Source organism: Patagioenas fasciata, chromosome 1 (assembly GCF_037038585.1).
Source record: "Patagioenas fasciata isolate bPatFas1 chromosome 1, bPatFas1.hap1, whole genome shotgun sequence".
Classification (NCBI taxonomy): Eukaryota; Metazoa; Chordata; class Aves; order Columbiformes; family Columbidae; genus Patagioenas; species Patagioenas fasciata.
The window spans coordinates 110066064-110188740 of NC_092520.1; the positions used below are offsets into that span (position 1 = coordinate 110066064).

The following is a 122677-nucleotide window of genomic DNA, read 5'->3' on the forward strand; positions in this document are numbered from 1 at the left end:
TACTCAGTCAATGAAAATGCAGTCTGATATTGAGCATGAAGAAGACAAATTAACAATAAAATGAGTCTCACTCATACATCCACTGCTTACTTTAGTGGAGACCTGCACAGATACAGTATGCACTTTTAAAGTATCTTGCCCTCCTCTTTAAGGTGCTGAGATGGTTGAAAGGGAGGCAGGAGCAAACACATTTTTTTTACTAAATACTGGTTTCTTTTCCTGAAGAAAAAAAAAAAAAAGCTGTTAAAATTTAATAAAGAAATTTTCCATTGGAATTAATAAATGGTTCATCCTATAAAGGCCTTTTGGTTTACCTGTCATTTTGAACAGTGAAAACACAACAAAATTCTTGCACGGGCTTCAGATTTGACACTAACACCATGCATGAAGTGCCAAATGCCAGGATGTTTGCCTTATGAATTTTGGTATGAGACCAAATACTCCAAACCTACTATATTCTAATTAATTAATAAACCAAACAAAGAAAAAAAACACAACAAAAAACAAAGAAACAAACAAAACAAACCCCAAGCAACCAATCAAACAAAAAACCTCAAGAACTGACATAAACTATACGAGGCAAACCCAAGCAAATTTAATCTCATTTGATGCAAGCTTCCTTCCTCCTACCCTGCCTCTCTCCCCAGATTCAGGCAGTTCTCACCCATGCCTGAAGTCATGCTGGAAATAACCTAGAGTGCAAACTCATGGCTGGGGACCCCAAATATCTTATGGTCAACAGATATATCCTCTGCAGACTTGCCTCACATCTAAAATGGAATACCAAGGATTTTACAACTATACCAGTTGAAAAATTCATCCATAATAAACCATGAGGTTATAATTCATGGCTTAGAAACCAAAATACTGAGCTCGTTCTTTGAAATCCATCTTGTTAAAGCTGGTTATAGGACAACAAACAAAGCCCAACAAACAGAAGACTCACTGTGTTGTCTAAAATTAGACTGCATGACATTTGCATTGTCACGGGTTTGTGGAATACTCAAAGGCTATTGTATTATCTTTATCAATTTAAAAATTACACCTAGTTCAGTATATTGCTAGTGACAGGACAACTTCTTACAGGAATAAACTATGAAGCTGGTATAAACAGGTGTAATTAGTATAAATTGCAACACTGTAAAAAAAATGCAAACAGCAAGCCTTCTTAAGTTTCAGAAAGAAACAGCACAAAAAAAACCCAATACATTACCTCTGTCACTGCCCTCTCGACAAAGGTACTTAATCCTGAAACAGACTCACTCAGTTACTGTACCCTCACCTGTACAGCCAAAAGCAGCCTTGATGGCAACGTCCTGTGTGAGACACAGCAAAGTGCCAGCACAGTAAAAAAGATGGGAACACAGAGCTGGGAATGGGAGGAGGGAGTGGAAGAAGTGGGGATTGAGATCACCTGAAACTGCCACGGAATCGCACCATAAGCTGCTTAAAATATGCTGGCTCATTTTGAGAGAAATGAGTTAAAGCATGATCATATGAGTGGCAATCCAGGCAGGCTTGAAAAAACTGCATCCACCAGCTAGAACAGTGATGAGGAGGCAGGATAGGCTGAGGAAGACAGAAAGCTGAGCTAGACCTGGCTACACACAGTTCCCACCATGCCTGACATATCACTGGTCTCGCATGCCTTACCGTACCACCTGAAACTGCATGTAGCAGAGTGATTCTGACCAGGAGATTTAGTTAAGAAACTCCAGCTTAAAGTCTGAAGAAATACAGCCAAGTAACAGAAAGGAGGGAGAAAAACAGTGGAACAACGCCCTTTTATCACTGGATGAAACCATAAACTGAAACTGAGTAGGAAGTCTGACAAAATATTAAAACAAAAATACAGCACAAAGAAAAAAAAAAAGAACCACTGGAGCTTTGAGACTTTGTCTTTGCTACACCAAAATACATTGCTTGAAGCATCTGAGTAGTTCTTCTGATTTCAATCAACCACGCATTTGTAGAATGTGTGGTTTGATCCATATGCAGAAATATTTCACTGACCTGGGAAGTGACAAATCATAATACAGGTCTGGTGTGACTTCTTCAGAAATTCATTTCTGAGCTCCCATTACCATAATGTTGCTAATATACTGGAAGTAAATCCAATGAAGAGAAACAAAAATTGGTTGCTGGTTTAAAAAATGCTTTAGCAGATCTAGAAGCACCAGAAGCGTGCCTGCACTCATAATGAAGAATTCCTGGGATTTGGGAAGCTAAATTCAAGACCAGTGAAGTGCAGATTAGGAAAGAGATCAAATGTAAAAGCTTTCTGAACAAGGTATTTTAGACAAAGGAATAACCTCACAAGAAACAAGTGAACTGCAATGCGTGGCAACTGCTGAGGACAAAATAATACAATTGTATACAGGAAGACTATGAGATAACAGATCCATACACATCTGTTCCTGTGCTTGATAAAAGGCAAGTTCAAACGAGAATGAGATTTCTACTAAACAAACATGAAATATGATGGGAACATACCCCTGCAACAGTAGTCCTCACTTTCTACCTGACCTGTAACACTGTAATTGCCTTATCCATCCAGTTTGGTTTCATGCACACCTCCTTATCCCCACGTCACTTTTCTCTTACAATTAGAGCCTCTACTACAAAATGGGAAATATGTTTGCAGTTTTCCTTAAGTACAATTGGTTATAGCATTCCTTGAAATACCAGAAAATTGGCTTTCTTTTCAGACCATCCACATTTTTACACAAAAGCATTACCAGCACTGGTATTCTGCTGCCAGAGCTGTTTTGTAGCCAGAAGAATAGGCTTTTTTTAAGTGTCAATAATAAAAGAGTAATAAAAGTGTGACACATTCCAAAGCACTTGGAGCTACTTTTAACAGAGAAGTACAGAGAGAAGTAGAATCTTTTGACCTAGTCATGTCAATCACTGTGTTAAGCCATTAAGAGATCACCTGGTTAAATTTGTCTTTTCTGATTATTGCCATCTTTAATGCTGGTGGGGGGAAGAGTACCAAAGAGTACCAAAGAGTACCAATAATAACGAGAGCCTAGGGTCCTTAGAAGATTTTTCTTTTCTTTTTTTTTTTAATAATCCAACTTTGGCTTGGAGATACAATTCTCTATATTCCTTTCAACTAAAACTGCACCAAGTGTTTTCAGCCTACCTCCATCAGAAAGAAGAAAAAGAAAAACAAACAAACAAACTAAAAAACCCCCCCACAAACCGAAAAAAAGACAAAACAAGAAAACCCACAACAACAACAACAAAAAAAAAGAAATGAAAAAATCAGAACTACAAGAAACGTTGTAAAAAAAAAATCCCCAAACACCAATCAACCTGTTTTGGCACAGAAAACCTCTTTAGTTGCACACGAATTAGAAACAAAAGCAAACAAACAAAAAAGCACGAAACATGACACTGCCAAATACACGACCTCGGTTAATCCTGCGAATCTAATCACCGCTCGCAATCAAGGTTACTTTGGGGAAAAACTTTCCGGGCAAGCGCGGTGCCAGACTGCCCCTGTCCGGCTCCCCGCATACCGCGGCCAACACAGGGCTCACCCCAACCTCGGCGGCATCTGCTCACAGGAAGAGTCCCCTAACGGGGACCGACCCCCCCCCCCGCCCCCGCAACAGCTGCCGTCGCCCAACGACTCCTCCCGCCCTACGGCGCCGCGCGGGACCCGCCCCGCGCGCACCTCCGCCTCCACGCCCCCACGCGGGGCGCGCACGTGCTAGAGGGAAACACCGCGCTGCGCAGGCGCCATCCTGCGGCCCCTCCCTTCTTCTCCCCGCCCTGCGCCTCGGGGGTGGGGAGGTTGAAGGAGGAGTCTCAGTCTCCGGGCGCCTGATTGACTGATGTCATTTCCCCAACTCCGTGCCTCGCCGGCCCATTGGCTACTTGAGTACCGCTATCTGCTTTACGTTTTCTGGTTGGCTGTTGCCGAGCCGGCTGTTGCCCTATCCTAATTCGGGCCACAAGGGTTAGGTTCTCTAACCCCGCCTCCCGTCCCAGCCCCTCCCACCACCGCCGCCAGCTCCTCCTTCGTCGTCTTTTCCTCCCTCTTATTGGTCAATATCGTGCTTAGCTCCTCCCGCCCGCCGCAGCTCTGAGCTCCCCGATTGGGTGTCGGCGAGCTCCCTCAGGTCACCCACTCCTTGCCAAACTGCGCATGCGCTCGCCTGGAGCCCGGACAGCAACCCCCGCCCCTCCGTCAGCCAGCGAGCTAATAAAGTTTTGTTGGGAGAGGAAGGGGGGGAAACAGCTGCGCCTTCGAGCCCCGCCCCTCGGTGTTCGCGAGCCCGGCTCCGCCCCGACCTGCCCGGGCGGGCGGGGTAGGGGGAGGGTGGCGGCTGTTGAGGCGCGCGCGCGCGCTCGCGCCGGGCTCGAGCCGGCGGTATCTCTCTTCCCGTCAGTCCCGCTCGGCGGCGGTAGCAGCAGCAGCCCGGGTAGTGGTGCCGCGTCCTCCCGCTCCTTCTCTTCCCCGGGGGCACGGTGAGCACAGCCGCGTGGAGATGGGCTCGCTTCCCTCACCGCGCCGGGACGCGGAGCCCGCCGTGGGGTCCGACGGGACAGGGATGTTCTCCCTGACCTGGGTTACGGGACTCCTCCTCTCGAACCCGCTCTGGGGAGCGCCTGTTTGCGGCCGAAGGAGGGGGCAGCCGGCTGACGGGTCTCCCTCTTGCCCTCCCCCCCGCCTGACATACACATTGTGGCGAGCGGGGCGCACCCCCGGCGGCAGCGCTTCTCCGCAGCCCGGGCTGGGACGGGCGGCGGCTGCTCCTGGCCCGGCGGAGCGGGGCGGCCGCGGCTCTTCACGGGTCGGGGCGGGCCCACACCTCTGCGGTCGCCCCTTGTCCGCGCCGGCTGGCGGCGCGTCTCGGGTCGCCCGCGACCACTCCCGCGTGGGGGGTAGCCGCGGCGGCCGCTTGGGGACGGCGGGGAGCCGGGAGGCTCGCCTGGAAGTAGGGGACAGCAAGGGGATGTTGTGGCGGTGGTCCCGGCCGGAAGGCTGGCCTCATGGAGGGAGCGCCCCGGCACCGCCGGGCTTCGGGGCTGCGGCTGCTGCCGCCTCTTGTCTGTGCTGGTGCGACTTGTCACCCGGGACTTGGCTAGGCTTTCTCGTCGTATTTCACGTCTGTCATATTGCCTGGGAAACTTCCTCAGCCTAATACAACTCTGAGCAAAAAGGGGAAAATAAAAAAAAAAAAAAGAAAAAAGAAAAGCTATTTCCTTTAATGTTACAGCTGCTGGAAAACACAGCCGACAAGTTCTTAAAATATAATTGCAACATCAGTCCTTTAGAGGAAGCGAGACCTGGAACATAGGACCGCAGGGAAAGCACTTAATCTCGACTCCTTTTGTGTAATGTGAAAAAAGACCAGGCTTTTCTGTTCCGAAGGATTCTCCATTGGGAGATTTAATGCCTTTTAAAGTATTCTGAGGCTTTTCAGAACGATCTTAAGTGCAAATTGCTCCTGTTGTAAGGCTCTAATCCGGTGAATTGAAAATGAGTTTGAGTATTTGGGGAGACTGCTGTGCTGTGTTTTTCTCATTTTCTGTAGTAAACGCAAATACAACCATACTAGTGCTGAGCATAGTTTGCCTGAAATTTGCGCGTATTTACTTGCTACCATATAGTTCTGTTATCCGTTTCTGAAACCTGTGTATGCTTTCTACTATCTTTGCTTTGACTGACCTTGTTCAGTGGAATCCTTTGTATTATTGGTACTTCCAAATCTTGTGTAACATCTGCCACTGCTAAAGAAATACGTAATATAGTTGGGGTGTTGGATGGCTGTCTTGCTTCCTGTTTGGTTTTCATCATAGATATCTAGATATCTTTTTAGAGCTAAGAAACTGAGATTAATAGTGGTGGTTTTTTTTTTCCCCCTTCTTCTAATTCAACAGATGCAGTTTATGTTGCTTTTTAGTCGCCAGGGAAAACTGAGGCTCCAGAAGTGGTATGTCCCATTATCTGACAAAGAAAAGAAGAAAATCACAAGGGAACTTGTTCAAACAGTATTAGCCCGCAAGCCGAAAATGTGCAGCTTCCTGGAATGGAGAGACCTGAAGATTGTCTACAAAAGGTTGTTCTGTCTCACTAACCTCATAATTGCTATATATCATTAATAGCATAATAAATAGCAAGAAAATAATGAAGGTTGATTTTGTTGTTGTTGCTGTTTTTTTTCCTTCCCTCTGCTGGTTATGGAGAGGACTGACTTTTCCTTTGTATCTAATTTGATAACCAAGTAGGAATCATTCATGTGTGGAAAATCACTCATGCGTTTAGAAATGTACTGAAGAAAAGAAATGAGGTTTCCTTCTACTTTCATAAGGAGTAGTGGTTCTTAGTAGGTTCACACATAAATGCATACAAATATGAAGCATGTAAGATTTAATAGGTGATAAAGAAAAACTTAATTTTATAAACACTTACCTCAGGCAGTGACTTCTTAAATCACCTGAAAATGTAACTTGCTTTTCAGGGCTCATAAGGAAATTATTCTTTCAGAGCATCTAATTTGTTTTTGTTTTTGTTTTTTTTAATTATTATCACCACTATTTTTTTTTGCTATGAATACAAAAAGGCATTTCTCCTAAATGAAGAAACCATGACTAGCTTTTTTTTGATGGAAGTACTGTATAACTTTCTTCGCAATAGTTTCGTTTCTTAGTTGTACTTAACTTTTCTAGGAATATTTGACAAGCTTTTTTTAGCTTTGTGCTGATCTTTAGAATGCATTACAACAGAGAGGTGTGAAAATAATTTTCTCCATGGATAACAGTAATCCTTATCCTGATTTGATAGGCTGCATCTTTTCCAGCTGGTGCTACAAAACTTTGAGTTATCTCCTTTCCGTAGTGAGTTATCTGTTTTCCCTAGTTACTTATAAACTTCAGAAGGTTTATGCATTTTTATTTTCTCTTTGAGATGGTAAATAATTTATGCCCTACAATAAATATTGTTGCATTCTCTCTGTAGGAAGGGCAGAGAGAACTGGAGTTGAAATGAAGAGTGTTTAACTCTTTTCCAGTGTACCAAATGGGTAGAATCAAGAAGGTTTAGATGTTTTAAGTCCTGTTTGCATATATACATTGGTGCATGTAACATCATGCATGTGAATGCTACCAGTTTATCCAATACATGTAGCTTTTAACACAAGTAGGAGGAACAATGCATAAGGCTGTGCTTAAAGAAAGGATACACATTTTTTTTTCTTCTGCCTCCTGATTTCCTCACAAAACTACATTATCTGTAGAGAAGCTTGGTCAAATGCTTTCTGTGCTTATTTAAGCGATAATGTCTGCAAGTGCTCTTTCAGCTGGGCATTTATGGGACTAGATCAGAAAAATTAGACATGAGTAGGCCAGTCTGTTCAGTTCCTTGCCCAGTCTTGAACAGCAGTAGATGTTCTGGGGGTGAGTTGATTCCACACAGCTACTTTCCCTCCCTGTCTGTTCATTGCCCTTAACAACTACTTGCGATGTACTTTGGTGTCTGGGGGACTGGTGGAAATTTGGATATGACTGAGTTGCTGAATGTTGTTGTACTCATGCATGTCAATAGTGTGCTGTGGGTCCTGTGGTCAAGGAGAATGAAGAAATCTGCTGGAAGATGTATCTAGACTCTTTTGGGGCTGGGTGTAGACTGCAGTCCATCTGCTAGACTGCTAGTGTGTACGTCTGACTGTGGTAGCTTATTTCACTATCTGCAAACCAATCTGGCACAGTTAGCCTATGAAATCTTGCTTAAGATTAGCTTGTATCAAGCTAATGAACATCTTGGATATAGTTTTACTTTTCTTTTTTTGGCAAGTCTCATTAGGCTAAAACATCACCAGAAGGACTGGGTATGGGAGGCGATTAAGTTCCTTTTAGGTTTGTGGAACAGACTTTTTCCAGTGATCAAGTTGTAATTAAAGTTGATGAGTACCAACTGGTATAATTTTTTTGAAAAGGGAAATCTGTTGTAACTCAAAAGTAAATAATCACAAGAAGAGAGCCATAGTAGTTAAAGCGTAATACTTTCTGAAAGGTGGATGACTAAAAGAGCAAAACAACTGCAGGAACTTTGTGTGGTTTGTGAAATTGCAAAAGGCGATTCCAGTTGCTTGCAGACAAAAGGCTTTTGAGCATCTCTCCTAAGATCTGTTCTTGTCTGATCTATTATTGGTAAGGTTCTGAACCTCCTGGCACAAATGCTTTTCAATATAAGCTATAAAAGTGTGTACATAGTGCATGTGCATATTGCTATTTATGAATATTAAATTGCTGAAACTGATGTGCTATTCTTGTTTTTAGAGTGTATTTACTGTCAACATTTCAGCTGTAAGAGAGAATTGACCTAGATAGCAACTCAAAGAATGGTTGGCATTATTAGAAGTATGCTCAAGGGTCTCATTGATATACCTTTTTGTGAGAACAGAATGAACTCAAATGCAAAATTGGCAAGCCAGTAGCTTTTGCTGCCTTCTGCCTTCTGAACATTTATCAGTAAAGTGGAACTATTTTGATTAGACTCTGTAACTCTGTAGTATTTCATCCTTATATGATGCTTTCTGAATGAAACTTGATGAAAATAGAACGCAGTGTCTTTAAAATTCATCTGAATGTGTGTGAATAACTTATTTTCCTTGGTTTCATACATGTAGCATTGGTAGTTGTTGCAAAATAGGGTCAGTCATGGTTGCTGCCTTAATTTTTTCTTTAGAGCTGCGAAACAGATGAAAATGTGCCCTGCTTTTGACATAGTTCATGAATTGGGATGTATGTCTTCTGTAATTGATTTGGAAGAGTTTTTCAGGCTGGTAGACACTACAAAATTGAAAAAGCATGTGAGCTTCTAACTTCAAGAGACAAACAGAGATTTGAAGTGACTTGCTGGAGGGAAAATAAGAAATTCAAATATGGGAAGTCAACAACAATTGCACTTTATTAAAATAGAGAGGGAGTAATCTGCAGACTGTTGATTAGAAACTTAGCAAACAAAATTAATGATCGCTCTTCATATTTTGTCATTTTAAAAAGTAACTGTAGTAGTATTGGAGCATATAGGATAGAAGTTCATGCAGCTTTCCACTTGTGACAGAGAAATGTGTTAAATGTTAACATTTCTAATGTTACTAAAAAATTGAACTTTACATAGGATGTGATTTTTTGTTTGTTTGTTTTGTTTTTTGAGATCTCAGCTCTTCACTGTTTTAGTTCCTGGCAGTTTTAGTTATTTTCCTTGTGTAGCGTATTGTGGTCAAAATCAGAAATTGCAGAATTATTTATTTTTATGTAAATTTTACTTTGTTAGCTTTTGGTTAGCTGAGATTGTGGGACTTTGTTATTTTGATTGGTAATTCAATTAAGGATTGTAGCTTTACTTTTATGTGTCAGTTTGGAGCTATATTTGCAGTATGAAATTATGATAAACTTGTGCTGCCCTGAATGTTGTGGCAATTGTCTTTAACATAAAATTAGGTTAAGTTAAAAGACTTATGAAAAAATAATTTTTTAAACTTCATTTTTGCCCTTCCCCCACTGAAAGAAACAATGAAAGAGCTCATTCTGCAAGTTATATGTCTTTTAGTTCAGAGTATTTTTGAATCTAAGGTGCAGTCATGTGGCTAGTGGTATGTGGACAGCAGTTGACATGATCCCTGCCTTTATGTTCATCTTAACTGCCAGTTTTGTCTGTTGAAAATGTTACTGTCATGTTGACTAGGTGATTCTATAAAACTGACTGAATGCAATGATTACAGTGAATTAAGTACTTAGGTTTGGTTATTTTAATTCAATCACTAAGCTAAGGCAGTCTATTCCCTAACCAAGATCCTCTTTGTACAGGATGCTAGTTTATGTGGCACTAAGAGGACCTCAGCATCAAGAAGCAGCAGCTTTTTCTTAGATGATTACCAGTACCAAGCTTTTGTTTGTTTCTGAAACTACAGGGGATGTAACCTTGCTGAAATTAGAAGCTGAAAAAGAAATGCTTATCTTGGGTAGTGTTATTATTGTTGATTTCTCTATCTTTGACTGAATAGTGACTGATCTGCCTGTCCTAGATTCTCAGAAGTGCAGAAGTTTTTTGTAGGAGGACAAAATACATTTTGCCAAGCACAACTTCACTGGTCTCAGATTTCACTCATCAACTGAGGTGAACTTTCATGAAACCTCAGATTCTTGGGGTCCCTTAGGCACCTACCTGCCTCTTAAAGGTGGCTTGGTTGTCATTTACAGTTCAGCTCTGCTCGTGCCAAACTCTGTAGGCTTTACATTTTTGCAGTTAGAATTTACAGGCAATGTGACTTAGATGATGACAGTCTTATGGCTTGCAACTTTATCTCATGACAAACTTCCAGGGATGACTTCAAACAGGTGTTCTCTCACCTAGTAGGAGAACACCACAGAACTGGTAGAATTTGCAAGTTATGCGCTGCCCACAGTGACCTGTTCCCCCCGCAGAATTACTGAACCTGGCTGCGAGCATAGTAGTGGAGAGCTCTGCTGAAGGATTACCTGCTGACTGTGAGGTTTCCCACTACTGAACTAGCGCAACTGTTGGGAGGGGGTGGTGGTGCACGAGTTCTGTTTCCTTCCACAAAAAATGCCAACATCATCTACCTGAAGGCTGGAGTTTGTGTGAGTATTTATACCTTCTGTGTTGCCTCTTTGTTCTTATGTTTCATATTGTGTTCTTAGGTGATTTTCCCAACTGTTTTGGCGTCTCTTTTTTTTGGTCCCCCTTCTGACAGGTAGAGGATGTTTATTGTACAGTGTTTCCCTAAATGAATGTAAGCAGTTGATTTGGGGCTGAAGATTCTGCTACCAATACCTACTGAGGGGTCGGGGGTGGTGTGGGGGAAAAGCCCACAAAAACAAACAAAAATACCCCAAACAAAACCAAAACAAAACACCACAAAAAAACCCAAACCCAAACAAAAAACCAAACCAGAACAAAAAACCCCTCAACACCAAGCAAACAACCCCACAAACAAACAAAAGGCAACCAATGCATAATTGTAATATGTATCAAAATAGCAGAATGTTTCTTCTAAACTGTACTACGTGTGTTTTTGTGTGATGTGGCATACTTCACTATCAAGATTTGTCTTTCCATTGGATGCATATGAAAGCCAGGTTTCTGTCAGACTCATTACAAAGAAATGACGCTTCTGCAGAACAGGAATCTTTTTCAGCCTGAGTACAGTAATCTGCTCATCTTTGTTCTGTAAGCTTCTACTCTTGGCAAAACCTCTAGTTTATCTGCTGTAGACTGTATTTGGACACTTTTCTGAAGTCCTGGTCTGCAGAGAAAAAAATTACAATAAACTACTGCCTTTGAGAATCTGGGTCTGAAGAAAGGTATGCCTTTGTAATACATTTATGCTTTTTGCAATGATATTCAACTTGTTTATACTTTTCCACTATTTACCATGTAGGCTTATTGAATCTGCATTTGTTTTCTTTTATTGAGTAGTGATTTGTCATGATTGCAACTTGAAAAAATACTTCAAAAAATATTCTCTGCATATAATGATAGATACCCAGGCCTCTATTTTGTGTTAAGATGTCCATTGAGTAGTTTTTGTTTCTTGGTGTTTTTTCTCCAGAGCTGCAGTTGGCAGAGCTTGATTGTGTAGTCTACTTACCAGCTGCCAAATCAAGCCTTTCCAAAGTATGTTGTGTTTTCTTTTAAATGAGGATCCTGAAAGCAAACCATGTTTTTGGGGAAAGTATTTTCTGTTACTTAGTGTCTCTCTCTCCCTCCCCACCCTCCTCTTTTTTTTTGAGGTATTTGTATAAAATAGTTGTGTGTATCAAAAGAGATTCTTAATTAGTAGGGAAGCACAAAAGGACTGTCCCATGTCGATAAACTTCAAATATTTGAGTCAAATTTGATTTGATAAAGTCTGCTAGTATGTGATTCAACTTGTGTTTTAAGCACTGTAAGGGAACAGTTTAACTATTAATACACTATCATATCAGTGCTGCTCATCTGAATATGAAGAAAGCTTTGCTTAGGTGGATTTGGCCTGAGTGCTCATAATTAGTATAAATGTCAACTAATGTGCATGGCTCTTTTTTTTCTACCATGAACTATAACAGAATTTTACTCAAAAATTCCTCAATAGCTTTGAAAACATGTCTTTTTCTTTATAGTATCATTTTCCAATAGTTTTAAAATAGCTTTGTCTAAAAGTTGCCTTATACAGATTGCATCTTGCAAGCTACTACGATGACTGCAAATATCCTTTAAGAATTAGTGAGACACAAACAGTTCTATCTGAGCAGAGCTCTTTTGAACTTCTGATGAGCTGACAAGTCACCATGGTGAAGAGATGAAAGAGCAAGGGAATTGAAGTCTTAGCTGCTTCAATGGAGATGTCTTCCTGTCTTTCCCCCATCATGTTTTGTGGTAGGATGAAAAGAAGTTGTAGGCAGTAATTTTTTTATAACAGTTTAAAACATTTGAATGAAAGCTGCTCTGATAAGTTGTTCATGATGTAGCCATAGCAATTTGACTCAGCTAGGGTGGAGTGCAGAGGGGCTTCCAGGTCATAAATGACACTAGCTAAGTGACTGGGAGACAAATTTGAACGTAACTACAAAATACAACTTTTCTTTTTGCAGGACTTCTAGCCAAAACCCCTTACTGTTTCTGTGAGAGCTTGCAAAGTCCCAGCTGATAAATTATGACTACCATTTTCAAGGTGTATGTGTTACTGTGTACAGGGAAACAAAAATGCATCTTAAACTTGGCATTCACATCTGAATGACTTCTTTTTCAGTAGGGCTGGCTACTCAAGGAGTGCTTAATGTGGACAGTTGTCCTCCCTGAATGGGTGAACAACAGCTGTTTCTGGTTCATGTAAATTATCAGTTACAACAGGTGTTATTTGAAATCTCATTTGTGCCATGTGTGTCTGTATGGCATATGGTGTTGGCACTTTAGAGAAGACTTAATGGATTTTTCAGCTTTTGTTCCTGACTGGGTTTTGCATCATCTTTTTTAAATGTGAATTGAACAAGTATATGGTAATGCACAGTAGAATTGGATGGCCTTTTTTAAAGTGGAGGTCAAGCTCAGCTCATATATGAAGAATTCCCTGTCTTCCGGATGCAAGTGGGTTGCTAGAAACTGGCCTCTTGCTAGTCTGATACCACAACAGTTAGTAGTGATTGAGTTGTTGACTTAATAGTAACTGTGGTATATGACATTAGTGTTAGTTTTGGAGTTTTTGGGCCATTTGTTAAATTCTCTATAAAGACCAAATCCTAATTGCTAAGTCAACTTATCTTTCCCAAGGAATTTTCTATAGTTTTTAATATCTCTGTGTATAGCTTGTGTGACTTAAGACTGAATCTGTTGATTAGTATACCAGTATTTGGATGTTACAGATAGAAAATATCTTGCCTCAGAACTCTCCCAGGAGGCCAAAAAATCAAACACATTTTGTTTTCTAGCTGCTGCTTAGGCTAATTTAATTCCATCAGCTAAAGGATGGTAAAGACTGAAGTCTTGCTTGACTCAAGTAGGCAGATCCCTTTTGTACATGCGTCTGCTGGTCTTTCAGCCTTTCTTTGATAGAACTTGTGTGGCTGTTCATTTAGAGCAACAGTATAGTAAACTTGAGTATGAAGGACTACTGAGAACATAATACATCTGAAGTATATTTATTTCCCTCATGTTGTTATGTTAACATCATGATTACTTTGTTATTACAGATACGCAAGTCTCTATTTCTGCTGTGCTATTGAAGATCAGGACAATGAACTAATAACACTGGAAATAATTCATCGCTATGTAGAACTTCTTGACAAGTATTTTGGCAGTGTGAGTTAGTGAATTCTTTTTAATTTGTATAGATTCACAGTCTCTTTACGTTATGTCATTTTGTTTTATGTCCACAGCACTTTTAAGAAGGATGATCAACTAGCTGTCGAAAAACTGTGTCTAACATTTTATATTGCTTACTCGGCCTAACTAAACTGATAATTTAATTTTGTATTTTAACAGTTATACAGGCAACTATTAATTTTGGAGAACTATTGTTAATCTGGTGTTAATTTCCTGTTTTGTAGTAGTGTCACTTGAGGTCAGATGAAATCTTGTCCTTAGCTTTCTGCGTAGGCACACACCTTTCTTCTCCCTGGTGCTGCTCTAGGGTGTGAGCACCTCATATCTGCTTCTGAAGGAGGCAGCTGGCCATGAACTAGCAGGAGGAGGGAGGAAAGAAAAGACAAACATCTGCTTCCTTAAATAGCAAACACAAACAACTATAGTAATGTATGTTAGCACTCTTCTAAAAAAACTGCTGCTCATCCTTCTGCCTTCATAGTCCTGACTAGGAAATGAACAGGATGAATAAGATATTAAAGATTATTGTATTTTTAAATTTTTCTGTGAGACTGTGTGATCTGCTTTTGAATAGTGCAGGCAAGAAGAGAACTTTTATTAGGCATACTCCTTTGCCTCATGAAGAACCATGTCAGACTGGCAGTTGTGAATTGAACCTTATTTAACAATGAAAAAGCTTTTCAGGAAGGTTACTATAACTGTTTTTAACTCGAGCAACAAAGAAGTTTCTTCTTTTTTTTTTTTTTTTTCCCTCAAAGGACTGTTGTGGTGGTGATGTTGTGTTTGGGTTTTTTTGTTTAGTGCTTTTTTTTTGCTGGTTTTGTGATGTTGTTTTGGTGTTTTGTCTGTGTTTGTTTTCTGTGGTGGTGTTTTTGTTTGCTTGCCCCACTGCTTAAAATGTTAGAGCCTCAGTCTAAGATCTTGAAGTTGAGTGTAGCTGTGAATGAGTTAAGTTTTGTGAGAGGATGTATCTCAATAGATAGTATCCTCTCATTTTGCAATAATACTTGGTGTTCTTTTTAGGTATGTGAACTTGATATCATCTTCAATTTTGAAAAAGCCTATTTCATTCTGGATGAGTTCCTTTTAGGAGGGGAAGTTCAGGAGACTTCCAAGAAAAATGTTCTCAAAGCCATTGAACAGGCAGATCTCTTACAGGAGGTAAGCAAATTAAACTTTTCTGGCCAAAGAACCAGCATGGTAGACTGTGACTAGAAAAAGCTTCTGTTTCTCTAAGCTTGGAGAAGGTGCTTTTAAGCATGCTTAGCACGTAGTTTCTAGTTAGTTGTCCTAGTTGTGTAATATGACGTTATCTGCTCTTTTAATTAGTTTGGCATGTGTATATTGTAATGTACTGTGATTTTTCATTTTGCTAGAAATGCAAGTGGCTGTTTTATGTGTAAACCTAGATAACTATAGTTCATGCTGCTTTAACTTAGTTTTGTTCTTGTGTCTTTCATCTTTATATTAATCAGCCATTAGTTTTTTGTCATACCTGATGCATGTTCACTTCTTTACTGTTTCATTGCTGAAATCCAGAAGCTAGACTCTCTTCTTTGAGACCCATTCAGGTATAGTTCTAATTCTAAAGACCTGCCTTTATGCTATAGGTTGCTTACTCTGGCACATTTCTGTCTTTTAAGTTGACAAAGCACTAATGGTAGTGCCACAAAAACATACAGAATGAAATATAAAAATGTTTGATTTTTACTTTGCATGCTTTTGTTATTCATTGCTAACTTTGGAGACAGATTGCATCTCTACCATTCTTCTTGGAAAAATGCTTTGTGGGGAGGGGTTCAATGGTATAGAAAAAAGTGTCATTTCCCCATGTTTCTCCATTCTGTGCTGGTTGTTTGGTGTTTTTTGTTTGTGTGGGGGTGTTGGGTTTTTTTTTTACTGAATTGTAGTAGTCTTGAGGTCGTTGTTAAGGTCCTTGAATGTCTCAATGGCAGTCACAAAATTGTTATGCTGAGGGAATCAGTCTTGTTTGCTAGTCAGTGGAACAAATGATTTAACAGGGATGAACCACCTTAATTTTTTTAAAATATACGGAGGTTCACTGGTAAGACTCTTAACCAGAAGTCCTGTTGCAGTTTACAAAGAGGGAGGAAAAATAATTTTTCTCTTAATCTTTTGGTTTTCTTAATACGAAAACAGAAGTAACAGATTAGTTATCCATTCTAGTCTGTCTCCTGCAAATGCATGTTTAATTCTACATAAAATAGAATTACTGTATTTGTTCTCATTCCCACTAGTTTTGAATTTTATTTTCACTATTTTCTTCGGGTTCTTCTAAAGCAAAAATGTATTCTACCTCTAGGAATTTACTGATTTTTCTATCCAAACAAGTAGCATTCTCTTTTTACACTTAGTATAATTTCAAATTAAAAATTTTACTTGAAAGGAAGTATTGCTTTTTCAACGTGTGACTTTTCCCTTGCCCTGATCACTTTACTCTGACTACCCTTCCTTTCCTCGTCTCTGAGATTTTCTGTTCTGTCAAAGTTTATTAAATCTTTTCTGATTAAACTGGAATGTAACTGTTTATCACAGCACCACTGTAGTCTGATTTTTGTTTTTTATTTTTAGTTATATTGGTTGTTGATCAAGTATAAAACTACTTCATATCTGCTTTTTAGTTTATAAAACCCATAGAAGTCTGAGTTCATATTTAAATATAGCTTCCAAAAAAGTTGGGCAGTTTCTGCATAAGTTTGGTTTTGTATGAACTGCTACTATGTGCATGCTGAGTTTGATAAAGAGGGTTGTTAAAATAAGTTTGTCACAACTAGACTTTTTGCTACTTTTAGTTGATTTCTGCTTCCCAGAATACTTCATACTTCATTCCAGTAGCTTTGATTTGATTCCAAATGCAAACCATTTGTAGCAGGATTGTTGTGTATTTGTATTTGACCATGTCAGATTCTAATTATGTGTAACAAAAGACTTTTATTTGGCCCTGAATAGTCATATGGCCTAATTTAAAAATTATTAATCAGTGTTGAATATGCAACATTATTCAATAGTAATACTACATTAATGTATGAAGCACCTCAAACATTAAAAGCTGTACAGAATACAAAGGAAAATCATTACAAATACATTAAGTGGCTATTTGTGTGATGTTAGAAGAAAATATGCAGAGACATAAATTGCTGAATAGTGAATTAGTTCTTGATAGCCTTGCCTACTTGTGTTTTCTGTGGCAATTTTCCAGGACGTACTTCTGTTTCTGAGCACCTACTTCAGTTGTCATTTTCTTGATACTGTGCAGCCGACTTACTAACTACTACAGTTCCTGTGCTTGAAACATACTAACTTTTAAAGCCATTTTCACCTTCATTTTCTTGTTAGCTCTTCAATAATGTGCTCAGTTCCAATATTTATTTCCTACCCACCCCCATTTATTACCATCTGATAATTTATCAATGGTCAGTTGTTAAGACTGGCTGTGTTATCCATATGAATGGTGGTAAAAACTAATTATTCCATGCTTCCATTCTTTGTTGTAAACCTATTGCTAGAAATACTTCCGTTCATAAGAATGCTGTCATGTCTTGTTTGATAATTTTATATCTTGTTTGGCTATAGAAATTTTTCATATTTAACTAATGATTACAAAGGCATACACATCTGAAAAGGACACTGTTTTACTTGTGTCGACAACTCAATTATACTGAGAGAAGAAAACTAGCAGATGCAGTATGTTGTTGCATGAGTTGTATACATGTGGTATGTGGAATCCTGTGCATGATTTCATAATACTTATTTTTTTGATGCATAAAACTAGCAATAAAATAAGTTCTGTGGAAAAGATAGGGGCTTTTTTTTTTCCACCTAGAAGTTTAATTGCTGTATTTTAATTGATAGTCCAAGTACTTTGGTGTGGTTGAAAGATCATGATCCTTCACCATGCTAAAATACCAAAATCAAGGAGTAAATAAATCTAATAGCTAGAGCAGGCAGTTATGTATAAATTTAAAAGCAAAACTACAGACTACCTCATCTTCATTGGAAGTAGAAAAATATTCCTAAATTTTTACTAGGAGTGGAAATTCTTTTTGTCATTCATCCTTTGTAGGTTTTATGAAAGTATTTCAGAAATTATCCCCGTTTTGTCCACCACTATTCTTTTGTAGGCTATGTATTCTTTTAGTAGTTGATTGCAGAATGTCTAAAATATTTTTTAAAAATGTATATTTTTGAAAGCGGTATCTCAATAAAATGGCCATTGGATCTATTGACAAATCAGAGTTGTTTATTTCTGTCTCCATTTTATTATAGTAATGATCAAAACTCTAAAAGCTATGTGAGTGTTTTTTCTTAGGCTCTTGCAGTCTAGTCTTGGGTAGTATCTACTAGTCCTTCCACATGAAAAATAAGACATGTTATCAGTTAACTGTATTTCCTTCACTGTTTCAAGCCCTCACCTCATCCTATATCCAGAAGGGTGCTTAAGTTGTGAACATCAGCTGACTTGTGCTAGTTGCTTAGCGTTGTTATGTAGATGAAAGCTTTTCATTTTAGAATGAACATCTTTGGAAAAGAATTTGGTGAATTTCCTACATATGCCATGAGAATTTTCTTCTTGGAGATGAAATGTGCTAATTGGGAACTGCAGGTTTGAAGGTGTGCCTAATAGTGGAGAGAAGGTATTAGGCTGTCCTTGAGATATGACAAAATAAAGGAATGTTAGCATTTGCAATGAGAAAAGAAAATCCCTGGTGCTTAAGCCTGGAGTGGGTAGGAGTATAAGACTTTTGTCTGGTTTAGGAAGAAGCATTTGTAAGTACCTGTTTCTTACAAGTCTGCTGAGAAACTTACCATAATTACGGCAATTAATTCAGTCTTCACTTAATGTTAGCTCTTAAATATAGAGTACTGAAATAGACTGGCTTCCTAAGCCAGCGGTGACATTATTTGCCTCAACTATACCTGTATTCCTCTCAATGTGAAATAAGAATGAATAATGAAATCTTTATTATAATGGACATCTGACTGCCTTGATTGCAGTCTGTTCTTCATCCGTAACTTCTGGCTCAGTTTCAGATAGTCAGCTTGCTTGGCCAGTGTAGGACTGCAGTTCTTAAGATGCATAGGTGCTTGATTTTTAGACACAGATAATGATCCGTAATTACATTTTTAGAAAATATGTATGGGGACCTATGAGAATTACCATGAATGATAAAAGGATGTTATTTCATTGTTGAAGGATTAGGAAATAGATACAAATCCCTCCACCTCATAGAAGAAACAGTAAGTTGTGGTACTGTTTTGGTAGCCCACACTTTTGTAAAATAAAAAGTTGAATTGCTTGTTCGTAAAGACTGGCATAATTTATCACAAAACCTATTACTCAAAACCAAGATAAAAGTATATTGGGCCTAAGTGAGGAGATCAGTTGCTCTTGTGTGTGTTTTCCCACATCAGTTGAACAGAAGGTCATTATTTTTGAATGAAGTAGGCTGTGTATAAGTGCTTGACTACAGTGGTGCTCTGTAGCATTGTGTATATAATATGCTTCACTTTGGAAGAATTCATTTGCACCTGTCTTAGGAAAGTTTACTTATTTGTTGTTCAGTTATGATATGGGTTATAAAAACTACATTGATTCTTAAATTCGGAGTTCACAGGTTGGAGACCAAGGAGATACTGAAGTTATGAAGTGTTTGATTATGTGGAAATGTGCAAGTGTCTATTTCCAAACATGTCAGTTAAAGTCCTGAGCCTTGTCATGCTAGCATCTGTTCTTTGTGTATGCTTTGTGTTCTTCTTTAGAAAAATTCAGTTCAGTGTCTTATGTTCTTTGTGAAGTTTCTTTTCTGGATGTGTTATGATGCTTAGGATTTATCATAGTTTTGCAGGCTGTGATTTCTAAATGCTTTAGAGACCGAGTTGTCTTTCCAGAATCATGTTGTCAGATCTCTGTCTTCATCTTTATGAACTGGAAATAATAAAAAGCAGTCTACTTTCCACCTGAGCAGCTTTTGTGCAGACCTTTAAAATACCATTTTAGTAAATCTGTCTCCATAATATTCTCCTTTTTCTCCCCGAGTGTTTTATCTAGTGTGTATGCATGTAAGATGCAAGTAATCTTACTCTATTGGAGAAATCAAAATACTTATTAGAAGTTCTTAAGAATAGACAAGTTGTGAGGAAGGAGTATTTCATGTAAGTATTAAGTATGCATTCAGTCAGTTTTGGAAATTGAAACATTAGTAAGTTTCAGTTATAAGTAAGAAAAATCAGTGTAAGTGAAGTCCTTGCTGTCAGTACCTTCTCTGATGTGACTTCCAATACTAATCAACAACAGCCACCTTGCAAAACTGTCTGTGAAGTTGATCATTCATTGCTATAAGCAATCCTTGTAGAACTGTTGAGAGTATATTAACAGTACACTGAACTCCTCATAGACCATAATTCTATAAAGAATATATTTATTATCTGTACACTGAACTGATAGATGTTTCTCCAGAGATACTCTTCTGTTGCCATCTGTAGAAGTACTGCATCAGGGCAATACTGTGAAAGCTATGGCAAACGCAGCAGTGCTGAAGTTGTCAGGCACTTAGTTTCATGCTTTTGGTCAATAAACACAGTAAATTCAATGAACAACTGCAGAGGACTGCTTGACAGTAAGGAGTATCTTCAGAATTAGGTGCTCTTCCTGAATGAGCACATTAATCTGTATTTTAATGGAACATGTTCCATGAATCTGGCAGAATGCTGAAAAGAGCAATGTTGATGTCTGAACCTTGAGATAGTGTGGAGAAAATTCCATTTTTACTGTGGTGTCTGAAAATTGTCTGAGATGTGTCATGTTGCAGTGCTGCTACCTTTTCCTGAAATCCTCACTACCTGTGAAGATCAGAGCAGTAGGTGTAAAAAATATGAATGCCTTCAGGAGGCATCCCATTGTGTTTGGTTTTTAGATTCTCATTTCTTTGTGGTCTTATCTGTGTGTTGTACAGATGTCAGGTCCATTGCTGTAATCGGTTTGGGGGCTTTTATTTATTATTTTTAAGGGAGAAACTATGTTTTTTGTTGCCAAGCTGTCTAGCAACAGAAGAAGTTGTGGTGATGGATATCAAGATGCATGAAAAGTGTGTATATATATTTTAAATTTTCATCTAAAAATTTGATTTTAAAAAGGCAAAAAGTCTGAGAAGACGTAATCGTCACAATTCTTTAAGAAATCTAAGTATGTTTGATTAACAGATGTATTAAAGCCTTACTACCTGAAAATGACTGGCTTATCACATACAGCTCAGCGAGTAACAATGACTTAATAGTAAATATTAGTACATAGCTCTTGACTTAATGTATAAAATACTCCAGGGATGGTAGGTAGATAAGTGGAATGAAACAATTATTTTCCTTTGTGAAACAAATCATGCTTTAATATCAGTGTTATTAATAAGACTGTGTAATAAGTAATAAGACTGTCACCAAATTTTATATATATATGTAAATTGGGTAGCATCCTATTATATTACACATACAATCTATTGTAATAATGAATAAATGATCTTAAGTTCTCTTAAAAAAAACACCCTTTGAATTAATATTTGTTCAAGCACAGGTGAAGCTTTCTGAGCAATTCTCTAGCACTTACTCTTTTAAGGTACTAATATCCTTTATCTTGTTAAGACATGAAAAATAAGCTTATAAGGTTCTTTTAATCCATCTGCTTGGAGTTTTTGAACAGAGTTTTTTTACTGATGCATTTCTGTTGTTTACTTTCTTAACACTGGACTTTTGGTAGGACCTAATAAAATTGCGTTAACCTAAGTAATAATAGCTGAAACACATTACTTTTGTATATGGTTTTGAATATTTCGTAACTTTTGTTTTAAATGTAAATAAGGTGTAAATGTTGGGCTGAGTGTTGGGGGTGTTTTGTGTTTTTTCTTCAATTAAGTAGTTGGTATTACATTTTCACTGCTGCTTGATTTTGTGTTTGTAGAGCCAGAACGAAGACTGGGGAGGTTTGTCTGAGGATATCTTATGATTAAGAGCAATCTAAGGCATTAGCCCTTTTGACCCCCATCTAAATGATTGGTAAATACCAAGTTAACCATTTTGGTGGCATGGATTAAATGGGTGCTATGGAAAGACTGCTGCACGTCTAATTAAGTCCTTGCAAGGGTAAACAGAAAATGGGTGATGGGCTTAACTTTCTGCAACACTTGCATGATGGTCTTTGAAGAGTGCTTTGAGTGATCCCTGTTATTTTCCTTTTTTTTGTACTAACTGCATCAACTTGAAGTGACTGACTTCTACTGGCTTTCTTTGGTGCTGATAATTAAGTGGGATAATGCAAGTTAGAGAAATGGATACCAAAACTAATAACTACACAGATGTTTGGCTTTGTTTACTTACAATAAACCTCTGTAATTGTGTATTTACTGGAAAATGAGCTGTTTACATCTGCTGTGCAAAGAAAATGGGCCCTAAAAAGACTGGGTGCTGCTGCAATTGACTGTATATCAAGTGCCGGATGCTGCATGATAGAACAAAGCTTATTTGCATATATAGTGCATTGCAACATATTTTTGTCCAAAGCATAAGTGGAATACGTTGTGGCAGTCCTACTAATAAAGGTAAGATTTTATTTTACGTAAGGCAAGTTTAAAACACACATCAAAATGATTTGCTGGAGGAAACTTAATTAGTTTGCTGCTTATTTGATATCTGTATAAACAAGTAGTTCAGTAAACAAATTGGCTTTTGTAATGTGGAACTGCAGTAATACATCTAACTTCATATGTAGTTTTGTAAGTATCAAGATTTGGTCTCCAGACAAAAGAAAATTATTATAATAGGCAAAAATATTTTTTTAACTTGTTCAAAACTCAAGCTCACTGTTGGTGTATGGGTAGTTCTATGATTTAGAAGTTACCTAGCATACGATACAGGTGTTGATCTTTGGGGAGTGGGGAGTAGCTAATAACTTGCTTATGCATTAGACCTGTAGAGTTAGGTCAACCAACCGGTCTTTTGTTCAAAACAGAATATGCCCAAACTCAAAGAACAAATTCTAAAACTGCAAGAAAAATCTGAATGCTCAAGCTTGATTTTTTTCCATTTTTTTCCCGATATTTATTGCTTTTTCTCTCTATGATAATAAGTTCATGTACGAAGGAGTGTGATTCTTGTGGTGCAGTTAGTATTAATACTGTGACTGTAAAAGTTTCCTTGTGATTAACGCTTTAAAAAGTATTTATATTGTATGGGGACCTATGGTAAGCATAGAGCTTTTACTTAGGGAGTCTTAATGTTTTTTTTTTTTTTTTTTTTAATTGTCTTAGGTGGCTAAGAAAGATCAGTTCTGGAACATGTGATCTCAGGCTTAGAGAATTCTGTGTGACTCCAGTTTACTTGTCTACAGTATGTCCCTGATTAATTTTATGTATAAGCACAGTTTTAGTTAAGAAATGTGCTTTGTCCCCATTAATTTAAACAGTGGGATTATCAGATTCGCTGAGATGCTTCTTCCTGCCTGGTATTGTTCCCTGGAAAGAGTGAAGGAATTGTTGCTATGTATAAAGCTTAACTTACATAGCTGTCATGACTCCATAGAATATGGAGAAATGGAGATGGCATCTGCTAGAGTGAGTGGAGAGGGACAGATAGATGGTTGCACCTAATAAGAGATAGGGATAGTTTGCCTGCCAGAAAGAACTGCAGCTTGTATGTAGTAATGAAGATCATCTGAGGTTAAGAAGGTTGTCTTTGGGCAAGGGGAGGAGTTTGACTCATATAGGTTTTGTGCTTGGATTAGCCCAATATTTAGTTAATAGGTTGAACAGCTTCAAGTTACTTAATCTGTGTTACTCTGTCAAGCATAAACAAGCAGTAAATGAGTAGAGTTTGGTTTTTTTTTTGAGGGCTGTTTCAGAGAAATTTGCTTGCACATTAGGGTGTTGAGTTCTACGTGTGTTGTATGGCAAGTGTAATAAGCCACATATTTAGAAGTAGTCTATTCCTGTTGCCACCTTTGTGGTGGCACTTGTGTTGATCCACTTGCCCTGTAATTGTGGGTCCTAGCTTGTTAGCTGAAACCTAAGAATGTGTAGGGGACCATGAGGTAAGGGCCAGGAGGAGGAAAACAGTAGCATTGAAAAGGAAAGTAAAAAGCAGTTGCTTTTGATAGCAGGCAGGACTTTTGCTAAAACTAATAGTGAAACTTAAGTTACTCTTTTTTTTTAACAATTCTCAGTGTATGTAAGTGTTCTAATAGGCCAGTGTTTCCCACGTCTCTTGTTTTAACTCATGCCTGCTGTGAGCCCCCAAGTCGGCTAGCACGGTTAGGTAAGTTATAATTTACCTGTCTTTATACTTCACTCCTGCTGTTGTCTAGAGTCAAAGTGTGGTAAAGAGCTTCAGCAGCGCTATTGACTTATGCAGTTTTTAGTTGTCCTTCCCCTCGCTGGCCATTCTAGGATGATTTCAGATTCATTAAAGCTAATCCCATTTAAATTGCTCATTTATAAAATGAGCAGCTTTTCTGTGTTTACAACTTGGCCCTGCAAGCATTTGTCCGAACAACTTATAAGGTGGCAAAGTGCTGCAGAAACAGGAAGGAAGGGGAATGTTTAAATGCCATTGCCATGGAAGCTGAATGATATTGGATGTGACATGGCTTGTTACAGCAGTATGTTCTGGTCATCCCTTCAAAGATACAGCCTTGCAGTTAAAAAAAAAAAAGTTCCTTAAGCAAAGGGGAATAAGTAATGCAAACCTGTAGCTGCAGTGCGGTGCTGGAAGAAAATGGAAGAAAACATTAATGAATCCTTATGTGCATAGTTTGACAAACTGCCAAATGTACAGAGACTGTGGGATTATCTGGTAGAGAGCTTAGTGATTTTGTAGTAATTTTGGCTCTAGCTTCTCAATACAAAGTATTCAGCAGCAATATTTGCTTAAAGCATTTGTGTTTCCATGGTGGGGAAGTGGACCCTCCAGTGGATGCTTAAAAACATCCTTACCCTTAAAGATTAGCCTGTTGATTCTTCCTAGTTTACTGTGTAGCAAATGATTGGCAGGTATAAAGCATTGCCTCCAAGAGTGATTATCACCTCTGATCCAGCAGATCAGAATAGCAACCAGGAAGCACCCACTGTTATCCAGCTACAGTACATGAAGTTTCCACTGATGTTTTTTACTTCTGCTTTTGGGATGGTGGCAGGCAGACCACTGCTGATCTTATGTCATACTCTTCTGCTCTGGTCTGTTGAGGCAATGTTTTAGAACTGAAGTGTGTGCATATGCTAGGATGTATTGCTGACTGATGAGTACTGATACTGTTTCAGACTCTAGTTGAGTATTATGTTGACTAATTTGCACTAATCCTGAAGATTATTTTTTTTGTCCTGTCAGTATAGGAAGTTGCAGACAAGATCTTGGCTTGAACTCCGCATTGATATAGGATCATTTTGTTTTTGAACAACATCATAGTTAATATTTGTCTTTGAACATATTCAAGACCTCATGGATGTTTCTAGGTTCTCTGAGAAAACACTTTGATCTCCTTTGAAAGTAGAATTTTTCCAATAACCATGTAGTGTGAGTTTCCAAATGTTAGCTAACCGAAGATTGGGAAACAGATGCTCTACTATTTTGAAATCCCTGAAAGTGCAAGTGAACAGCAGCAATTACCTAAAGTAGCCTTTCATTAAAAATATTTCCTAATAAAGATTCAGAAGTAGAGTGTAAAAGTAATTGCTTCTGAAGCATTGCTTAAAGAAGTGCTTGTTAAATAGTAATCTTTTACTACTGTAAGAACGTCATGTTTCTAAACAGAAACCCTCATCCTTCCTATCTCTTTTTCCCATAGTGTGTTTCTGTAGAATTGTTCCCAAACTGCAGTGTACTTCATGGTCCTGCATCTTGTCAGTTGTTCTAGCTTGGGGTTTTAGATGCTGAAGGGAAAAAAAAAAGCCACACCTTTATTAAAAGGTAGTGGTTGTAATTTTTGCCTGTAGTATAACATGGCTTACCTCTGCAGGCTTTGTGCTGGTTTTGATTGGAAAGCAGTTAAAAACCTAAGCAACCTTTCCCTGAAAAAGAACATGTGCCAAGTATTCATGAAGTCTATGTCATTGTGTGATGTTGTCAGTAAAATGGCAGAACTGCAAAACACTGAACTTGAGTCAGTTTGGTATAGGCATAAATAATTTATTGTTTCTTTCTTGCCTGAGGAACATGCTTTTTTCTTGTCCACTGCAGACATAAAATATCTTAAATTGCAGCAAGAAAATAATTTCAAAGTAGGTGTTAGGCAAATTTTCTAGTAGTGATGATAATGAAGCATTTAAGTAGATTGCCTGGGGGGCATTAAAAAGTTTCCATCACTGGATGCCTCTACCAGATTAAATACCCCTCAGGAATATTACAGGTTTGCTGATTGGGGGACTGGATTAGATGAAGTCCCTTCTAATTTTAGTTTGTTTATGATTTTTAATTAGTTTGGGTCATGAAAAAGTTGGCTGAGAAAAATGTCAGTTGGGTTGGGCTAGCTAAATAGTTCTCTAGCTAAACAGTACTGACTCAAACTCTGCCATTTTTCTAATTTTAAAATCTCTAATAACTCAGGCTGAAAATTTCAGAGAGTATTATTAGCTTTTTAAAATGAGTTGTAAACACAAATGTCAGTTTGAAAAAAGATGGATTCTAGTAACTTAAAAGCATTACGGAATCCCAATGTGCAGCTTCTGTTGTAGAGCTATTACTGCTTTGGCAAAACTAGGATCTAAGACGTGTTAAGAGTCAGATAAACAACTTACATCCGAATTTATTAAATAAGTGGGTGTTTTTCAGAGGTGGTATTTCATTTTTAGCTTGCCATTATGTTGTGCTGCAAGGATACCATTGCTTCTTCCTTAGCTGCTAGATCAACTCATTTATAAACTCATTAGATCCAGATAGGTGGCTATTTAAGGATATGCTTCACAGGCTCAGCTGTCATTGTCTGCTATCTGCTGAGTCCCACAAAAGGAAGGCGAGGGAGTTTAGATCCTGATTGTAGAAGTTGTCATCTATCCTTTACCCCAAATTATCTTTTCTGGTATTCAGACTGGCAGCCTAACTGCTCTGGAGACAACATGGCAGGGAGCACAGAAAAAAAAAAAAAAATCATAGCTGCAGCTTGTGAGACACTGTAGTTCTGTGATGGCAAATAATTAGTCAAAACTTTTATTTTCTTTTCTGTTGTTTGTCAGACTGCCCACAATGCCAGATTCTGAGTGCATGGTGCTCTTGGACATCTTCAGTGGGGTACAGAGATCTCACTGAAACTGGAGTGTTTTCCATCTTACAATATTGCTGTGTCAGGACTTCAGATCTTGGTTTCTGTTGTCTTCCATTTAATCTTTAAATCGGCCTCTAAAATCCCAGTTTATGGCTAGTCTAGTTGCAGCTGCTGTTTACATATCTGTAAGCTAAAAAACTGCCCGGAGCAAAATAACCACTTTGTTTATGTTGTTATCTGACAATCTTTCTTGCTTTATCAGTAGTTAATAAGTTTAAGTCAAGTTGAGACACTAAGCCCCATAACAGTAATTTGAGTCAATCACCTAATTTTGTGTACCAGGATTTTCACAAAGACAAGTAATTCCTCAAGTTGTAAATCACTGAAAATATGAACAGGATAGGGAATACCTCAGGAGTACAGGGGAGAGTAGAGATTTGGAAAGTATGGAAAGGTAACAAGTGGATAAACATGAAATGAACGTTCCATGTCCTTATTTGTTTTTACCAGTTGTGTAAAAGGGACCATGGTCAGCACTTCCAGGTCAAAAAAATGTGTGCAGCCTGGGATAATCTTTGAACACAGCAACAGTGAATGGTAATCAGTTTCGTAAGAGTGCTAGAAAATGAGCTATTCTCATCCTAATTTCTACCCAGAGAGCTATTGTAAAATTAAGGAGAAATCTGTTAGATCTGACAAGCACTTTGATGAAGACATCAACTTTGGCTCCAGGTTTCCAATGGTGAAATGCTGAGGATGTGAGTTGTTTTTTCCCAGGGAGAAGGAGAATCACAGTCACGTGTGCATGTATGTTCCAGGTGAAAACCAAAAACATTAAATGTAAAAATTAGATATTTGAGACTTACAATATGCCTTTCCGTTGTCTTAATGAATCTATATCAAGCCAGCAGAGTAAGTAAAGCACAAGTTTTCCACAAGTACCTCTCTGGGAATTTTTTGTCTGTGGAGGCTCCAGCAGTTCCAGAGTTACTGTTTTCTTTTGTCAAAGCTCCTACTTATTGGGGCTAGTGCTGTATCCTAACATCACACAATTTCTTTTCCAGTTAGGAATATGCCTCAGCATTTTCTTTTTGTGTAGGCTGACACTAGACTTAAGCAATAAAAGAGGTTTTAAGAGTTAAAATTCACATTTGTAATTATCTGTTCTATACCAGATTCTTTTGAGTTCTACCAGACATCACAGCAGACTTCACACAACTTATATAGCTCAGTGATAGTTGCAAATGTGCTGTTATTTTGAGAACGACTGGATTTGTAGTTTGCTTATTCATAATAATTTTAAATACCATAGAATAATGTTCAGATTACTGACACTGAAAAGCAGTATAAATCCCGTAAAGCTTCTTGGATATTTTTGTTGTGCTTTTCTGTAGTTGGAGATTGGAATTTTAAATATACGAACTCGAACATGTGAATAAACTGAGATGGCACAGAACAAATTTTTAGGTTTAGAAGTCAGGGGAACTTTCTCAGTTATCTTGTAAGACTACTGTAATTTTGGGGTGTGGTATACTTAAATAGATTGAAGATTTTAATTGATACATCGTGAAAGATTGTAACTGATACGCAGAGTTGTGGTTTGTGCTTTTTTTTTTTGTTGGTGTGGTGTTTTGTGTGGTTTTGTGTTGTGGTGGTGTGTGTAGTTTTTTTTCTCTCTCTTTTTCCCTCCCAGAAGATGTGTAGTGGACATATGTGTGGCTGATGCTCCTAAATTGCTATTACTCCATTAAGAATGTCCTCATCTGTCTTCAGGGAACTGAATTAAAAAAAAAAAAAAGTATTTCTTGCTTTCTAACTCATCTTTCAACAAATTGTATGCCAACAGTCATGCTAATAATAATATAAGAGTATTAAGTTGAGTGGCATAACTGAAAATGAAAGAGAACTTGGCCTGCTGTGAGAGGTGTCTTGGATACCTACCATTTTTTAGACAGGCACTCTTTGATAGAAAGAATTTTTGTCTCAATGCCAGGGCTGTGCTACCCTGGCCTGGTGCTGCTTACAACAGTGTTCTAGAAGCCTGTTACCAGTGTGTGTTTATCAGAGCAGATGTGGTTGGTGGTGTCCCAAGTTCACTTAGCCCAGTGCCCTGTTTGACAGCAGCCAATAGTTGATGTCAGCTGAAGAGGCTTGAATGGAGCAAATGGATAGGGTGGTCCGTCTCTCAAACAATATCTCAGCTTCAAACACTGAGAGGAAACTGAGCTTACATAATACAGTAATAGTCATGTGAAGTTGTCCTGTCTGTTGTTGGACCCAGTGTGCAAGTATAGAAGGGGTAAAACAAAACAATGGTTCTCCCTCCCCACAAAGTCTAGAGTAGTCAAAAATACAAAATTGTATTTCTGTATCAATATCCTATTTATGTCAGAGATACAATAGGTAATCTTTTTGTTTTCTTGTATATATGTCCACCTTTCTGTTATGTATAAGAATATGTACATTTCTTTTGTAGCCACGTCATGAATACTTTAATGTCCCTGTGTACTAAATGGCTTCATTCATCATGCATGCAGAATTTCAGAGGAGATAGACCTGTGACTTACTCATGACAGAACATTATCATCAGCTTGGTGAATCCAGTCATCTTGAATCTAATAGAATACCACAGCCATTCTCTGCTGTTGTACTTTCTTCTTACCCCTCTGTTTTACAGTGTTGTCTTCACATGTCTCATTTCAGCAAAACTTGTGCTTGTTGGCATATGGTATAACTTTTTTATTGTGTGTAAGCTTAAGTCTTATGCTTAAGTTCTGTAGAAATTTCTGAGCTAAACATCTATATACTGCAACACCTATACTGTAACACTACTTGACCTGTGTTTATCTTTCAAATAAGTTATAGTTGTATTTAAACATACACTTAAAACCTGTAGATGAAGTTAATATTTACAGAGAAACTAGCGAAGGAGCGGTAGTACATGAAATGTGTATACACACAAGTATTAAAAGATGTTACACACAATTCTACAGAGACCTTGCATCTTAATTAGAGATGTGCATACCAGTATCCTTTTCTGAGACTGGCACCACAGTGTCACTTTCCTTATAAAGTGGAGGAATGCAGAATTGATTAGGGCAAAGAGAATGACTTATGTGAATCTGAAGTTACAGCATTTGTATTTAAATGTTCAAAATGCTCTTGTGAGTAGTTGAAGAATTGCTGCTACTGAAGGAGAGAACAAGTTCATTACTTTACAAAGTATTAGGGGTGGGAAGATTTTTAAGTCCATTAACGTCATACTTGAAATATGTCTCCTTCAATTGGCATTTTCAGTTTTAAGTGCAGACTACTTTGTATATCAGAGAACTGCCAGGAGGATGAATATGAGTGCCATTCATTTAAAAGGTGTGGGCAGAGTGAGAGGGCATGTATTACAGTCTGTTTGCCTAGTAGAATAATTTGTAATCTAAAATCAATGCTGGTTTTGAAAATTATTTAAATGTGATTAGAAAAGATGTGGTTACTGAGATTAACCACAAACAACTAGTTCTGTGTACACTATATATGTGGTAATGCACTACCTTTCAAATGTTAAACTGACATAAAAATGGGAGATTTAGGGGATTAGAGAAAAGATTTGGATTGGATTTGCAGCATTCTGAAATCTTAGAAAACAAGATCATAGGAGTGGTTTTCTATTTCCAAGTTTGCCTTTTTTCTGTAAGACATTAACAATGTGTTCAAATGTCTGGTTAACGCTGCTTTAGCCTGCATTATTTCATGCCTGTTGGCTTAAAATGCTGTGCATTGAGCTGTAATGAGATGCTGTTTTTCTTGTTATCTGTATACAGCTGCTTGCTTCTAAATGACTAGGTAATGAATTAGCTTTCCTGGCATGTTTGAAATAAAGTATTGCATGCACTTTTGTCTCATGTGAATGACTTTTTTTCCTCATCTGTGTTCTGATATATTTCAAATTTGCATATTTGCCTTGGGTGATTCTGAGCTGCAGGTAGTATATGATACTGCAGAATGTTTTCCATAACAATTGGATAAAGTGTTTGACACTTCCTGAAACAAATAATGTGAACAAAACATGATATAATTAATTCTATTTGTTTCTTAAAAGTCAGAGTTGATTAAATTATTCTTTAGCAAAACACATTAGCCTTTAGGTGCTCTGTTTTGATGTACACATAAGAGGGCATGTCTGCCTCAAGGTTACTGCTGTAGTATTAAAAAATTAAAATCTTATGGAGTTTTACTGGGGAGGTATCTGTGGAGAAGTAGCCAATGTCCTTGAGATACATTGCTTTAAATCATAGTTAACCAATGACCTTGATTTACTCGAATAAATCTGATCTTATTTAAGTATATGCCTGCTGAAAATTACCTATGACTTTCAGTTGGCAGTGGAGACAGTAATACTGAACTGCTCTAAAGATAGTAGCAGCAATGCACTGTGTTTCTTCATAGCTATTGAGCAACTTTTTTTCAGGTAATTTTGTAAATATCCTGTTTCACCACTGAGTAACTGTAAGTGTCCGCTGCTGTCTAATCACTTTAAAACTGAAAAGTTGTTTTATGACAAATAATTTTGAGATCCTGAAATGCTTGGGAAGTTAACATTCAGTTAGTATACTCTGAATTCTGTTGATGTAATTAAGAATGTAGGATCTTTTTGAGTAAAATGCTTTAAGTTAGTGGAGAGGAGAGACACATGTCCTCTAATATGAATTCAACATAGTAGTATTGGAATATAATATGACAGATTGTATTAAAAATGCTATGTAGCCTTTTATTCAATCAGTGTCTCTTTTGTGGGGGGGATTTAGTGTTAAAACACACTTAAATCTTTCATTCTGCCATCCTGTCAGGTTTTATCAAGGACACTGCAGTTCAAAGAATATTAAATATTGCACCAGTGGGAAAAAAAACCTGTGTCTTCAATACACAGAGTATCTTGTTTCTGTTTTTAACTTGCCTTTTTTTGTTTTCCAATTTGTTGTTTGCTGCTGTATTTTGGAAGCCATCTCCAAGTGCTCTGAGGTGGCCTGTTCTAAGCACTGACATACTTTCAAATGAAGTCGCCTTTAAAATATCAGTTTGTTTCTTCAATACTAAATCACCTCGTAAACTTGATCATTATGTGTTACATAGTGTTGATAGAGACAATATTCTGCTGATATTTGCAGTATTTAAGGCATTTATGTATTTTACTGACAGAATTTTTTTAATAAATATTTAGCAACCAGTCGAAAAAATTTGCTTGCTGCCTTAACTGTTATCTGCTTTTTTTCCTGCTTCATGACGTGTCTTGTTTTAGGATGCTAAAGTAAGTTTATTCTTATGGTGTGTACTAAAAGTTTGTTTCCTTAAGGACACAGTATCCCTTTTTGTTTACTATGGTATTGTTAATAATTATGGAAAAGGACAGGCTAAAGTTTCTAATTAAATTACTGTTTATTTTCAGATGCTATAAGAATAATTAATATAAAACTGGTGATAACCCTTTGGATTTTGTATTAAAGGGATTGCTCTGAATATTAACAAAGCTTTTTAAGATTAGGATCAACCTAAAACTTCATCTGGTGTGGAATAATATAATTCCTATCCTGGCAATTTCTTCACTTCTGTAGGGGTCAATTTATTGACACCAGGTGTACCAAGGTACTTCAAGCTGGTTTTATGAACTAAGCATGGGACTGGTGTTCAAAAAAAGATATCTAGCGTCTTTATAAGAAGAGCTTAAGGGATACTGTATCTTAGTTGCATCAGTTGCTCCATCCATTTATTCATTCTTCCCTAACAGATTGAGACCCATGAAACAATTTACCACAGAAATTACTGACTCCATTGCAAGATGCTTCCCCAGCCCTCCCCAATTCATATCTCTGTTACTGGGTTGTGATTTGTTCCCTGCTGGTACATCTGAATTGCTTTATTTTTATTGTGCTTAAGGGCAATAAAATCTACCAGCTATTCCTGTGAACCATGACAATCTAATTAACAGCTCTTTGAGAAGGATGGCTAGTACCGTGTTTGCAAACTGCAGTACTCTTGTATGTTCGTGTCTTTCAGCTTTTCTTTTTTAATTAAGCATCTTTCATACTAACTCATGTATGGTATTGTTCGATAGAAGCACAGGGTCTATTTACAACTGTCTCACATTTTCCCTCCATAGGAAGCAGAGACCCCTCGTAGTGTACTTGAAGAAATTGGATTGACATAAATCGTCACTTCAGCTGATGACATCTCAGTGCTTCATACTGTAAATGTTCACTGCCTTCATTGTAATGTTTAGCTAATGGTGTAAGATGCTGTTTGTCAGTATTACTGTTTTGCTAAGCTGCTTCATTCAGGCCTACAAGAAAAATACTCCTTTGAAAAGGGAACAAGAAACTAGAGTTAAAAAATCATAAATGAAAGGGAATTAGATTTCAGTTGACTCAGTGTCTCCCTTCACTGCATTTATAGGAAGATTGCATTTGCCTTCAATAAGTGTACTGTTTTTTATAAGCAGACTTGACTTCAGGAAATAAGTGTATCATCATGACATAGCATATCTAAGTGAAGAGAAACTCCATGGAACACTCCAGATATAAAATGTTATGGTGTAGAAATTGTGTTTATGCAACCAAAGACTTTTGTTCATCTACATTTTAGTCACCACTTCTGATAATTCTGCTTATTTCAGTTGATGCATCAAAATTGGAAGTACCTGTTTACTACTGAATTTGTCATTATACCAAAGAATCCTGTTAGGATCTGCATATCAAACTGGTAAATACTGTTAAGGTGATATTGCTTTTTGCAAGAAAGTTGCAAACTGATCAACTCACTAGAAATGAAGGTGTATTTAAGTGTAGCTACCTTGAGCAAAACTGTGCAAGTTACTATACTACAAAGGGAATGCATGTAGTAAAAAACAAAATATTAAAAAATAAAAATCCAAATAAGGAAACTATTTTTTGTCTGATGTTAGCTTTCTGTGAACATAAACACGAGGAGGTAGGCTTCCTGACTGTATAGAGAGGTGCATATTGAAAATTGGATACTTTTGAAGATGGGGAAAGGAGGAGCTTTAAAAGAAGGGACTTTTTATTATTTTCTGACTCTACAGATTAATTTGTATTTATTGGTGTTTTATAGTTATGCTTTAATGGGTGTGTAGGTACCTTTAAGAAAACCAACTCACACATAGTAACTGTCAGTGTCATTTTAACTGCTTTTCTTGACTTACACCTTGAACATGTGGCACATCCCTTATGAAACTTCTGCGTGATGTACAGTCAAACCAACTAATTTGCAGTGAGAGCTTTTAAATATTAGATTTGTATGCTAGACTCACTGCAAATCATGTAAAGTGGTATCAAGTAATATTTTGACACATGTAGCAGACCTTTGGTAAACTAAACCTGTTTGACTTGAGGAAATCTGATTTGTGTGTGCTTTTGAGTGCTGAGGAGATAAATAGTGCCCCGCTTTTGGAGTAGCTGAGTTCTGGGTGTCTGTGTTGCCCCTGAGAAGGTGGGGCTGTTCTCCCGTCTTTCCCCAGTGACTTTGCTCTAGGAGTCAGAGTTTTGGCTTGTTCACTCAAGTAAGCAGTGCCATGTTTTCAGAACTGGGCTTTGGTGTTGCTGCTGACCTAAGCATTTAGGGAGCTGGCTGGGGCCTTGGTGTGGTGTTGCTCAAACTGAACCCACCAGGACCAGGTTGCCACTTGCCAGCCTCCCAGTTCAGATCCCTGGTATAAATGCTTGTGGCAGCAGAAGGTCCAGCTGGGGCAAGGGTGGGTCTGCAAGTTTTGGGGGCAGCGTTAGGGTGAAACCCCTGAACTCTCAGTGTTAAAATTCAGTTCCTTAGGCCCTTTCTGGGATTTAAATGTATCAGGTTGCTAGAGACTGTTCTTAACCCAGGGCACTCAAAGGCAGCAGTGTCCATATCTAGCACACAATGTGCAGGGATTGATGAGGTTAAAGTGGTAGCAGAATAGCCCTGTGTGTGAGATTGAAGTAGTAAAATGACAATTTAAATAAACCTGAAGCGATTTTATATGTATTAAACATGTTTTTAAAAGTTTACACTGTCACTTGTATGTGCTTGGCTGGATTAAGCTTTGTTGTGATTGTGACAAATAAACTGTTTGACCTCTGTCTGTCACATTGGTTTAGTTGTAATAAATGTTCATTTTTACACCACTGCTGTGTGTTTATATGTAATTAGTTCTGGTTTTTTGCAGAGGAAAGAAGAGGCTACTCAGTGCTAGCTTAAAAAAAGGGAAATTTTATTACAGTGCTTAATCTGTTCTTGAGCACTTTATTAAAAAATGCGAGTATACTGTGTCCAAGATTAGTTATTTACATCCATTTAAATTGTACAGAAAGCAATAAATTAGCAAGTTTTTGGAAGGCTTACCACATTAAACATGAAATTTATTGAAGTGGATGTTAAATTGATGTGGTAGTGCCACTTGATTTGAAAATGAAAACAAACCACATGTTGATTGGGAGAGGGTTCTGGATCATACAGACTCAATATTCAGTTCCTTACATGGAATTATGCAACATTCACAATCCTAGTCACAACCAAAAATTTCCGATTAATCTGTTCTCCAGCCTTCTAAAAGAACTGAACTAGTTGATGTTATTAGCAAAACCATGGTGAAAACTTACCATGTTGGGGCATTTCTTAAATCTAATATGAAATTAAAATTTTGTTTATTAAATTTCCTATCTCATGGGGGGGGGGGGAGGGAGCTAAATAATCAGATTTTTTTTGATTGTTTAGGCAAGTAATTGTTGGCTTGAGTGTCTTCATCACTAAACCTGTCTTTAATTTGAAGAGGCCTTCCTAAACATCTGCTGTGGCTGTCACCCTGTGGCTGCCTTTGTTAAGTTACCATGGGCTGTGCCTGTGTGGCTTCCTTTGTGTTCAGCCTTGTAGGTTACCAAAGTGGAACTTATCAATGTTATCTCTCTTTTATTAGAGATAGTGAATTCAGCTGATACATCATCAGTGCTGAATAGAAGGATATGTGGAATAGTAGGGGTTTATTTTAATTGCAACAATCTTTCAGTGAACGCAAAATGAGCTGTGCTGTTTAGATGATAAAGAAAGTAAATGAAGCTTTAAAGGTATTAACTAGCATAGACTTTCATGTTTTCTAAGATGCACTGATCCAGGACAGGAAGCAATAGCATATCTTAAGCAGGCTCTTGCATTTCTTCTGAAAAAAAGTTAGTTAGCACACAGGAATGTCACTGCAACAATGCAAAACTGAATCTGAGAAAGACATGCTATCATCAAAGGCTGCAGACTGGGAAGTTATGTAGGATACATTTCAGTCCACCTACCCTATGAGAGAGGGAAGGGCTTTTCAGGTGTGCTTGATTCCCCCTGTTCAAAAAGCAAGCCTGGCATTCAGGATGTGAAAGTCTGCTGCCCTTCCCACCCTGTGGTGACAGTGGGCAGCTGCTGCAGCCAGGTAGGAAGGGAAATCACATGGGAGCAGCTGCCAGACAGAACTTGGGGTGTGCTGCTGAGAGGGGGGGAGCCCAGTTCCCCCTGATGCTGAGATGCTGCTGGGCAGTAACACCTACTGCCTGTGCCTGCTGGGACTCTCTGCTACTGGATCCACTGGCTGCCCAACTTGGGCTTGTTCCTCCTTCCATGGGAGAAGGGCAGGAGTGGCACCTGCTCCCCAGCCCAGCTGCCTTGTGAGCTGCCTGGTAGGGCCTGTCAGAGAGGGCCCTTGCAGCTCTGTGCGAACCTTGCTTTCATCATCACTCTAAAGCATCTCAGTGATCCTCACAGAATTCACAAATGTAAAAAAAAAAAAGAATTCTGAAAGCCACTGCTTCTAAGCAGTCATTCAAAACAGAACTTGGCCAATATTAGTTCACTTTATAAGGTCCTTGTATGTGGAATACACAGAGTAACACACAGTGCAAACAAGCTGTGCTTTGCAAATGTAAATCCTTTCTATGTTCTGGGGCTTCTCCCCTTCAGAAAAAGAATTAAGCTTAACATTTAAAAACAACTACTCTGTTTCTTCAGAATAAATAGCTCACTTGGCTAATAAACACAAAACCATGCATATAACACTACTTAAGATTATGAAGTAGGGAAATAACACTGAAATATATGAACTCTGAAGTTGAAGTCCAGGTTTCATGCTAACAAATGCAAACTAAATGTCAGATCTACAGCACTCCATTTCTGTGTAACAGGCTGCATGTGAAAAAGTGAATGATAATTACATCTACCAGTCCTACACAGCACAGGTACAGCCAGTAAGTTTGGGTCCAGACCTCAAGAAAAACAGCTGAAGCTCCAGCCATTATAGTAGCAGAAATAAGTGTATTTAAACTTTTACATGCATTTCTTAGTCAGTCTTTAAGAACTTTTTTTAAAAAAATACAGCAGCTCAGCTTCCCAGATCCCATTACAAAACCATGGGGACATGGAGCCTAATTACCTGTGGAATTCTCACATGGGTCTTAGTTGGCACTTGGTTTCTAATCCTACAGAGGCCGGCTTTGCTTCCCCTGACTGGTCACAGGTTCCCACCATGCATTCCACTAAGCTCAGGGATGGATTTTGCCCAGATAATGCTCAGCAACAGCCTGCTGCACAACACTGGATGTACAATGTGCTACATACAGATGGCGTAAGTCAACTCTTCCACCTGAGGGCTGTAAATGGTAGGCTTGGCTGACCAGCACGAGTCACTGGAGGCAAGTCAGCACCAGTGAAAGGAAGATGTCATTGCCCTGTTGGTGCATCTCAGCAAGTAGGAAATGCCAGTTTGATTCTACTCCAGGGAACTGAACAAGAGTTTGCCATATTCCGCACAAGTGACCCAACTAGACAAGTGAGCATCTATGAAAAACAGAAACCTCGGGGAAAATCTGTCCGTAAGGTCTAGTCAGAAGAAGATACACTATGAGAAACTGATGGTCACAAATTCCTCAAACATAATTTAAAACTTAGTGTCGTCTATCCTTTGAAATATGCCTTTCAAACAAAGTTGTTATTATTTCAAAAGTTATGCTATTAAATTACAACTCCTACATCTGTTAATAACTAAAACATTTAATCAAATCAACTAAGCTACAATTCTGCCTACAGTTATGACAATATATAGTGAAAGTCAGGTTTGAACTGAACATCAATATATAGCACTTTTGCTGTATTACTCCATATTGGACAACAGTTACACATGAAAGAAGGAAAATGTATAATCAGCATGCTAGGTGTAGTATGCATTTAGAAAAACAAAAATAGATATATCCAGAAGCAATGTTCATTCACTCTTAACTATCCTGGAGGAAAATTCTTCTTGCTGTGAGAAATGCTATCACAAAGTTTGGATATCCAGATCTTCTACAGGACTATGTTGTATTGTTGAAGTCATAACAAGTATCTATTTGGGAGCATTTCATGTCTACTTTAGGCTTCTAACTTAGATGGTGTGAACTGTACTCCACAGGCAGGAGCCCAAGTTCTTTGGACAGGCTAAAGAGAGGGAGATGTCTCTGCAGACTGTTCAGGCCACCTGCACCTTCAGTGCCACAAACTGCTCTCTCCAAGCACCAAAAGACACCTGGGTGCCTAAGGTAAATACCTTAAGCAGTGTGAAGTACAGTCCATCTAACGGCACAAGTCTTTCATTTAAAACTGAAGCAACATTTGTAAGGATTTATCTAATTACAGGTACTTTGCAAACGTGACTGTCATTTCAAAAAGGTTTTGTCCTGATAAATTCACTTTTATGTATCCTACTTTCCACCTTAACCATAGGGAAGCCAGGCAGTAGGATGCCTTAAACTGTACAATAAGCCTAAAAAGACTTTACATCATGTTCTCCTCTCCAACACAACTAAAGTATTGTTTCAGGTATAAAACCCTTCAATTTCTTTAGCCACTCTGCAACCATCGTGGGGCTTCACAACGACACACGTGTGTTTGGTTACCAGATGTACACTTTTCCACTACTCCATTGCAGGCTAGGCAGGTTGTTTTCAACTACAAATGGTATGCAACCAAGAGGTATGCAAAGTATTTCCTATCCTCACTTAAGGATTACAAGTGCATGGTCTCCACTCTTACTTAGGGATTAAGGTACTGAATAAATTGATTGTTTTTCTGTGTACTTCCTACTTGGTTTTAGCCTACTGCAATCCCTGCAGGCAATTAGCTCAGCAGCTCAGTCAGGGGAGAGAAAAAAATCCGACGCTTATGACCACAAACCTCCTACTGCGCAAGTATTGTACAACCAAACAGTGATGTCTTTTAGATCCCTTTTCTCCAACTCATAACATGATTATATTTACTTTGTCTAGAAAAGAGATTTCCCATAAACAGATGGAAAATATAAATGGCAGCCTTCTACACAGACTTCAATTTGCAGTATGCTGTGGTGTGAATTTACAGCACACTGGCTGTTCTGTACTAACTCCTTACAGGGACAGTAAACACTTAACACACACGAAACACAGAAATAAGCATATACCAAATAAGCTTTACTTCTCCTTCTATTTGTACTCAGTATGCATCCAGATGTTAAAGCAGTTCAGAGGGACAGAGTAGCTAGAGTACTTGACATTCACACCTTATATAGGACTTATACTTTTCTGAAGCTTAGCACACAATGAACTAGGTTCCTTTATTAGGAAGAAACATTTTAATGTGCAAGAACACTTTTATTTGAAACTCAAATATATCTGGTGCCCTACTGGAAAGATTTGTCAGCTCTATGTTTGATCAATTAGCAAATTCTAAAAGTAATTCTCACTTTGTTTTGGGAGTTTAACTATTTCTTCCTCTGCTGCTCGATCTCTTTTTACCCCTGCTCCTCGATCGAGACGAACTCCGACTTCTGCTCCTGCTGCGTGTTCGACTATGACTTCTGCTGCGACTGCGGCCCCTCCTCTTTCTCCCCCTGCTGCGAGACCTCCTTCTTTCTCGACTTCTTGACCTGCCAGACCGGCGCCTTCTCTTGGTTTTGCGGCGATTCTTTTTTCTCTCAGATTCTCCATTTCTTCGATAGGAATGATCAGGGCTTGGGCTGCCCCTTCTCCTTGACCGGCTGTAATAGTCATCACGATGGCTCGATCTGTTTCTCCTTTCAGAGTTTTTAGACAACTGATTAGTCCGTTCAGGAGAAATACGTATGTCTCTACTGGCATCCCAAAGGTCATTGTTTGGATTTTTGAATACATGAAGAAAGTTGCAGTGCTTCCCTCTTGGACACTTCTGCCTTTCAAATAAGCCTGCAACAGATTAGGGTTTGCTTTTTTATGAACGAGACCTGTTAAATCTCTTTCTTCATTATGTACCTACTGGAAAGAAACTTTATTATCAATTTTGCTTCTTCAAGCAGAAAAATATGCATCTGACCACCTATCAACTCACACAAGATTATTTTTCAGTGTGTACTTTTCTTGGAATTAACTTATTAACAGCTATGAAAGTTTTAGCTTAAAATGATTTTCATAAATAATTTTACTACCTCCATCTAAGAATGTAATTATAGATAAGTCAAATGTGATAGTTACTGCTAAAAACTGTTGATGCTTCAAAAACCGCTGCTGCTTTTTAAAGAGATAAATTAGTACTTCCTGTAGTTCCACCTTATTATTTCCAAAGCTAGGATCCAAACTGTCTTTTCCAGTCCAAGGTAAATCCCATAGAGTGATTCAGACATTTGCATGACATAGTATGAATATTCCCTTTCTTTCCTAGCTCTACCCAAGCAAGTTAGCATGTTTTTCTTCCAAACAGAAATTAAATGCAACATTAGGCAGATCTGAAAGCTACAGGCTTATTCCCTCGTTATCACTTCCATAAGTACTCTTTCAATAAAACACATTCTCTTTTCCCACTGTTTATGTGACTCACCACATATAGCAGTCTTCCACCTTGTCACAGGGCAAAATTCACAATGAAGCTGTCGGCCTGCATACCATCGTCCACTGAATAGAGCAAGAGCTGCCTGACAGTCCTTCTCCCTTTACAAAGCAAAAATCACACACAGCATTATCACCATGCAACAATTTAAGGTGTTACTTACCAATTTTAGGCTCCCATTACAGTATGAGAATGAATCGCTTGGATTATACAGTGTTCATTAATGGAGCTTAGTTCTAAAACTTAGTAAGATTTCGAGTACTTACGACTGATACTGGACATACACATTTCCTCGCAGGTGAGGCTCATAGTTGCAACTGACCTAAGGGGATGGAAACATTAAGTTAGGGCAGCAGAAGGTTTATGCTATACAGCGGCTCATGCATGTTGAGATGGCAGCCATTCTGATTTATGACAGCTCATCAATATGAACTTAAATGTGATTTTCTTGTGAACACTTAGTTTTAGTCGAATAAGAGGTCTTGAATTAAAATAAAGAAGTCCTTCTGGCTTATTTTTGACTGTTTCCAGCATTATGCTTTGATTAACACTGGGACCTCTGCTTCACTTAGCCCACAGGACAGCTTATACTAAACTGTCTCACACCTGTCTGGGCCAGCCCTACTGTGTAACAGCCAAATCCTGCTCTGAAAACAATTAGTAGTATCCTCATGTGGAAATGTGGGCTTCATCATGGTAACTGAATGTTTAGAGCAATTTTGCTTCACGGCATCCCTTTGATATGAGTTAGAAAAGCTGATGTTGCTCGCTTTCACCGAACAGTTCTGAAACAACATTTTTTTCATCATCATTTAGCATTCAAAGTATATCCAAAGCTCTCAAAAATACACAATTTAACTTCCAAAAAGCTTGCTGCTAGTTACAAAGGGTTCTGAGACAGACAGGCCCAAGCAGGCTAGAATCCCATTCTTCAGGTCAGAAGTGTGAGCCCAGCCTCTTTTGCACCCAGGTCTCTTCTGATATCCCCACCAAAGGAGGCACATGGTTCCGTTCAAGGCACGTGGCTCCATTCATCACTGAAGCCTGACTGACCTTTGGAGAAAACCTCAAGTGCACTGGGTTAGGCAGGGGCCTCAGACACAACAACAAACATTTGTATAATTATTAGAGAATAAGCAGTCAAACTATTTGAGAAAAACACCACCAACACAAGAACAAACAGGAATGATTTCACCACAGACACTTTTAGGTGGGAAATGTGTTTTGTACGGATCTGCCAGATTCTGGAGTAGCTTCCAAGAGCAAAGAGCAAGAACAAAACCTTAGGTTACACTGGAAAGGGAAGCCACCTGGAAGAGGGGCATGTATAATCTGATTCTAAATGGTAGTAGAGACTCAGTTCAATCACAGCTAAGATCCCTGAAGCAAACACATAATTTCTAAGCATCTCTAATATAATCAAAATGCATGTAAGAATTACATTACAGTTGCATAATTACTTCAGAAGCTCAGAAATGCCACACTAAAAGCTCTTACTCCGTTATTAGTCATAGGGACCCTAGTATATGCAACTTAACACAGTTGCATATAACAACATTACAAATTTGAGAATCAAAGTTTGATGGTAAGACACCATTTCAACCCACACCCCACTGGGAATCTACGCCCCATCTTCAGGGATGGAGCACAACCTCCTAATATCCCATGAGTCAAAATATGGAGGGTATACTTCTCCAAAGAAATTAAGGTTTCTTACCTAAAAAGCTCATTTTAGAGCTATGGAAAATTCACTTTTTCTACTTTCCTCTTGCTTGAAATGTTAATGCAATCTCAGATCTGAGGCAGCTGTCAGTGGATGGAAACAAAAGGAGAAAAGGCACTGCGTGCCTCCTGGTGACTGCAGGAAATGGCAAGCAGAAAGGGATACTGCAGTGGGTTTTGCTACAAGGAGATTTCACCATCCAAACTGCATATTTTGGGGCAATATGGGACTGTTACATCATTCATCTCTGAGGTCTCCATTTACAGATCTCTCTTTTGCCCCCATAAGAAATAATAATATAATGGGAAAAATTCAGGAAAGAACATTCAGCATACCAAATGCAGAAACTAAGGATGGATGACAAATCTCAACACCATTTATGTAATTTACCTTTTTATAATTCCTCCTACTGAAATACCTACTCTACCTATTTAGTTCACTGTCATTTGATTTTATCCAACCAGTCCTAAAATGACATTGTTTGGGTGTATACTCCAAATACATTTTATACCCCCACTGTGTCCTTAGGCACAAATAAAACAGCCGACATATATTTATATTGTCTAACAGTCTTGGTGGAGCCTCTGGGACTTATCACGGACTAAGAAGAGAAGGGACTGTTGAGCAGTATGAATAACTTGCAGTACAAAAGCACAAGCTTTTATAACAGCTCAGGGGAACGGTAGAAAAGATTGACCCAGACTAAGGCAATGCTCTCTAACTGCAGTGACAAATTTACAAGTGACATGAGAGATGCATGATTTGCTGTAAGGACACCATATAGTTCTCTAATGTACATGTGATTAAGCTGGGGCATGCTGGAGAGAATTCCTGTTAAGGCCAGTAAAACACAACTTATGTCGTATATGTTACATATTTAACAAGCTGTTACACTCAGATGCATACCTTGAATTGAACAACCTTCCCCACGTTCTGAAACTCAGGGAGCACGTCCTCGTAGAACTCCAGGAACTGCTGGTAGGTCTCTTCGTCACTGTACTCAAGACTCGCGTCTGTGTCATAGTCATCCCTCCGGCACTGCTCCATGCCAAAAGTAATGAACATCCCTCGAACAAGTAGTGTCTTACTAGATGTTGGATAGTTATGCTTGCGAGAACACCTGGACATTTGTAGTGATGAAAGAAAAGTGAAAAGATCAGCACTTTCAGCAGAAGACGCACTTGCTGAAGCTTCAAACACTTGCCATTTGGGGTAACAGCTATTACAAAATAAAATCCTTTAGATCAACATATTTCATAAAATCACATTTCATAAAACCAACATATTTCAGTTATTAAATCTTTCAGAAGTGAGTTTGAGTATAATTTTAATGCTTTCTGCCACGTATAAACACGTTATTGCTTAAAAAAGCATGTCTGCAAAATCTATAGATACCACTAACAAAAGAAGAGTTAAAGTAATTTCCTCTAGACTACTAGGGTTACATTTGTTCCCCATTTCTGAAGGACTTTATAGAAAGATAACGGACCATCTTTTAAGACATATTAAAGCTAGTCCCTGCCACGCTTTTTGCAAACTGAACAACTTTTATTGAAGTTGTTCTCATCATATGAGGGTCAGGGAGAGGAGTGAGGGAAGAAAAACATGTTTAGACCTGAAATGAGAGGAGTACAAGGCTGGTGTTTTTTCACTTGTAAAAAAATGATTCTTCCAAGTAAATTTTATCTTAATCTGCATCTTCTTGGCAGCCGTAAAAGTATTAGATTCTCCCTCACCATCCATCACATTCAGGCTACCTCCTTCAAATGCAGAAATACAGTTCTCCCCTACAAACCTTTAGAATCTTCCCCATAAACCTTTAGATGGATGTTAGATGTTAGCCTCCATGTTTATTTCATTGTGCTTTATGATCTCCATTTCAAACGCTTCCCCAAGCAACTGGGTCATGCACTCTCCAACACATTTCTCCTTTCCATAGCATCATCAAACAAATAATCAGACTAGTCTACTGGCTTCATCTAGCACTGGCAAAGCACAGACAAACTGGAAGGAGGTCAGGTCTCAAAATGGACAATTACCACCTAGACTTCAGATACGAAGTTTCTTTCCGCATCCAGTCAGCCAGAAATTGACTCTCACTTTCTGGTTGACACCTTAGACTTCAAAAAACAAAGAATAATAATAAAAAAAAAAGATACCCAACAAAAAGCAGCCTCCAAAACCAAAATTAAAACTGGAGACAATTAATTGGATTTTTTTAACAGTTGAGAAGCTGTCTCCCTTTGCTGTTCAGTTTGAATGATAGAACTCATCATATTATACCAAACCAATATTTTCTGTACACAAAAGAACAAAAGCAACCAAGGAAAATTAATGACCGAAAATCCAGTATTATTACAAAATACTAGGGTTTGAATTACTGGGGAAATTAATAACACTGAACTCGGCCAGTTTTAGCTTCTTCAAGACAGAGTGAGCTTTGCCAATATTCAAAAACAGCTCCCAACCCATTCTTCCCGTCCTTATCTTAGCTGGATCTCAGTTGTTCAACTTATGGTCAACACCAGAGGTTAAAAAGACCAGAATATGAAGGAAGCAGGTATGTGAGGAGGAGGAAGGTAAATGAAGGAGAGGTAGCTGAGATCAACAACTACATGCGAGAGAAAAGCAGAATATGATGCTTCTCAGTATTTATTTAGCAAGCCTACTCATAGTTCACAGCAAACCTGATTTTTATCCAATCTATAATTAATCCAAGGAGGTCACCCTCCATTACATACCACTGAAACAAAAATACAGCAAAGATTGCAAAGAACTAAATGTTTGAAAAGCAAAAATGCTGTCTGCAGTGAAATAGCTGGCCAAAGTTTTATTTAGGAATTCAACATATTTCAGAATAGAAAAAAAGCTGTGGACTTTTAGATTCCACAGAGTTGAATTATCACACAATTATCCACAAGACACACCAGAGTGAAGCAAATTACATCTAGGATAAAGAAAACTCCAATAGATGGTGCACATATATTTTGGTGATACAAGTTAGTAAAATGGCCTTACTAGTTTATGCTGAAGATTCACATCATAGATTTCAGAGTCCTTCCCTGCTGAGCTGTTTTTCCTCCTTAACGCACACAAAAATTCAAGGATTTTCTAGCCAGATGCTGCATGTGGGTCATCATCTTTAATCATCATCAATGAACCTGTACTCTATGAACCCATTTATACTTCTGGCTTCCTCTGTGTCCTCTGGGAATAAGTTTTGCCTTTTGCTTCATATGAGAAAGCGCCTTTTTTTTGAAAGCTGGTAAACACTCAGGGACACCTAATTAAACTATTTCACAATAAAAGCAAATAATCCTTCCCATCCTACTCTATAGTTCAATGTTAGCCACTGTTCCTACGGAAGCTGTTCCTCACCTCTAACCTTCTTGCTGCCCTTCTCTCTTCTTGCCTTCTACTTTACTTCTTTTTGAAACCGGGCACCCATGACAGTATATTAAAAAAAATAATCAAGAATAAATGTATCATGTAATTAAACAGTATACAAACAGAATTCTGGAAGCTACACAGCAGCTTTCTCAACTGTGCAGATGAACCTTAACTTTCTTTAATCCATTTGAGATTTTAATTTTTTAAAACATGCAGCATATGCAAATTTACAAGATAAAAGACAATCTCTGACATATGAGGCCTTTACTAATAGCAGAAATCAAATATATTCTGTCTGAATGTGTCTGTGCATCTGTCAGAGCTAAGGAAAGTCAGTCTGACCAATATAACCAGAATGCACCGTCAGTAATATGCCATAACAATAAATAGTTCAGTTCCAGCCAAGCAATACTTTTGCTCTCAATGTCTAGTTCCCTCATGAATAACAGAATCAGATCCGAATAAATGAAAGTAATTTATATAGCAATTTTTCTTCTGTTTGCATGTGACCTATGCTTCCCTTTCATCTCTCCAAAACACTTCTATGCTGGTAAATATTCAATTGATTACCTGTCTCCGAATCGGCAGGAACCGGTTTTAATATAGAATGGGCAATTCGCTCTGTCCTTCTCTGTTCCTATATTCTCTGGGGGCTCTGGGTTATGCCAGGTCACACCATTCTCCAGCTGTGGAAAAAAAAAAATCCATTAAAATACACAGAAGTCAGAAAAGAATAAAGAGATGTAATATCAAAATAAAACTACCAATTAAATCCACATGCAATTATAAGCACTGCATTTCTACAAGGCAAGCTGAACCTATTTTAGGCATTGTTTTATAAAGCTGCCAAGTGCCTTAGGTCTCTGATGACACAAACCTCTTTTTGTGATAATTGTTCAGTTTTAACACTATATTCATGATGTGTTGGGTTTTTCTAGGTGTGTGGGTCTTTTTTGTTGTTCGTTTTTAAAACCACTAAACCAGATGTTTTCTTTTACTAAAGGAAAAGTTTCTTAAGATTTTATAACCAAAAGGTACAATAATATTTGCTTCTCAAGCAATAATTTCATTTGTCATCTACGAGAATTCCAAATATCGAGATAGATTCTTTCCATTCAGGTAAGCCCGTTACCTACATCATTCCAGGACCCACTGAACAGTACTTTATACACCTGGGAGTTAGAAAGCCAGGACTATTCACTTATTTATCTTTGCAACAGCTCAAAGCTCAGTAAGGTTATCAGTGTGACTTTTTATGCAGCTAGAAAAGTCTAAAACAAAAGAAACAGCCCAAAAGCCAGCATTAAAGCCAATTAAATTCATAGTTAACAATCGAATTAAAAGCCTCCATACTGCTCATCTCAGGCCATTAAGATTTCTTTTATTCAAAATGGAATTATCAAGTTGCAAGTGTTGACTGACTAAAAACAAACCACACATTTTAAAAAGGGAATTTTCATTTTGTTAGCCAAAAGATCTGTAAAGCAGACTAGCATAAGTTCTTGCTTTAAATCAACTGAAAACTCTATTTACAAGCATCATTTGACCCTGCTACCAGTTCTGTTCATGACGCTCAGACATAATTTTCTTTCAACAAAACAGCACTGCCATTTCAACAGTGTTAACAGTAAGTAACTGAACCCTGAACTGATACTATAACAGAGTCTATAACATACCACATTTCTGCCTATTCCCTTGCAGAAAGGGCTGCTAATACATCTTCAGCTCCACGCAGGTAGTAGTTCAGAGCATTTTTCTACCCATATTAAGAAATAAAAGATCCCCTACCTAAAAAACTGTTTATACATAATTTGGAACTGAATATAACTCCAATGTAGCTATGGCAATCAAGGTACAATGGGTTAATTAGGTTAAAACGTATTTTTCAGATTCAGGCAGCGATTTAAGCAAAGCAAGAATCTTCACAAATTTAACTGTATGACAAGGACAAAAAGCCAAATTATTATTTAAGGTAACAGGAAAGACTGAATTCATCCTCTCTAAGATTCAAATGAAGACTGCAGTTTTCTTTACTACACACTTTTAGCTTGAGATGTGTGTGATTCCAGGAACCCAAGCAGTCAGCTTCTCCCTCCCTCCCCCATCTTTTCTTTTTTTTCCTTAAGGATCTGTTCCCTCCTCAAGTGCTGAATCCTTTTATTTAGAGCCTGCCATCTTCTTAAAAAGACAGGTTTGTCCTGCCACCCAGAAAGACTGACAGATTTATTTAGAATTCTAATTCACAAATAAACCACTATGGACAGTGGTTTTTAACAGCACACAGCAGTATTTCCAGCTTCATTTTGACTCAGATCTCCTGAACAGGCATAAGCATGCACAACTGCACTGCCACCAACCAGCCAGAAATATACTTAATTATGTTCCACACAGTAAATAATTGTTTACAGTTCATGCAAGCCACTACCTATTAAATTTATTCAGGACATTAGGTTCCTGAAACAGATGGACAACATGATAGAAGGTAAACACCGGCTGGCAATTAAATTACTTCTCAGTTCTTTTTCAAAACGTCTCTTGAGCATACCTGGCTTTCAGCTTGATCCAGCATTCTCTGCACAGCTGCCTATAAATGGTGCAAACACAGGACTAGTGAAAACCCTGAAGACACGCAAAACATCTGATTTCTTCAGTTAAGAACCTAATTTACAATACTCAATGATTATGCATAATAAAAGTTTGATGGGAGGTTGCTTTAAAAAACCAAATTTTACTTTTGCTCTGTAGCAATACATCTACTACAAAGCCATTAAAGGATACATCAGACAAGACCCTCAGGCAGATGATATTCTAATCTTAATGCTGGAAAACCTGAAAAGTTTCATCTTCTTATTTTTTAAAACTATCACTGAACTACTGAGCACTTAAACTATCTCCTGCTCTAATATTCAATCTGATTACAGTTAAATTCATAATCATTTAGTTGCACTAAACTTTTAAACTTAGAACTTTCTACATAACACAGAAAACCCCATTTCTTAGTGAGCCTCTGTTAAAGCAAAACGTAACTGTTAAGAAACTTTAATATCATAAATTCACTGTATCTAGCCTTCCAAAACCAGGAAATCAATAAGGATATTCCTTCCCTTCCTTCTTCTAAGTGGGCTGAGAAAAACAAAAAAGTTGTTCTCCAAAACTGGCTGAAAAATCAGTTCTAACAAATTATTCTAGAATAAAGTTCCAAGAAAAAAAGACATTTAAACATGACCAATACAAGAAAATATGCCAGCATTGTTCTAGTTTAAAAAGAGGAAGAGCAAATAAAAAAATTTAAAAATGCAATCCAAGTGAGAACCCAGACAGCATCTGGTACTAGCCAAGTATGTCAGTTATTATCCACCCAATTAAATAAATAAATATTAAAAACTAAAACAAAAATCACCAATCAAAACCAGAAAAATCTATTTTCTCATCTGAGGGAGGAAAAAGAAAATTTTAATCAGTAAGTCAGAATTTGAATAAACTGCTGTTTCAAGAGACAGGCCAAATCAAGTGAACAACTTTCCTCTGCAGAAAAGGGTGGCTCCACACCCAGATGTGTACTCAAGTTTCCTTCTGGGTGCTTGTCAGTGCCCTCTATGACCCAATTTAACTCACTAAACCAGTAAAATAGTAACCCAGAAAAAAAAATTTAACCAATAGCCCACAAAAAAGTTCCACCTACTACAGGGAACCAAATCAGCCCACTGAGGGCTTGGACTAACCTAGACACAAAGAGAGGGAAGGAACAAAATCCCACTGTTACCATGGTTCAGCTCTCTTAGAACGATATCTCAACCTTAAATGAAGGACATGACTATCATTTTCTCTCCCTATTTTGCAAAGAGAGAAATGGACACTTAACACAAGAGGAAATAAGACAGGAAATACAACTACTGCTGTTATTTTTAATTCCTCATGCAATTGTTATGCAATCAGTGACACAACCATTAAATGCAGGAGACAATACTATTTGCTCCTGTCGCTACCAGACACAGTAGCAAGACATCTCCTGGTAAAATGACTGGAATTTTCTGCTATTGTGGAGAAGCTAAAAAGACCAGATCCTAGAAAGCTGCAATCACCCTTCATTGGTGACATGCTAGTCCTCACGTTGGATTTCTGTAGAGGACAGCTTACATGTAGGTCATTCAACTTCTAAAACTTAAGAAGAATGTATCGTTAACAGAAGTGTTATCACGACTAGAATCTTCAGCATCATTTTTTTCTCTGCCCAAGGAGCTCTAAAAAAAAAAGATACGTCCTGTTGGATCAGTCAGGTAAAGAAGAGCTGTAATATATCTTTTGATTAAGAACTGTGTTAAGGAACAGCAGCAATGTAATTCCATATTCTCGTTGGGCATTTTCTTCAACACTGGCTGTGTTCAACTGTGTCATTAAGTAAGGATTATCTTTGCACAATGCAAAAGGTGCACATAGCAGAACATACATTTACAGTGTGGCTTTGTATTTAAGTGATGCAAAAAATTACATACTATGAACAGCCAGATGCGTTAAAAGCAGTTACCCTTTCAGGTATATGGATTCACTAGATCTTCTTTGACAGTGATTAATAGTTTCAGGAATTTAGACAGAATGGAAAGAAGAAGTAACTAACATATTTATATGTTTGCTAGTTGTAATAAAATCACTCCTCAACATGCAAAGATTGTTGCATCTGATAATGTAAGAGGATATGTAACATGTTTATCCTCCCACTGCCAGGAATCACCTCTCTCTCTCTCTTCTCCTGTTGCTTCTGCTGTGCCACTTCTCTCTCTTTTCTTTGCTGCTCTTCCCATTCTTCTTTGATCTTCCTCTTTATGATTAACAAACAAACAAACAAACAAAACAAAATAAAAACAACAAAAAAAGGAAACAAATGCTTTATAATCATTCAAATTCAAAACTAACATGTTGGAGTACAACTCCTTGACCACTAAGTTTTCATCCAGCCATAAGCAACTAAACTTCCAGACAAAAACCCTTTTAAAAGATTCTTTCATTTTTTTCTTTTTAAGTTTACTCTTTTAGAATGGAAGAAAGAAGAGCTTATGCTTTCAAACATACCAACATCAAGAAAACTGGGTCCACTATGGAAGAGTAAAAAGTGTTACACTAAGTCTACCTGACTGCCAGGCACAACTGTAACACTCAGTTTATACGTCACCTCTTCTTCTTCTTGACGTTTTCTTGCAGCCTCTTCTTTTTCTTTCTTAAGCTTGAACTCTTCTTGGGCCTTTTCTTCTCTCAGCAACCACTGCTCATGTAGTTGTTGTCTATCAAGGGAACCAGATAACACTTAGACAAAATTTAATGACTATCCTAAACCGATGCATTTGTCATACAGATAATTCAAAGTTATTAGTTCAGCTTATCAAATCTTCTTTAAATGAGAAAATTCCATAGGAATCATTCAGGCTTTACAGAAAAACTGTGTAGCCTGAAATATACAAAAATTATTCACTTTCACAGGATATATTGAAATTTTTCAAGGTATCAAAATGAAATCAACTACAAATGTATCTATAACTGCATAAATGCCACTTTCTACATTTTTCACCTTTCTGCCTCAAGTTTCTTTTCTTCCTCTTCTTCTTCCTCTTCTTCCAGTTCCTCCTCTTCTTCCTCAGACACAGATTCATCTTTTTCTGTAGCTTCTGAGAAAAACACAGAAGAATGCATCTAAATAACTAGATGTTACAGTCAGCAAAGAAACACAAAATTATATCCTCTTAAAAACTGAAAAGAACAAAAAAAAAAAAAAGAAAAAAAGAAAAAATATCAGTACTAGTTCCATTGACAATAAAAAACACTTCATGGTTACCTGAGTCTCTTAGTTTTGCAAGAGCCTGCCGCTTTTTTTTTCGCTTTTCTTTCTTCAGAATAGCTCTGTATTTTTGATGGCTGGAGATAAGAGAATATTATTTACATTAAAATAGCCCAACAAAGGATTTTTACTGTCATACATCAACACGATTTACATCAGCAGTACAAAACCCCACAAACTGCAAATTTAACAGCTATTAATACAAAACAGTAACTCTACAGGGACACCTGACATGACAATGAAATCTGTAGCTATGCTGTTAAAGGTGCATGTAGACAGCAGCAGCAATCACATTCAGACACAACACAGAGGGTGTCATCCTTTTTGAGCTCTGCAGTATTATCACCAACTCCATGAAATCTCCTTTAGTTCCTGAAACTTGGTCACTAGATAAGATTAAGGAAGAAAAATTCAGAGATCTCCTATCCCATAATTTTGGCATGCCTTTCAAGACATTCTAGTCTTCCTGTTTTACAGGGTATGAAATTTTAAGTCACTTCCCTTCTCCCTTGATATTCTTCATAGGCAGCAGTTTTAGTGTATTGATAACAAAAGCACACTTAGTAACCACCACAGATAATGCTCAGGTCTACTCTTCTGTGACTGAAGCTTGGCCAGACTCATCCTTGTTTGTCTGACAGCTCTACAAGGCTGCCTACAAACAGCACCATTATTCCATTATGGTTAAAAAGCCTGTAAGTATCTAAAAGTCTTTTTCTGTCATTTTTCATTCTATCTCTCTTCTTTCTAGCCACTATGTAATGGAAAAATAGGAGGGAGGGATGATCTTCAACTCTTGTCATTCTGCCAAGTCAAATATTGACAGATCCAAATCTTCCATTTTCAGAATACAAAATTTTAAAAAATTCCACAGGTCTAACTCAGACAGCCAAAACCTCACCCACATCTCTAACCCTTCTGTTCAGGGTTATGCATAACCTCACCATCTGCACACCTGTGCATGCTATCAGTAACACCATTGTGGTTGCCCTGGCAGTGCTTTCCCTTGAAGACCAAACCCTGGCTACATGCTCTGAGCCTTCCACCTTTAACTGAGCCTGGCAATGCCTCCTGTAATATCACCTGCCTGAAACCAACCTCATCTGCTCAGCAGTTGCCTAGGGCTGGCAAGCGAGGACACCACCTTCCCACTTTCCAGGCTCAGGTGTTCTTTAAGCCCAAGAATGGAACAGAGAGAGAGGCACTCTCCTCACTCCCAGGCCACAGCAACACACAAGGAGGTGGGCAAAGTGCTGATGTACAAGGGCTCGCTTTCCCTTCCAGCCACACAACACTGGAGAACGCGGCCACTCCAGCAACAGGGAATCGTTGGTGCTTGCGAGAACTATGAGGCCTGGCCAGGGGATCCGCCACCTGAGGAAGGAACGGGACAAGGCCCAGGCCGGGCACGCACGCGACGGCTGCCGCGCCCCGGCCGTCGCCCAGCCTCGCGCCGCCCCATGGCCGCCGCTTCTCTCGGAACGCGGGAGGCTGACCCCCGCCCCGCCAGCAGCAGAGGCCCGGCGGCGGCCGCCCGAACGCGCTCGGCCGGGGCGCAGCATCGCCGGTTCCCCTGCCGCCGGGCAGCGCCGAGCGCCCCGCGCCGCTGTGCCCCCCACCCGCCCTACCAGCCCCGCCCCCGCTGCCCCGCTCGCCGCTCCCCCGTGCCAGGCCGCGTTCCCAACCGCCGCCCTCGACAGGCGCCAGTTACCGCCCGCCCCCCCGCGCGCGGCGGCGGCCGGTCGGCCATGGCCGCTGCTGCACGTAGCTGCGCCACTCCCAGGCCCGGCCGCGAGGCGGCCTCCATCTCGGCTGTCATGCGGTCGGGGCGGTTGCAGGCGGGGCTGGGCCGTGACCCTCCTTATGGATCCCCGGTGTCTTCCCCTTCCCTCTGGAAGCGGCAGGGAGGACCCAGCGCCAACACCGGCCTCAGTCTCACCTCAACTTCCCCAGAGGGGACTCGGGCAGCAACATGGGCGCCGCCATCTTGCGTTACCAAGGGGATGTCACGTGACCCTGCGGCGGAAGGGCGCAAAATCCCTTCCGGCAGCCGAGCGGGGAACGGCCGGGGCGGCAGCAGCTGTGGTGGGCGGGCGGTGTGAGTGTGTGCACGCACGCGCCCTGGGCAGCCGTTGGGGAGCTATTGTGGTGCGCGGGTCCCCGTGCTCGCGAGCAAGTCTCGCGAAGGGCGCTTGTGTCCTGGGGTTGGGCAGCGCAACGGCTGATAGGAGAGCGTTCTGGGGCTTGGTCGTTGTTCCGGGCGGGCAGGGGCACCTTAGCGGCGGGACGGGCCGCTAAGGATGGAATCGGGAGGCGCCGGGGCTGATGGGCTGGGGTTACGGTTTTCCAGCCGGTTGTGTTAACAGTAACCACCCGGAGTTACAGTAGGTCGAACCGGCTGGGTAGTGAGTGCGGGGGGAAGGAGGAGCAGCATTGGGTGGTTACATGTCACTGGCTGGCACAGATGCTTTTGGTGTTTTCATACATTTTTAGAGCCGCCTTTGCAAAATTTGGAAAAAAAGACCAGAGCAATTCACACCTCATCTTTTAAAGATGAGATGGAGTTTGTTTTATATTTCCTGTCAAGAGCTCTTAGAATTTAGTGAATGCACTGCGAAGTAGCATTTTAAATTTCAGTTTATTAAACTCTCTTGAAAAAAAATAAAATCATTCCAATGAATCTTCCATTGTGGTATCTATAATTTTCCCAGACCTGCTGAGTACAGCAGTGCATATGGTGTGTGGTGTCACAGTCTGGCATTTTTTGCCCGTGGCAGCACCTGTGCTGTGTGGATGCTCCCCCCCTGTAGTAAGTAGCTGTTGACAGCTTGTGCTCTGTTGTGAAATATGTGTGGAAACGTGAGATGTGTGACGCCTGCCATGGGGCGAGCTCCTTGTGTGTCTCTTGGCTGCTGTGAACATGAGTGATAGACGGCAGCCCTGGCCTAAGCCTCTCAAAGATTTGAGGGAAGTCAGAGCGCCAGTATAGCTGGGGCATACCAGGCAGATATATTGGTGAATTTAGGTGACTCTACTGATATATTATCATCTCAATCTCTGAGGCATGCTACCTGTCTTGATTATGAACATATTTTGTGGCAGGAAATGAGTTACAACACACAGACCATCAGGGATATGATGGGTTGAAATACGCAATTTGTCAGTAATTAGTTCCTCAGCAACATGTTCTAGATTGCAGCTTTCAGAGGCAATGAATTTGTAGGTTTTATTTTAGTATGTTTTGCATAGCTGTTAATAGTATACATTGTTGATTAAGATCTAGATTATTGTCAAAAGCCACAATGTGGGAGCTTCGTTTGTAAATCCTAGGGGTAGTGTATTGCATAAATAGCCTGAACTGCTGGCAGTGAAGTATACCAGGGCAGGCTTTGTCAGAATCAGGCTAATTGACTCTGCTGTTCGTGAACAGCATAATGAGTTTCCTCTTATTTATTGTGACACTCAGCGAAGTTATTCAAAGCAAGCAGGTGACTGCTATAGTCAGCAGTTACATTTGCAATTTGACCAATTAACATTCAGACCGTGACCTCTGTGCGGTTACTTAGCCACATTTCAGATTCTAAATTTTCTTTTAAAATGAAGGCATTGACATCACTGTTACTTTTACTGTTTGCTTGTGCAGAACATACATGTAAAATAACACATAATGTGCTGCATACAGAAGATGGCAGTATTGTGCATTTTACAACTGATGGACTGTTGACACCAGTGATAGTTTTATGAAACACATTTGGTTGTGTTTTTTCAAATCTTATTTCATTAAAGAATTATTCCAACTGTAATTTTTGTCCTCCTTTTAACAGAGCAATAGCCATAACAACGACCTTCCTTTAAAGTATTTATAAGTAACAATTAAGGAATTCAATAATTTCTTTCATTAGTATGGTGCAAATCATTTTGGTATTTTGCCAGTGTACTTGGGGAAAGAACCATCTTAAGCTTATATGTTTGAGTAGCAAAAAGGAAGATCTCTTTATAAGAAAACACAAAATACATCAGTTGTTACAGATCCTCATAATAATTCTAGAAAAAGCTATCATACTTCTTTGAAAGAGGAATATAATAATTGTGTTTTTCTCCATTTTGTTTATTGTCATTAATTTGTACATATAGCAGCAGCTTGATATTCAAGTACAGGTGCAGAATTCCTTACAATTTAATTGACACATTGTCAGAAAAAAAACAAATACAGCCATCCCAGGCAAAATTTGTCCTCATAATAATTTTACCATATGGTCTGGTAGAAGAGTGGTACCATTCCTCAATGAATCATACGGCTTTTGTTTTCCAGGCTGAAGAAAATGAATGTAAGAGATCGCATGGGAAATGACAGCAAATCAGTAGTGTAGATTTGGTTGACTCCGAAAATACATGTTGATGAGGAGACATTCAGGAAGTGTGGGTTTGAGATGGGACGTGCTCAGTTTTCCTTGGCACTTCAGGGCTTAGGCTGTGCTGTGAACTCACTAGTGAAGTTGCAGCAGCGCTGTCCTTCCCATCTGTGCTGGATGTTGCTGTTTGTTTGTTCTCTGTGCCAGCCCCATTGTGGGTGATCCTTGGTGCTTTCCACTGCAAAGTGCATGTTTCAAGTCAATATATGTGAATTCCAGAGAGCACATCCTTTCCCCACCTGCTGCCTAATGGCTATGCTACTGTCTCAGAGGGTAAACAGTTTCTCACATACTGTCTCCTTCTGTGAGCATGGATCAAAACTTTGTGACAATGTAAGTCATGTTTGCATTATTGCAATGATGATGGTGGTGGCAGGCCTCATTCAACATCCTGTTTGCCTAGAAATTACTAAAAAACCTCCCATTTAACGAGACTAATGCTGCATCTGATCAGCCAGCACTGGTCTGTTTGATGATACTGGCATCCCTTGACCCTAATCTCACTGACTTCTGATGCCTGCAAAAGTTGCGCAGTGTTTGTTGTTTCTGTTGCACCTGGGGAGCTGCAAAGCGCCATGTACAATCAGACCTGCGGTTCTCCAGGTACGTTTCCATGAGGGACTAATGCTAACAGTAACACATTGACTTTTTCCTTGTAAAAGCTGAACACCACTATTTAAGACTAAAGATTAACTTCCTCAGAGTTTAAAACTGTTAATTTGTCAAATTTGAAAACTGAGGTTAAGTTTGGCCATAGCTGTTAATTAACTTATATGATAGCTATCAATATTTTACTTTTCTGGGATTTTCCATTTCAAAGACATTGGAAGCGGAAAAGTACACTGCTAATCACATTGAGAAGATGGAAGGGTTTTGTTTGTTTTAGTAGGTCATGTGCTTTCTTGAAATTTCAGTCCTCTTGATTTGTTTGGAAGTCCAAGTTATGGTATACTGTTAATTATATACATACAGATAATACATGAACTCCTGGAGGCCAGAAGCACTGAAAAAATTAGAGATACTGTTCTTTTCAACCAGACAGACAAATTCATTTAGTACAAGAACAGAAATAGTTCTTTGCACTAGTTCAGTGATATTTCTAGGATGCAGATCGTCTGTGAGATTCTGCATGGCCTCGACTTGTAGCTCAACAGTAGTTAGGAAAAAACAAAGGTACTATAAAAGAGGAGCTGTTTAAAAATCCAGTACCTCACAAAGTACTGAATTAAAGATGTACCTTGCATCTATGCATATAGATTGTTATTTGTTCAGCAAACTGATGCCGGAGTGATTAATCAGTGGCAAAATGCAGGCGTGCTTAAATAGTGCTATGTATCTGACCAAAATGGGAGAGAAGAGGCTGGGCAGAAAGTTATCCATGCATGTAGATTTATTACAGAGATAATGGAGTGACAGAATGTTACGGTGTGTTTTAAGACAGTATTAAAAAATGTCGTTGATCTGAAGAAACATTAGCTTTCTAGTAGTACCTGGTCTAGGCTTGCTTGTCCACCTGGCTTGTTTAAAAAAACATGTTGGGTTTGGAAAAAGATTTATAGATGTGCAGCAATTGGTTGCTTATGTGCGTTGCTTTGTGTGTATACAACTGGATAAACATACAGACAGTCAGCTGGCTGTTTGTGGCACACATCCAAGCTGCTGTGCACATATATATCAACTGCATGATGCTCTTCCTGTGAGCTGAGTTGGGGTGTTAATCACACTACTCCTCCTGACCTCCTCTCCCTTTTGTCAGAAAAATCATTTGTCTTGCTGCTTGCCAGCAAGATAAACTGGGGAAAATCAGCCATCCTGGCTGGAAGTCCGCAGCCCTGATTAGGGCATCCAGTCATGTCTAAGGTTGTTCCTGCTGGGCGTCAATGCACTTTGACACTGCTTCTGTGTGATTCTGAGGGGAAGAACGGATTTACAGTGATTCACAGTGGGAAGAAGTGATGCCACATATTGATGTTCAGTTCTATTTGCCTTCTGGCAGCAGGGAAAACACTTGACTTTCTCTTTCTCTTCCCAAGTTTCCCAATATGTTCCCCAAAGGTACAACAAAATTCAAATATTCATTATTGAAGCGACACACATAAATTTAGCATGAAACTGATTACATTTATGTTCTTTTGAGATTTTTTTTTAATTACAAACATCACAGAAAACTGATAGTCTTCCATACATCTGTACATATTTTAGTGCACTCCTTTTGATGCGTATACATACAGTGTGTTAATTTACCAATGATCAGAAATGAACACATCGCTTTTTGTTTTCATAGGCATAGATTGAATGTCAAATCAAATAACATGTCCAATAGTTTTGTACTCAGGACTGGTTGCCTAGTGAGAGTAAACAGATACCCGGGAATCAGCTTGATTTAATGACTTTTAAAGATGGGATATCAAGTCCTTTAACAGTGACCTCTAAAAAAAAGATTAAATTAGTGAAACAACAAGTTCTCCATTACCTGAAAGTCCAAGTATTCTTGCACAGTAAATACTGGTTATTGTTTTCCATAAATTCAGTCCCCTAGTTAAGTAAAATTTTCTCACTGGTAGTCATTCTTGTGAAGGTCTTTGGGTTTGCAGTCTCAAGACACGCTTATCATTGCTAAAAGACCAACGGAAAAGTAATTTCAAAGTGATCTTCAATTTAGGAACTAACCATTAATCAGAGTGACCACAGGGGGAGAACAGCAGCAGAGTGGAATAAAATAAACCTGTCTTGCTGCCCAGATTGCAAAGAATGTTCAAGTACTTGGGATACATTTCTGTTTCTCAGTTCTTTCTCACAGTATCACAGTATGTTTGGGATTGGAAGGGACCTCGAAAGATCATCTAGTCCAATCCCCCTGCTGGAGCAGGAACGCCTAGGTGAGGTCGCACAGGAATGTGTCCGGGCGGGCTTTGAATGTCTCCAGAGTAGGAGACTCCACAAGCTCCCCGGGCAGCCTGTTCCAGTGCTCTGTCACCCTCACTGAGAAGAAGTTTTTTCTCAAATTTAAGTGGAACCTCTTGTGTCCCAGCTTGATCCCATTAGTCCTTGTCCTATCATTGTTTGCCACTGAGAAGAGCCTGGCTCCATTCTCATGGCACTCACCCTTTATATATTTATAAACATTAATAAGGTCACCCCTCAGTCTCCTCTTCTCCAAACTAAAGAGACCCAGCTCCCTCAGCCTTTCTTCATAAGGGAGGTGCTCCACTCCCTTAATCATCTTTGTTGCCCTACGCTGGACCCTCTCCAGCAGTTCCCTGTCCTTGAACTGAGGGGCCCAGAGCTGGACACGATATTCTAGATGGGGTCTCACCAGGGCGGAGTAGAGGGGAAGGAGAACCTCTCTCGATTTACTGACCACCCCCCTTGTAATACACCCGAGGATGCCATTGGCCTTCCTGGCCACAAGGGCACAGTGCTGGCTCATGGTCATCGTGTTGTCCACCAGGACCCCCAGGTCCCTTTCCCCTGTAATTTCCCAACCTATACTGGAACCTGGGGTTGTTCCTGCCCAGATGCAGGACTCTACACTTTCCCTTGTTAAATTTCATCAGGTTATTCCCCGCCCAACTCTCCAGCCTGTCCAGGTCCCACTGGATGGCAGCACAGCCTTCTGGCGTGTCAGCCACTCCTCCCAGCTTAGTGTCATCAGCAAACTTGCTGATGGTACACTCAATTCCCTCGTCCAAATCATTAATGAATATATTGAATAATATTGGCCCCAGTACTGACCCCTGAGGCTCTCCACTAGATACTGGCCTCCAACTGGACTCCGCACCATTGACCACCACTCTCTGGCTTCTCTCTTTAAGCCAGTTTGCAACCCACCTCACTACTCTATTGTCTAAACCACACCTCCTCAATTGAGCTGTGAGGATGCTGTGAGAGACTGTGTCAAAGGCTTTACTGAAGTCAAGGTAGACCACATCCACCGCCCTGCCATCATCCATCCACCTTGTTACATTCTCATAAAAGGCTATGAGGTTGGTCAAGCATGACTTACCCTTGGTAAAGCCATGCTGACTGCCCCTAATGACCCTCTTATCCCTGATATGCCTTGAGATGACACCAAGGATAAGCTGTCCCATTACTTTCCCAGGTACAGAGGTGAGGCTGACCGGTCTATAGTTACCCAGGTCCTCCTTCTTGCCCTTTTTGAAGACTGGAGTGACATTTGCTTTCCTCCAGTCCTCAAGCACCTCTCCCGTTTTCCAAGACTTGGCAAAGATGATGGAGAGCGGTCCAGCAATGGCTATCCTAGCTGCCTTCCTACATCCTCTAACAGCAGCCTTATATTCCTCCCAAGTGGCCAGCCCCTGCTTCCATGACCTATAAACTCTCCTCTTCTGCTTGAGCATACCCAACAGATCCCTATTCAACCACACAGGCCCCCTGCCTCCCTTCCTCGACTTCCTATGTGTGGGGATGCTCTGATCCTGAGCATGGAAGAAGCAATCTCTGAATGCAGTCCAGCTCTCTTGGGCCCCTTTTCCTTCAAGCAGTCTTGCCCATGGGATTTCCCCCAGCAATTGCTTGAAAAGGCCGAAATTAGCCCTGCTAAAGTCCAGGGTTGCAATTCTACTTGCTATTCTGTTCCTGCCACACGAGATGCTGAACTCCACCATCTCGTGGTCACTGCAACCCAGGCAGCCCTCAACCTTTACTGCTTCGACCAGACCCTCTTTGTTAGTGAGGATGAGATCCAGCAGTGTACCTCTGCTAGTCGGCTCCTCCACCATCTGCATGAGGAAGTTATCATCAATGCACTGGAGGGACGTCCTGGACTGTGGCTGGCTGGCTGAATGATCCTTCCAGCAAACATCAGGGAAGTTAAAATCACCCACAACAACCAGGGCCTGTGACTGTGAGGCCACTCTCAGCTGTGCATAGAAGGCCTCATCAACTTCCTCAGCCTGATCTGGTGGCCTGTAATAGACACCTACAACAGTATCACCCCTGCCAGCCTGTCTCTTGATCCTGACCCATACACTCTCAACTCGTTCCTCATCTACTCCTGGGCAGAATTTAGTACATTGCAGTTGCTCTCTCACATAGAGAGCAACTCCACCACCACGCCTGGCTGGCCTGTCTTTCCTGAAAAGGGCGTAGCCATCCATGACCACATTCCAGTCATGTGAACTGTCCCACCACGTTTCTGTAATTGCCACCTCCTCTGCATTTATTTATTTGTCTTGGTCAACATTTGACTAATAGTGTAGAGTGCATCGTTAAAATATTTGCATGCATGTGTGCCTGTATGTACACATGGTGTGTCAAGTCTAGAAAACGAGTATGTCCTTATTCAACATACTTCTAAGATACCCTTTTATTGCACCTCTTCTTAGTCCAGTTGCTATCTTATTGATCCTTCAACAGCAATGAAGTGTTCTCCACCTTTATATCTGCTCTTCTTGTGCAAAGCAATGCCTCAGATGTGGAGGTTTTTTGTGTAGGATGAGGTGTTTGCTCTGCTGGGGTTAGGCAAGCTCCTGAGCCAGGATGTGAGAGTGATGGGACTGGGGTGAGCGTGGGGTGACACGGCACTGAGGCCACCAGGTTGGAACTTTCAGAAGTTCTGTGAGTTCAAAGGCAAATGAAGGGATCAAATCGGGAGCCCTGGTTTGTGGGTCCAGGGCTTCTGTATTCGCCACTCTCTCTTGCAGGGATGACAAGCATGCCCAGTGCTCCCTTATCCTCAAGGGCCCTCTGCGGGACCAGCCAGTTTCCCAAGGAAGCTGGGTGAAAGTGTCCTGTGGGATCTGGTGGCAGCTGAACTTCAAGTTCACCTGTGGTGGGTAACAGCACAGTGTCCCCACCACCGCTCTGCTGCGACATCCCTCAGCCATCTTGTGTGCCTGTCTGACATTGCATTTTTTGGGGGAAAAACGGCTGGTCTGGAGCACCGTGTGAAGTTTTGTATTGTTCTAAAAAGAGGAAGAAGGAAAATTAAAAACTTGTAACAGCTTCTATTTTTTATTTTCTTCTTACTTACAGAGAAAGGTAGTAAATAACTAACAGAAGACAGTTGTTTGTAGTGCCTGTTTTTGCTATAATAACGGGGGTTAATTATTAAACCTTTTACTTGGTTGCTCACTTGTGCTGCTGATGCTTTAATCCTGGGTCACAGAAAGTTTAAGAGTGCTTTACAGGGTAGACTCACTTCTTTTGCCTGAACCTTTCCACACTGACAGGATGTTACAGGTTTTGCTGCTTACTCTCTCTGTAGTTGCCAGTGTTCATGCTGAGGTCTGCAGGCCAGGTAAGTTTTCGAGATGATTCCCATCCTTCCCCAGGTAAATGTAGCTATGAGTTTATGCCTACAAAGCCACCAGGTTCCCAGAGTTATATTTTAACTGGTTGTCTCTAGTTTGAAGATTGAAATGCTGAGCGTACACTTCTTTTATGACTTTGCAAATTAAGTACAGAAGTTGATCTCACTTGAAGAGATCATGGCAAACCTCACTGAGACTGTAGGACTGTGGCATTTTTCATGCTAGTAGCTTCAATTCTTCTAACAAGTTGTGTTAAGACACAATTAGAAACTGCTGTTTGTGACTAATTAGAGAAGTAAATGATTTAAAGTCCTATTTTGGCTGAGTATCAATATATGTTTGCTTTTTTCTCTTTGTGTCAGATGCACAGAATGCTTTCAAAGTACGGCTTAGTATCAAAACAGCTTTGGGAGACAATGCAGTAAGTAAAGCATCTTCACATATTCTTCCTAACTGAATTGCCAAAACAGAAGTAATATATACTGGAAAATTTCTGAAGGCAGCAAAAGCAATTTCTTCTGAAGTGTTAGTTGTAATAACTTACTTGAGTCATGATCCGGGCATCCATTTCTTGACCTTTGACTAGTCCACTTCTTAAAATGGCATCCTTTAAGAGAAGTATAAAGCTTGTCTTTTCATAAACATGATTTTCTGTCAAAGATTTTTTTTTTTTTTTCCTGGAAAAACAGTAGAGATGTTACACTTGATGCATGAGAGGTGCTGCATAAATCTAACTGTATTTGGGGAAGAGCACTTCTGCTTGAGAGTGAAATGTTTTGGCTTAATTCAAGTCTTTGGACTTCATGTAGAAGTACTGGTGTAAGCAATAAGGGTCTGTGATAAATCAGAGATCGGGATGTTAGATGACCAAATAGTCCTTCCTGATCTAATGCACTATGAAAAATGGCAAAGCTCAGTACTTTGTTTACAGTTTTGAATGCTTAGAGCAAATCTGTGATGTGTTACAGGGCTCAGCATAAAATTAGATATGAAATGTCTTGGACAGTCATCTCTGCTGGAAGTCTGGTGTCTGATTTTGCTCAGAGTCCTGGGGAACAACAATCAGTAGGTTAAATGTTATGAGAGATTGGAGATATGAGAATCTCCCCATGCCCATAGGAGTCATATTGAAATTACCCTGAAATATCAGGTAATTTAAACTAATATTAGGAGGGACCTAATTCTGCTGGTAACTCCATAAACCAGACAAACTGGGAAGAGATATTCAAAATACATGCTAAACTATTTGTCTGCGGAAATTCATATTGAAGTCAATCCTCTTGGGTGAGAGACTTTGATTGAACAGTAGTACGAGCCTGGTTTGCTTAAAAATGCATCAAAAATACTGTATTCCTATGGCTGAAAATATGTCAAAATCATTATTGAAGCTTGTCTTGGAGATAACTGCAAATATTTTGATTTTATCTTGGTTCAAAATAGCAAACAATGAAAATTGCACTTCCCAATAATGCTCGTTCTTAAGGCTTTTTACTTTTCCAGATATAGTTTACTATTTTTTGCTTATTAAAATAAGGGGGTTTTACTTGATCATTTTTTGATCATATTTTTCATCTGAATAGGGTATGATACAGATCATTAATCTTAACTACACTTTATATTACAAGAAAGAAACATTAACTGAGGAGTCTTTCTTTTTTTTTTTTTGTAGATAGGTAGTAGTTTATTTCATGTTACAAACTGTGCGAAAGCCCTAAGAATGGGACAATCTCGAACAGCATTTTAGAACAACATACTGAAAATGGTATGATGCCATACAAGTTACCCACAAATAATGCACAATTTATTAAGTGCACAGGTAGTAGTTTCTTTTCACAGGCATTGCAATCTTCTCTGTGAATGACCGAAAGTTCACTTTTTAATTAATTTATTTATTTTAGCAAAGAAAAGCATATTACGATCATTGTATCATGGTAGGACCCAGCCAGCTTAGAATATCTTGGTATGATGCTCTGCTATAGAATTCTGTTTCATTCATTTCCGAGACACTTCAAGCTAGATGATAACAGAAAACTCTGATATTGTGGGCATTTTGCTCTGGGACTGGCAGGGTGACTCCAGTGTACGTTTAAGGGCGTAGGAAATAGGTTAGTGTAGTTTTCCACATGGCTTAGTGCATGCCGTCCACTTTGTGTGAGGCTGATAAAGACATGACACCATTTTTTAATTTATTCACAAGGTAGGCTGTACTTTGAGGCAGAGAGTGCCATTTAGTTTGTTGATACAGTTCTTATCACAGTGGAGCTGGAAAGAGCAGCTAAGATACAACAGGTATTTAGCTGTTATCATTTTATTTGCAAATAATAGGTGTTCTTGACAGAGATATTGTTTGCCAACTGGTGGGATGAAGCATGATGTCTGTAAGCCTAAATGGAAGGAAAGTGATTTATGGGTCTCTCTGAGGATGGTGCTAGCATTAGGAGTGGCTTCTGGAATAGCTGCTAGTCACTAGTTGCTTCCTGCTCATGAACATAGCAGAGTGGTAGAGAGTTAATTCAAAAGGGCCAAAAACAACTAGGGAATGAGCAGAAGTGATGTGCACTGAGACATGTATGTAACTCTGTGTTGCTACTCAAAGAGCTGTGACATTAAGGGCTTCAACCAGGTGAAGTAGAAGATGCGCTTCTCTCTGGCTTACGTATTCAGACTGTTTCCAGGGTAGAGGATGAACGGGAGCAAAACTGATGTGCACGTCGTGTCTTGCCACCAAATGGGGCCCAGAAATGTGTGTGTCTATAGCCACACTGCAGTCTGAATGGCTGTCTAGTTAATACAGAGAACCATTCAGGAGGGAAGGGACCTTAGATGGTCCGTAGTGCCTTGCTGCTCAAAACCAGGACAATGCCGAAATCAGATCAGGTCGCTCAGGGCAATCTTGTAACATTCTGATCTTGTTCTGTAAGCTTAAATTTTGTCCCACTAACAATCTACTCTTGTCATCTTTTACCCATTTTCTCATTAACCTCCTCTTTTCAGTAACAGACACTTAATACTGGCTTCCACAGCCAGCTGTGTCTAATTCTGCTCCTCCTTAACATGTAAAGGATGGCAAGTACAACTTAGCCAACCTCTTTGTGTTTATTCCTTTCTAGAGCAAAGATGGTAAACACTAATAGTTCTGGTACCATTATGTAAAGTTTCATTGATAACAGAGCTATCTTATGTTTATAACGTGTGGTTGCAAATGATATTTAATACATTTCCTCTATAGCAGCACAAAATGTGCATCAATAGCTGCACTTCATAGGAACATAAGAACAGAAGCACCATCCTCAACCACCAGCTGCAGTCCAGGCCTTTGCAATTGGAGGGTAAAGATGAAACTGATAAAGCCCCATAGTAGAATGATTCAGGTTTCCTTGCACCTCTGTCTCTGACCGGAGAAAGCTGATGATTAGAAATTGGCTTCTGGTAGTTCAGTGCCCACTTGTCCTGAGTTGATACAGTTCATCAGCTTAAAGGTATTCTTGCCGTACTTTTCTTCCTCATTATGTTGCCTCCCCCCCGCCTATTCCTGCATGCAGTCATGTACAGAGCTTCTTGTTCATATGGAGCCAACAGCCATCTCTATCTCCTCTGTCTCATCACTATTTTCTCGGGGCTTCATGTTCTTCTGCCCAGAAGGTTGTCGGTAGCATCTTCTCACTGTAGCAACCTCCTCATTTCTGCTGAGCTTTCTGTGCTAGTCTCCTCTTCCATTTCTTGGGGCTTTCTGTTTATTCTGTCTTTTTTTAAAAGTGCTCACTCTTTCCACTGCAGCTAGAGTTCCTTGTTAGAAATTGTTTTCTCTGTTTTGAGATATTAGTTTTGTTACTGTGGCTTAAAGAAGCTCTAGGTTACTGCATTATTTATGGAAACTGAATACTAGATATGACAAAATGTGTATGTGTACTGCACTAAACTGAAACATATCAAGTGCATAGACTTGGTAGTACTGCATTGCATTTGTGTCCACATAAGCATGAAAAGGAGTGTACTTCATCATTATTCATTTTCAAGACAACTGATTAAGTTATCTCTGTATCTGGTTTAATCCACTGCATAACGAATTATTTTTTTCTGTCCTTTTGGACCTGTTCTCAAAGACTGCAGAGGGCATGTAGGGATTCAGTCAATAGTACTACGCATAGAAGATGGAAGATCTTTCCCTATAGTTCTGGACAGTGTGCTCCGTGATATCTTTAAAATTATGATGAGTAGTTTTATGGCTCTCATCTATATTAATTCCTCTACTACATCATCTTTTTATTTTTGTACTAGTTGCTGTCATTACTGTCACATTTTCATCAGTGCAGTGGGATCAAAATATAGGCTTTTATTATTTCTTTTCAAAGAGTCAGTCGTCTTTTTTTTTTTTTCAGTTTAAGTGCCCAGCCTGTCATGCATTATCGCAGTATGCTTACACCTCCCTTCATTCACAAGACAAGAGTGGTGAATCAGAACCTGGATTCTCAGCACTGCATCTGGATTTCAATGCTACTCAAGTTGTCTGTTGCTCAGCTTTGTCTTCCCTGTCCTGCCACATCTCAGAGAGGCTGTTTCACAGCTCATCATTTGTCTAGGGATGATAAATATGATCGGTATGACTTTCTGCCCTCTAAATGACTGCCTTCTTCCTTGCTTACATTCCCAGTCCACAGGATGTCAGAGCAAAATGAGGACTGATGCCTGGAAGTTGGATTCCTTCTTTCTGTGGAGAGGATGCAGCACGATGCGTCTAAAATCGAGACTTTTAAAAACCAGAATTAAGATTTGGCATTTTCAGTGTTCTTTACTGTTTTTGGTGTACATCGTTGGTATTTGAATGTGTTATAAAGGCCCGTGAAAAAGTAGGTCCAGTTGTCAAGAGGATTAAGTATCCACACTGCTGGGTTTCTGATTTGGATGATTACAGTACAGATTTTTTAAATGCTGAAAGTTAAAATTTAGATTTGTGTTCTGACTGACTGACTGAAGAAAGCTGCCTCTAACCTCCATTAATATAATTCCAAGAAACTATTAATCTTTGTAATCTGCTGAAAGGAGAAATTCAATCAGTGTGTCTCAGTCAAGGCTCTCATTATAAAATGTAATAGGTGCAGTTCTTACAGGTCATTAGAATTGCGTATGTGAATGAAAGCCCAGGGGAACCTAGTGAAGCTATGTCAGAAAACTGAGTTTGTGGAAGCATGATTTTTCCTCGAGACAACAGAGAACAGTTTTTGGAGCCTGTATTTTACTTCTTACTGAAGTAGTAAGCATGCTATTTTCTTTCTTTTGTCTCACATGTGATGCAGTAATTTGTACTATAGTTAAATCTGTCTTCTTGTTGCAAGAATGGAGTGCAGCAATAAGGGCAAAATCTCATTTTGTTTCCTGGTGTCATGACATCCATCTTCCAGAGACTACCTTCAACATGAGTGCTTTTTTTTTTTCTTATTTTTGGGCAGAGCCAAATGGTCTTTGTGAGTGGATTTAAACTTTGTCCTCTAACAGGGTTTATCCAGCAAAAGAGGCAAGGCTGTATGTGCAGCTGTGTGGGAAGAATTCTAGCAATATGCCTGTTCTTTATTACAATAAACTTTACATCTCCAGTTTCGTCAGCTCTCTGAAACATTCAATTCATTTAGTTTTTGGAAACATTCTTTGCACTTTATATTGTGCTTTATAACAACTGTTAGAAAAAGTCCTTTGTGCATACTAAGTAATGGGCAGGAATTTATTTTCTCCGGGCAATCAGAGAATTTATTCATTTTCTTGATCAGTATGGCATTTCAAATTCAGTGACTCTTTTCCCTCTTTGTACTGCCAGCAGTGGTGTTGAAATTGATTATTTTCCATCTCTCTTTACAGTATGCCTGGGATGCTAATGAAGAATACCTCTTCAAAGCAATGGTGGCTTTTGCAATGAGAAGGTATTCCAGCAAGAGCACAACTCAGTAAGCATCTGCTCTGTTTCGCCTCATACATATTAATAAAGCTGCATGTATTGACGCATTCTCTGCTGTACTGAAATGTTGAAATCATTATACACATCTCTGAAAAAAAGACCCTTTGAAAAAAAAGTTCCAGTGTATTTCTTTGACACCCAGATATATGTTAAACACCACACTCTGTCTTAAGCAATGTTCAATCTTTGGACGAGTGTCCCTGTTGATGTGAAGTGACACAGCTGTGGATCTCAGTGGGATTGTGCTAATTCACTCTAGCAGAATCTGACAGTAAGACACGATACCTTCTGGAGACCATACTGTGAGGAGATGAAGGGACACATTGGCAAGGTCAAGAAACACAGTACAGATCCTGGAATAAACAGCTCTGGTGAGCATTTTCTCAGAGCACAGCTGCAGCAGTATGTTGAGGATGAGCTGACTCAGAGAACTGGAAGGTGGATAGCTGTGCTAGTGCTGTGTTCTCTTGGTGGTATTTGTCCCTAAGGTTGTAGCGGTTGAGTTACCTAACATCAAGAAGTTTCAGATGTTGCAGTTCAGACATAAATCAGCCTTTAATTGGTTTTGGGATTAAATCTGCCCTGAGGTATTGAATATTCGCAGGCTTCTCTGATCCTTGCTACTTATGAAATTAGATACCAGATTAGACAGACTATTTAGCAAGCTGTATTTTCAATGTGTTCTTATCTTTCTTAAGCAAGAAAACTTGTATTTCTGGAGGCCTATTATTTTTTCATTATTTTTTCAGTCTTAAAGATTTATGGTTCTGGTGGGTCAATGAGGAGAAAGTTCTTAATTTACTTTAAAAAAACCCTGCCTCAAACTGCCATAGTATCATATGAAACATATTCCGTATTTGAAATAATATTAGTTAACTTTAGTCACATGAGAGTTACTGTGGCTGCCATACTTTGTCTTAAATAGAAGGTGCTTTCCCCTTCCATGTAGCAGGAGTGTTTTGTTCCTTGCTGATTTATTTTTATTCCTCAGAAGTTGTCTCCTTTAAGCAAGACAGCCATTACACCAAGCTTAACAAAAACAGCCAAGTATGCTACTGCACACAATTATAACTACACTAAAAATGAGTTCAAGATACAAGCTAATTAAAGGTGATTATGCAGGGTTTTTTCTCAGGTTTGTGAATTAGCCGAGTTTTCATCCACTATATGATCCATGAAGATTTGCTTATGTATACTTATTTTAGTCCCACGTCATTTTTTAAAATTATTTGCTTCCCTCAAAGTCATGGTGGTTTCACATGGCAAAAAGTCCGTGTCAGAAGCCAGTGATCTTTTTCCTCTTCAACCACTGTGGCTCTCTGCAGACTCAACTAATACTAGAAAACTTGGTGCAGGAATGGGAAAAAAATCAAACCAGTACAAAAGGAGTTAAAATTTTGATGGAAGTTATCTCTGTTCACTTTGGGGAATCACAGAATTTATGCTCAATTAATTCATTTCCCTACCAAGACAACTTTTCCTATGGACAAATATGATAATGTCAGTGTTCCGGTTTGGAGGTGGGATTGCACATATCAATAATTTCCTGCTACTAAGTTTGTCAAAGGAGAAATCAGTATAATATTTGGAAACAGCTGGGTGTGAGCATCTTTTTCTCTTTTTAAGATGATGTAGGACTTCTTCATGGGGTATAATTTGTTGGAGTTTACCTTGTAGATATAACTGATAACTTTTCGAGGATTTCTAGACACCTTTGGGTTGACGTCTAGACAGCATGTCAGCCAAAGTGCAGCTCTACAGCTCTGAGATCTGGTACGGCTTACTAGGCAACAGGCTGAGGAGTTTCATATCTGTAGATCTCTGCCAAATCCCAGGGGACCTCAGGGTCCCCCCTTCTGTGGTGGGGAGCTAGATGAACCTCCCAATACACCCCAAATAATCTGCCTGTGATGTGAGAGCAGAAAAGCTATGAAAGCATCCATCTTATTACAAGTCCTGGAAATAATTCACTCCTCTCCTCACCCTTGGGGCAGGCAACTGGAAGGAGCTGAGAAGAGAGAAAGGAGTGTGGTCCATCTCCATCCCCTCTGCAGTGGGTAGGGAGGTGTGGGAGAACTCACCATCCTGGAGGGCAGCGCCACACGCCATGCACGCAGGCGTGACACTCTCACATAGCTGGTAAGGATAGTAGCAGGGGCTTGCAGTGTGGTGAAGAAGGAGGCAGAAGCAGGAGCTTGTGGCAAATAAATTACATTACACTGCAGGAGGTTTTATAGTTAAATGCCAACAGATTTTCTTTGGGAGCTGTGAAAGATCAATGATCAATTACTCTGTCTTAAAAGAACAACTAAAATGCATTGTGTTAGCATCTAAATTTACCCAAATTGTGCATCTGGTTAATTAAAGATTTTTGTCAAAATAAAGACTTATGAAAAAGTCACCAGTATTTTACATAACCAAATACTGGTTCTGCCATGGTATAAATTTTGCACAAGGCCATAACCAGGATGTGACAAACCTCTCCTTTAACATCCCATTAATTTCTAACACACCCAGAGCTCTGCAGTAACTCACAGCCACAATTAACTTGCACATGAGACCACAGGCCTTTAACTTCAGCAAGCTGGATTGGGCCCCAGGTAATTTGGTGGATAAGCATAACCATTGTTTCAGCCTGTCCCATCATTTTTGAAATTCAAAGTCACCTTTTATTAGGCTTCTGAAACTGCATAAAAGCCAGTCTGAAATCACAAGCAATTGAATGTGCTGCTGGAAACAGCAGTTGATGCTGGTTTTGCTCTTGTGTAACTGGGAGATCCAATGCAGAATGGGCAGGATTGCACCTTATATCTCTAATTCTCTAAAGTTGGTTGCTAAACTAAAATTTAATAAATCATGGAGCCGTGTTTAATGTTTGAAAGGCTTAGTGAATTTTCAGGTTTGTGTGAAATGGAATATAGACACAATCCATCAAATGACTCAGTAATTATTCATACAGATAAATAACTTATTTTTCAGTGGAGAAATAAAAATCTTTTATTTCCTTCTCTATCCATCGCCTTTTGATTGATTTTCAATAAATACATTCGTGAATTACATAAGACAACCTTTGATCTTTCAGTGTTAAAAAATTGTCTGTAGTCTGTGTTAGTAACCCTGGTTTCTCTAATCTGTGACCCATTCGAAATAATATAAATCTCTTTTGTGCCTGAGACTAGTTAATCTGTAGAGCAGAAAGAATGTAATCACATTTATTTTCAGTCAAGTAACAATCTATTTTTAGTACATTTTACCCCCAGCTGCGGTTTTCCTCATGGATTGACAAGAGAAAGAATTCATCAATATTGTCCATCTTCCAGAGACAGGCTATTTTGATACTAAAAATATTGTGACCGTTTAGAACAACAAAATAAGCTTCTAGAGTTAAAACTGTTAAGTCAAGGTGATCCCACGACTTCTGTTCACAAAAGGAAGAAAATAATGTTCCTTTGCAGGAGCAGCCGCACAGTGCTGGCTTGGAAGAGGCCTGAAGCCTTCAGGAGAGCTGGAGACGAGCACTTGGACCTTGGGGCTGTGGTTCTTCCACAAGCTAATGACCACTGTAGGCACCCAGCTCCCTTTGGGCCTCTGGCAGCTCTTTCTTACCCATAAACAATCCTTTAAATCTCCGTAGGGAACAATGATGGTGTTTCAGGCCAAGGAGCCATCAGGGCTTTACTCTACTTAGTGGTGTTCACTTGCATATATTGAAAGAAATGCAATTTTTGACTTTTGCCATAGTGCCGTAAGGCAGAACCAGGATCTTGTAGTTTTGATGATAGCAGTCTCCTATAATTGCCATGACAAAAGTCTATCACCTGCTAAGGAAATAAAAAGATGTCTACATATTTATTTACAAATACACTTAATTAGCACAGTGCATGGAGAAAGCCACATTTCTCAAATCTATACCGTGTAAGGGCATAGTTTTATAATGCTTCTGCATGCTGTGAATCCAATCTGTGTGCAAATAGCACAGGGGAAAAAAAAAAAGTGTACCTGCTGTAAAGAAATTGCCGCATTCGTGCTTGCTGGTCCAATCTGTTTTGGTGTTTACTCAATCCCCTTTGAACTTCTCATGAGTAGTAGTATTCTCTTTGGAGCCTGGAAGGATTTACAGCATTCAGATTCCACTGGTGCAAAAGTGGCGGCAGTGAAGCCAGATGTTGGATGTGTATAATTGAGCAAGGATTTTAGACACAACAGGGAGCAGAAAGGAGGCAAAATTTACATATCCTAGTGTGAGCCTTGCTGTCTGTTCGATTCAGTGCTGTTTGTTCTAGGGGGAGAGAGAGATACTGCCCCTAATGATGACCAACTGCCCTTCCTCATGCTGAAAGTCTTGGCACTGTAGGGAAGAGCCCAGGTTTAGGAGCTTCTCTGATTCTCTGAACAAGAATGAGGAAGTCAGGATGTTCAGCCAGTCTTTTTCTACTAAATTTGTTTTTCTCTTTGGGGATCAAGCTTTCCTCACTCATTCCATTTCATGAGCACCTGTAGGGCAAAATGAACCCAGGTTTTCTACCTCGACTAGTTTTTGACTGTGTTACAGAAATTTCAGCTTTAAGAACTGCAGTGACATGAAGCTTTAGGTCCTACTGTTATAAATTCTTCTGATGGAAAACTTCCTCTGCAGGTGCAGTTTTAGATGTTCTGTGAAGTCAGCAAGAGTTTGTCAGCCACCAGCCAAAAGTAGACTCTTTCCCTACCTCCTGTAAATTTCGTGCTTTGCTTTTGTTTTGAGAGGAATAAATCTGCTTTGATCTTCTCACTTTTGCTAGCAAACTGATGTGAATATCTCTTCAAATTCCAGAGGATGGCTTCCCTCTTTTATCCATAAAAATTCTGTTTATTTACAAAATTAATGTTGTTCAGAGAGGTAAAAGTGGGTATTTCAGCTCTGCAAAGTCATTGCTTTCCATTTTATCATATATTTCTATGGAATATATACCTTTTCTGCTAAATAAAAGGTTGCCCTACCCAAGGCACCCAAAACACCACCCAAGAAAGCTTTCAGCAATAAGTACAATATTTCTGCAAAATATCCAGAATGAACTACTGTGATCGTTCTGCCTTAAAAGTGAACTTGGTCTTTTCTGTATGAAGACTACGCATTCATCGGCAATGTTAGCTCCTTTACATTCCTTTCTACCTCTTTCCTGCTCTTCAGGCCAACGCAGAGCTCATTTAATTATCTTTGTAATTAGCCAGCAGATGGCACTGCAAAACAGAGCTCTGCGGCAGGAGAGCTTGCTTCCGGCCGGGGATTTGTCCTGAGAAACAGCAGAGTCTGGAAAGGAAATGGTAAAACTTGCATTTTGATGATGGGCAGGCCAAACTTGAAAACCAATTATACTAGTTAGTAATGAGCGTTACAAACATCACTGTAGCTAATTAAAAGAGGAGCTGCATTCTTCTTCATTGTCTCACTGCAGGCTTTCCTGCTCCAGAACAGCAGGTTGTATCTGAAAACTGATCATTCCAAGCAGGGTCTGTCAGGACAGGGCAGCTGTGTTTGCCTATGGCCAAGTTAACCCTGTGCGAAAGTGAACCAAGTCCAACCTGCTCTCTAGAAATAAAAAAGATCCTAACCCTTGGTCCTGGACTTTCAGAATATCTGCTCACTGCTTGGACATGGGCAGAAAATCTAAATACTGAGCCAAATTATTTGGGTTATTTATTAATGATACAGATTCTTTTCCCTCATTTTTATCTCTCTGTCATTGAATTCACGAAGGCTTTGGTTGTCCTTTTATGGTACATGCTATGTTCCTTGCCATGCTATAATAAATGCCACCTTATACAATTCCTGTATATTACATGAGTTTGCCGAGTTTGTTTCTTAATTGTGTGAATAAACTAGGAACAGACAGAAGAACATGGGGTCACCATCTATCCTCAGGCACTGTTATGATACTAATATATTAGCCTTTACTTCTTTAGTTTAAACACTCCATCCCATGAGATTTTTCTAATGATAGTGCCACCATTTATTAGTATTAGTAAGAACTGTAAGAATCGGAAAAAAAAGCTTTTAAAATACATGTTGCTCACTTTTTTACATGATGCCATTGGAAGCTGCCTACCTGTGCTCTTCCACTATTAACTTCACATAAAGCTGAGCAATCTTCTTTTAAAGCAGTTAAGTGTTTGTCATAGCATAAGCTAAAGGGCATAGGCCAGTGCCAGCATAACATCTACATTTAGCCTGTTGCCTCCACTCTGTGCTTAACTCTGTGCAGAAAGATGTCAAAAAGAATAGCATCAATTTCATTGCTTTTCCCTCCAACAAAGGCATCTTGCAGAAGGTGCTGCTGCACTCACTCGAAAATCATGTGGGGAATGCTTGATGCCTGGCTCCTGTGGTATTAGCTGTCAAACCCAAAATTCTAAGTTCATCAATGCATTTGCCCCACTATATGGCCTTTGACACAGCCTCGATGATTAAGATGCAAATATGTATTTTTCCATTTGCTTACACTAAATGTATGTGTGAGACCATGTACATTTGTAAGAGATTCAGAAATTCATTCAAAACTCAAGTTTGGTCTCATTAAGCTTAATTTTTTTTAATTATTATATTGGGAAGTGGGTAATACTGTTTCTTCCCCAAGCATTAACTGTTCACTTTTTTAAAAGTAAGAATTTTCCCCCCTTTGGATGAAAGCTTTTAAGAAAATCTAAAATATTTTTAATGCTTCCTTTCATGCTTCTTTAATTATGATTTTTATTTTAACTTTCCACAGAATTTCCAATGTGCTGGTCTGCAATGTGACAGATCGGGTGTCATTTTGGTTTGTGGTCACAGATTCTTCCAAAAACTTGACAACTGTTCCTGAAAGTGAGGTAGAGGCAGCCATCAGGTACAGTCGCTGCTTCTGCAGCCTTTTCTTCCTTGCTGACTGGGGATGCTTTATATCTCTGGGCCTTGCATGAATGAGTACTCTGCCTGTTTAAGGATAAACTAATTCAAGTAGTTAGAGCACCAAGGGGTCAGTACTCTTTAATGCATGTGAGGTTAGAAGGATTTTTAACAATTTCAAAGGAATGCAAAGCATGTGAGCCTTGGGATGATAACTTTGAAAGGAGTCTCTCTTAATGCTGGAGCCTGAGGTGAAATCTAGTCCTTTTCCAGAACCCGACCTGTAATTTGCTGTCCAGTTCATGGCACATACACCGCTCTCACCCAGCTGCTACGTTTCCCAGAGCCTTCTTCCTCAGATGACAGAATTTCACTCTTTCTGGCTGGGATTTACATCATTTAACTTTTCCTTGTGTGCCACTTGCCTGTCTACACCTGGACTAATGACCATAGGCTCCCTTTCAGTGCTGCTTAAGTACAGTTCGTCTGACTTCAGAAGTCAGTTTTCACATGAGAAGAACTCATGTGAAGGCTTCATGGGCAGAGCTGGCTATGTCCCAGCTTGGCTTAAACAATCTTATACTTGCATTCTTTTCATACCAGCTCTTTCTAGAATGCCAGCTGATAGCGTAGCTGTGCCTTGCTGGTACAAAGTACCAGGTGGTATAAATCAGTTTGCTCTCCACTAAATATCGCATTCTGTAGCCCATAAAAGCAAGATCATGGAGTTGAAGAGGGAAAAAGAAAAGAATAGGTAATCTGACTTCAGTGGTCCACCAAACCTGCATAAGGGGTCTATAGGGATGACTCCCACAAGCAGCATAACTCATGTACATTTCTCAAGCGTGGAGTGGAAAACAGACCTCTTTGTTTTCAGACTTTCTGAACTTTGTCTGGAAAATTTGTGTTATCTCTATGGAGGTGTAATGCCTAATTCCCGATGAATGAGTATGCGTTCTTTTGAAAAGATTAACTTCTAAGCTTATGAGCAGATTAAACTGTTTCCTACAGAGACACCAATCAATAGCTTCATAGCATTAGTGGACCAAGCAGATTATTTATTCACTGAAGCTTTCTGTAAGAGTGCTGGAATGCAGGGTTTTTGCATTTCTGTTATTCTTTGATATGTTCAGTAGCATAAGCTGATTTATTTGAGTCTTTTGTGTGCCCTGTTTGCCACAGAAATTGGATGCTGTTGTAGTATGTTTGTTTTTTAACTGCTGTCTGTCACCCCATAAAGAATAATATGCTATTTATGAAAAGTTTCAATTCCTCCCTAACTTATAAGCAAGAAATAAAATTATCTATAAGGCTACAATACTTTATTCAATTGCTTCTGATTGCAGGTTTCCATACTAAATCATTATTCTAATTCTTCATACTATAGTAGCACATAAGAATGTTATGCATGGACCAGGATTTTATTGTAAGAGGGTCTCTACAAACTTGAGTAAAGAGGAAGGCAAACCTCCTCAGAGCTCTGTATGAGTCCCAAGATCTTGCATAAATATACACAAGATATATTTTTGCATACACAAATACAAAATACACCTGTAGTTACCTGCATGTCTTTCAGCACATAATTCTGTAACTCCAGCCATTAAATGAGGGTGAACAATGCTTCTTTCAGCTGTTCACAATGATCCTTTCACATCAATAAGGATGAAAATCTTTTCTAAATCAAAGACGGCTTACCAAATAATGAGTCTCATAATATGTCATGGCTTTCTGTCCTTTCCAGGAATGCCAGCTTTCCACTAAGGCTAAGAACTTCCTGATTAAGGGACAGTCAAACATTATAATTTCCAAGAAAAGAAATTTGCAAAATCTTACTTGTATTTCCCATGTATCTGTTCTTAGGAAATACTTGCTGTATGGCAAATAAATCAAGTTGTATACTCAGAAAAGCTGCTGTAAATCATACAACTGCAATCAAAAAGAATCTCTCAAGACCAATATGTGTAAAGTATTTTCTCAAAAATTTCTGACATTTTGAAAAAGCTAATGAAAGATACTACTAAAGCCTCTAAAGGCTGCTTAAATTCAGATCCAGTAATACCTGCAAATGCTTAGAGGTGGTGACTGTGGGTGAAGATAGCCGTTTAAGGGCAGCTGCTTTATTACTCATATGAAAAAGTGTATTTCTCAGACTTACAGATTCATATAATAGACAAAAATGTGCTAAGTACAAATCCCTTTAGCTATATCCTGCAAGGAAGAGGGCATGTTGGCAATAGACGTGGCTTTTTCTGAACCACATAGTATTCTGTGCCTCATGGGCCTTAGGAAATCTACAGCAGCAAGAGCAGCTGTTTCTGCTCATCACGTGTGGGACAGTTCAGTTTGGAGAATCAAGGGGCACTGATAAGTAAATCTGAGCATTGCAGGGCAGATCTGCCACTACTCTTGAATGCTGCATGAGTAGTACAACAGAGCCACGCTTCCAGATTACAACCTGCTATGTATTCAGCACACGGTCCGAACCAGAAACAAATGATAATAATAATGTACTTCAGGTCTCATCTGTATTTCCCAGTTTTTGAGATAAATATGTACGGAAGTCTGGTGTCCAAAACCCTGTAAGCATGTTGGTGTTTATGCATTACTGAGAGGATCTGTGTTAAAGTGGATGTCTATGTAATCCTACCAACACCATGTTGCATCAAATTGAGCCCTGCCTGACGTGCAGCACATACATTACAATTATTTTTTTTCTTCTTTTTACTTATAAAATATCTGTCTATAGAGAGCTGTAATATTCTTTGTGTTTTTATGAAGGATGAACCGGAACAGAATCAACAACGCCTTCCTACTGAGTGACCAAACGCTGCAGTTCCTGAAGATAACCTCAACCTTATCCCCTCCTGTTGAACCCTCCACACCTATCTGGCTTATCGTATTTGGTGTTGTTCTTTGTCTCATTGTGGCTGGAATTCTCTTCCTTGTTGTTGCAGGGATTCAGCAACGCAAGAAGTAAGCGGCTTAGCTTTTCTTCTGTTTTAACTGAATACTGGCAAGTTAACTCAGCTGGGCTGGTTTTGCTTTCCAGGTCAGCCTCAGAGAAATTATAACTCTTCCCCTCCTCCCTCCATAGGTAAAGAAAACCCATGTGTCCTTTTCTGAGAAAAGGGGTTAAATTTTTTAACTATGAAGTATAGATGCCATAAGAATGCTGGGCTGTACTGAGGAAATATGAACTATAAGAATACAATCCTGAAGGCCACCTAGTTAGAGGTGATAGCTTTACAAAGACATTTGCTGTCATTCTTCTCAAGGTTTCATGTGCCATAGGTGAGCCTTCTCTCACAGACTACCCAAATAGCTACCAAGAGGGAGGAGGCTGGCAGTGACTGTGCCCCTTCCAGAGCAGTAGTGTCAAAAGCTGGCAGGGCTAAAAAAAAAAAATTCTGTGGCAGTTTGAGAACCCTCAGTAGAGGACACAATAATGGTTAATGCATGTCTGAAGAGGGCCTTCTCAATGGAACAGTGCATGGTCTCACCTGCCATTCATGACCTGATGAGTCCAAAGTACCCAGCCCTTCACAGAATCATGACCAGATCTCACCACAAGTCCAGGTGTTTGCTGTTCGGCAGTAGGGTTGGAGAGAGATACCCTCTTTTCCTCTCAATTTCTGCCCTGTGGAGACAGTGGTGAAAAACCGAAAGCTGTTCATGCTTCTCTAGTGTGAGCATATTGGAGCAGGCCAGAAAGTAGGTGAGGTTTCGGTCCTGCCATCTCTGTTGGCTCAGAGTTCGGCATAAGTAGTGGAAATTGCTCAGCTAAGCTGAGATTCTGCCGTAGAAGTTCAGCTTCTGCCGTGATTTAGGTTGCCACAGAGGTTAACACAAAATTATGACTTCAGTGTAAATTTCCACTGACAACTAGATGATGTTAAAAATATTGAACATATGGTGGACTTCATCCCCAAATACATCAACAATGGATTCATATATGAAAAAATGTTGTGTTGCAGAGATTTTTCCTTTCTACCTCTTTATCACCTTGAAGAACAGCATTAAAAGACTTCAGAAAAACAACACATTGTGAAGGATAAGTGGTTCTCATAGAGACCTCTTAGTAGTCTAGCCAGGATCCTTTCAGTTATATTTTGCATTCAGAAGAGTGCCATGAATTTGCAAAACCTCTTTATATTTTCAAACAACAAAATTCAATAAACAATAGATGAGAGATGTTGTTGGGGAAAGTCTGGGCAGGTACTTGAGATCTGTGGATAGTTTAAGTCCTGTCACAAGCTTCCATGTGATATGGGCTGAGTTTTTTCATCCGCTGAACCTAGGCAACCTCTTCTGTAAAACTGGAGAGTAACGTTGCTACTTGAAGCCTATACCTGCCCTCTGTGCAGCATCTTATCTCTGTGTGTCTATGTAGTCCCTAACTCAAAAGGGGTCTTTGAACATTTCAAATAAATGCAATACAAATAAGTTGTGCTTAATAGCTATGAGTTTTCTAGCTAAAATAATAATTTGTGCTTTATATTGGGCTACAAGACAGCATTTCTCCCCCTCCATTTTCAAATAACTCAGCTGAGCTTGAGCAGTTCCCCTCAATATGGTGTAAACTACATGTTCTTACTGTCCTACCACCAGTAATGTGGCTTGTTGCTGCTTGCCTATAGTCACTTGGCATCCTCTCTCTCTCATGCTCTTGTTGTCCTCTTATTTCACTTCTCCCTCAGTTTCCCCAGCTCTGCCTTTACATATAACATTTCCTGAGAGCAGATTCATTTGTCATTGAACTCTAACTGTCCTTTCTTATCAATGGCATCTGCAGGCAGGGGTGAAGGAGTGAGAGAGTAAACTGAGCATGTATTTCTGCCATCTACTGTTGCAAAAATTGGACAGGTAGCAGGGATGTTCTGAGCTATTTGACTCCTCAGAAGTGCCAGACATCAGAGAAAAGTGTTTCAAAAGTGCTTATCTCTTTTTTAGGCACCAAAGTATGTGACAAGGTTGTCAAAGACTTCAGCATGTCCTGTAATGATTTTACTTGGAAACGTGTCCAGAGCTGACATAACGGCAGCTCTGTTGCCTAGTAAGCTGTGTTGGAAATCTGGCCTCAAGGATGGTGTTGACTTCTTATAAATCTGGCATTTTGTCTTTATTGGCCTTTAAAGTACAAGTTAAATACCTGAGTTCAGATAAGGCCAAAAGCATGTACTTCAGGCCTTTTGTATTCAGGGTGGTAGAGAAGCACATGATTGGCCTATAATGAAGTTTCAGTGATGAGTTAGACTCATGTGTCATTTCATGAACTGAAAAACATTCTTAATGAGGTCTTCACTGTGCATCTCTGCCAACATATAAAATTCTGAGCCGCAGCTGCCTGCAGCTTAAAGAGCTCCATATAATCATAGCCCTAGACTTTATGGTGAGCTGGATCAGACACATCTTCCAGTCTTGTGTTTGTTCTCCTGTCATCGCAGCAGTATGACACCTTCCTCTCTGATAAAAGATTGGGCACATACCCAGGGCAGGACCATCCTCTACTGTCTCTGCTGGGCTAGACTGAAGTCCACTCCACCCAAAATCCCATCTGCAGCAGAGGCCATAAACATTTGCTCTGGAAGGAGTGGAAACAGAGTAAGCACACACATTGCTTCCCCCTATTGCTCTACCAGCATCTAATTTGCAGCTGGGGGCCTTTCTGAGCTGGATTTGATCTTTGTATATTGGGTAACCCACAGTAGTTTCTCTCCCCTTAACTTCTTGAATCTCCCCTTGGACTCAGAAATTTTTATCGTCTCTGAATTCCCATGGCAATGAGTTCCACACATCTCCTAGTCCTCTAATTTCTTTTGAGTCTGCTTCTTAGTATCTTTTTAAATGTTCTGCCTCCACAGTTTTTGTATTAAAGAACACTCTTTTTATACTGTAAGAGCAGATACAGCAACCAGGGGTCAGAGGTTTCCACTACTACCTCCCATGTTTATTTTCAGCAAGTCTGTAATGCCAAGAGTCTCCAAAAGGCCGATAAAATTTTATTATTGTTAATATCACTGTTATTAGCAGTTACACTGAGCCAGGTTGTTATGATTGTCCTGAGTCAGACTGTTACAGTACATGTTGCGGGATAGGAGGAAGCAGTGGATCTGACCTTTGAGTTTTTTATCCTCTGAAACTGCTGATGCTGCTGGCTATAGAGTACAGTAGGTTTTTCAACTATGAACTAGTAGATCTCAAGGCCAGAATAAATCTGGAATTAGAGGGACATCATGACATCTTGACTGATATTTCTGTATTACATCTTCCTGTGGTTGTATTTTTAGATAATTTTATTCAGGAACTGTTTTAACATGCTTTTGATGAGAACTGGAGCCTGGAAAAGTGAAAGCCATGCAACTGTTTGATCTGGAAAACAAAAGTATAAAATACTGGGTAGGAAGGTGGCCGTTAATGAAGCTGGAACTAAAAATGCAGATCTGCAGCATTAAGAGTACTGAACTTCTGGAGAAGATCGAGGAGAGTGAGGACACTCAAGTCTCCACATTTGGAGGCTGTACTCTAAAGCTGATCTGTTTCTAAAAAAGTATATTTTAATTTGTCCACATCATAGGGTGAAATCTCTGACATACACAACAGGGTCAGACTAGGTGTTTAGTGCAGTCCTTTCTGATGTAAAGCAAAAACAGATTTAGAGATTTTTTTCCATTTTTGCTTTGCACTGACTTTTCTCTTTTCACCCTCCAGTCATTTTGCAGAATAAGGAGATTAAGTAATATTTATAATATACAACACATTTCCTCTAGGTTTTCTGATTCCCAATCCTGAACTCAAACCAGGCCATCCAACCTGTGGGTCTCCCACCTTCTGTGGGATATTTACAACAGCAAAGAGGTGCACCAGGTGGTGCCTTTCAGTACATAACCTGTGATAAACTTCTGACTAAATGTGCAATTTTCTGTCTGGAATCATGGTGGAGTGCTGCAGGTCAACAGAATAAAATGATGTTCTCTTGCTTGTTTTTAGAAAGAATAAAGACTCAACAGAGAGAGAAAATTTAGAAGAAAAAAGTGAAGAGATAGTAACAGTAGAAAATGGGATTCCTTGTGAAACGCTGGATTTGAAAGCAGGCCACATTAATGGAGTGTTTGCAGCAGATGATGAGCGGTTCACGTCCTTATGAAATGCTGCCATTGCTATCTGGTAGATTTTTGGAAGACTCCTGTGCCTACCTTATCTCATCACTACTCCTGAATGTCAAACATGAAGACAAGAAAAATGTTCTTTCACTTAATTTCCCTTGAGAGAACCTTTTGCTGATAACACATACACTCAAACCTCCATTACAAAACTTTTGTTCATGAGCAAAGCAAATGAGAAGACATCAAATGATATCCATTAAAGATTTCCAGAAGATGTGTGGCAGAACAGGGCTGAAACCTGCACTGCGTCAGGTGTTTAATTTTTAATGATTATTTTTATATATGCCTATTGCTTGTTTTTCCCTGATATAAATGTGAAATTTCATTATTCTTGAATGCCACTGGGGAGATCATCTATCATTGTCAATTCTTGCTAGGCTTTATTTCAAACCGTATGCAAAAGTGTCTCTGTAAAATTACCTCTGTTTGCTGATACACAGTATGCCTTTGCATAGAGTAGTGATTAGTGCATGAAAGTTTCAATTTATCAAGGGAAAAAAAGCAAGCTTTCACAGTCTCTGTAAGAGCAGGTTAAAAAGGGGCTGATCGTCTGTAGCTTTAGGATTAGCAAGGATCTGGTACTAAAAAGTTTTTCGCTTAACAGTAAAAGTCACAGATTACATGACCTGGAAATTAAAAGTGGCAAAAGTTTGAAATATGTTGAAATTAAATGTTGCAACAAAGGGCAGATTTTCCAAAGGTGCAGTCTGTGATTAGTGGCCCAGCTCTCATTAAACCTAGGAGGGAATTTCACAGCTCTTTGAAAAAATCTTCCTGACATTTTAAAATAATAAAACCAGAGCAGATTTCCAAGACATAGTGAACCCAGGGTCAGCTGAACTCTTCATGTGGCAACTGGATAGCTTTTGAAAAGATTGTGTTTGAAACAGCAGCTGCTGGGCTTGATGGACCTGACCCACATAAGAATGTGCAGGCAGTGGTAAGTCAGCAGAGACCATTCAGACCTGTGTGTGTTTCCTATTTATGTGGCTGGAAGTTCAGGGTACCAAATGGTGCCAAACCCTAAACTGCATTGTTGAATTACTTTGAAATCAGCCGTACATACAGACTGTGCTGTCTGTACCCTAATCCTGTTCCCATTTAAATCAGTGATACAATTCATACTGATTTCAGAAGAACTGGGCCCTATTAAAGGAGAACTGTATGTGTGGGTACCTGAACACAGAGAATGGAAGTGTGTTGAAGGCAACTATGATATTGGCAGTCACCAAACAGTTGCCCACATCACTGGAGGCAGGATTTGACCATTAGCCATCTTTTTTTCCGGTGTTATGTTTGGAGGCAATATCAGAAAACCCATTTACTTATTGGGGTTATTCCATCAGACTCCTCACCAACAGGAACAGGGTCAAACAGGGTAAAAGCTACTTGTAAAGGACCATCCGGTGTCCTGAAGTGTTTCTTGTCTCCGAGGGTACAAATCCTTCAGGATTTTGGCTGTATTGAGCACTTTTGACTGTCCATTTGACTCAGCACTGGCTCTTGGGTGTGGGGTGAGCAGAAGGGGAGGAATGAGGAGGAGAAGGGAAAAACAGTGGGGTGAAGGGAGGAAGCTGAGTGGGGGAAGCCTGAAGCTCAGGGAGATGGGGGGAGAGGAGGGCTAAATGCAAAATAAAACTTTTGAACCCACTGATCATTTGCCTCAGCTGGTCTCATCTGTCATGGTTGTCTTTCATGTCCTGATGATAGGTCCATCTGGACAAGGACTGTGTCTTCTTTGTATCCCAGAAGGTGTGCTGCTCCATTCTGGGAAAGGATTAATAAAGTCAGTTATTAATGACAATATCTCAGTGCTTCAAAAGTACCATCCACAACATAGAGATGTATTTCTCACCAGAATGTCAAAGATTAAGCTTACCAGTGCTTAAGATCGTTTGGAGGGAAGATTAGAGTTCAGTGTTATTATTGCTTTCTCAGTCATTGCTCCAAGGTCTTTCACTCAGGCACAATTTTACTGAGGTAATTCACATCCCATAATTTCTAAATCTTCACACTTTTCACATTCTTTGTGTGACAGATAGCTATGCCACGGTATGACCATGAATTACTGTAACTGCAGCACCTCAGCATTAACCGGTGAAAGATTTCAGTGAGAATAGCTTGGCAGTGCAAGAGCAACCTTGAGCCACCGATCAAAAATTTCCGTTATCCTGTACTGTACTATATGATACCAAAATAAAATTCACGTGATATGAAAAAGGGCCGAGCATATCCGAGCATACTTCTCAAGGCCTGAGTGGAGGTTCAGTTCAGCCCATAGCACCGGCCAGCAATTTGAAAACAGATTGAAAGACATTGAACAAAACATTATGTGATGTGAGCTGACTCTGGTGGTAAGTATTTAATCACTGACTTCCTCCCAGCTCACCTTTTAGCAGCGTAATTAGTTTACAGCAGTTTGGTGTACTTTTCTGCTAATAATGATGTGGGATTCACCCATAGCATACATCTTACTTGCCTCTGCAGTGACAGAAAATGGCTTGAGAGAAGCAAATGATACATGAGCAGGCAGGTATCACATTAACAATGCTTTGAAGTCAGTGTTGGTATTAGTTCTTTCACTGAAACAGGTGCCAGAAACTAGGTTAATCAGGGCACCGTGCTACAGGAGAAATTAATCTCTTTTCTAGTCTCTTTGTGCAGCAGGATCTTATTAGAAAACAAAGAACACTTTGATTTGGTAAAGCCTGTCCTCCAGAGCCCGCAAAAGGTACAACGACAATTTATAGCCCTTGAGGATCTGGCCCAGATGTTTTATGTAACTTTCATGGCTTGTAATTTTTACTTTTTTTTTTTCCTCTAAACCACCTGCCATCGAACAACCTGATAATAAACAGGAAAGTGAGTAACAAGCAGAATAGACTATACTGTAAACTACTTCCTAAAACAATTAGTTGGTTCTGCTTTCAGTGTTGTGTCAATGAATTTTGACAAAAGAACGTGGTGTGCTCAAGACTGAACTGTTACATATTCAAGACCTGCATTTGAGAAAAGAGAGGAGAAAAGGAAATCCAATTAAATGAAGCAATAAAGCCAAGGAAGTTCTGTTTGAAGAAAATCCGCAACTTTTATTGGTAGCTCCACATTCCCAGCGAGTAGACATTTCAGAAAGGACATTACAGTTCTGTTCAGCTTACCTGAGAGAGATTATTGATGTCTAGGCTAGAATGAGCACAAACCATGCATGAGTAGGTTCGTTACACTGCCAGTCATGAGCTACACATTTCGGGTGCTGGAGAATGTTGGGAGCTCTGCAGTGCCATCTTTAAATTAGCAACCGTTTGCTGTGCACAACCTTCAGCATCGTATCAACCACAGACTGGTTTTGTAAATGAAATTAGTAATCATTTTTTATCAACATTTATTTGGGGGAGATTGCAAACTATGGGCAGATGCTGAAGTCCTTACTCGAGCAATTCTACCACTTGCTTTAAGGAAAGCTGATGACTCTATACTGCAAGCTGATGTTTAGTCTGTGTTGGAGAAAACTGGAAGGAAGCTTGTTCTGTCCCTTCAGCATATGCCTCTTCTCTTCCAGGACAGTTTACAAAGTCTTAAAAGGGTCTGTGTGTGGTACTCTCCTCCAAACATCTCCCGATTAGCTCACCTTAAAGTCTGGTACTTGCAGCTGGCCCCAGAATTTCCCCCAAAGCTCTGCCAGTGCTGAGGAGCCTGGAGAGATGACCTCATGGTCCTCTTGCAGACTATATGCTCCTTTTTGTTTGTCCAGGTATGACATTTGCTACTGTCATGCTGACCTTCATGGAGAACACTTTCCTGGCTATGCCTTCCTAAGGGGCCACCTTTCATTTGCATTTTGAGGGAAGACTTGGCTGAAGCCACTTCACCACTTTTGCAATTGTTCACAAGAAGAGAGGGGTGAAATGGGCACAGGGAGCCTCAAGGCGGTATTCAGGTCTTGTTTCTTCATCACTGTTAGAATGAAATAATTCCTAAATTAATACAAATCACAGCATTAGCCTAAGAGCTTCTGGTTTGATAATTTGGTTCCAAGAACTGGGTGTCAGTTTTGACGAAGCAAGGAGCATTATCACATCTTGACAGAAAGAGTTTGTCATGCTTAACCTCCCACATGTGGGAAAACAAAAGAAATTACTTTAATGCTTAGGGCAGAAGAGCAACAAAGACTTAAAATAACTCCCAGTGAAAAGTGAGAGTCTATGTTTCTAGATACTCTTAAAAATATGGCTCGAATGCCCTCAGAAATTTGGTCAGTTCATGGGTGTGGTAACCTGTGACTCATGAAATGAGCTGTTTTAAATGTGCCAAGTTTTTATAGAAAATGCATTGACCAACTGTCCACAATCCATTACCGATGAGCAATCTGCGCTTGGTTTTCTATGAGCAGTTCCTTTTGGACTCACACAGTTTTTTTTTCCTTTTAATGTGGCGTGCAAGAAGGGATGTGTGCAACTGAGTGACACTGCAGCTTCCTATGCTACTGGACAGTTGCTAATGAAAAATTTGCACTGTTAGATATGCCTAATTTGACAGACTGAACTTGCTCATTTTCAAATCGCAGAAAACTAAAGTACATTGACAGTGATAAGTGATACACTCTTTCCAGCACAAACGTGTCAGTATATTCAGTTTTGTGAATACATTAAACACTGTGGATGCACTTACCATAATGCATTTGCATTTTAACTGGATATTCTGTGGCTGGATTGATATTTGCATTTCACTCCAATGTAAAATGGTGCAGGAGAACTCCACCTATATAGCACAGGTTTGACTTTGTTCTCAGTAAAGTCAGCAGCTTCAGCAGGAAATGAATTTGACTTAACATCAAAAAGGAAAGTTTTGTTTTGCTAGCCTGTCCTCTTCCTTCTTACTGTGTTAGAGGTGGCAATCTGAAGCTGTCAGAGCATCTTATTAGCTAAAGAGAAAACATTCAACTTGAGAGAAATGGCAAGAGTGTTCTGGCAGTATCTCTCTATCAGCTTCTGCTGCTCTCCTATAATTTAGATTCTAATTGTTACAAATTACAGTGTGTAGCTTTTATCAGTTGTGGACCAACAGGAATTTTAAACTTTGGACTAATGTTCTCTATGATGTTGTATCTAAACAACATTGTAGATGCTGATGCACAGACACATGGTTGCTGTAAAATGAACTGGGACCACCCACTCCTTCCTTAGTAAAAATGAAATGAGAAACACAGATTGCCTAGATGAAAAGCTGCATTTCACAGGATCAATACTTTTTCCTTCATTGGTTGGACAAGGTGACTTCTGGTAATGAACAAGGTGCAAGGAATGCAGAATAGGGTGCCCCTGAATGGTTCCCTCTCCTCTATCTCCATAACATAGGGTCTTCAGTTTGACTGTGGCCTTCAGCAATGCAAGCTATGACACTTTATGGTATCCTAATTTAACCTGCTGATTGGTATACTACTCTGCCTTCCTGAAAATCATTCCGCTTCAAAACTTTCTCCTAAACCTTGCAAAACCACTTTGGTTTCCTGATGCTTCAGGCAACTGTCAACATCTTTTCACAGCTCCTGATGTGGTCTTCAGATCTGTGGCTTGTCCCTACCTACAGGACGCTTGCCTCCCTGGTGATGTTGAACAGAATTTGACCTGGGGAAAAGCCACCAGCCTGCACCTCCCTTGGAGCACGAAGGAGCATCGCAGAGCTGACAGCTTCTCTTTAGTCTGAAATCCAGGGAGTGAAGCAGCCTGTCTTGGGACAGGAAGTTGGGGAGGGATGTGGATTAGTCGTCCAAGACACTGGCCCCAGACTTGGGCCAGCGAGGTGCAAACCTCTCCCTGCTCTGGGAGGCCAACTGGGAGACGGCTGCGTGGCCAAGCAAGCTGCAGAGGCTGGGTGCAAACCAGGTAGCAACCCCCTCACTTCTTCCCCAATGAGATGGACGTCCTGAGTGTGGAACAGTGGGTGGGGAGTCTCTGTGCTCTGGACTTGCCGCCTTGACCTCTGTTCCCACCGGGCAACAGGGAATTAATCTAATCAGCTGCTGCTCTGCCCTGTCTCATTGCTGCGGACAAAGAGCCAGCTAAGCCCAAACTGCTGATTCTTGAGACGTGGCTGTCTGCTGGTACGTGCCTTTTCCACAGGAGCTGCTCCTGGGTGGCTCAGAAGATGAGCAGGATGGGCTGAGCCTGCCTGCAGAGGAGCAGAGATGCCTGTCCTTGTCACTGCCACACAGCTCTGCTCCACACCTGGAGACGAGACACAAGAATCTCGTGAAATCCCCCTGTTATGAGAGGGATCTCAGTGCAGGCTGAGAGCAGCTGGTGAGCCGGAGAGGGCTTTTGTCTGAGAAGAGGCCGCTGTCACGCATGCAGAAGAGTTAGTCATGTGGGAAAAAAGGCAGCTCTGGGGATTAAAAGGACTATTTGCCCAGCCCCCAGTTCGAAGCATGAGGAAGAGGGAGAGGATCTGGGATTGCCCCCCCTAGCCATGCCCAGGTGCAGCTGTGGCAGGGCGGCCCTTCTCCAAATGCTACTGCTGTGTCAGGGTGAAGCACAGAGGGGCTGAAGCCACCCCCAAGCCGTCCACTGCCTTCACAAAGCCACTTTGGAGTGGGGACTCCTCAGAACAAGGATTTGCCAGGTATTTAACTGATGTGAGCTGCTCTTTGGCAAACGGCGGAGGAGCTGCGGCTGCAGCCCTGCACAGGTAGTGGGTTGGCTGTCCTGGGGCAGCTTGTCCTTCCTGGGGATGCTTCAGGCCAGGCAGCCCCACTGCTGTGCAGCCACAGCCCTTCATACCCCCCCTCTGCAAATCGATCACCGAATAATGCTTCTGTCCATCTTTTATGTGCTGGGCAGTATGACAAAGTATAGCAGAGAGCTTAAGCAGTGCTCCTGCCTGGAAAAAATAGCCTGATAATGATATTTTAGACAATTTTAAGGATGTGTGGTGCCCAATGCGCAACACAGTGGTTTCTTATTGAGGCATTCCCTAACTGCAATTCTCTGTTATTACAGTTGTAGTTTCATAGCACAGCTCAGCCAACAACATGAGTGATGAGGCAGAAAAATGCTTTTACAAAGCCAGGATACAGCTGAACATTTGTGGGCAGCTGTTTACAGATGTCAGACAACTCAGACCCTGGGGACTACTGGACTGGGAGTAGCAGGTAGGAGCTGGGAACCACAGCTCAGGCTGCAGACCCACAGGGTGGAGGGGAGGACTGGCACACTGGAGGAGAATGAGCCTGTGCTATCATGTCCAGCATGGTCAGCATGGCCACTGGGTTGATAGAGGTGATTCTGCCCCTCTACTCCGCTCTGGTGAGACCCCACCTGGAGTCCTGTGTCCAGCTCTGGAGCCCTCAGTACAGGAAAGACATGGACCTGTTGGAGAGGGGCCAGAGGAGGCCACAAAGATGATCAGAGGGCTGGCACAGCTCTGCTGTGAGGACAGACTGAGAGAGTTGGGGTTGTTCAGCCTGGAGAAGAGAAGGCTCTGGGGAGACCCTATTGTGGCCTTTCAGTACTTAAAAGGAGCCTATAAGAAAGATGGGGACAGACTTTTCAGCAGGGCCTGTTGCAACAGGAGAAGGGGTAATGGTTTTAAACTAAAAGAAGGGAGATTCAGGCCAGACATGAGGAAGACATTTTTTACAATGACGGTGGTGAATCACTGGCCCAGGTTGCCCAGAGAGGTGGTAGATACCCCATCACTGGAGACATTCCAGGCCAGGCTGGACAGGGCTCTGAGCAACCTGATCTAGTTGAAGATGTCCCTGCTCATTGCAGGGGGTTGGACTAGATGACCTTTGAAGGTCCCTTCCAACCCAAACTGTTCTATGAGTCTTTGATTTTATGTCAGGGTACCCACAGCCTTTGCACTGTAATGGTGACAAACTGACATAGCTGTCTTTGCTCTGAGCCAAGCAGGCTGGCTGCCATTGCGTACAACAACCTGTTTGATCAAGACCAGATTTTAACTCCTGGTTGCTCCTCTCCTGTCACCCACGCCCAATGGCTGCCTCCTACCTGCCTTTGCTGGAGGTTTGTATTTCTTGAAAAGGCTCAAGATTCTTCCTTTTCTCAGTTGTTTGCTGTTTCCTTTTTGCTGTGGCACAAACTGTCTCCATGTTCCTGCCAGCTTTCCAGACCAGCCTGAAGGTCCACCCCCATAAATGCTTCCAGCTCATCCATGCATCTTCTCCTCACTGACCTGCTGTCACTGTCTCAGACTACACAAATCACTCCCAGCTCAGAGCCCGGACATCCTGCAGAAAGCCTGCCATGTAGTAAGACTGACACAAACAAGGCTGTATCCAGTGGTTTTCCATGTGTCTGCTCCATGGGAGCAAATCCATCCCTTAAAGTATGAAGTATGTGGAGTCTAGTAGCTCCCCAGCATTGTAACATGGGTTTTCAAACCGTAAGTTTGTGCTAATTCATCTCAGAGCTTAAAGGTTTTTCTCTTGTGTTAAGGCAATGGCAAGAAAGATGCAGTGTAACTCTTGTATTGTTCCTCAGGTATGATATAAAGTATTGCATTTAGGTATGCAATAGAAAAAAAACTAGAAATAAGGGAAAAAACTTGCAGCATCGTTCTCCATGATACATTTTCAGCTCACAATCTTGCGTACACACTTAAATGCAGGTGCATAAGCACTCTGCTATATGAAATGAAGTGACACCATTTTCTCCTCTCCAGGTATCCCTCAAGAATCCCAGAGCTCAGGGGCCCCTGGGTGTCGCAGGCACCCCTCAGGGTTTCAGGGCTGCATGTGGGCAGGAGTAGGGGAGCACAGGTGACTCCTGCACCAAGGCAGGGAGACACCAGCTGTCAGGGCTGCCCCCAGGGAAGGCACCAGAGTACTGCAAAAGGGCAAAAAAATAACACCTGCATGTAAAAAGGGAATTTTGGATCAGGCAGCCCTGTTTTAGTACTCTAAAAAGTAATGGGTCCCATCATTCTGCAATTAACTTACCAGCATGAAAATGAAAATAAGAGTTAAAGCAAATTGTCAACATAGTCTCTGTTCTCTACCAGAGGAGAAGGAATCATATCAAGGTAATAAGAGACATCATTCTCTGCTCTGACAGACAACAGATGAAACAACGACACAAAAACCTTACAACATTTCACCACGTGACAGTCTCACTGGCAAATTAAGGTTAGATGAGCTATACAAGAATTACAAAAGGCACATAATTATTTAAAAAACATGCTGCATGGTTCTCAGTCAAGGAGAGGGACCATTTTAAGTGATAGCTCTCCTGGGCCTTGCTGTAGCCCATATGATCTGGATGTGGGAAGAGAAAGCCTTTTAGTAGATTTGTGGGCATTGCCAAACTGGGAGTCCTTTGAAGGATTACAATTCCAAATGAGCATATAAAATTGGAAAAGTGGTCTGAAATCAGTGTGATGGACTTCAGCCCAGGCAAATTAAAAATGCTTTAATGAGTGCCACCCTAGAACCAGATGTACAGAGACAAAAAGGGGAATGGCAGAGCCAGTAGCAGTGCTACTGGGAATGGACCACAGTGGGTCACAACCTGAATATGAGTCAATGTTGTCTAATTTTGCCAGAAAGAAGATATATTTCAACAAGGTACAGCACATATGATACAGACAGTGACTGCAGTACTCACTGATCATTGATAAGGTTTTTGTTATGATCAGATTTCAACACCATTGGTGAGGAAGCACAAATTGTGGTGAGTCTGGATGACACCAAGAAAAGTAACATGGAGCTTAGGGAACGTGACTTCTGGGGAAGGGTTGAATGAATGTTGTTGACCTTCTTTTGGAAAAAAAAAAAGATTGTTAGAGGATTGGACAAGCATGACAGAGATCTGTCCCTGGTTCACAGAACATGGCTATTAGAAGATATTGAAACAAGGTGCTTCCTCAAGGTCCCTGGTTTCTGGCTCTGCTTGCTGGGAACGCCTGCTGCTGGTGGCCCTGCTGAGACTGTGCTATGTTCAGCCTGTAACAGATGGGAGGGCTGGAGTTCTTTTCTTGGGGTTTGACAGTGAAGGACCTGATTGCTGCTGCTCCCATGTAGACTCATAGTGGTTTTGGTGAAGCTCTGCGGGGAACTGGAAACCAACTGCATGGATGTGGCTGCAGAGTTGCATCTCAAAAAGCTCCCTCTCCCCAAAAAAACAAACAATCAAACCTCCAAACAACCCAACCAAGTGATCCTGAGCAAAAATAGGCCAATTTAAAATCTACTAAGGTATTGTCACATCAATAACACTCAACCCAAGCTACATTTCCAGAACAAATTCAGATATTGATTTTCCCATTGATTTGCAGTAAGTGCTAGGTTCCTAGCTAGATTAGTAAAGGTATTTAGATATTAAACTGGATTCATCTTAGTAGTCTTAGTCATCTTAGTACTTAAATCCAGTTGATTTATAGTTAAGATTAGATCTCTATGCTAGATGCTGTGATCTCATAAACTGTCTTGCTATGTTTTGATAGTTCAGCAAATACCCTTAGAAATCTGACCTTAAATGTCCCCAGTCACTTTGAAAATGAGGTAGATTCTGCAAATCACTTGGGCTTTGCAAAGCCTTCTAAAACTTAGGCCTAAATACCCAACCAGATATCCCATGTCAGGCTAAATAGGGTTTCTTCTTGCCTGGGAGATAAGGTCCATGGCTTTGTGTTTCAGTGAAGTTTCTAAACATTTTTACAGCTTATCACTAACCTGTTAAAGGATTCACAGATTCTGAGCTACCAAAGACACAGGCAGGCTACAGATAAGGTGACCAGCTGTATCATTGACAGCACATTTGGGAAACATTAACTAAAAGTAAAAGCCCTTCATAAGAAGGCCATAAAATGGCAGGAGTAATTATGTTTTTCCGAAGTTAATAATTGACTTTTGTTTATTTGGCTTTTTATAAAAAACATTTTCCTTTCTCTGTTACAATAGATAAAACCTATAAAAGGCCTGGCAGATTGGATTCTGCCTTATTTCTTGAAAAGCTTGAAGGCTGATGAGACAGAGCCTGACAGAAAAGATTACATGAGGAAACCTACTTTGTTGGGAGATTCTCTGCCTAGACATGGATATGTTGGTCTGCATCTGGCTTCTCTGTGGTCTGATTGCTGTTGTGAGCCCACAGAATGTCACAGAACAAGCCCAAATGTTTCTGGAAGAGTTTAACAAGAGAGCAGAAGATATCAGTTATGAAAGCTCCATTGCCTCATGGAACTACAACACCAACATCACCGAGGAGACTGCCAGGAAAATGGTAAGTACTCTGTCCTGTGGGTTTTACTGTTCTTTTAGGAATGACAGCTGCTTTCTAGTTTATTTTGGTTCCACCAAAGTTGGCTGAAATTCTGCTGCTACTTTTTTGGTGGGTGTGGTTTAGTTTCAGGAGGGTAGAGGGGCTTGCTTTAACATAGCAATGCCTCACTGGAGATTCCTGGGCCATTATCAACTTCTACAGCCCAGGGCTGGTGCCTGGGATGCCCTTGCACTGCATGGGGATGGTAAGTGGCTGGACATATCCCTAGCCATCACCTCGAGTCATCCCAGTGAACAGAGGGAAGAGGCAAGGGAGCGCTGCGTGTTCAGGCCTAAAATCTGAACTGGATGGAGAGGGACACCTTCCTTTGTTCAGGATCCAACACCACCAGCACCTCCTGGGATGGTCTTCTCTCAGGACCTGGGCTTGGTGCGACCCTGTGACATGAGGGAGGGGAATTCAAATCTTGTGAATCTTCTGAATGTAGACATTCCATTAAATGTTTGCTGATGGTTTTATATAGTGGTGCACACCCTTTACCAGTGGGGAACCTTCCTCCCCAAACCCCACCACTCTTCTCGTAGTCAGGGCTGCTGGTAGAGGTATTAAACTGGGAAATATGAAGTGAGATCATGGATTTTGAAATGCCAGTAGTGGAGTTTGTAGTACAGTGGTCTAGCACGTTGGTTTGAAAGTCAATGCCTGTCTGCGGGAAGGACCACAGCTTTTGTACTTGCACTATCTTGCAACACAGTTCTCCCATCTTCTAAACACCAACTTCTAGCTGACACAGCCGCCGGGGTCTCTAGTCAAGTGTCATGTTTGCCAAGAGCAGTCAGCCATGACCTGGCTGGTTACTGATACTGCCATGCCTCAGCCCAGCATCTTGTAACCTTGGAGCCTTCCAAAATGAACAAAAACACCTTGAATTTTGTAGCTGTGTGTATTTTAAAGTCAACTCAAGTTCTAGAGAAAAACAATTCAGAGCATAAAAAAGAGCTGAACATCCTCTGAGTAATGATTTAAGTCTTCTACTTTGTGGCCTTATAGCTTAATTAAAACATGGTTTAATTATTGTATTTCTTAATTAAAGCAAGGAGACCGGTTGCTGGAAGAAATCCTAATGACTAATCAGTGCCAATCTGGAATGTTTTCTGAGGCACCAGGTACTTAAACTGTAATGTTTCCAAACACGCAAAATGAAAGCCCCATATAGTACTTCTAGCATTAATGAGATGATAATAAAATATGTGAGGAGATACCAGCAATAAAGACCAATTAGTCCAGTGCTCAAAGAGGATGTTTTCTCTTGCTTGCTCTCCTCAGTAGCATTGGTAATAAACCTACTGCTTACCCTCCTCCCTTTCTGCTGGAGGAGCAGAGTTAATGAATACTGTCCTTTCTGTCTCATTGCCATCCATTTTCCTTGTAAATTAGGCCACAAACCCTGTCCTCTGACTTATCAACCAATTCCTCTAATTGGGGAAAGTCAAATAGCAAGCTAACTTCTTTCCCCTGGCTTTTGTAGACAAAGAGCCCCCTCTTCTGCCCCACTGCTCCCAAGGCACCTCTTCATCCCTGCGCAGGGCAAGGAGTTCAGAAGCAGATTTACACAGTGATGCTCTTCTGGGTGCTTATCAAGCTCTTGCCCACTGAGCTTTGCAAGCTCCTGGGAAGTAGCAGGACTATTTAATAGAATCATAGAATAGTTTTGGTTGGAAGGGACCTTCAAGGGTCATCTAGTCCAACCCCCTGCAATGAGCAGGGACATCTTCAACTAGATCAGGTTGCTCAGAGCCCTGTCCAGCCTGGCCTGGAATGTCTCCAGGGATGGGGCATCTACCACCTCTCTGGGCAACCTGGGACAGTGTTTCACCACCCTTATTGTAAAAAATGTCTTCCTCCTGTCTGGCCTGAATCTCCCCTGCTTTAGTTTAAAACCATTACCCCTTCTTGTGTCATAAGAGGCCCTGCTCAGAAGTCTGTCCTCATCTTTCTTATAGGCCTCTTTTAAGTACTAAAAGGTCACAATAAGGTCTCCCTGGAGCCTTCTCTTCTCCAGACTGAACAACCCCAACTCTCTCAGCCTGTCCTCACAGCAGAGCTGTTCCAGTCCTCTGATCATTTTTGTGGTCTCCTCTGGCGCCTCTCCAACACGTCCATGTCTCTCTTGTACTGAGGGCTCCACAGCCAAACACAGGACTCCAGATGGGGTCTCACCAGAGATGAGTAGTGAGGCAGATATATAGCAGAAATACAGCAGAGTAAGTTGCTGAATGTTTGTTCTGCTCCTATGAAGGTGAGAGGTTGGAAAGCCACCCAGGAATCGCTGCCCTCCCACAGGGGGGCTGCACGAACAGGGGGAGATGCAGGGATGGGACTGCCAAGGGCTTACATCTGCCACTACTTCTCTGCACGAGAGCCTGATCAGGTATCATGGGTCCATCATGCATGGGGCCAGACAACCCAGGCACAGCTCTGTTGGGAGCATTGACCTTGCCCTGAGTTTGCACAAGGGGGAAGTGCACCTGAAAGTGCTCTTCAGGCACAACATAAAAATGACATCTATGTTTCCTGATGCCTCAGCAGGGACAAACAGGTGTTACAGACACCCTCTCTACAACCCGGGAAGCTCTGGCACAAACGCAATTAATTAAACTGTCCCAAGGACCCAGGTTAATTAGTACTGTTCTTGTTGTCATTTTGGATGGGTGCTGATGTGCTAAAATATGTACAAAGACATGAAAAAAAAGATGAATAAGAAAGTCCCAAATCCAAATAACGTTCTCATGGTGCCGTTTTTGCACTGAAATTTGGGAGTTCCATGTGTCAAGGTATGTAATTGCAGCAGTGGTAAAAGCAATTTCATTCAGAAGACTCAGGTTTTGCATGTCCAATTTAGACACCTGTTTAGACCCTCTTGTTTAGACCATAATGTCTAATTTACCAAACTTCAGAAGAAAGTCATATTGCATAATGAAAGGACTCAATATCTTGTCTGCTGTCTGTCACTGCTGCTGAAGGAGAATTGGGGGACGGCATCTGGGTCGCAGCCCTCTAGTGCCCTGGCTTGTATCTGTTTTTTGTAAGTCACCGGCTGGTTGAGGAAAGCACTAAGGGAAGAATACTTGGTGATTTAGAGTAGCGAGGAACACAGCTAGGTGATGCTGAATCAATTATAACAAGCATAGTGAGAGGACACAGTCCTGCTTTTTGTTATTTCCAAAGGAAAATGTTTGTCTGGATGTGGGAATAAACCAGAGCCAAAATGTTCTCCAGCTGTTTCACTGCACCGTGCAAGTGCTCAACCACAATTCACAGGTGGTGCCCACAAATTAAATTCTCCCCAGAAATAATATTTTTGGCCACTGAGTACATCAGACTACTGCACTCTTTTGGCAGAGTAATTCAGGCTTTGTGTGAACTGCTTTCAGAACGAGGCGGATGCCAAGTGGTCTGCGTTTTACGATGAGGCCTCCAGGAATGCCAGCAGCTTCCCGTTAACCAGCATCCAGGATGATCTCACCAGGCTCCAGATCCAGACTCTCCAGGAAAGAGGGTCGTCTGTGCTGTCACCAGAAAAATATAGCAGAGTAAGTTGCTGGATGTAGCTCATTTTTGCCAGGTGAGTTGAGCTGCCTTCCACAACACATCTGAGGGAGGGCACGGCGCTTGTCTTGGAACGATGCTGTACCCCAGCATCACCATGGAGAATGTACCTGTATGAGGTGATCGTGGCAGTTTGGGACTGGAAGGGGTGTCTGGCTTAGGAAGCTGGTTCCCACTCAAGTCAGCAGTTTTGCTGTGTAATCTGTGCAGCAAATTTCAGATGCACACACACGCCTCAGACTTGTCTTTGCATAAATGGCCGGATTAGTCATCAGAGGAAAAGAGGACTTGCGATAAGTTCTTGGCTAAGTCCTGACCTAGGGCAATGAGCAGGCAGAGACGGGTGAAAGGACATTCAATGAATCAAAAAGGTGGAGGTGGAGGAAGTCTTTCTTGCTCTGCACACAATGCATTATAAGACTGTGAAAAAGAAAGAATGTTTCTATACAGCGAGTGCCCTGGGTTGCCTGAAGTCAGGAAGGGTTGGTGACCTCCTTCCACAGAAAGCTGCTGAAGGCCAGCATTTAGCAGGATTCATAACAAGATTTGATGTTTCCACTGACAAGTTCATGTAAAAGGCATATATATGGTTAACAACTACATTTAGAATTGCAGTGAGCAGCTATGCAGACTCGAAAGAGATTTATAACTGAACACCCAAGAGTTAAATTAATTTCCTGTTGCATGAGATCAAATTGAAACACAGTGTTGAGTTAGGGGATCTTAGAGTCCTGATTATAGAAGGATCATGAGATTTTTCTGCTAAGATCAGCAATGTTAACTGCTGTGCAAGAAAAGCAGCGGACTGGCTGGACCTCCTGTCTGGTCCAAATGAGATGTGTTCCTGGAAGGACAGATTACTTTGGTGGGGATGCTGACAGTTCATACAAATGCACAGCAGTGCACTGATGGTAATGCTGTCTCTGTTGAGGAGGCATTTTCTTCATTATTCTGCCTATTTTGACACTTGCAGTTTCCTAGATAAAGGGCCTTCTGATTCTTGCTTGAAAAGTGTTTTTTTTTTTTTTTTTTTTTTTTTTTTTGTACAGTCTGATGGATTCCATAGGAACATTGAAGTATTCTTCATTGCTACAAAAATTTCCTTGGATGCTGACTTATTTTAATGCTGACAGGGATAAAGTTGGAGCTAGTCATTAACTACCCCTCCCACTGACAGCTCTACATAGTTCTGATTTAAAGCTTTAAATGAGAATACCATAGTCCTAAAGCAAAAGCTAGAAGTGGTGCATGTTTTTCTCAAGGTACAAAACCTCCAAAATATTAAAACCAATCAACCAAAAAACCCCCGAAACAGAGCTATGTAGCATAGCTTCTGAGACACAGCTAATGATTTCAGATGCATTTGGCCTTCAGCTGACCCAAGACGTGAGCCTTAACTTCTCTGTAACAAAGTATAAGCAGATCTATGCAGTCAGTGTGATACTATGTTAAAAAACCACAACAGTCACCCTTGCAGCATCTGCAGAAGGGGCCCTTTTTGTGCCATTCAAAACCATGACCTACCTGGAAGGTTTAGGTGGGGCCATGCTTACGGAAGCACACTGCTAAACTTTATAGTTTTGTTGCTGCTGTGTATTGATTGATAGGTCTCTCATGATAGTCTATGCTCATTAAATCCCGAGCTTTGTCTGACTGGATACTAAGGACCTGTAGATTATGTCATATATTTGGGAGATTATCTGTCTTTTCCATCTAGGTCCTGGCTCAGTAATGCATTTAGGCAAATTCTTTCATTAATCTCCACTGAGTTTAAACATATGCTTAAATGTTAAGCTGGTGGGTGAAGTGTTGAATAAAGCACTTAAGGAATTAGCATAATTGGCTGTTATTTTGTACAGAGTGCATTTCTAACGGGCTGTCTCACGTCTAACTTGCAGCTGAGCACTGTGTTAAATACTATGAGTACCCTCTACAGCACCGGGACTGTCTGTAAAATCAACGAACCGTCAGAGTGTTTGGTGCTGGAGCCAGGTACGGTACTAACCACTGCCCCTGCTGTGTCCTTTATACTGAGGGTTCAAAAAGGAAAAAGCCCAAGGGTGACTCCTAACTGCAGGAGAACTGGCTGTAGTTTCAGCAGAAATATTCTGCTACCTAAAGCTTACTCATAATCTAATTGCACCTTGCTGTTCTGGGACCTCTAGCAGGCCTGCTGCCCATGAGACGTAATGTCTCATACCCTTAAGAGACAAAATTTGGAGAGGGCTGCTCATTGTGTGAAAGACTGCTCGTCACCTAGGGTTTGCCTGCGTTGCAGAAAGTCCAAGTTTTCGGCCTATCATCAAAGCCCTTTCACACTCAACATTGCAGTGAGGCCAGTCCCAAGAGCACTATCAACTTAAGCTAATGGATGGAGCATGGTTGATTTAAAGGACTCAGGATCTGCTCCGTGTCTCTTACAGAGAAGAAGGGGAAAACCTTAAGTCAGAAAAGGATGCAATAAAATAATAGGATATTTTAGTATATCAAACACAAGGTGTTTTCTTCCGAGTTAATAAAATTTCTTTCACTTTGGCTCATTTGCCTGCTGTGAAAGCAAAATAAAGAGATTCCACTTTTTCAAGGCCTAGTACTTCTTTTTTTTTTTTTTTTTTGTTCTGTCAGGTCTGGACACTATTATGGCTAACAGCACCGATTATCATGAAAGACTGTGGGCCTGGGAAGGCTGGAGAGCTGATGTTGGCAGGATGATGAGACCATTATACGAAGAATATGTTGAACTTAAAAATGAGGTTGCAACGCTTAATGGTAAATCACATTTTTTGTATATTTTGTTTTTCTAGCATACCACAGTCTTGCACAATTTGCAGAGGAATTCAAAACCCATACTTTTTTACACATCGGTGAGCAACATTTTGTACATCGTTTGCTCATGTTGTGCACGTTGCAAACCCAGAGACAGTGCAGACAGGTGCCAATGACTAGATCAGAGTCCTGTCACCAGCCTGGAGCAAACGCGAGATGTCTTTGCTGGCACCTTTCTGAAATCTCATGATGTATCAGTGCCCTTCATTAGATAATGCCTTACTCAGAACTGCACTGCTTGTGACTTATGGGCAAGCATGCTCAATTTTAAAAACTTCTGAGTACTGCTGAGTCTTGGCAAGTTCTCCTTTTTTCTGTTGGCCTTGACCTTCTTGCACTAACCACAAGAAGTGGTATAATACATTTAAAAATATTATTCTCTAACAAGAATTATAAGATTTGGTAGGCCTGGGCCAGCAGATGCATCCAGGTGCTTAAAAAGGATTTTACACCAAGGGAAGTGTGCTTCCCGTCAGAGATCTCCACACACACCATAGGGAACCGTCTTTTTAAGCAACAATGGTAAGTGGCTGCCAATTTTCTTTGTGGCTCTTCTAAAATAGCTTCTGAAGTAGCTACATCATCTGTCTCTTGGCCAATATACAGCTGTACCACCTACTTTCCTATACTCCTGTAAAGCTGGAGCTAGACACTAGGTATAAGAAATTGTAGTCCAAATAGTTAGACAGTAAAATACCTGAACATTAAGAATAGTCATTCTGATCTTCCTCCATACCACTAAGGAAGAGACCCAGGCTTGATGGAGCTCAGTGGACTGAAAGACTCAGTAAAAATTGGAGTTGAATTTCACTCCTGGTATCTACACCTGCCCTGGCAATTTTGTTGCTGGAGGAAGGGGCCCATATTAAATGTCCACCAGCACGTACCTTCTGTGAGAACCCCTTAGCATCCAGCCTGAGCTCAGTCTGCCATCCCTCATGCCTGCAGGAGCTCCTTTCAGGACTGACATTTTCCTTTGACCTCTATCTCTGGCTGAACTTACTTACCCTAATTAGCAGATAACCATGACTGCACTTTCCTCATTTCTTTGAAATGCCCCATACCTGCACATCCATGGGACACAGCCTTGGGGGAGCGCTCTCACCCTCCTAGACCCAGAGCATCTGTCTCTTTGACACTTTGTTTTGCAGAAAAGGTTACATGTCTGCATGGGGCCAGCAAGGAGCTGCACTGCTCCTGCAGACCTAAGCAGTGCCACGTGCAATGTTCTGATGTGATGTGTCCATGCTCTACAGGTTATTCTGACTATGGAGATTACTGGAGAGCCAATTATGAAGCAGACTATCCAGAAGAATACAAATACAGCCGTGAACAGTTGATTGAAGATGTGGAGAAGACATTTGAGCAGGTAGAGGCAGGAAAAACTCTCACCTGGGCCATGGGATTGTGTTTTGTGATGATGTGTTCACATGTTGTGAAGGAAGATGAGACCTGCTCTAAAGTGGCTGATCTCGGTCTACATGCAGTAACAGACACTGGGGGGCATACATGACATTTTTACCTCTGCAGCCATTCTAGGACCAGGTTGGTCCCCTCGGGTTGCACTGTGCCAAAGGCTAGGAAAGAGGGAGCTCTGCAGATCCATGTTTCTCCTTCAGGTAGGGCCCACGGAAGGAGGTATGTTTCCCATGGGGTAGATGGCATCCTTGATACTCACATCTGGATGAGCAGGACTTCTGAGGCTAGGATCTGTACTTGGCACTTGAGCTCAGCTGCAGGGGGCAAAGCTCAGCTGCAGGTTTGGGGTGCACTTACCTGCCTGGAAAATTTCATCAGAGACACGTTTGAGGCTCTCTGTTTTGGAGGGACAAGTGGGGTAAAGAGAAAATAATTGACTTCCTTCTCCTCCTCTGCTTTCAGATAAAACCTCTGTACCAGCAGCTACATGCCTACGTGAGGCACCGGCTGGAGCAGGTCTACGGCCCCAAGCTCATCAGCTCCACAGGATGCCTCCCTGCTCACCTACTGGGTATGTCAACATGGCCTGACTTTGTATACAGGACAGTCACCTCCAAGGAACATGGGAACAGAGAAATCTGCCTGTTTAATCAAGATATTAAGAAACAGGCTACAGATAAGAGAAGGAGAGAGGACAAATGGAGACGAAGTCCCTGGCAGAGGTGACATAGGTGCTTAGCAGCAGAGGCAGGTGAGGAAGGCACATGTCCTTCCTTGTCCTCACTGGATCTGGTGGCACCCAGCTCAAAACTCCAGCACTGGGCTGGGACATTGCCCTACCTGCTGCAGCACACGTCTTCCTTAGAAATGACATTTTTTTCCACTTTTAAAACTTGTCCCGATCTCCTACGTTTCATGACTTTGCTTTCAAAGCACGCAACATCAAATTGCCAAAATGGTAATGTATATGAATACGACAATGGAGTTCATCTGGAATAACAACATGGACATTCAGTTTTGAGTATTCCCTTAGGGAGCTGATCAGTCCCAAAACTGTGTTGTACAATAATAGCTGATCTTGGGGAAATAAAAGGATCTTTGATCTGAGCTTGTCCTATGCATGACCTCCCAGAATTGCTCCCTTCCACTTCATATCTGAATCAGACCTGTTTGGGCATATTGAGATCCCTATTTATGACACTGCACAATTTATAAAATTATCTGGCGATTTTGAACGATACATAGTCAATCATTTCAAGTATTTCTATGTTTCTCCCTTTTTTGAAGGTGATATGTGGGGTAGATTTTGGACAAATCTGTATCCCTTGACCGTTCCCTATCCAGCCAAACCAAACATTGATGTAACTTCTGCAATGGTTGAAAAGGTAAGACATGCCTTTATGCAATGTGCATTATATAACAAAACTAGATGGCAAAAAAATTACACACCACATGTCATCTGCTCTCTAGAAAACCATAGCGGCCCTAAGGCAGTCACACTGCCAGAAACGTGTCGCCTTCCCTTAGCTGTTCTTCTCCACCCTCTTTGAGTGGCTTAATCTTGGCTCCAAGTCTATTTTCCTCAGAGACACCCATCCATTAAGAGATATCTTTTGTACATATAAATATTTCAGGACTCATGTAATTGGCTGGTATCAAATATGACCTTTGCCATCCATCACCATAATCAAATAGTTTGCATATTGCAGGGGTTTTTGTGCCAGTCTTGTTTATTTGGATACAGCTAGGAAACTGCAATGCTGCCTGTTATCTTTTGATAACTGCATAGCATGATAAGGTCTGTATTTGAGATCTGTAGAGCTAACAGACATGACAGCACCTTTACTGGGCTGAGAACATGGGTGAAGATAAGTCTCTGTAGTCTTGCCTCAACTTCACTCCTTCTATAAAATAGAAGGTGATTGGTAGAATTTGTTTTTTGAAATGTGACTTTTCACCCAAAATCTACCCTCCTCTCACAGGGAGTGTTCCATGCAAATGTCACACTGGCAAGAGGAGGAATAGCTAAATTTGATTGATAAGCAGTTTGCACAGGCCTGCATTAATCTCACCCCTATTTTACAGTACTGACCCTCTTGTAGACTTAAATTTGTGTATTCAGAAGCACCACCATGAGGAGGGAAGCATTACTGACAGAACCTCAGGGCAAAAGCTGGACTCACCCTTGTCGGTGAATGTGTCCAATTTAGGATTCCCATCCAACTAAGCTGTCTGCCACCTAAATCTCTGTAAAAACACAGACCAGTAAATTCAGAGCTCTTGCTGTGCAGAATAATAAAAATGCTGAATGAAGTTTGAAAATATTCTGGATGCTAATGTACTCTGACAAGCAAGTCCTCTAGATGTATTTGCCAGGTTTTATGGTTCTGGCTGAGATGTCTTCTCATGCTCATATACTAGACATGCAGTTCCACTCCCTCAAACAAGTTGTCCCTGACTGAAGTGGCTGAAGGGTCAGATCCCAGAGCTGACATGCTAGTGACAGGAACATCTTTTTTATCTTCTCTACAATATCTTTTATTGAGGGCTTCTCCGGTTTGGGTCAGGTTCTATCTGCTGAACTTCTGAGTCCAGAAACCTATTTTGTTTAAGAGGAAAACATTTAATTCCAGTTCCCAGCAGAATTTACAGAAGTACCAAAGGCAGATACTACCATCTTACTCTCAGTAAGTCAGGTGCTGATTTGAAGTTGCTGGGAGATGAATATGAAGTCAGCTGCTCTGCGTTAAGCTGGCCGTTTGTAACAGGCTCTGTGCAGAAACAGTGGTTAATGCTGGCATTGTCTCTTTCAGAAATGGGATGCAATTAAAATATTCAAAGCTGCTGAGGCCTTCTTTGTCTCCATTGGCCTCTTTGAAATGACCGAGGGCTTCTGGAATAACTCCATGCTTACAGAGCCGACTGATAACAGGAAGGTTGTCTGCCATCCTACAGCATGGGATCTGGGGAAAAATGACTACAGGTATGGCAATTCCTATGACCCCTTTTTATACCATTTCCTAGAACATTCGTATTTTCACTAGAGGTGCACTGTACTGGTTTAAGTTATAAGTTTTCCTTATTTATTATTTTTTTTCTGGCTGGTAAGAGGGAAAAGGAAGACAAGAAAGCAGGGTTACTTGTGGGACCGTAAATGTTTCTGTGTAACTTTTCCTGTGAAGACCTAAAAACTATTCTCAAATTTAAGCAGAGATATGAATATTATTTATATGAATTAGAGAAATAATGACTATGTTCTAGGGCTTAAGGAATAAGAACAAGTGCAGGTGGTTGTGGATACCAGTGGGATTTCTGGACATCTACATGCTCTGTAGCAATGGTACAGATCCCTGGATAGCAAGTGAAAACCTCCCAAGACCCCACTAGCTATCTTTAGTAGATATGTCAGAAGTGATAGGCAGACTTCCAGAGTTTCACAAAAATCCATCAATCTCTTCCGTATTTGGGAAAGGAGAGGGTCAACAAGTTCTCAGACAATGAAATCTCCTGGGGCAAATTCTCTCCCCTCTTGCAGCTCAGCAGAGCCTTCATGAAAGCTGCCAGCCTCACACGTCAGCAGTCTGGGGAAGGTGAGAGGAAACCCTATTTGGAAGAAATTCCATTATTAAATAGTACCTACATGAAGATGAATTAGCAGAAGTCACTGACACACAAGGTTTTTTTCTATACTACTGTTTGCTGAAGTTGGATGGTGGGTACTCACTCTAACACACACAGTGAGTTCATCACCAAGTTTCAAAGAGCAGCTGCTTGGACTCACAGGATCACATAACCATTTTTGTTGGAAAACACCCTCGAGATCATTGAGTCCAACCATTAACCTAACACTGGCACTGAACCATGTCCCCAAGAACCCCATATATGCATCAGTGTTTCTCACAAACCAGCAACTTTCTCTTACTCCCGGCTCAATTTCAAGGTGTTTGAAAGTGTTTTGCCAAGTTCTCCTCCAAGCCTTGCTTGTGCAGGAGGAACTGCACTGTGTGTTAGGATGTGGCTGCCCAGGTTCTGCAAGGAGCATTTGCCAGCTCTGGAGGCTGATTTGCCTGTGGTCATGGTGAGCAGAGCTCGGGCAGCAGCTGGCTCGACCACCATCTCTCTAACCACAAACACTTTGCCCTGACATGCAGGATCAAGATGTGCACCAAAGTGACCATGGATGACTTCCTGACCGCACACCACGAGATGGGCCACATCGAATACGACATGGCATACTCTGTGCAGCCCTACCTGCTCAGAGATGGTGCCAATGAGGGCTTCCATGAAGCAGTAGGTGAAATTATGTCACTTTCTGCAGCCACTCCTCAGCACTTGAAATCTCTTGACCTCCTAGAGCCAACTTTCCAAGAGGATGAAGGTAAATAAATGCATAAATGTTATGTATTTAAGTGAAAACTTGCAGACCTTATTTTGCAGCAGAAGGCAGTGTCTGCAAGCTGAGTGAGCAACTTAGGGGCTTCTGAAAATCCTATCTTACGACCAGCTTACCAGAAATACTATTTTTTTTCCCAAATCACAGCATGAAGCAAGGAACACTACTTTATAAAGCTGCTACATAATTTAGAATCAAACAGCTAGCACTTCATTACCTTCAGTATTGAAAAACTCATCCCAAAATCTTCACAGTCTATTTGGATGAGCCTCTAACAGTCTTCTCAATTTCTTTTGCATGAATTTGTACATATCTCTAACAAAGTATGTATTTAGCAGTTCAAACTAAACTGAAGCCTTGAGATTTACATCTCCCATTTAAGTGAATACTGAGTGATTGAATGTGGTTTGTCTGGCTTCTCTGAGTGCTCCCTTATAAGGATGGAGATGTACCAAAGTCCTCAGCTCAAAATTCCCCAGAGCCTGGGTAGGTTTTCAGTGGAGGATAATGACATGTAGATGCCAAAGGGTCAGGTTATTTAAGTGGTTGAGGGTAAAGAAAGAGAGACAAAACAGTATGCAATAAATACTTAAACAATCTTCTCTCATGTTTTTTTCATTAGTATTCTTCCTTCCACTTTTTCCTTAGTGAAAATCTGTAATTCAAGCTGGATGTAAGCATTAGCTGTAAAAGGAAGTGACTTCAGCTGCCTAATCAGATACTAATTACTGCCATAACCATTACATTAACTACTTCTCTCTTCAGAAACTGAAATCAACTTTCTGCTCAAACAAGCCCTAACGATTGTTGGAACAATGCCTTTTACTTACATGCTGGAGAAGTGGAGGTGGATGGTGTTTAGGGGTGAGATTACAAAGCAGGAATGGACAAAACGGTGGTGGGAGATGAAGTAAGTCTGAGAAACAAAGAGGATTTTTTTTTTTTTTTTTTGCAAATGATCCTGAAAAACCATCCTTTCCTAGTTACTCAACATACTGAGGTGCTGTGCCCCCCACAGTGCAGGATCTGCATCTCTGCAAAGCTCAGTAGTGTGTCAGGTAGAAACACCCAACACGGTGCAGACAAGGTCTCACAAGCCATGTATCTCCATTAGCACTGTGTTCAGCCCTGGGCAATTTACCCTGCATCTTGGCAGACTTTCTCCTCATTTCTAATGTCAGCTTGTCTGATAAAGACAGTCTGTGGCCTTTGCACGAGATGTTCCAGATCCCAGGATCAACATTGCTGTCCCTCTGACACATGCCCCAAGATATCTCCATAGCTTAAGTACAGCCCTTCCCTAAGTCTCATTGAGCATATGCTCTGGTGTGCTCCTTAGCTCCTTAAGCACAAGTAGAAAGTGGATTTCATTATACTTGGCAGCCTCAAAAGCATACAGATCTCAATCTACCAAATATCTGCATACACCTCTCTGCTTTGCATTTCCTACCCTTTCTAGAGTGGTTTTGGAGGTACATTGTCTGAAAGACTCCAAACTGAGCCTTATTTATGTACTAAGATACCACCTTTCTTAGTCAAGAAAATATAGTTCCCATGGCAAGTAGCATCCAGAGGTGCCTTTTCAGATTATCTCCACCAGTCAATCTATTTTCACATCCATGGAGCTCAAGATTAAAAGTGGTTTGATTCAGACTGGAAACTGTCATATCCTGGGGTGTTTTATGTGGGGGGCAGAAAAATAGAAAGAAACCAAACCAGTCCTGCACTGAAAATGGAGTCTGCACTCTAACATGAGCACAAACGGTAAGCCTCCACCAGCAAACAAAATCTATAATAAAACTGGATACAAGCAAGCCTCCTGTCCCACTGTAAAAAAATCAGTCAGCTTTGATTTATTCAAAAGTAGCAGAGAAGTCAGAGAAATGGAGAATGACAAATTGTTCAGGGAAGTTTATCACATCTCTTGTAGTGATACTGCAAAGCTCTCTGCTGGAACAAGAACATGAAATACAGATTTATGGAAAATACTTCCATGTAAGCTTATTACCATTTTTAGAAATTAGGGCATGGGTTTGTTTCCATAGTACTGCTCTGGAAACATGCTTTCAGGAGAGGAAAATAAAGAGAAACCTCATCTCCAGCCAAGTGGCACAGCAGGCCAGATACCTTTTTGGTCACCCCACCTCTGCATGCTCTTGCCTACAGACGGGCCAGGGCACAAGTGTGTGTGAAGTTCATGTCTTGTAGATTATTTCACACCACTAATTACTGCCTGCACACCTTGCTATCATATAAATCCCTTCCTGACACCATCAGTCTCAAAGCAGATTCTTCTCTGGGGTCTCCATATGTGGAGCAGGGCCCATTTGGGGTTACTGGGAGCTGTGTATACTTCTTGTGCTTGGAAGTGAGAGAGGTGCCTATTTGTATCAGACAATAAAGAGGAAGAGCAGGGTCAGATTATTTTTCCTTAATATCTATTAATGGAAATGTTGTGTTTTTCCTTCATCCTCAGGAGAGAAATAGTTGGTGTTGTTGAACCCGTCCCTCATGATGAAACCTACTGTGACCCTGCGTCGCTGTTTCATGTGGCCAATGATTACTCTTTCATACGGTAGCTCCATCCTTGCTCAGTGTTTAATTAATGACTTACATTTTGGGTACAGAACAAGCCCTGACTACCTAAAACACCTACTGGAGAGTCTCAGGACACAATGTTATTTTGTTTAAAGTCCTGACTGAAGGTCATTGATTTCAGTGAAAGTTTTTCTCTGGACATCAGGGGCTGCCCCATAGCAATCTCTGAGTATCCAGGAGGCTGTTGAGCTTCGTGTTGACCAGAAGAGCTTTGTGCTGCCATCAAACCAGTGGGACCACATTGTATGAGGTGCTTACCTCTTGGGGAGATAGCCCTGAACCACTGTCACTTGGGCCATGCACATGCAGCCCTGAAGCAACTATGGACATCCCTCCGAGTCCCAGCTGGCTCATTTTAGAGGGCTCGGCCGGAGTGGAGAGTTGGGCCTTAAAAACCTTACTTGCACCTGGGTGATGTGCCAGCACACAGATTTGAGGCTCCTCTGCTGCATTTGATCTTGAAATTTTGTTAGATCTGCATTAGTGCAGCCTATAAATACCAGCTGGCCTCCCTCCCTGCTGTGCAGCCATCTGAGCAAGAGGACCAGCTGACACAGCAACTTCCGAAGGCCAAGGGCTCAGGGGTTTCCTTGCCAGATGACTGACGTAATCTGTGCCTTCCTTCTCCTTGCTCTTCCTTTAGGTATTACACCCGGACCATCTATCAGTTCCAGTTTCAGGAGGCACTTTGCAAGGCAGCTAACCATATTGGTCCTCTTCACACATGTGACATTACCAACTCCACAGCAGCTGGTCAGAATTTGAGGTAACAAAGCAAATTTCTCACATGTAATATAAAACAAAGCCTAGTTTACCTTTGAAAGTTTCTGGGGTCAATGAGGTTGCACCAAGAATTAACTTAGCCTGAAAAATTAGCATATGTTGACTCAGTTTATTTTGACAAATTACCTAAACTTATATAAGCTGAAGGTTTAATTGGCCGTTTATGAGAATTTTTTTTATTTACTTAATAGAAATGATGGGAGGAAGGAGGGGATTCAGAAGCAAAACGGGAAACTTTGATACCAATTGCAGATTGTTCTGCTAGATGTCTAGCTGGAACATGACAATAACGTATATTACCTTTCCTTCCACGTGCACAGAGAATGGCTTGAATTAGGCAGATCTAAGCCCTGGACTCAAGCACTGGAAATTGCAACAGGAGAGAAATACATGAATGCAGCACCCTTGCTCCACTACTTCGAACCCCTATATGAGTGGCTGCAAAAAAACAATTCTGGCAGATACATTGGTTGGAAAACAGACTGGGCTCCATGTACGTATGGCTTGTGGGTGAATTAAAGACACTAATTAGTCCTCAAAACCCTTGACCAGCAAAGTCCCTGTCTCTTGTAGCTGTTGAAGGCTCTTTTCCCTAGGGAAGCAGCACTGTGGGAAATATACATCAAGCAGTAAGTTTTACTCATAGGAGGGCAGATGGGCTTCCTCATGGCCAAAGCTGGAGGAATTAGCACACAAGGAGTTTGTCACAGTTTTCAGAAATGGAGTTTCTGGCTGCACAGAACAAAGAAGCTTGGACTTGTGTGGTGCTTGCCTGAGAGTGATGTGCCTGTTCTGCAGGGCTGGGGGCCACTGGTGCTGGGAACCAGAGGACCCTGAGCTGGAGGTGAAGGGTCAAACTAGGGCAGAAAAATTACAACTATTTTGTTTACTGTCTTGTGCTAGTTAAAGAAGGGGAGGAAAATGAGGAGAAAATGCATTTTTCAGACTATTGTGGTGACACTGAGTGTTGAATCACCCAGGTTATATATGTATAATCACTGTCAGTAATGTAGAGCCCCATAACTCTTACAGTGCTGTGCCAGTCTCTAATGGTGGGATTCAACTAGCCATACACCAACATCTGCATCTGAGCTGTTTATTCTCCATAGAGGAAAAGGGGTATTTCCTTTGGGAGATGCCTGAAAAAGATGAGAGAACTGTAGTCTGGATGTGCTCACTCTTTCTCTCTACTATAAAGCCAGACTTGGGTGAATGACAGCTCAGATCCAGATGTTTGCAGTGGACTTTGCTGAAGGGAAACAAGATCTATCCCACCAAGCTGGCCAGGGAGAGCTGGGAAACCAGTAAGGAAACTTCAGCTGCCCCAGCGTTTCCCAGGGACTGGCTTTCTGCCATTGCAGATCTGACATGGCCATTTTGTTTTGTTTTTTTTAATCAGATTCTGACAATGCCATCAAAGTGCGCATCAGCCTGAAGTCAGCACTAGGGGACCAGGCGGTAAGTGTGTTTGCACTGTGACACTCCTTGTGTTGTTCAGGTAACAGAGCTGGTGTGCGAATGGCTCTCAGAAAGTAAGGCAGAGTGTATCTGATTTTTGTGTCTAAAGAGTGGCATCAGCTCAGGCAAAAGGGTTATCACGTAAAAGATGTCTCATCTGAGTTTGTGGTCAAGACATCCTCTACACTTACTGGAGAAACCTCTCCAGGGAGTGGTCCCACCTGTATTAAGAAAGACATCTCAGCTAGATGATTTGACTTTTTCTGTGGAGCTACGGATGGTGTTTTACCTGCTACAGGACAGGCCTGGAGGGCTAGCATAGTGGAACCATACCTGAAAATGGTTTATTTTTCTCAGCTATGCTGATGTGTCTAAATAAAGCCTCTATGCACACTTTTCTCCTAATTTCCATCATTGTGGCTATGGTGGATGACTTCAGAAGTTGTTATTAGAGTAGCTACTTCACATTTAAATGTAGGACTAAAGCAGAGGGGTTAAATTCCACTCTGTATTCTCAAATTCTCTTTATTTCACACTGAAATACTGCTGACAGCATTCGTTTGTAGATTTTTGTTTGCCTGTTTGTTGTAATCTTTCCAGGCCCTGATATATTTGGCTACTTCCATGCCCTCCAACCCAGATGTAGAGACAGCTTTGTTATTAAGATTGTGAGGGGCAGTGCAGCTGCTTCTGTTTCAGATGAGGAGAAGGACTTTCATTCCCAAGAACTCATCTGCTTTCCTGATTATACCAGCTGGTCTGGGAAAATGTATTACCGTGACTGAAAAAACTCATCAAAGCCAAAGACAGCTTTAAGTTTTTAAACTGAGTGCTGGCTTAGCCCATCTGTTTAACCCAGACACTCAGCTGAAAATTTGCTTCTTATTCTAGCTTTGCCTGTTTATGCTAATCTCAGGGAAGCAGTGCAGAAGGCTCAAGTGCAGACGCTTCGTTCCTGTTTGTAGCCATTTTCACCTTGCAGAACATAAGTAATTTTCTAAGAATGAGTATGTCATCAGGCAGGTCATTTAGACCTGTGCGTTGGAGCTTATTGGACTAGCAAGGACACAATACTGTGGGCTAATTTTTCATATGAATTGATGCTCTCACTTCTATCACACTCTCACATGCAAGCCCCACTGGAGTTTTATTGCTTCCTAGATCACTGAGTCGAGTTAGATACAATTCGAAACTGATATCAACAGCATGAGAAGGTTCCATATTACAACACATTTATTAGTCATTATGGTTAATGTTTAGCTTAATATCATTTTTATGCCTTCCTTTTGCCATCATAGTCTTATGGTGTGCAATTGAGCAGCTGTAAAACAATCTCATACATATTTTATTTTAAGAATGGTGGGTTCCTAAGCTCTGAAGAACCAGCCATGCATTTTCCTCTCAAAACCAATCCACATCACCAACTTGCAAGAAACCTTTTCCATTCAGTAGCTTTCTGCCTCCCCACAAATTTTCCTTCTAGGAAACTAGGATCTTCCAGGGACATGACCCTGAATGCTGGTATGCCAGCAGTAGGTAATGGTACATGCATGAACCAGCACAGAGAAAAGGCGGGGGGAAACTCAGACAGGAATCTCAGCCCGACTACACAGACCAATATGTTTTAGCTGCTTTACGTGGCTCACAGTGCACAGAAGCCAGGAATCCAGTACAACTGTTGGTTTAAGATGGATTTTGAGCTGCTTGCTCCATTAGGACAGCAGAAAGAGTTCTGAGTGTGCCACCAAATATTTTCATATTTCTGCTCTTTAGCATTGGATAGAGCAGAAAGCGAATGACCCCTCCTCTCTTGCAGAGGCAGAAATTCATGAGCAGGATTGGCAGCTGCACCATCTACACACCCCGGCTGTTACCAGCAGGGAACTTTCAATAGCCCAAAGTTCTGGCAAATTATGCACCCAGACTCACCGATGGGCTTACATCAGCTGTGCCGGAGTGTGTGCAATTACCCTGCTAATTGTTTTCAGGCTGATGAGATTAAAGCTGCAGCCCTAGCATCACTGGATCACCAGTGTAGCTGATGAGGCTGCAACTCCCACAGCTTTTCTTCAGCTGGGGCCTCAAGAAAGTGCCCTCCCAAAGGAAACTGCCACAGATCCTCTGCCAAATCACGAATGGTCTGTCTTATTTAAAATAAAAGGTTCCAAGCATGTCAATCCCCTGACCAACACTTGAAAATGAGGTTGCTCTTCAGACATTAGTTCAAAATTCTCCACTGGGTAAATGTCATACATGTGACCTCTAAAAGGTTGGCACACAAGGTGGTGTTAGGCAAAGGAGAGCTGTCACCCTGCAGGCATTTAGATGTGTTTCACAAAGGAAAATAGTTTTTTGAATGAGAGGCTAGACTTACACTGTTGCTCAAGTCACCTGTGGGATCTTGGAGGGAAAAAGCTATAATAGAAAAAGGCACTTGCCAGAGTTAATTTCTCTCTGAAAGCAAAGCAGCCTCTGCAAGGAACAGTGAGCACTGAGGTAGGTTTCTGAGGTGCCTAGGGAAGGCATGTGGGTAGTTAGTACTCAAACACAGATCAGAAGCAAGCCAGGAATTTCCCATCCACACAGCCAGTAATGGTATTTATGAAGGCACTTGAATGACATGGTGGCAATTAAAATGCCTTAGGCAGAAAAAGACAAAATATGCGCTATGGAAATGAATAAATTATTAAAAAGCTAAGATGCTAAGTACAAAAAGCAGCAGAGATGCAAACTACAGAAAACAGCAGTATAGGAATCATGCTCAATTAACACTGGGTAAAGAGAAAAAAGAAAAATAAAGCACTACAGAGCCTAAAGATGTTTAGGATAAATTAAAATTTGAGAAAACTCTCACAATAGCATTGTAGGCTGTGATGGTGAATGCTGCTAGCTGCCAGAGACAACAGCGGTGACAAGGAGAAGTGCTTCGGCTCAGGGCTTTGCCTGCTGCTCTGCAAACAGGAGAAAGCGGGGAGTGTTTGCCAAGGCAAAAAAAGAGACTCACAGCTTCCACCCATGCTGGCAGGAACAGCCAGAGCTGGCACAGCCCCTGCCCTCTGTGCACTGCTTGGATGGGGCTGAGGGCCACTCTGCTGGCAGATGGTCTGTGTCACCTGCACCTTTCCTGGGGCCTGACCCTGCATAGACTGACAACACTGAGGTCTTTTGGCTCTTTCGTACCATGTATATCATAGAATCATAGAATGTCCTGAGTTGGAAAGGACCCACAAGGATCACTGAGTCCAACTCCTGTCCCTGCATATGACAACCCCACAGTTCACACCATGTGTCTGAGGGCATTGTCCAGTCTCTTCTTGAACACTGCCAGGCTTGGGGCCGTGACACCTCCCTGAGGAGCCTGTTCCAGTGCTCCACCACCCTCTGGGTGAAGAACCTTTTCCTCATGTCCAACCTAAACCTCCCCTGGCACATCTTCCTGACATTCCTTCAGGCTGGTAGCCAGGGAGAAGAGTTCAGTGCCTGCTCCTCCTCCTCCCCTTGTGAGGAAGCTGTAGCTGCAATGAGGTCTCCCCTCAGTCTCCTCCAGGCTGAACAAACCAAGTGACTTTAGCCGCTCCTCATACAGCTTCCCCTCCAAACCCTTCACCAGCTTTGTAGCCCGCTTCTGGACACTCTCTAGCAGCTTAATAACTTTTTTATCCTGTGTTGCCCAGAACTGCACACAGTGCTCCATGTGAGGCCATATCAGTGCAAAGTAGAGCAGGACAATCACATCCCTTGCCTGGCTGGTAATTCTGTGCTTGACATTTGTCTCTCTTTGTTTTATATCGGTGTCAAAGGAGGACAGGGTACAAAAACGTAGCTGGGTTTCATAAAGCCTGTGACAAGAGATCTGCCTTCTACCACACCTTCCCAAATAATACTTGAGAAAGTCAGGAGCTGTGTAAAGCTGTCACTGGCAGCAGTTATAGTCATTCCTGCTGAGGTACCATAAACGCAATCAAACTCGGGCCTTCAGGGGATAAAAAAAACTGCCACAGAGTTCAAACGGGAATTTTTCCTTCATGTACACACACTGTTGCACAACAGACCAGGCTGTGTTATCAGGTGTTTTTTGCCCCCTGTGCAGTTCACAGTTTCTGCCCCAGAGAAGCTGGTTTTGATTTCCACTGCAAATAACTTTGAACTCATAAGGCAGGCAGGGAGGAGCCTGCACACAGGCGGTGCATATTTTATATCACCTATCTATTCTGCAGTGAAAAACAACAAATATATGCCTGCTGCAGAAATACTCATGCAAAGACTATTTTACTGATATAAAAATCCCTGCTCGTAAAGCAAATAAATGAGCCACTTTCATGTAACTACCCAACCCCAATGTTTCTCCTCCTTAAAATAACATGTCTGCAAATAAAATTATGTGCCTAAAACAAAATCTAAACTATGAAATCTTTAGATTTCAACCAGAATGCACAGTACTTAGTAGAAGTCATGTTGTTCCTGCTGCCTTTGCCCCTCATAAGGCAAGGAGATGCGCCGGGACTGCCACACCTTTGTCAGCCCCATATAAAGGTACCAGAGATTGCAGAGGGACAGCACAATGAACTGTCTGGCAGCAGGGATGAGTGTTTCATTAGTGTCCTTTAGAGCACCCAGATTAACAGAGCTAAAAGATTTGAGCATGTTCCTGAAGTGCTATAATGGCATAAATAAATTGTACTGAAATGCATGCCAAGCATTACAATTCCTGTTTCTTTTTAGAATGACTTCTTAGTGTCAGATAATTTGGCATACAATTACCATCTCTGATTAATTTATCTTGTGCTGTTTTTCCAGTATGAATGGGACAAAAACGAGCTCTTCTTGTTCAAGTCATCCATTGCCTATGCCATGAGAAAATACTTTGCAGATAGGAAGAAACAAGAAGTTGACTTCCAGTGAGTGGCTTGCTTAATTGTGCTGGTTATACCTATGTTGCTTCTGGTTTGCTAGCGGCATGAATTGGTGGGATTAACTGTGCCTTCTGTCAAATATAAGGTGATAGCAAACTATGTCAAGCATCAGCTGGTTGTAAAAGGCAAGATGCCAGCTTGGTTACGTGTTTCCTTTTTACTCAAGAGTCTGAAGTTTAGGAGTAATGTGCTAAAGTTAGGTAACTTTGGTGGATGCAGAAGGCTTTGTCTCCCATGGGTTATCAATAGTGAAAGTGAAATGAGAATTTATAACAGTGTATGTGTATGATACTGGATATCCAAGAGGTTTTGGGCCCAGGAAAGATAAACTTGTTGTTTGTAAAGCACTAGAATTCCATGCAGTCTCACTAATCTTCTCTGGTTTCACTTACAAGCATAAGATCTATCATCTGAAATTGATTTGGGTAAGAAAAACAACCTTTTTATTAGGTCTCTTGAAAATTTTCAGAAGCTATCTACTTAAACTGTTTTGTATTACTTTATAGGATATCAGTCGTGTAACATCTAGGATTTATTCCCAGCAGAATACCAGGAAGAAGGATTTTTTTTTCACTTGACACTTCATACATCACCTTATTGATGGGATCTGCCCCAAATACTCAAAAGGCCTCAAACATTCTCTGTTCTGCAGTTGATTATGTGATTTGGAAAATTACACAAAGGATTATCTTAGGTGCAGGGAAGACTCTCTCCATCTCAAGTTACCAATTAGCACACGGAAAAAAGAAATTCTGACAGGAAAATTGATTTCACTTCCCAGTTGAGGTCACTAGGAAGCATTCACTCAGCATAAACTCGTTCCCTGGCATTTCCTATCAAACACAACTGTTCACTTGCCCGAATTTAAAACTAGTGTAATCTGAACAATCAAAAACCCTTTTATCTTTCTTATTCAGGATTACAGACATTCATGTGGGGGAACAGACACAAAGGATCTCCTTCTACCTTACTGTCAGCATGCCAGGTAATATCAGTGATATTGTGCCCAAAGCTGACGTGGAAAATGCCATCAGGTGAGATTTTGCTCTCTGGAAAAAAACAAAACAAAACAGAATAAACAAAAACCAACAAACAAAAAACCCACCACCAACAGCAAACCCAATAACCAGGTGAAAGAGTGGAAGGGAAAGCAGTGCTCAAGTCAGCTGAGGCAGAAGGGGTGATAAGATAGTCAGTTCTGCAGTTACTGTGGAAATCGTGGGATGAGAGAAACTGTTATGACAGAAAGAAAACAGTCCATCTATCTGATGGTGTTTTGGACAACAGCCAGTGTAAAATGCTTCAGGGGGCTTGTAAAACTGCCGTAACGCACCTAATTGCATCATAGCTTGCCAGGAAATATCATTGCTCAAGATTTAACAGGAACTATCTAATATTCTGAAACCCAGGGCACAGTAACTGTGTGTGCATGCATGCGTATTTTCTTCCTCTCATTAGTCAAGAATCAGTGCAAGAATTGTTGTATAGCAAGGACTCCAGAATAATGTATTAGAAAGATAGCCAGATGTATTTGATCATACAGAAAAGAAGAGGTCAGAGCAGGAGCTAGTTCCCACTTACGGGTCAATGAAGAGCTCTTTTATAGCACAGTATGACACCACTGTAAGTCATTGCTATAAAAATGATAAGTAGAACTGCAGCTCTGTAGATGATCGTGGGTAATGTACAGTGGGAAATGAAAAGGGCACAAATCTAAAAGCAGCAGCAACATGGGATGGGGTTGAAAAAGCAGTTAGTGAAGTCGATGAACCAAGTGAGAAGAATAGAGCTATGAAAGTCACTGTCTGGTTAGCACTCAACAGCAGAAGTTCAGGAAAAAAAAAAAAAAAGGCATAGAAAATACACTAGGGAAAGGGTTTTCATGGTAGTGAAAAATACAAGAATCCAAACTTTGGAAGACTGTAGAGGAGAAACAGGTAAGAAGTCAAAGCTGCATAACTGAGAAGCTTATGAATAGCCAAAAAACTTAGGATAAAGAGAATGAGAGCCAAAACGCAAAGAGAGAGGAAGATCAGAAGGCTGTTTGCCTCATTTTGATAAACATTAAGAGTGGGTTTAAGAGGTCATGCAGTGTCTGAACATGTCAGCTAAGCTGCAACAGGTTAAAGGCTCAAGTTACTGTGCTTGTCCCCCACCACACCATGCCAGAATAAATATGGGTCTAGCAGTATCTTGTGTGCAGCCTTTTCACCTGAGCAGTTCAGGGGAAGCTTGGAACACTGGACTTTTGTAAAACAACTGAAAATTGTTTATTTCCTTCCAATAAATGTATGAAATGTTTTTAATTTGTTTTTGATGTCTCGGATGTCTTGATGTCAGGATGTCTCGGGGACGGATCAATGAGGCTTTCGGATTGGACGATAACACGCTGGAGTTTGTGGGCATACTTCCAACCCTGGCCACACCTTATGAACCACCAGTCACCATCTGGTTAATTGTATTTGGGGTGGTCATTAGCCTGGTTGTCATTGGAGTTATTGTCTTGATTATCACTGGGCAGAGAGATCGAAAAAAGTGAGTAATGTTTTTGATACTATGATCATGACCGCTGGGAGATGTCCCAATGATTGAATCATCAGGGTGCTTAAAAATGGGCTGCCACATCTAACTGAAGCAAGTTAAGGAATTAAAGCTTATTACCCCACTCCCATCAACAGTGATCGCTAAAGGTTCAGCTTCCTGCCTTTCAGTGCAAGGCAGCTTTCGCAGCTCAGTGTAATTTCCCCAACAACATCAGTTTAACCAAGGCAGCTGGACTACAGTGGCTGCAGGGAGCTGTAACATGGACATGCTTCTGGCAGCCCTGCTGTGAGGTGGATGGAGTGGCCTGCTGGGAGTACAGTGACTTCTCTAACAGCAGAGTTTGCCCACATTCATCAGCTCCTGCAGTTTTCAATAATCTCTTTGGACACTGTCCAATAATGTAATTTTCCTTAAATATTATTACATTAACAGCAGTATAGTTGGTTTGGTTTTCTATGTCTCTCCATTAATGGAGTTTCTAAGAATGTGGTAGTTTTGCTATAGTTCCCCTTAAACCCAACACAATTCCTGTTGTAGAAATATTCCCAGTTAAGCACGGTACAATTTATGGTAGGGGATTCTAGGGATCCAGAAGGGCTTGAACCAAACAGAGGCTTCTAATACAAAATGAATTTTCATTACAGGAGAGCAAGGGAAAGTAGGAGTGAAGTGGGATCAAACTGTGAAGTGGCAAACCCTTACAATGAAGAGGGAAAAAGCAACCTTGGTTTTGAGCCGTCTGAAGAGACACAAACACCATTTTAGAAGACATGGGTACGCTAAGGTTTTATGTGGTGGTGTTGTTTTTATTTCACTTTTAACAACTGTGCCTACCATGGACCAAAAAACTATAGATGTCATCAAACACAATGTCTTCTGGTTGACCATTAATCTACTGGTTCACAGACAACAGCAACTAAATCTGCTGCTTCTGTGATAGCTAGAAAACATGCAGAAATGGAAGATATATATCCTGTGGCTTTTCCATGAATTATGCGCATAATATTACACACTATTTGTATTGCTTTTCATAAGTGTGCTGCATCCAACTTCTCTTTGTTTCCTCTGTAATGATATACAAAAACTTGGAAGTATAGAGTTGTGTGTAGATCAAGACAGTCATAAGAATGACCCACATACTCCTAATGCCTGTGAAGAACATCTTTATCTTTCCAAACAGAGACCTCAAAAGTGTAATCTAATAGACAGTGAGAAAAACCTGACCACCAGAAGAACTTCAATGATGAAGAACTCAAGTTGATATGAAATAACTGCAATTTTTGCACCTTCAGGAAATCTGTATCGATGTAAAATGGATACTGAATGAAGACTAACAAGCACTAGAACATTGTTAGGAAGTTGTAACTTAAGTTATTTTTCTAACTGTTTAACCGCTAAGTATTGTAGAGACCAAACAGCCCATGACTCCCCCAAAACCAAAACCCAACAACTCTGCATTATGTTGTCATCTAAAAATGGAATAAACTTCCTTAATACTAAATAAACAAAGTCCTTTTTCTTTTTTTTTTCCCCCGATACCTTAACCATTGCCTCCGCTATAACAAATACTCCATTATAAGTCCTGCATACTACAAATACAAATTGCACAGGGGGCAGTAGATTAAGGCTTGGGAGGCTCAGGTTGCACCTGCAAAAAGCTGTTCACAAGAAGAATAGTGCAGCGTTGGCACAGGTTGCCTACTCCGTGCTCTGGGAGAGACTGTGGGATCTCCATCTTTAGGAGTGCTGAAGACTCAGGTAGACAAAGGTATGGCTGATTGAGTGGTGGGGACAGTCCCACTCTGAGTGAGTCATTTGGCTAGGTGATCTCCAAAGGTCCCTTCCAGCCAGCATTACTATGATTCTGTGTCTTGTAGGTCCCGTGCCACGCCTGCCACCATGCCAGTGCAGTTGTTCTGTACACACCAGTGTCACTGAAAGGCACGAAGTGTCTACCCAGTCCTGTGTTCTGACAAAGGGCCGGTAGCAAATGGAGCCCACATGAAAAATACTCAGCAAATACACGGACTCTCAAACTCATAGGCATCCAAAATCAGGAACTGCAAAAAGCATTCAAACATATATCTGAAAGCATACAGCTGGACTCACTGGGCCCACAAAACATTTCCCTAGTGCTCCACACTCATTATGCATTGAAGAGACAAGACTTTTAAATGAGACAGTTCAAACGGTAGGCAGATGATACTGACTAACTGCAAACTAGGCAGAAATGGAAAGGAATTAAAATATTTTTTCTTTAAGTTGGCTACCAACACCACATATGCCATTACTGTAACATCCCCAAACCTTAATACTTCAGCTGAACTTTTAAGATAAATAATTCAACTAAATGTGGTCTTCTCACAGTGCAGCAACAGAAAAAGGGAATGGCAAAGCTGGAAACAATCAAATAATGTAATTAGTCATGCCAGCCATCTTTGGATCTATTGTTAAGATTAACATTTCCATTAAGACAAAGCTTTCATTTCAAAGCAATTAATTTGAGAAGCTGTGCTATGAATCAAAAAATACCACTCAGAATTGTCAACACATAAAGCCACTAAAAAAATATAGCAAGATGTTGGAAGAACAGAAATAAAAAGATGATGTTTACATTAAAAAGTCAGCTGCATGCATTAGCCCCAACAATACCTCACATGTTCTGTGCTGGGGTTCCCACCCTCCTCTCATATTTTATCTGTGTCAGCACTCCTTGCCCCAGCTTGATGCTCAGGCAACATCATCCCATGCCCTCCCTCTCCTTCATGTGCAGCCTCCCAGGCCTTTGTAGATTCCCATAGTCACTTGCACGACCTCAAATGCTGCTTTCTGTCAAACATGTGCACCGATCCACACATGACAGCCATAGAATCATAGAAAAATTTTGGTTGGAAAAGACCTCTAAGATCATTGAGTCCAGACATTAACTTAACACTGGCACTAAACCATGTCCCTAAGAACCTCATCTATGCAGCTTTTAAACATCCCCAGGGATGGTGACTCCACCACTGCCCTGGACAGCCTGTTCCAATGCCTGACAACACTTTCTGTAAATAAGGTTTTCCTAATATCCAATCTAAACTTCCCCTGACGCAACTTGAGGCCATTTCCTCTTGTCCTGTCACTTGCTACTTGGGAGAACAGACCAACACCCTCCATGCTACAACCTCCTTTCAGGTATTTGTAGAGAGCACTTAGGTCTTCCCTCAGCCTCCTTTTCTCCAGGTTAAAGAGCCCCAGTTCCCTCAGCTGCTCCTCGTCATATGGTCTCTGCTCACCAGCTGCCGGTGCTGGGACCAGGCAACACCAGCAAGTGCAGGTGACGGAGCCTCTGGGTGGCTGGAGACCTTCATTTCTTTCTCCTTTCTCCCCACATGCCTGTACCCTGCATTTCTTACTCCTTAGGTTCAGCTGAGCTCAAACCAGAGCTGCAAAGGAGTCCCTGCCAGGGCTGGGCCAGCTCCACCAGGGGAAGGGTGAGCAGATACCACTTTGACTCTTAGAGGTATCACCCACTGAACTAGCTCAAATATAAGGAGAAAGGAAAGGAATTTTTTTCAGATCTTACTTTATTTTAAAGCCCTTTTTATTTTATATATATTAGATCAGCATTTAACAAACATCAGTGTCTAAGTTTAGAGATATAGTTCATGTAGCTTCAGACATATTTGGTATCTCTAGACTTACTGAAGTTAGCATTAATTCGCATAGTGCTACATAAATTTAAATGTTGCATGCTCTTATTCAAGAACTCAGTTTTAACATCAGGAGCTGAATTTCAGTTCTTCAGTAGTAAAATATCTGGCTAAGCAATTATAAGGATAGCGTCTTCAGTTCTTATAATTTTCACTCTTCAGGTTTTGTAGGGATCAGCAAATTTACCATTTATTCTTGCAATGACTATAGAATTCTGCATAATTTTTTTTAATCCATTTTTACTACAGAAGGAAGCAAGAACATTCTAGTAAACACCTCATGTGTTGCTAAGTTGCAAATATCTTACATATGTAGCTTAGAATAAATTCCAAATGAAGCATAGCTCTTAGGGCCAAAACAAAAGTCAATAGTACTGGTGAGAAAACTGATATAATATTTTACCGGTAGTAATTTCTAAATAATAGAAAGTGAGACTATAACTATTTATGTTGCTGTCACTTGCAGAAGTTCTAAATTTGACTTCAGGTGTCAGCTTTAAGTGATTATGAAGGAAAAACATATTGAGATGAGTTATGATAGTCAGAAAACCTAACAAGCATATATTTCCCTGTTTGCATTTCCAGTTAAGGCCAACTAATGATAGCTTGGAAGCACTGATGAAG

General features: G+C 40.7%; 4 protein-coding genes across 12 annotated transcripts; 3 read left to right on the plus strand and 1 right to left on the minus strand.

Annotated features, from left to right (window-relative positions):
* Window positions 1-4320: 4320 nt before the first annotated feature.
* Window positions 4321-35263, plus strand: AP1S2 (adaptor related protein complex 1 subunit sigma 2). Of its 4 annotated transcripts, XR_010652908.2 has the most exons (7): window positions 4323-4482; window positions 5899-6077; window positions 13711-13819; window positions 14867-15004; window positions 21813-21907; window positions 29575-32397; window positions 33247-35263. XR_010652908.2 is itself a non-coding variant. In XM_065857374.2 (5 exons), the coding sequence occupies exons 2-5, from the start codon at window positions 5899-5901 to the stop codon at window positions 33292-33294; spliced, it is 474 nt and encodes a 157-aa protein (XP_065713446.1). In that variant the 5' UTR covers window positions 4321-4482; the 3' UTR covers window positions 33295-35263. The 4 variants fall into 4 exon arrangements, 1 of the variants encoding a protein (XP_065713446.1); XR_010652906.2 differs by lacking the exon at window positions 29575-32397; XR_010652909.2 differs by lacking the exon at window positions 21813-21907 and having other exon boundaries at window positions 4325-4482.
* A 65-nt stretch (window positions 35264-35328) lies between these two features.
* ZRSR2 (zinc finger CCCH-type, RNA binding motif and serine/arginine rich 2) lies at window positions 35329-53961 on the minus strand. Of its 2 annotated transcripts, XM_065857350.2 has the most exons (11): window positions 53856-53961; window positions 51914-51993; window positions 51650-51746; window positions 51257-51365; window positions 50819-50905; window positions 48635-48673; window positions 46660-46775; window positions 43606-43819; window positions 41243-41298; window positions 40968-41077; window positions 35329-40339 (listed from the first exon to the last, which is right to left on the minus strand). In XM_065857350.2, exons 1-11 carry the CDS (start codon window positions 53900-53902, stop codon window positions 39876-39878), a joined length of 1419 nt encoding a protein of 472 aa, XP_065713422.1. In that variant the 5' UTR covers window positions 53903-53961; the 3' UTR covers window positions 35329-39875. The 2 variants fall into 2 exon arrangements, with proteins under 2 accessions (XP_065713422.1, XP_071668858.1); XM_071812757.1 differs by lacking the exon at window positions 48635-48673.
* Window positions 53962-62442: 8481 nt separating this feature from the next.
* On the plus strand, window positions 62443-84164 carry CLTRN (collectrin, amino acid transport regulator). Of its 4 annotated transcripts, XR_011740564.1 has the most exons (7): window positions 62443-62590; window positions 62966-63024; window positions 68454-68539; window positions 75297-75413; window positions 78191-78385; window positions 80886-81013; window positions 82400-82482. XR_011740564.1 is itself a non-coding variant. In XM_065854487.2 (6 exons), exons 1-6 carry the CDS (start codon window positions 62524-62526, stop codon window positions 82554-82556), a joined length of 681 nt encoding a protein of 226 aa, XP_065710559.1. In that variant the 5' UTR covers window positions 62443-62523; the 3' UTR covers window positions 82557-84163. The 4 variants fall into 4 exon arrangements, 3 of the variants coding, with proteins under 3 accessions (XP_065710559.1, XP_071668885.1, XP_071668888.1); XM_065854487.2 differs by lacking the exon at window positions 80886-81013 and having other exon boundaries at window positions 82400-84163; XM_071812784.1 differs by lacking the exons at window positions 75297-75413; window positions 80886-81013 and having other exon boundaries at window positions 82400-84164.
* A 4824-nt stretch (window positions 84165-88988) lies between these two features.
* ACE2 (angiotensin converting enzyme 2) lies at window positions 88989-119838 on the plus strand. Of its 2 annotated transcripts, XM_065852396.2 has the most exons (20): window positions 88989-89193; window positions 93494-93815; window positions 97250-97408; window positions 99323-99416; window positions 100050-100193; window positions 101507-101619; window positions 102132-102240; window positions 102957-103054; window positions 104483-104652; window positions 105821-106047; window positions 106828-106972; window positions 108539-108637; window positions 109304-109426; window positions 109764-109936; window positions 110843-110901; window positions 115699-115799; window positions 116732-116848; window positions 118155-118349; window positions 119003-119132; window positions 119539-119838. In XM_065852396.2, exons 2-19 carry the CDS (start codon window positions 93627-93629, stop codon window positions 119121-119123), a joined length of 2436 nt encoding a protein of 811 aa, XP_065708468.1. In that variant the 5' UTR covers window positions 88989-89193; window positions 93494-93626; the 3' UTR covers window positions 119124-119132; window positions 119539-119838. The 2 variants fall into 2 exon arrangements, with proteins under 2 accessions (XP_065708468.1, XP_071668892.1); XM_071812791.1 differs by having other exon boundaries at window positions 88990-89193; window positions 119003-119838.
* Window positions 119839-122677: the final 2839 nt, after the last annotated feature.

Excerpts from the sequence above, each read along its gene's own strand:
- ZRSR2 (XM_065857350.2), bottom strand. The coding sequence starts at position 53,902 with ATGGCGGCGCCCATGTTGCTGCCCGAGTCCCCTCTGGGGAAGTTGAG. Across the intron at positions 51,366-51,649 it reads AAGAAACTTGAGGCAGAAAG|ACAACAACTACATGAGCAGT; the intron begins GTGAAAAATGTA and ends TTCCCTTGATAG. Across the intron at positions 46,776-48,634 it reads TGGATCAAGCTGAAAGCCAG|CTGGAGAATGGTGTGACCTG; the intron begins GTATGCTCAAGA and ends TTTTTTCCACAG.
- ACE2 (XM_065852396.2), top strand. The coding sequence starts at position 93,627 with ATGGATATGTTGGTCTGCATCTGGCTTCTCTGTGGTCTGATTGCTGTT. Across the intron at positions 97,409-99,322 it reads CACCAGAAAAATATAGCAGA|CTGAGCACTGTGTTAAATAC; the intron begins GTAAGTTGCTGG and ends TCTAACTTGCAG. Across the intron at positions 116,849-118,154 it reads GACGTGGAAAATGCCATCAG|GATGTCTCGGGGACGGATCA; the intron begins GTGAGATTTTGC and ends TCTTGATGTCAG.
- CLTRN (XM_065854487.2), top strand. The coding sequence starts at position 62,524 with ATGTTACAGGTTTTGCTGCTTACTCTCTCTGTAGTTGCCAGTGTTCAT. Across the intron at positions 62,591-62,965 it reads TGCTGAGGTCTGCAGGCCAG|ATGCACAGAATGCTTTCAAA; the intron begins GTAAGTTTTCGA and ends TCTTTGTGTCAG. Across the intron at positions 78,386-82,399 it reads GGGATTCAGCAACGCAAGAA|AAAGAATAAAGACTCAACAG; the intron begins GTAAGCGGCTTA and ends GCTTGTTTTTAG.
- AP1S2 (XM_065857374.2), top strand. The coding sequence starts at position 5,899 with ATGCAGTTTATGTTGCTTTTTAGTCGCCAGGGAAAACTGAGGCTCCAG. Across the intron at positions 6,078-13,710 it reads CTGAAGATTGTCTACAAAAG|ATACGCAAGTCTCTATTTCT; the intron begins GTTGTTCTGTCT and ends TTGTTATTACAG. Across the intron at positions 13,820-14,866 it reads TTGACAAGTATTTTGGCAGT|GTATGTGAACTTGATATCAT; the intron begins GTGAGTTAGTGA and ends TGTTCTTTTTAG.